Genomic DNA, 144179 nt, shown 5'->3' with positions numbered 1-144179 from the left:
CATACAAAACAGTGAAACAACAAAACATGGTTATACAAAGTAAAAAAAGGCGCTCACAAAAAAGTCCTCAAGGAATTTCTTCTATATCCAGATTGTGGGATTCCTTCAAATATGCCAGAATAGTTTGTCTACAACATATGCAAAAATAAACAAATGTGAATATATGAAGATCGTTTAAAAAACAGTCTCTTTCATATATGTCTCTCTACACTTGGTTCTCGTACATACTCACACCAATATATGTGTTTCTACGTTCATAGAGGTATCTTTATTAGGTGGATCAATCAGGCCAAATAGGTATCTAACTACACTCCACCCCAAACGTGATCTTCTTATGTATAGATATGTACAGTGGAACATCTTATATAGAGAAGTTCACCCATGCAGGGACGCCTATGTATGACATCATCAGAAACACACCTCCGTCAGACTGTTTCTATATAAATTTTTTATATTGTCTTATTATAGTAAATTGAAATACTGTATGTTAATTTACTGCCACACGCCTGATGTTTTGTAGTGCAGTCTTACTTCTTCCTGTGTTTTATATCTAAGCTATGCCTCCTGGCTTTATTGTCATGAATATATTTGTGTAGATCCAGGTCCAGAGTATACAGTTTTCAATCTGTGTAATATGGAATAAAAATCTCCTTTATACCCATATCTATACACCTAGATCCTGTCCAGTATAAGACACAAATGGGGTGCAAAGAAAAACACATTGTGCAGATGCACACTCCACATTATTAAGTAATAATTAAGGTTCTTGGTATATTAATTGGGCAAGAAATACTTGCCCAATAACCAGCTTTAATGTGACCTGATAGGTCGATAACATTACAGATGTAGCGCTGCTCATTCAGCCAGCGGCTAGCGATAGAATCCCAACCTTCAGGTATACACAAGCCGTGCGATGATCAGTATGGAAGCTGATTATTATTATAGCAGATGATTCCAGGTTACTGATTCCCTCATTACATGCATAATCAGCCCAAGATGGCTAGAGCCCAGGATGGTTGCTTTACCTGGTTGTATACAAAAGCTCAAGATGTTGGGGTGTTTAGTTCACCATACTGTAGTTTCCCAAGCATTGCTGCCTTGCATTAGGCAGCCTATGTATTTTTAAATACAAGTTACAGCTTCCAGTTAACCCTTTCACACATTCAGATAAATCCTGTTGGTTTTGCACTTCAACCTGGGATTTCTGCATGTATCAATGCAAACTACAAACAAAAGTGGTTATTCTGTTTGATTCACAAGGCTGCGAGTCCACCAAACCCCATCCGGCTAATGCCGGGCTCCTGCTCCACCTTGCAGCATGTGTTCACACACACTGATTTATGGGTGAGTTATTTTGTTTCTGTGCAGGGTAAATACTGGCTGCTTTATTTTTACACTGCAATTAAAATGAAATTAACACCCCACCCAAATCTTACTCATTCTGCGCATGTTGCATTTGCCCCACCTGCAGTGCACATGGTTTTGTCCATTTTGAGAACAAATGTGCCCTGTGATAAAGTCTGAATTAGGCCCTTAATTACAGGGCCCCAACATTTTTACCAGGTTTGCGGCTGAGACCTGGGAATTCACTGGCATGCTAGACCTGGCAAATTCCTGGCAGCATGATTGAGAGAGGCTTTGGACTTTCAGGAATGAAAAAGTACTGTACCTTGAGAAGTCCTGTGGATGCAACAGAGAGGAAATGTGCTCAATTTATCGGAAAAATGACAAAAATACAGGATTTAGAATATTCAATTAACCCTTAAAATTAGAGAAAAATACATCTTAATTACAAAAATAGAACATTATGTGCCATAAGGGCAATCCACTTCTAAAATAATAATGTCTTTTTAATGCTATAGTATCCAAAAAATCAATAATGAGGTTTTAAACATCAAATCATTGAAATTAACAGAGCATGCAAAATTGTTTGTTTCGCTTAATCAAAATGCCAACTAGAGGTGACATATAGGAATTGCCACTAAAATAAATAACATTTTAAAAGGTAATTTTCATGTCAAATTTAAAACTTTGACCTCATTTACTTTTAGAAAGCAGAGCTGATTTAGATGATTGAAAGTAAATGCATCTGACCAGCAGGCATATATCTACATTTTGTAGTGTAAGCATTTTATGGATCAGTGTCTAGAGACTTTACTTGTACATTGTGTAACATTGTTATTGCGCTAATCAGCAACTGCAAAAGCACATGAAAAAAAGGGTGTAATTTTTATAGGAGGTCATATTGTATAGTCAGTATTGTGGGGTACTAGGTTCCAAATAAATACAGTTATAAATATATACTGGACTTGCATGGCCAAAAGTATGAGAATAACCCTTCATTGTCTCTGCACTCACTGAGAACAGGTGCACTATTTATTTATTATTAATTAGCAGTTTCTTCTAATTTGCCGCAAAATCGATTGCATTTTAAAATGACTGGAAGGCCCTGATTGCAAGCGTACAACCTCTAGGAAAATAGGTGTTGATACACAAGGATATATGATGTTGTTTATTGCATAATGGTCCACCAGAATGCCACAACACCACACCCAAATGTAACTCTCTTTGCACAGGTTACATCTTCTCCCCCTGCAGTGCACATGGTTTTGCCCATTTTCTGAACACATTTGTACTGAGCTCAGATCTCAATAATGCCCATAGTACAGTGACCCAGCAATGTTAACCAAGGGTCAGGAGGATTGAAAAGTGAGAAATAGAAAATAAGCGTGGATGTGTTTGGCCTGCACAGTGGGGTATGCAAAAAAATATTTTGTGCAGCCCTGGTGAAAAACACAAATATAAACCACTTACACAATTTTTCTAGAATCAATAACTTTCAATTCCAAGTAGCCTTATATCTTGGGAGAAAGAAATAGACCATTGTGCAAATATTGTGGTTCACAGTCACCAATTTAATGGTAGTTTGTTACACTCACATGGAGCTGTGGTTTTGATAGCATATATAGGGTCTTTAAAATCAAAACATGGTCCACAGGGATCCTGGAAGAACTTTAAGAAACAAAATCTAGTGCAACATTGTAGGTATAAGATAAAAGTAACAATTTATTGGACAAACTCACAATTGAAGATGAATAAAATCGCATGTAACCCAAAATGGGGTAAGAAAGTCTAGCAGAGGACCATCAGTGGCGGCAGGAAAACATGAAGTCCCCGTCCTATCCTGTGGAGTCCGGTCGGCAGCAGTGGTTTGGCTTTAGCGCGCTTTCAGGCTCAAGTGGACCTTCATCAGAAGCAATGTTCAAAGTGAAGAACTCAATGATTTTCCAACAATTCAGTTATACAAATTCCTGCTTTGTTAAATACCTCTTGAGCTGTGCTTTGTGAGTTATATATCTCTATGAGCAAAAAAGTGTCCAGACCTAAAGTGGTATGCAACTCAAGTTCAGAAAAGGGTCTGGCAAGGGCAAAAATGTGTAGGACCTTGTCCTCTAATGCCCCTTTCAGACCGCACTTTAAAAATGGTATATTGCCGTTTTTTTACCGTTTTAAAACGGTAATGTGTGCGGTCTGAAAGGTGCAGGACCACTTAACCGGTTAGAAAAAAACGTTTTTTCTAACCGGTTAAAATGCAGGGTCCTACCCGTTTCAGAACCGGTATTTTAGGCTCAAAATCGGTTCTGAAACGGTATTTAGGACCCAGCCAATGAGCTGGGTCCTAAATTCAGCACAGGGAATACTTAATGAGCGCTCATTAAGTATTCACAGCACTGGAGCCCCCCCCGCGCGCGTGTCGACACCCCCGTGCGCGTGTCGACGCCCCCGTGCGCGTGTCGACCCCCCCGCGCGTGTCGACTTACCCCGTGCCGGTATCTCCGTTGTGGTTCCCGGCACTGCAGCTCAGTATGCTCGGAAAGCACTTATGAAAAAAGGGTCTTTCAGAAAATGGCTGCCCCCATACGAAAGACAGTTTTTTTAAACTGGGTTTCCTATGGGGCAGCCATTTTCTGGAAGACACTTTTTTCATAAGTGCTTTCCGAGCATACTGAGCTGCAGTGCCGGGATCCACAACGGAGGTACCGGCACGGAGTAAGTCGACACGGGGGGGGGGGGGCGCCGACACACGGGGGGTCGACACGCGCGGGGGGCGTCGACATGTGCGGGGGCGTCGACACGCTCTCGGTCGACATGCGCGAGGGGGGGGGGGGAGCTGCACGGAGGGGAGGGCTGAAGGCTGCACTGGCTTTGACCCTGTATTTGGAAAGTTTCCAAAAACGGGTCTGCCAGTGTAAAAAAATCGGCACTTAAACGGTAATATACCGTTTAAGTGCTGCGGTGTGAAAGGGGTTTTATCTGGCAGACCCGTTTTTGGAAACGTTTCCAAATACAGGGTCAAAGCCAGAGATGCGGTCTGAAAGCAGCATAACAGTAGTTCCATTGTATTCCAGAATATTATTACTACAGCATACAATCAGATTCTATAAATCTTGGTGCTTCCAATAGCTTGGAAAATGCATCTCATGCTTCAATATTTGTTCACTTTTGGGACTAATTTTAAGTCACATGCAAAAGTACATGCAGCAACATCTCCTTGTGGTCACCCCTCTGCAAGATTATGCATGGTCTGCAACTAACTGTATTCCTTGTGTGCATGCATTTGGACGAATGCACAAAGACTGAGATATCCTCTTTTTTGCATTTGTGCATGCCTTAATACTAATTGGTACTTTGTTACCATTATTGGTCACACCATTGAAACCTGCACCAGCACCATTGCAGGCGCAGTTTCTCCATCTGACCATGGCCTTCTATGCATGTGGATGTGTACATTGGAACTCAGCTGCTTGCATTGACATGAGAAAAACAAAAAAGACCCTCCACCTACAGTATATAAGGCGCTCTGAAATTACAATACTCCCCTCTCCCACTCAGGTTCTTCTTGAAATTCCTTAGATAGTATACATAAAAGGAAAGGAAAACAAAGACAGCAATCCTCGTGTAATACTGATATTCCAAACAGGGGCGGATTGAGATGTAAAACCAGCCCGGGAAATTTATAGAAGCAGCCCTGGAGGCGGGGTCCGCAAAGGGGGTGGAGTCTGTTAAGAGAGGGAGCATCCCTACTAATAGAATCTGATTCAGAGTTGCATGCAGTTGCGGCCTTTCTTGTATTTTTTGATGCAGTTGTATATGCACTTTATGCTGTTACACTGTCACCATCAGATGCATTATTGAAACTTTCACCAGCCCTATCCTAGACGCATATCATCCGTCTCAGTATGGCCTCCAAAGCGAGCAAATCCGCTTCTCTGTATGCAACCACTATCAGCAACTCCGTCATATTACTCCGATAACATGCCCATACTGTGAATAGCTGACCCCCTGTAACGCCAAGGAAAGCATAACACATTTATAATACAGTTGTTGGTGCTTGCGCCTCAGAAGCTCTGTACGATCAATATTACATTGGCCCCCAAAGAAGTAAATAAAAAGAATTGATCCCTCAGGAAAAACACTTGACCCCCAACAGGTAACAAACATACAGACCCCCTATAGAGGGGGAGGGGGGGACCAAAGAAAACAAAAACATATGCCCCCCACATGAATAAACACACTGACCCCATAGTAAAAACAAACACACATTTTCCTAAACAGAAATCAATACACATTGGTGGCCACAAAAGGGGAAAACACACTGACACCAGACCAAAAAAAACATTTAACATTAGCACCCACAGGAATAAAATAAAAGCACATTGGGCTCCACAATAGCAAAAAATTAGGAGGTAAGTATATGTCACTAGGTTGGCGGTACTGTGTCAAGAAGGCCATGGGCTTGCATGGACCGTATATGTACCTGAGGGCAGGGGTATGGTCAATAGTGTATTTCCCTGGGGCTGGGATACTGTATATCTAGGAAGAATGGGTATATTTTGGAGGCCGGGGCTAGATTGGATGGCGGATATGTGCCGGGGTGCTGTATGGTGAGGCCTGGAGGAAAGCAGGAGGTAGGCTTGAGTAGTGGCAGTGCAGATAAGGGCACAGGCTGAAAGTGGTATTGGTGAGCAGTAAGCAGGCAGGTAGAGGAATTGCGGATAAGGGGACAGGCTGGGAGTAGTAGTGTGGGAAGCAGGAGACCATCTGGAGTAGTGGGGGAGTAGTAAAATGCTGTGAGGGGGTATGGTTAGAGTTAGGCTGTGGATGGTGTAATGGTTATACTCGTGTGGAGGTGGCACTCGCTTTAATAAAAAATTCAACACAGACCTCCTTTTTAGGTCAACGTTTCGAAGCTTTAATACATGCTTCTTCCTCAGGACCAATAATCACCAAATGACAGTGTAAAACACATTTAAATACATACATACCAACACGCCCTCAGTTGCCCGGCATTCCGGTACGCCCGCCATGGCCTGACGTCATCAGAACCTGACAGGAACATCACGTCAGCACCCTCTGGCGCGCTGATGTAGCCCATACTCCGGACCCCTGCACGTCATGCCACAGCGTCTCAGCGTTGTCTGGTCTCGAGGGCAACCTTAGAAGCGTCTGAAAAAGACGAACATTACATGTTAGATAGTGCAATCAATACATCAAAGAAAAAACAAAACAAATGTAATTATAATATCCAACACCTGGTACACATCTAATACAGTCCAGTACATACATGCATATTAGCATTAACCAGGGTCCTAAAACCACCAATATAAAAAGAGAAATCAAGAAGCAGAAAAAACATATCGTCACAGCTAGAATTAAATGCAATGAAACCCGGCAGATTCATTTATTCCCTTTAGGGCCAATATACCCAATCTGTGGATCCATTGGGCCTCACATTTCAATGATTTCAGGGACCTATTGCCGCCTCCAATACTAGCTTTTGGTGAGCACCGAATTGGAGACCGCTGAGGAGTGCTGCTCTATTTCGTATGCTATATATATATATATATATATATATATATATATATATATATATATATATATATATATATATATATATATATATATATATATATATACTGTATATATATAGTGTTCATTCTAGCACTCACCATCTTTGAAAACCCATGCAGTTCATCTTCACTGTCTGCTGTAGTGCTGTCTGCGCACAGTGTGGTCTGTATATCAGCACTGATATGCAAACCAGACATATGCTAGAAACACCACAGCAGACAGCGACACCCCAGGCAGGGATGAGGAACTGCATGGGTTTTCAAAGATGGCGGGTGCTAGAATGAACACTATACCGTATATATATATATATATATATATATATATATATATATATATATATACTTGTAGAGAGAGAAGTAGGCACTCACCAGCACTGAGAATTGTGCAAATAGCAGACAAAGTTTTATTTTCAATTCATCAGGACATCAATATGGTCGACGTTTCGGCCCACCACAGGGGCCTTTGTCAAGACTTCAACACCTGGATACAGCAGCAGACAGAGTATACAGCTAGTCTGCCCATCAGCTATTTATGGCTTGTACCTAAATTACCTGTCACCGCCCACTCACCTGTGTGGCTAGAGCAGGAAGTACCTGTAAACTCAGTGAATAATGTAAGCTCACTTACCAATTACATAGGGCATCAGAGCCCACGACGCAGGGTAAATCATGCTATACACAGTCTCATGGAGGTCATAATTAGCGGGGAGAAAACTGCTTAATTCACGGCTACAGCCGCTACCCGGAAGTGCCATGCGCTCCACAGCATTGGAACGCATCTCCCGACCGGAAGTCGTCATCGGCTGTGACCTAGCGCATCGCGCGTCACAGCTGGTGTCAGTACAATCAAAAGGCTCAGTGAACGGGGTGATTTGGCATCAGCGCACCCGGAAGTGAGGTGTGCTGCCTCAATTTAGACTCTCCATCTAGAAATCTTGTGCGTTTTAGCATGGTTTACCATCTGCGCCATCTAGTGGCTAATAGAGCTAATTACTGCTCAATATATAAAACTTTTTATTATAGAAAAAGGACACAAGCCATAAGCAGCCAATAGCAGACCACTTGCATTTACAATGTATATCCACATACAATATTTACTTATGCCTATATAAAATAAACAAAATAAACTGTGAAAAATAAAAAAAATTTATAAAGAAAAAAGAAAAGAAAAGAGAAATATAAAAAACACAAATATAACATCTAATGCACTGCCCAATATATCACTGGACCAACTCCCTCCTGATAGCATATATATAACCCCTCCATCTCAAAGAAACACATTGTAAGCATTATGCTCGTTCAGTCCTTTTGGAACTAGTGTCCCCAGTTCAAAAATCCACCTCGCCTCTCTCCGTTGTAACACTTTCTCACGATCACCCCCTCTTTTCAGCGGAGGGACGTGGTCAATCAGCATACATTTTAAGCTTGCCACAGAATGTCCACATTGACAGAAGTGTCGTGCCACGGGTTTATCGGATTTTTTATTTTCCAATGCTTGACGAATCGACAAACGATGATTCGCCATTCTATCCCTGAATGACCTCGTTGTGAGCCCAACATAGTAGAGCCCGCAGGGACAAATCAAAATTTAGATTACAAATGAAGAGGTACATGTTAACCGATATTTTATCGGAATCTGTTTTCCACTATGTGGATGAGAGAAGGTTCGCCCAACAAGCATAGAGCGACAGGTTGTGCAGTCCGCACATCGTACACACCCAAGTCTCTGCGTAGGAAGCCAAGATGTTGTTGCAGCCTTTGGTTGTTTATTGGGACGCATAAGAAGCTGTTTTAAATTGGGCCCACGCCTGTATGAAAACATGGGCATTCTCTTATTGATCCCCTTCAATAAGAGAATGCCCATGTTTTCATACAGGCATGGGCCCAATTTAAAACAGCTTCTTATGCGTCCCAATAAACAACCAAAGGCTGCAACAACTTCTTGGCTTCCTACGCAGAGACTTGGGTGTGTACGATGTGCGGACTGCACGACCTGTCGCTCTATGCTTGTTGGGCGAACCTTCTCTCATCCACATAGTGGAAAACAGATTCCGATAAAATATCGGTTAACATGTACCTCTTCATTTGTAATCTATATTTTGATTTGTCCCTGCGGGCTCTACTATGTTGGGCTCACGACGAGGTCATTCAGGGATAGAATGGCGAATCATCGTTTGTCGATTCGTCAAGCATTGGAAAATAAAAAATCCGATAAACCCGTGGCACGACACTTCTGTCAATGTGGACATTCTGTGGCAAGCTTAAAATGTATGCTGATTGACCACGTCCCTCCGCTGAAAAGAGGGGGTGATCGTGAGAAAGTGTTACAACGGAGAGAGGCGAGGTGGATTTTTGAACTGGGGACACTAGTTCCAAAAGGACTGAACGAGCATAATGCTTACAATGTGTTTCTTTGAGATGGAGGGGTTATATATATGCTACCAGGAGGGAGTTGGTCCAGTGATATATTGGGCAGTGCATTAGATGTTATATTTGTGTTTTTTATATTTCTCTTTTCTTTTCTTTTTTCTTTATAAATTTTTTTATTTTTCACAGTTTATTTTGTTTATTTTATATAGGCATAAGTAAATATTGTATGTGGATATACATTGTAAATGCAAGTGGTCTGCTATTGGCTGCTTATGGCTTGTGTCCTTTTTCTATAATAAAAAGTTTTATATATTGAGCAGTAATTAGCTCTATTAGCCACTAGATGGCGCAGGTGGTAAACCATGCTAAAACGCACAAGATTTCTAGATGGAGAGTCTAAATTGAGGCAGCACACCTCACTTCCGGGTGCGCTGATGCCAAATCACCCCGTTCACTGAGCCTTTTGATTGTACTGACACCAGCTGTGACGCGCGATGCGCTAGGTCACAGCCGATGACGACTTCCGGTCGGGAGATGCGTTCCAATGCTGTGGAGCGCATGGCACTTCCGGGTAGCGGCTGTAGCCGTGAATTAAGCAGTTTTCTCCCCGCTAATTATGACCTCCATGAGACTGTGTATAGCATGATTTACCCTGCGTCGTGGGCTCTGATGCCCTATGTAATTGGTAAGTGAGCTTACATTATTCACTGAGTTTACAGGTACTTCCTGCTCTAGCCACACAGGTGAGTGGGCGGTGACAGGTAATTTAGGTACAAGCCATAAATAGCTGATGGGCAGACTAGCTGTATACTCTGTCTGCTGCTGTATCCAGGTGTTGAAGTCTTGACAAAGGCCCCTGTGGTGGGCCGAAACGTCGACCATATTGATGTCCTGATGAATTGAAAATAAAACTTTGTCTGCTATTTGCACAATTCTCAGTGCTGGTGAGTGCCTACTTCTCTCTCTACAAGTATTATTATTGGGATGGACAATCCTTTAAAGTGGAGCACCACCCTGTATCCTCATTAAATGGACTGAGTGCGGTGCCTTCTCCAGTGTATATATATATATATATATATATATAAAAATAAATACAGGTTCAATCTGGCACTCAAAGTTGAATGAACATCGGTCGTGGGTGCCCTCTGGCAATATCAATAGAAACCGGCGATAAATCGAAACAGATCCACGGATTCAAACAGGCAAACGTGTATTGAGTGAAACCAACGTTTTGGGGTCTGTGAACACCTTGAGAAAAGGTAAAACCACACAAAATAAACCTGTAGGACTAAGTAAAAACCGAACCTGGACAAGACCACAGAGCGCTGGACCGGACATCAAACTCTGCATTCCAGATCTTGTAGTTTCTGGTCCAGTGGGTGACTTGTCCGAACCATACAGGGAGGCTTTATTATCTCTTTCTTCCTCTCCCTGGTGACAGGTGTCACCTGCAGGACTGGGCACTAAAGGAAGCTCGTATGGCGCCAACACGTCGGATTCTTACAAGGATGCAGTAAGGAAAGCCATGTTTGCGCGGTTCCACGATAAGCAGCACTCCGTCACTAGATTTTAAAGTGATTTAATAGCAAACAGCACTGTTTCAATGCGACTGGGCATTGTCTTCAGGCAGTCGCATTGAAACGTTGCTGTTAGCTATTAAATCACTTTAAAATTTACTGACAAAGTGCTGCTTATCGTGGATCTCTATATACTTTTGAAGCAAGCGGGCACCCTCATAAAAATCCTTTTATTAAAGTGGAGCTGCCAGACCTACGTGTGTGTTAGCGGGGGTGGCATGCTGCGGCCGCCCCCGCTAACTGCTGTGATCACGGTCGGCAGTCCACAGCCCAGCCCATACCTGCTGGTGGGTGATAGCCCGGGGTGGGATATGGAGGGGGGAGGGTATAGGGAACAGATACCTGCTGAATGTTAAAAAAAAAAAAAAATTGAAATACACTTACACCTCACAGTAGAAAACCAGGGTGTGAAAGGTTAACCTTTCAGTGTTGATATTGTCCAGCAGCCAGCTCCGTGCATTCAGCATGTAGAGGGGGGAGGGCATAGTAACGGAGTGCAGGGGAAGAGTGCCTACGTAGGAACAGTCAGATCAGAATATAGCTTGGGGGTTGCAGTGCCACTGCCAGCCTGTGCGGACGGAGATACAGGCTGAGTGTGCACTGTGTGTGTACAGAAACTCCCTGTGCTGCTGGGAAGGAGGGACAGGACCTAAGCTAAGCTGCTAGACGGAGGGGCTCAGTCTGCCAGCGCCACTGCCTGTCAGGTAATATGACAGGCACAATTGCATTCAGCAGCAGCAGTGTAGATAGCAGGGAGGGCACATCTACAGACTCCCTGCACCGCGTCCTCTGCCCTGCCCAGCCACCCGAAAACTCAGTCCTGCGCTGCCTGCTCTGCTGGGGATTACTTATCTTCAGCAGTGCACACCACCACACACAAGAGCCGCGGGATGAGCTGCGTGTTGCTACGCATGCGCAGCAGCTCTCCCGCAGCCATCTTGAAAGCTGTCGAAGCTGCACCGGGCCGCGGCCATTTTTGTTTTGGGCAGGACGCTGCGGCCGCCCCCCGCTAACTGCTGTGATCACGTTCGGCAGTCCGCAGCCCAGCCAGAAGGAAGAGCGGCCGGTTCTGGTCTCTCATGGACCGGCCCACCGGGAAATGGCCCGGTTTCCCGCCAGGCCAATCCGCCCCTGATTCCAAATATGTTAAATCAATAATATGTGGGGCTTGAATCACAGAGAATGCTTATCAATGTTGCTCAGGGGAAGCCCCCTTCCCTGGGAACTCACAAAAATCAAATTAATTTAGGCTTATCAATATAGTATCCTATCGTTATTTTCCACTGGTATTCGAGCCACATAAAACCAGATTCAGACTGAGATAAAAATGAAAAATCCACTTTTATTCCAAAAATAATACAATAGTAAAAAAGTGGAGCTAGGGGGGCGTGGCTTGGACTCCATGCAGGGAAGACGTGTTCCTGCTGAGATCCCGGTCTAGGCTCTTTATAACATCTTTGGGCCAGACTTGGGAGGCTGTATCAGCACCCTGCCACCCCTGTGGACCTCCGGCTGTCACTTCTGGTGACTATCCCCGGAGACAGCATCGGGGAGCAGCCGGCGAGGATGTCGGCTGACGGCGGCCTTCCCCCCCAGATTGGAGCCGCGGCCTCGATTTCCGGGTCTCACACCCGCGACTCGGCAGCGTGAGTTGAGGCCATCCAGCAGACCTACGCGACGGGGGTGATCGCCTGCCCCCCTCCGCCTCCCGACTATCATCTCCCTCACTGCCCCCCGCCAGATCCCAGTGCCTGACACCCATGGACGCACACGCCAGAGGTTTGCAGCCTAGCTCATCCATGGAGCTGCGGCCTGAATCAGGGTATCCCCGCGGGGGGCATCGTCACCTTCTTTACCCACCACTACCCACCACTGGCTGCATCATCATCAGCAAGACCTTGGAAGTGGGTGCTGGGCTGACACCAACCTAAGACTGCTTCTGCTGCTCAGTGGGTGTGGGTAAGATCATTGCTACCACTTGTGCTCAGTGCACACAGCCCAGATAGCCACCACACTTGCCCCACACCTGTGCATCTTAGTACATCAGAATCCTCTTACTGGCCATACCCCCCACCTAGGCATCCTTATACCTGAGTCACCTTACCAGCCCAACATTACCTGGACTTATCTGGCCACTGGCTCACTCTCCCCCCAACCTGACCCCCTGCAGCTCAGCCCCTCCTCTGTAAGGCTACTGGCAACTACCATCTCTTATCGGCTATTGGGTGTCAGTGGGGATTGCCGGACGGAAATACAGTATTACTGAGGGGAGACATCCCATGAAATGAGTAAAACATCATTACCCATAGTAATCTTGGTGCATTATTAAATTGGAGGCTGCACAACTTTTTTTACCCTTTACACCATAGCTAAACACTGGTGTCTTTTGTCTGTAATATTTGGTGGTCCTATCCCTGGTGTCGGGGTCCACTGCAGGTCACGGGCTCACTGGGCTCCGGGGTCACGGACTTCACTATACGATCAGATTTCCCCCTCCACTTGTCTTTTGTGAACTGTGTCATTTAAACATCAATACCCTATATCACAGGGGTGCCATATTCCTGGGATGGATAAATATGTGGCCAGGCCCCAACGAGGCCCTAAATATCTGCAACATGGAAGGGGCCGTGGTAAGGATGTCTCCCCCACGTATTCTCCTGTATCCCACTCCCCTGGCACAGAGCCATCTACTGCGACTGACGACTCTACATCTATACCTCTGTCATCTGGGGAACTTGTTTCAACTAATGAGATTATGTCTATACTTGCATCTTTACTTGATCAAAAGTTGACCCCACTTAAAGAGTCAATTGACTGCGCTCTGGCGCAAAACGTACAACACGCCCAGCACCTATCTGAGGCGGAACAGAGAATATCTGATCTAGAGGACGAGCTGGCCACCACCAAAACCACTGCCTCTTCACAAGAAAAGCTACTCTCATCCATCCATGACAAGCTGGAAGATTTGGAAAATCGGAACAGGAGGAGCAACATTAGGATTGTTGGCATCCCAGAAAGTGTTAAAGCAACAGCCCTCATGCCCCTTATCTCCAAATGGCTGCCACGTACCCTGGGCTGTGTTGTCTCTACCGATTCAATCAAGGTGGATAGGTTGCATTGGGTGGGTCCAGATCGCCAACAATCTAGAGACAGGCCTCGGCCTGTTATCCTACGCATTCTGAACTATGCTTACAAAGTTGGCCTGATGGACGCTTATAGAAAATATTCAAACCTACATTATGAAGGAACCAAACTGCTTCTTTTCCAGGACTTTTTATACCTAGTCGCAATGAAATGGAGAGAGTTTGCACAGATTTGCAAAAAGCTATACGAACTAAACTACTGCTTCGCCCTGCTTTACCCTGCCAAACTTCGAGTTTTATATGATGGAAAACCCTACTTTCTAGAATCTACACAATCTGCCAAAAAAATTCCTCCTCCAAGCATGGACGATGCGGACTGAATTCCTGAATGTCTACTGTTATATAATCCCTCACCACCGGCAAGTTCATGTTTGATTGACTGGAAAACTACAACCGGTATTTGATCCCCAGTAATAGTCTGCTATGCTTTGTTGTTTTTAACAGGTTTGGTGGGTGGTTTGGACTTGTTTATGTCCTAGACCACTCCACCAAATATAAGACTGGGAGGATTGTATATGATACCTGGGTCTTCATAGGCATCAGTGTGGGGATGTATTTTCATTGGAATGCCACAGCATATGATATTTTCAGGTATTCTGTTTAATTGCTGATTTCTACTCCCCCCCCCCCTCCCCGGGTTACCTAATTGCTAATTACTTTCAATATTGGTCGCAACAACCACTTATTTGGGTTTATGAAAATGTTCAAAAAAGCATGGTTGTTATAACTTTTTGGTTTTTGTTCTATGGTACACGATGTAAGATATGTGACACGGAATGGCACTCTGGGTCTTTACTAGCCCCCTACAGTTTGCTCGCTGGGACGCACTGGGGACCGTTCCTAGAGGGAGAATTGATTATTGGCGGAGATTTTAACAATGTATTATCAGAGGGACTGGATCGATCAGGACGACAGGTTAGGACTAGAACTGAGGCTCTTTCTTCTCCCCTCTCTCTATTTCTTGACTCTCTAAGTTTGGACGATCCCTGGAGATGCCAACAACCCACCTCCCTGGAGTGTACTTTTTAATCCCACCCCCATGGGTGACTTCATCACGCATTGATTTTTGGCTGATTGCCAACTCTTATATCAACGTGTTTTAGAGTCAGTAATAGGTCCGATAGACTTATTAGATCATGCCTGAATATGGTTCACATTAACTTTTAAAAAAACCCTCACTACATCATATAACTGGAGATTCCCCTCCTATTTAGCCCACTCAACTGACTTCACGCTTCTCCTAAAACATGCCTTTTCAACTTATGCTTCAGATAATGCACAACATTTGGAGAACATTCACCTATTTTGGGCGGCATCCAAACCAGTCGTTAGGGGTCAAGTGATGGAGTATGTAGCCAGGAGATGCAAAAAACTAAGTATAACTATTAATGATTATAGTAAACGTCTGTCAAAAGCCTATAATGATTTACTTCTTAATAACTCTGATGTAGCTAAGATGGCGTATATGGAAGCCAAGCAAGCATACGATTCATTGTGCACGGAAAAGGCCCAATTTTCTTATGATATCTCACGCAACAAATTCTTCTGTAGCTCTAATAAAATGGGGAGACTGCTGGCCAACCTAATTCGCTCACAATCCACCCCCCTACACATATTACAGATTACCACCCAGAGTGGACTCCTGACCTCAGACTCCAAGTAAATTTCGGCAACATTTCAGGATTACTATAATCAATTGTATGAAGCTCCAATTGACAAACCTTTAGAGGGTATACAATTTTTACAAAAGGCCAAATTGCCCACCCTTACTACAGAGGAGATTGACTCACTTGTCACCCCCATTACCGAACTAGAATTACTAGCTGTTATCAAAACCCTAAAAAAAGGTAAATCCCCCGGCCAGGATGGCTTCAGTGACGATTATTATCAAATAATGAGAGATAGTCTAACCCCCCACCTTCTTTCCCTATATAACTCCATGCTACAGGAAAACCCACCTCCCTCAGACTTCACAGCGGCTCGTATAGTAGTATTCCCAAAACAGGGAAAGGACCCCAATCTAGTACAATCATACTGCCCTATATCTCTCCTCAACCAAGATCTAAAAATATTTACTGCACTGTTGGCCAGAAGACTCCAACCGATATTACATAGGATCTTACACCCGGCCCAAAATGGTTTTGTGAGAGGCCACACCTCTGTGTATAATGTTCATACCCTAACAGCGGCAATCCTACGATATAATCATTTACAAAATAAAGAAGCAATTATAGTTAGCTGTGACGCCGACAAGGCATTCGACCGCGTCTCCTGGCATCAATATTTCAGCGACAACATTTTGGTTCAGATATTATAAACATTTTTTATAAGTTATACTCATCTCCGGAAGCATGTATAACCATACTTGGATTAAACTCACCATTGTTTAGGCTGACTAGGGGGACACGACAGGGCTGCCCACTATCCCCGCTTTTATTTAATATAGCACTTGACCCCTTGATTCGCAACTTCTACCAGGGTACTTCCTGGCATGGACTAAATTTAGGTGGGTCGGAGGTGAAGTTATCAAGGAAAGGGGAGAAGGGGCCAGGGGGGCAGTAGATTACAGCCACTAGTAGGTGAATGGGGTAGAGGAGGCGGATAGTGTGTACCTCAAAGGTGGAGAATGTGAGGGAGGGCTTAGGTGGAATGATGCAGAAGGGCCTTCAGGTCTGACCAAGTGTGTGAAGGAGAGGGTAATTCTAACTGCTTTAAATGTCTGTCTCCAGAGTCCGATATGTATCATTGTTTGTGGTCATGTGATATAGTACAATCCTTTTGGGTGGAAGTCCAGTGTTACATCAATCACACCTTGAAGGTACCTTTCACCATGACACCCTCCTGGGCATTGTGGAATATCCACTCACATGACACTCATACACCCCTCACTCGAGTCATTAAATGCCTCCTAGTTAAAATTGCAGCAGCAACCAAAAAAAACGATTCTCTACTAATGGATCCACTCTGACACTATTTCTCTACAATTTATGTTCCCGAGATTAAAATTTATTTTCCAGATGGATTGGATATAGTGTCTGTTAGATACGGAATCCAAAGCGTCAACATTTTTTGACACTTGGTTACCATACATACATTCTCTCGCTACACATGAAAAAGATCGTATTAGGCAAGCTGTTCAGCTTACAACATGGTATAATTTGGCCACTCTAGAATGGGGATACCCTCCCTTCTGAGCCACTACCTGGTATCTTCCCTCTCATACTTGATTATCATATAGATCTGGAAAAATGTCTTCTTAGTGTGTTTAGAACGATGATTGTATTATGTTTTATTGCCGAGTTACTGTAATGTGCCATTCTATTTCTCATTATAATAGTACTTGTCAATTTCAATGTACCATATGTCAACTTCTTTCAAATTCTAATAAAAATATATTTTTCTAAAAAAAAGTGGAGCTAGGGTACTCATCTTTGGGGTTTTTGGGGTTTTGGATAGATGTTATTCCTCCTAAGTTATCGGGCCCCGTCACTATCAGGTCCTCCTATGTCCCAGAGATGTTGTCCTTCACTCCACCAGGTATTCCGGACCAACGCATTTCAATCTATGGCAAGATCTTTTCAAGGTGTACCTACATGCTGGACTATAACGCTTTTTATACCCTTCTGATTAGGTAACTTTCCTCAGGTGTTCCACCTTAATGGTTGTCCTGTATACTGTAGTTCATAATAGCCGCCCATTACTCTATAAGCTTCCTGTCTGTTATACATGTTCCCTGGTTCCGTCTGCAGAGAACTTCCGGTTCGGCGGCCATCTTGGTTCTGCCGGAAATTATGTATCACTGGAGCTATCTGATGCCGCAATCCCCGGAAGTGCCGCAAAGTTGGTTGGCAGATGTGGAAAACATCCTGGTTGGCAAAGGAGTTCATTTATCCCTGACGTTGCAGTCTACTGGAAGTGAAGCGGAGATGGTTGGCGGATGCAAACATGTCCTGGTTGGCGGTTGTCCCACATTGGAAATGGTTGGCAGTAATGTCCATAAATTGGTTGGCAGCAATGCATATTATAGATATCCTCCATCATTGTTTTTCTTCCAAGCCTTGAAAAAGATACTCCAGTATCGAAACCGGTCGGTTTTTTACCACTTAGGGAGGATTTGAGAGGTCCTATCACCGCGGATCGAGCACCCAGGGACGCCTGTGACTTTTCCACCTATGCTCACATTGTCTACAATTATTTTGTGGACCATTATCCATGGTGAGAGTCCTCCTATCTTATCCTGCAGTGAATTGTATTTTATAGATGTGTTTGTTTAAAAGTATTGCACCATGAAGTCTCTTCTGTCCTCTTGACATACATCTCTCTTTGGGAAAGAAAAGGAGAAGGGAATCCATTGGTGGCTACTAAATCCCCCTCAATCACAAAACGCGGTTGTCTACTATCATTTGAGTAGACAACACAATCTGGTACGAATTTTTCCAATCAGAAGTGTCATGTCAGCATCTGTGAATTGCATATAATCTAGCAGAATCACACTATTGTTGCCTTTCTTTTTCTCTTTTTTTTGGGATCATTCTCCTAATTTGAGAGCACAAGGATCATCATCTGTAGCGCTGTGGGAATCATCTGATATCTTGTTGTGGTATAGAATTCCATATCTGTCGGTTAGCCATGCCTGGGATGTTTTATTTATTCAAGTATCTTCCATATTGCACTATTAGAAAACAATAAATAGGAAATAGCAGCTTATATTCTTAAGAATGTAGTTAAATGGTGACACAATGGGTGAGATTTAATAGGATGAGAGATTCAGAAAGTGAGAGATTTGGGAAGAAATCTCCAGTTTTTTTAAAGCGGCATTCATTTTCAATGCAAATCCAGTTTGATTTTGAGGTGTAAATGATTGCCGCTTTAAAAAAACTGGAGATTTCTTCCCAAATCTCTCACTTTCTGAATCTCTCATCCGATTAAATCTCACCCATAATGTTTAAAAACACGCTAAAAAGATTTTTTTTTATAAGAACCACTTGATTTCAAAATCTTGGTTCAGACCTTTGGGATGCAGTGTATCACGATTATAAATTAATCCCATTTCTTTTTTAGATAGGAGTTTGGTTATATTTTTATCCCGCTCAGTTGTTTGAACTAATTTTCTCCCAAAAAACCCTTTAATTTGTTGTATAGAGCAGTTACAGTATGTTCTTTTTTGAAGTGGGATGACAGTGAGTCTCTAGTCCTTTTTTATATTCCGATGGTGTTCTGAAACTCTGGTTTTCAATGGTCTTGAAGTTCGACCAATATACCACTTTTCACAGGAGCATTCCACGGCATATATTAGGGATGCAGTTTAAATCCCGGCGTTCGGGATCCCGGCGTTCACAATCCCGACGCTGGAATCCCGACCGCTGAAATCCCGACACTTTCTCCCTCCAAGGGTGTCCACGACACCCCTGGAGGGAGAATAAATTAGCGTGCCAAGCGTAGCGAGGCACCGGGCCCGCTGTGTGTCGGGATTTCGGCGGTTGGGATTCCGGCGTCGGGATTTTGAATGCCGGGATCCCGACCGCCGGGATTTCATACTGAATCCATATATTACGCTTGCTGCATTGCACATAATAAATTCATTAATTTTGAAGTTTTCTCCAATTATTGCTATAGATTCAAATTTTGATGTTTTGGGGACTTTGGTGTTTTTACATCCCATACACAGACCACATCTATAGAATCTACAGAACTATGGAACACGTATAAGAAACAGGAAGCTTATAGAGTAATGGGGGCTATTATGAACTATACAGGACAACCATTAAGGTGGAACAACTGAGGAAAGTTACCTAACTCCATTCGGAACTCCAAAAACCCCAAAGATAAGTACCCTAGCTCCACTTTTTTACTATTGTATTATTTTGGAACAAAAGTGGATTTTTCATTTTTATCGCACTCTGAATCTGGTTTTATGCGGCTCGAATACCAGTAGAAAATAACAACGGGATACTATATTGATGTGCCTGAATTCATTTGATTTTTGTGAGTACCCAGCGAAGGGGGCTTCCCCTGACCAACATTGAAAAGCATTCTCTGTCATACAAGCCCACATATTATTGATTTAACATATTTGGAATATAAGTATTACACAAGGATTGCTCTCTTTGTTTTCCTATCCTTTTATGTATACCATCTAAGGAATTTCAAGAAGAACCTGACTGTCCCTAATACCAAAGAGGGGAGTATTGTAATTTTGGAGTGCCTTATATAGGTGGAGGGTCTTTTTTTCTTTTTCTCAACTCTATTTAAGAAGTGGTGTAACTTATTTTACCCTCCAAACCCATTAGAGGCAGCACTACTATGCAGTAAAGAACCCACTTACCTTTGTCTTACCACATTTTCCTTCACTACACCAAAGTGGGCACAATCACTGCTGCAATATGTTTTCATAAGGGATAACAGATTATCCGTACTTGAAAATCTATTTACTTTGGTTGAAGATAATTTTGACATCTTAGATGATAATCTTGACAATATAATGAAACGTTTAGAAAAAGATTTACTTAAAGAAAGTCTGATTTGGTGGGAGATAGCAATCTTTTGACAAAAGCCTTAATAAAGGCTGAAACGTTAACCTAAGGTTTCCTTCTTGCCGTATTAAGTTCCGAGTGCCGCGGTCTCACTGCTTGATAGATAAATAGATATAGATATATATATACACACACACACACACATATATATACATATGAGAGTCTGAGGCAAAGCTGGAACCCCCAGTCAGTCCTCGGCTCTTCTTCTCCTGCATCTCCTGCCCTGTAATGTGATGTGATGATGTCACACGCATTGTGCCGAGCCCAGAGGGACGGATGGAGGTGGTGTCCAATACTGATAAGGAAGCTGCTTTCCCTCCCTTCCCAGCCCAATCCTGCCCGCCCATAGCCTCTTGACAATCAATGAGAGCCAGGCCAGTGGCACTGCAACATCATGCCGTTGCCGTGGCCGGGCATCTCCTGGCTGCATATTCAGCTGTCACTCAGCCTAATGCCAGTGCGCTGGCTCCTGCTGCAGACCCCGTGGGCGCTGGCTCCTCTAAGCCGCAGCGGGGTCTGCCTCACCAAACTTACGCCACTGCCTGCAACACTCCCATAATATGTCCACAGATTGAAGCATTCTTGTGAGAATTACACCTCCAAATAACTACTCAGAAAGGCCAATCAATTTTCTGTCCCATTTCTGTCCCAATGCATACACTTAAGGGGTTATTCTGATTCAGTTGGAAAGGCACAATCACTCTCTAATGCAGAGGTGGGCAACAGGAGGCCCGCGGGCCGGATGCAGCCCGCAAGACGCTTAGGTCTGGCCCGCCGCACTGACATATTATTATGAAAAGCGGGCCGACTATAGCCGCTTGTCAGCGTCAGGACAAACATAACATAAGCTTTACATTGTGATTACTTTACTGCTGCCGCCGCCGTTAATGCCCATCTGTGCGTGCCGCGTACAACATTACTGGGAGCGTGGGAGGGGACACGATGACGTGGCAGCCACCTCCCCACCATTGGTTGGTGCGGCCACATCACTGCGTCCCCTCCCACGCTTCCAGAAATGCTGTGCGCGTCATGCACAGACGGCACGAACGGCGGCGGGCAGCAGTAAAAAAAGTAACCATTATGCAAAGCATACTGCCACTTCAGGCACTGTCAGAAGCAGTCCCGGCGCGCAGGGAGAACGAGCACAGTGAGCCGGAGGAAGAGACCAGGGGCCGCGGAGAGAGAGGAGCGGACCCAGTGCTGTAGAGTGGGAGCTGGGGACGCTGCGCTGCTGCTGTGTACTGCACAGATCCTCCAGGAGCAGGAGGAAGAGACCAGGCACCCGCAGAGACAGGGGAGCAGACCCAGCGCTGGGAAGTGGGAGCTGGAGAGTGGAGACCCTGCGCTGCTGCTGGGAGATTCACGGCGCAGACAGAGTGGAGGAGATCCATCCTAGGGAGAGTGCAGCACCCATAAGAGGAGGTACAGAGGGGGGAAACACAGAGCAGATTAGGAGGGACATCTTGCTGTAACAACTATTTAACACCCCTGCTCTCCCTTCTCTCCACTGGTCCCCCTCTCCTCTGCTCCTCGATTCTCCTTCCTGTGCTCCACCTCTGCTCCCCTTCATCCTCTCCATCTCCTCTCTGCTCTTCCTCCTGTCCTCTGCTCCTACTCCACTCTCCTTCCTCCTCTTGTCTGCTCCTCCTCCTTCATTCTGCACCCCCTCTCCTATGCACCTCCTCCTCTCCTCAGTCACCTCCGCTCCCCCTCTGCTCTGTTTCTTCGCTCACCTTCCTCCTCCTCCACTCCACCTCACCTCACCTCTCCCCCACACCCAGTCCTCCAGCCCCCTTCTCCTCTCCCCCTCTCCTGTGCTCCCCTTCCTCCTCTCCTCTGATACCCCTCCTCTACTCTGCTCCCCTTCCTCCTCTTCACTGCCTTCTCTCCTCTGGTTCCCCTCTCCTCTGCTCCTCCTCTTTCACTCTCCTTCCACATCTCCCCCTTCCACTCCACCTCACCTTCTCGCTCCTGCATCCTTTCCTTGTCTCCCCCTCGTCTCTGCTCTTCATCCTCTGCTCCTCCTCCACCAGTCTCCTTCCTCCTCTCCCCCTCTCCTCCGCTTTCCTTTCTCTGTTCCTCTTCTCCTCCACTCATCTTTATCCTCTCCTCCTCCCCCTCTCCTCCGCTCGCTCTCCTCCACCTGAAAGGCATTGTAATGGGTGAGAGGGGGTACCTTTCATAATTTTACTATGGGGCCCACAAAGCATTAATTATGCCCCTGTCTCCTCATCATTTTTTATGTCATCTAATGTCTCCCCATTTCCTATTTCAAGGCCATCCCCATTTTTCCAGCACATGCAAAATAACTCCTTGCTCTTTTCCTTATGGTGCCCCCTCAGTTATTTTTTTTCTGGATCCACCCCTGACAATGACTGACATGCGGTGCTAGACACAGACAGTCTCCCTGTTGCCCAAAACAGAAAGCCAGGCCAGCACACCCCTATCACAGGAAGAGGAGTGGCAGATGCTGTGCACATCTGGTCTGACTTTATATGTGCTGGTCCTCCAGGTAGTGTCCATTTATTTTTGTTACACTCTCCAGCCTCTGCTTCTTGCCCATTGCTAGAATGGATGCTCCATCCATAGGGTGTTTTCCCAGCTCCCTGGACTGGACCGCTGGTCCTGAAGAGAGAGAGGAATGCCAGGCAGATGCTGCCCCATCCTCCCAGTGCTGCCATCACTGTTTATCCCACCAAATTAGCAGCCACATCTGTAACCAATACAGACCAATTCCTACAGAGTCCTCCGCAGTACATGGCCCATATATATATATATATATATATATATATATATATATATATATATATATATAGAGTCCCGGAAGGGCAGCACACACGCAGTTGAATTGGTGTAATGGTACCGGTGCCCGGACCGAAGGTGGTTCAGGAGGAACCCACAAATATCTTCCAAGAAGGGGAGCGGCACTCGGTCAGTGAATACACAGGATTTCTGCAACGTTTCGATGTTTTATTTTACATCGTCTTCAGGCGACTTGTTGCCTGAAGACGATGTAAAATAAAACATCGAAACGTTGCAGAAATCCTGTGTATCGTGTTTTTACTGACCGAGTGCCGCTCCCCTTCTTGGAAGATATATATATATATATACACACACAAGATATTGTGTGCGGCCCTCGAATATTTACTGGTTTTGTTAAGCGGCCCCCCAGCCAAAATAGTTGCCCACCCTTGCTCTAATGGACAAAACCATGTGCACTGCAGGTGGGGCTGATGTAACATGTGCAAAGAGATTTAGATTTGGGTGTTTTATTGTTTCTGTGCAGGGTAAAAACTGGCTGCTTTATTTTTTACACTGCAATATAGATATCAATTTGTAGTACACCGCCCACCCAAATCTAACTCTCTCTGCACATTGTGACATCAGCCCAACCTGCAATGCATATGATTTTGTCCATTCGATTGTGCCTTTCCGACTGAATCAGAATAACCCACACTGTGTAGCGCATGCTCTCTAGGGATTTTAGAAATCTTCATGCATGTGCAGTTGTAAAAATTTGCTCAACTACGTGAACATCAGTATTGCATTGTGTGTAGCTTTGAGTCCGGCCTTTTGTCCACAAATGGAGGTCTATCAAAACATGATTTGATAAGGTTGGCATGGAAGAACTTGACTGGCTTGCGCAGATCCTTGCCTCATCTCAATCTAATACCTTTTTATAGAAATGAAACAGTTAGTATGAGACACAGCTTATCAGTCAGTGTCTGAATAGCTTGCACTTGTGACTGAATACCTGTAAACCCCCAGCAGATCTTTAAAATGTAGTGGAAAGCCTTTCCAAAAGATATTGATATCGACTAACTGCATATTAATGTTAGCCTTATTGCATCACAGCACTAAGGTCATGGGTTTGATTCCCACCATGGCTCTAACTGTGCAGAGTTAGTATATTCTCCCTGTACTTGCGTGGCTTTCCTCCACGTAATCCGGTTTCCTCCTAGAATCCAAAAATATACTGGCAGGTTAATTGGCCCCCGAAAAATTAACCCTAGAATTTCTGCGTGTGTGCATACATGTGATAGAGCATATACTGTCGATTTTAAGCTCCACCAGGGCAGGGACTTATGTGAATTTGCGGAACATGTGGGCCCTACATAAGAAACGGTTACTAAATAAATATTAATGGCAAAAGTGTTTTACTAAAATATTCATAAAGCATATATGGGTGTAATGTTTGAATTTTTATACACTTTTAACCATGTAGCTCACATACTGTACATACATAATGTTAAGCACTGTTACTTGGTAATTAAATGGAACAAGTTATGTAGCTTTGATTCAGTATAGTTAATAGGAAGAGTTATAGTTTTTTCTGTATAGTTAATTGGAAATGTATGATTTCAAATGTCACTAAGTTGAACATGAGTATTTGTTAGAGCAGCACATTTTCTAAAACATTTTAATTGGGTATCAAAGAAAACATGATAATTGCAAGTCCACAATGAATAACTTTTTAAGTGCATGTTTCAAATACTATGAAATTATGGCTGCTGAACTAAAGATAAGCACATAGTCATGTCTTATCTATTTCTTTGGATGGCTTGTTCTTTATGTAATGTGTAAATGAAAAATGTAGCATGTCAATTAACAGAATTGGAAATCTAGATAACATTGACCTGAATTAATGGAAGCTTTAGTTTGAATATAATTGTTTTCTAAATGTACATACAATGTTCTAATTTCAATAATAATTTTTTCTAAAATATATTTAGGTTATGATTTTTTGTGTTTTGTTTTTAGAGAAAGCTAGACAATTTCAAATAAAAGAAAATCTTAGCTAACATAAAAATCCAATCTTTTATCTGAAAATTATTGGTCTGGTAGGTACAGTTGGTGACATTTAATAGGAATCAAATTTTTTGTGATTTTTTTCACAAAAAATTACTATTTTCGCACATTTTCCAAAAATCGCACATTTTATAGGATGCGATTTGAGGGAAAAAAATATTAGTAGTAGTAATATTTCAATTCGCATCCAGATGTTTTCCCATTAGAAAGTATACAACTCGCAAAATTAATGAGAATTGAATGCGATTTTGTGAAAACATTACTAAAAATCACCCAGAAAATAGACCAGTTCTGACAGGCAATTTGACAGCACCATTGAGATCTGTGCATGGTTCTGTCTTAAAAAATGTGTAAAATAAAAATGGCATGGGGTCCCCCTCCTGAGCATAACCGGTCCCCGGCTCATTTAGCCATACCTGGTTCAAAAAAGCGTAGGGGTCCCCGATATTTCTGAAACCAGCCCCGGACTCGTGGACTAGTCGAGGACCAAATACAGGGGACAAATAATCTGGGGGTCCCCCATATTCTGAAACCAGCACTGGGCTCCAACAGCCCATGGCGTCATGTCACAGCTGGGGGACACTTTTTGCATAAGGTCCCCCGGTCGTATCATGCTCACCATGGTTGTTCAGCCCTGGATTAGGTACCTGGGGGAGTGGTGACCCCCAATAAAAGGGTCCCCATAAGGCTTCACCCATCCAGGGCTGAAGCCTGAGGCTGTGCTCGCTGGGCTGATACGTGTTAAAGTGTTAAAAATCCCATTGCTTTTTTCAGGTGAACTACAAGTCCCAGCAGGCCTCTCCCACATGCTGGAACTTGGTGAACCAAAAGTCCCAGCATGCAGGTCATTAATGGGCCCCCTTGGACTTGTAGTCCAACTGTAAACAGAATGTTATAAAAAACACAGAGAAAAGTAAAACTTTATTTTACACACACCTATACTCACAAATCCAAGCTCCAGCATTGTCTCCGTCTGTCAGCTGCAGCAGCTCACCTTGCACTGACTGCAAAGTGAGCCGGCTGCCTGGAGAATCGCACTGTCTCAGCCCTGAGAGCTTCTGTACCACTCTGACAGTGCGATTCTCTGCTGTGACCACAGCGGAGACAGCTGGCTCACATTGCAGTCAGTGCAGGGTGTTTGCAGTGCCAGATGGGAGCATAGTACCCAGTGGTGTAGCTAGGTGCCACGGTACCTAGAGCAAGGGCATGTTTTGAGCCCCCCAGCGGGAGACGTGCATTGAAAATAGCAGCACGTCTCCCAGACACAGCGCGCAGCCGAGAGCGGGCAGGGGAGCTGTGGGCGTGGGAGCTGGCGGTGCGGGCATGGCTCCGGCACCCTGTTATCCTCTGGTGCCCGGCTTCACCCTCACTACCCCCCTGCCTGTAGGATGATTATTATACATACATTGCCTTTGGAATATATATAAATATATAATGCTGTGTCCAATATTTGCCTTCCCTTCAGCAGCACCCCCCTCCCCTCTGCAAAGGCAGACATGTTAGACATATTCAGAACCTGAATATGTCTGATATTCTGCATATAAAGGGGGGGGTGGTGTGTGTGACTATGTGACATGTCTGTCTATGGGGGGGAGGGGGCTGAGCTGGAGGGGGATCTGAGTCACCCCCCTCCAGCACAGCCCCCCCCCCTTCATGGGCAGACATGTCACATGTACATGTAAGTCAAACACCTAGATCTGCTGTCCCCTCAGCCCCCACTCACTTTAGAAAGACTGGCCACAGCACTGACTGCTCCTCAGTCTCTCTCTCTCTCCCCTCTCAGGCTGTAAGTTTCACTTTCAATATCAGCCTGAGAGGTGCTCTCCCTGCCTGCCAGCGGCTGTATCTACAGCTCACATCAGCCGCAGCAGCAAGGAGGAGAGAGACAGGACACGGAGCTGTACAGTGCCACTTCAACTTTCCAGCGCCTGGAGCATAAGCTCCACTGGAACCACGCCCCTGATAGTACTTATTGTAAATCAAGCCATATTGTGTACCAGTTGATGGGAAGTAGGTGGCATCTGTCTATAATTATCTTTAAGGTCAAAAGTGGTTAACTAATGCTGGCCAGATTATTGACCAATTCATCAATCCAAGGCACAGAACCAGGCAACCTCGTGGAATTTGTAGAAGTTATTATAAAAAATATATGTTTCAAACTGGTTTGGACATCAACACAATTGGGCTGTTATAATTCAAATGCTAGTTTTTTCTACACATCCCTTACTACTGCCGTGTCTTGCCTCAAGAAAAGCAATTTTACTGTTATGACTACTCCCAGGACAGGTAGTCATATTGTGGTCGATCAGAATGATATGCAGTGGAAGGGCTGAGGGCACATGTTGGATCCAATGTATCATTTCATCAGCTTGATGTGTCTTATCTTATGACAAAGTTGACCTATTTGGCACATGTGCCTGTCCAACTATGGAATTGAGCAGTCCAACCCCTTCTGGTTCATGGCATAGTTTGCGCAATTTATCATACTAGATTTGTTCCTCATTCCTCCTATTGACCTCCCAGAACATGTAATTAACTGTCCTCATACTGTAGCTTTCATTTTAAATGGGCCCTGCCAGTGAGTAAACCTAGAACAATACCTTGAATAATACTTTGTCTTCAGGTTGGAAAGACCAAACTACAGAAGATGAAGCATACCTCAGTTTGTGGTAGCCTGTGGTACTTCCCTTGTGGCAAACATTAAATACAACAAGAGGGTGTCCAAGAATCTTTCCTTTTTGGACACAGTCTTCCTTACCATGTTACAATAACAGTCACGCCACAAAAGACTGCAGCTAGGCCTATACTCCAGAGACTACCACACTCTAACATCATTAACAAAACAAAAGTGAAATATAGAGCACCAGCGCTGTCCTAACTATATTTCTTGAAAGTAGTTTCATCGGTACCAATATTCTAGTGTAACTGTTTTCACTTTTTCACTATTCATCCGGCATCACTTGCCACCAAACTGACCTGTTGCTCAATAGATGTGCATAAGGGATTTCTTCTTGTGACGATGATGAATAGTAAATTCAAGGATCCTTTCCTCCTCTTTGACCCTAAGGACAGGCTTTTGAACAGATACTGACCTTAATAACAGGCCCTATTTTCATATCAAGGTTTCATTAGATGTAACCTGCTGATTTTCCCGGGATACAAATGCACATCCACACCATGTCCCCTTTACCAACAGACTCACCTCAACAAGAGGCCCTACAGTATATGCTTCAAAAGGTATCTTTAAACCTACACCTCTGTAAGGATATTTCAAAGTTTTTCGAGATAGGATGAAACTTGTAAAAAACTTTTTATTCCAAATAAATCAGGGACATTCAAGGATGAATATACATAAAAATTAAAAATAAGCAAAAACTTATTAAAAAACAATAAAAAAAAACCTAATTGCAGAGACATTCCAACCCTTCTCCAATATCCAGCATTAGAAGAAGGTGGTGAAAAAAGATGGTAAACAAAAAAGGTCTCAACTCACCAACATGTTTCTAGGCCTTGAAAAAGGGCACTTAGGTGCCCCAAACATTTTGGTGAGTTGAGGGGTCACTTATCAATAGGGCAGCACAGATGGGTTTGATTCCCACCTTGAACCTAACTATGCGGAGTTTGTATATTCTCACCATGCTTGTGTGGGTTTCCACCGGGTACTCCGGTTTCCTTCCACAATCCAAAAATGTATTTATAGGTATAGTATTAGCTCCACTCGGGCAAGGACTGATGTGAATGTTCAACAATCCTCTGTAAAGCTCTGCGGAAAATGTGTACACTATATAAATAACTGTTAATAAATAAATAAACAAATAAATACATATTTATGCTGCTTTAACTATATTTAATGAATTATGTATATATATTTAGTTTTATTATTATTATTAGAATTATTATTACTAACCAATGAGGATCAACAGGAAGTGAGGTGGTCTCACATCCTCTATAAATAGAGATGTGGGCCACTCTCATTATGTTGTATCTTCCCTGCAGGACACAGTGATTTTTGAAAAAGGTGAGGAGATGAGAATGGCTTATTGCTTTTTGGACTATCTCTGTATGAACTATGTTTTATGATGACTGACTTTGTTATAATGCTTTTTCATTAATAGACCCATTGGTTTGCTGCTGCATATTTTGGACATGCTGTTACCCATTTCAACTATTGGTATGTGCATTTGACTTTGGAATCATGGAAAGTTTTTATGCAAATGTTTTCATGTCTTGGGAGAGCCAGCACATAGTAATCTAAATAACACCTTTGTGCCCATTTTCAGGATCTGACAAGTTGTAATACTTGACAACTCATTAAAGTACTGGCAGGGAAGGACATTTAAGTGGATATTAAAGTCACTGGGTATGTGTACAGTCACATAAGCATACTCACCATCAGTATTTGAGTACCCGCGGCCTAGAATTCTGTGAAGGCTAACGGTATGTATAGTGTCACACATCGATATTAATTAATTTTTAATATAAATCACAAATTAATTCACTGAATATTGTAGAATAAAATTAGATACCTCTTTATATCATAGGATCTAAGATAGTCCTAATAAAGGACTCCAATTGGAGGAGGCACCACCCCAAAATTTCCATTGCTTGTTGGAAATCTGTATTAAATTGAAGGTATATATACAAAAATTATTTATTACCTAATATTATAGAGACTCACTGTCACGAGTCCATTGGCTCAACTTTTTTCACCGACGTAGCACTTTTTTAACCCGTTCCATAGCTTGTTCACCATCACATAGCTCTCCTTCTTCTTCTTTTTCCTCCTTCTTTCTTTTTTGCTCCAATTTTCGAGTCACATACCAATCAGAGGTGTGTTTTTCTTTTCTCTTAAGAAATTAATGGGTCCATGAGTGAAGCTTTCTGTGAAATTTTAATGTAAAGTAAATATGATTTTAAAGTAATGTTTGTATTTGTAGACACAAAACTGTTCCCCTGATGAAGTCTTTTTAAGACAAAACGCATTGGGACCGTTTCTGTAAATCTTTATTTGTGTCTGGAACAACTTTCTGAAAATAAAGATATCGAAAGAACTGCTTTGAGTGCTTCACTGGAGATTGGACCACCATATTTATGGACTTTTATTAATTTAAGGTGCCATTCCACAACTGGGTGTAATATATATATATATATATATATATATATATATATATATATATATATATGTATATATATATATATATATATATATATATATATATATACATACACACATATTGATTATATACTCAATAATGAGTCTTTTAATTGATACTGTGGTGCCAAAATTTCTAATCTGAGTTCACTCTGATCTTTCCTATACCCCTTACTTGCCTTTTCTCTAGTTCAGTATCTTGCCTCTATGTGGAAACAACTGTTCTGATGTTAAATGGAAGCCACTAAGCTCTCTATCTATAATTCCAGACTTTCTACGGGACAATAACCCTCATCTTATCAACTCCTGTGAGTGAGGAATTTTTCCTGTGATTTTTATTTTATTTTGTGTGTCAGTAAGGTGTCATCTCCATCAGAGCTACAGAATGCATTGAACCCTGCCAATTCTGTATATCTATGATTCTTAACTCAGTCATAGATCATTACTTAAACATCTTGGGCCTTGTATATTTCTTGCAGAAAGAAAATACATTAATGTATTGCATTTGAGAAAAAAAAAACATGTGTCCACCCATGTACATATTAATCATAGGTGTGCGCAGCACATTTTATTAGGGGGTGCACCGTCAAGGGGGTATGCCTAGCACCACCTATTGGGCATGTCTAACACCACCCACTGGGTGTGTCTAACACAACCAATCAGTCGTGTCTCCAATCATCTATTGGCCCTCGCTACAATATAAAACGTCTCTCAGCCACAACATAATCTCCTGCCTACTTAAGTTTTAATCTTCTAATTACTCTGTGTAACATGCAAAAAAAGTCAGAAACATAATATGGATGATGCAGGTATGTAGTGATATGACAGTGGTCTAGTACAATTATCAATGCAAACACACATAATTGATTGATAGGTGCTTCTTTTAATGGAATACAGTTCTAAAAAGTAAAAGTCTGGTAAAAGGTATTGCTGGTTTTGCTAGCTGCAGGGAGGTGTTCATAAGGGTGTGCACAGCATTAGGGGGTGCCTGTGCACCCCTAACACTCAATGTGCGCACACCTATGATATTAATACATTGGCCCTTATTCTGATTGACGCGTACTTTACCGCATACTTTCGGATCGCGTCTTTACGGCGTCTGCGCATGCGTGGAGAACGCTACGCGCATGTGCCACGCCTTGACTCCGTACCTGTTCGGGCAAATCCCGTACAAAACTGGTCACCGCAATCATTCGGGAAATATGGGCGTATTATGGGCGTCATGCGGAATGACACATGGGCGTAGTTTCAAAGTGGGCAAAACGGGGCGGAAACATGGGCGGACACGGGGGAGTACACTTATGTTGGGGGGCGTGCATTCGGATACCACTCCGAATGCACGCGAACAAAAAGGGAAGAAATGTGCGGTGTCCAAAAGGCCACTATTGCTTTGCGGACACCACTCGTTCCTGCGGGAGGCGAACGGACCGCCTAATGACTACAAGCATTAACACCTGAACCCAATAAAATCGACTCCTTTACTCATTACTCACTAATAGGACGCTTGTCAGTGCTTTAATTGAAACCATTGCACTTCAATTGCTGTAAGGGTTAATGTGTGCAATGCATGTGTTAGGCATGCTTGTAAGGATATATTGGAATCTAATTGATTCCAATTCCAAATAAGCATTTTTTTATGAGGATAGGTAATTGAATAAGTGGGTCATGTGATGTATTGCAGAATTGACATAATAGTGGGTTGTTTGGCGTAAATACACCGCTTACGGGCGGTAGCACCGCTTGGCTCCCGTTCGGATGCGGTATTCCCGAGCATACTCTGTAATACTCTGTAATACCGTGCAGAATCGGAGTGTTTCTCCCGCACACGCATGGTTTGTATGTCGTCCGTAAACACGCCCTGTTCTTAAAGAGTGAGTCCGTCCGAATGCGGAGGACACGTGGGCGTTTCTACGGACGATGGCCGCACGCGGCAGAACACCGTGGCGTGCGGACCGCTCCGTAAGAATGCGGGAATATCCGCACCGATCAGAATAAGGGCCCTTGTTATGACTCCTTAAACATATTGGGTGACATTCTATGGGATGAGATTTGTGTTTTTTGGCGAATATTAGTAAAAAAAATGGCGACATCGCATTTTTCCTTGAAATCGCATATTTAATAGAATGTGCTAAGGGACGGATATGGCATATTATGTGCGATAACTCATGCGGACCAAAAGTGTGAGAAAAAAAAACGCATTCTTATCGCATCCAGATGTTTTCGTACAGAAAAGTATACAAATCGCTTATTTAATGGGATGCGTTTTTGCAAATCGCACTTTTAAGGTGTCTAATAATCCCTCTTTTTCAGACCAGGGGGGTTATTCTAATCCACTCTTTCTGATAAAATCCTTCTTAGACGGACAAAACCATGTGCACTGCAGGGGGGGCAGATGTAACACGTGCAGAGAGAATTAGATTTGGGTGAGTTATTTTGTTTCTGTGCAGGGTAAATACTGACTGCTTTATTTTTACACTGCAATATAGATCTCACTTTGAAGTAAAACCCCACCCAAATCTAATTATCTCTGCACAAGTAACATCTGCCCCACCTGCAGTGCACATGGTTTTGCCCATCTAAGAAGGATTTTGTCAGAAAGAGTGGATTAGAATAAGGCCCCAGGTTCTGTTGGGCGATTTGGCCCAAAACTCACTTTGGTCAAGTGCACAAATGGTTAATTTCAACACAGGTGCACTCAATTTCACTCAGAAACACCCCTACATATACCCCAACATCATTAAGGACACCTGTGAGGGTTTGAGACATGGAGATTTTGCAGAGTGGTTTGGAGTTGCTGATTTGTGATGTGGCCCATTTGGAGGAGCTGCGCAGGAGGGAGGAAGCTGCACACCAGATCCAGGTAGCCCCCCAACTACTGCGTACCCCACGTATGTATCATGCTCGGCTGTACCTGGACTCCCTCTCGGATCAACAGGTTGTGGGGATGTTTAGGCTGAAACGCAATAACCTGTTGGACTGATATGAGCAGGTGAGAGATGATTTGGACCCTTTCGGGGGAGGCAACTATGCAGTGTCTGGGCTGCAGAAATTAATGTGTACTCTCTACTATTTGTCCCCAGGCTCCACTCAGTCTGTGACCTCATGGTCCTTGGGGGTATCACAGCCCACTTTCTCTAAGCATTTTACTCAAGTGTTACTTGCTTTAAAGAAGTTGTGGCGGACATACATCAGATTACCACGTTCTGAGTTGGAGTGGCAGGACCACAAGGTGGCTTTCTATAGACTCTCAGCATTCCCTCACGTGCTGGGAGCTATAGACTGCACACACATTGGGATTAGGGCACCGCACGTGTGGGGATACGTCTATGTCTATCGGCGTGGGCGGCACTCTTTGAACATTCAGGTGGTATGTGATGCTCATCTCAAAATCCTAAGTGTTGTAGCAGGCTTTCCTGGGAACTGCCATGATGCCTATATTCTGAGGCACTCAGCCCTCTGCAACCGATTCAACCAACAACAAATGCCAGAGGGCTGGCTACTTGGTAAGTACATTTTTACATATTACCCTCTCTGTCCTTATTTGTACCTGCTCAAATGTGTGTGTGTTTCCAGTTTCACAAGCATATTGCTCTTGTCCCAGTGTCTCCTGTTTGCACAATGCACATACCTTACCATATAAGGCAATAACTTCCTATCTGTGTTTTAGGTGACTCAGGATATGGGTGTGTTTCCTGGCTCATGACACCTTTGCGCTCCCCAGAGGGCCCTGCACAGCACCGGTATAATGAATCCCATATTGCAACCCGCAATGTGGTGGAGCGTACATTTGGCGTATTGAAAAGTAGATTCCAGTGTTTGGACTGGTCATCGGGTACGCTGCTTTACCCACCCAGCAAAAATAGTGATGATCATCCAGGCTTGCTGCATGTTACACAACATAGCCCTGTCCCAACCTGCCTATGTGGAGGAGGAACATGCAGCAGTCGTGCGGGAAGCCCAACCTACCACACCTCGGGTAGTGAGAGGTATGCAGAGGTTGAATCTGGTGCGTACACAAATCATCAGGTTTTACTTTTCTGGTAAGCACATGTGCCGTCTATTCCAACATGTACCTTTGCTGTAAGTGTACTCATAAACAAATTATTTAGCAATACCATCTGTTTCCACCCACATTAACCTAATACACAGAGCCCAACGGATGCAGTTGGTGGTGCTGACCTATCCCTTGCTGTAATCAACCTTGTAAGTACATTTGTAACATGTATGAATTAAGTTTGCTCTAAAACATGGCTCACCTGGTGTTGTGGAACTACACGTGCCAGCATGCCCTGACACACAATAACCATTACAGTCCAAACAATGAGTGCCAGAGCTTGCTTGAATATGTAGTTCCACAACCTTTGACGGGCTAGAAGTTACCCAACACTACTTTTCAGCAATCCCATTGTCATATACCATTACACTATGTCATATTTCACACAACAATTGCTTTAAAAATAATACACAGACAAAATGGTATGCGTTTAGACATTTTTACTGCAGTATAGTATGTCATAAACAACCTGCATTTTTGTCACTCAAACATTCGAACTGTCAGGGGATGTAACAAGATGTATTGCATATTAGATGCAAATTAAAAATGTATACAAAATATGAACTATTACTGGGGTGCTAGATACACTACTAAGTGTAGATGCTGCTGCACCTATGATATTGCCTTCCATCTGCTGAAGTTGTGCCTGCATACCTATTAAGGCATTGGTCTGCACTGTGCACGATTGGCTAAGTGCAGCTATACTTTGCGCAAGGCTGCCAATATGGCTATTCTGTTCCCATACAGCAGAAGTAAGATCTGCAAAATGGGTGTCAATGCTATTAGCCATGCGCACATGAGTACCTACACCAACCCGTACACTCCTTGAAATTTTTCTTAATTGAAGAAAAGTGTGACGCATGTACCCCTGGATGTTCCCTATTTGCAGGCTTTGGGAGGCCATAAATTCAATTTGTTTCTCCTTGAAATTTACCAAGGAGTTAGCTACTTGTGCAGCAGAAGCTGCTGTATGGGGTGTGTTTGTGGGTGGAGGTGGGTTGGGAGTCACCCCACTTGGTGGAAGATCACTCTGTGATGACGTCTGTATTTCCTCCTCAGCCGCAAAGGTCTCCACGGGTTCGAGAATGATGTCCATTTCATCCAACATCATCATAGAGGATTCTGTTGGTTGTGTTTCTAGTTGTAGAGTACCTGTGGATACAGATGAAGAGGTAAGTACTGATGCATATATAGGCCAGTCTCTCTTCAGTACTGTTTTTGAAAGGGTTTGAGATGCTGAACGCACATACCTAGGGGTATTATGTACTTACACATGTACCCCGATACTGCATGTAACATTGACATTAATAATAAGTGAGATGGCTAGGTCAGATTACATTCATTTCCGTTGCAATGTAGCAGCAGGAGATGAATGTAGTGTGAGATATTGTTGATGTGACATGGGTGTGTGTACTGTATGTGTAATGGCCTGTTTTTTGTTCATTTACCTGCTTCCACAGATTCTGCTCCAACGGGCCTTCTTTTCTTTGATGCGTGAGCACTTCAGGATGGACAATCTGTCAAAGGAAAGATGGGCAGCCATTATCTACCTTGCAATGGATAAGCATTTATGCCAAAAATGCATTGAAATGCCATTACTGGACAATACTTCCTTTGGTTAAGGACTACATTATTTAGTCCCCACATTATTTGACATATGTTTTTCACCTGAATTTTTTGTTAGATTATTATTATGTAGGCATGGCAGCTAAACCACCAGTACACCAATGTTTTTTGGGCCACATACATGTTAAGCTGCTAGAAATAATGTTAAAGTGTTGATCAATATCAGCAGTTGTGGAACTACAAGGGCCAGCATTATGACCAATTTGAAAGTAGGAGCAGGCAATTTTTTGTGCTTGACCTTGCTGGGCTATGTAGTTCCACAGCAGCACTTTACTTAGCATAACAATACAAGTGAACATTACAGTTTGAAAACATTGCCATGTATGTTTAAGATTGCATGTGGTCACACTTACCAGCTCTGGATGGCGTTGGCGGCCTATCGGTATCCGCAACGTGCATGCCAGGCAGGACCTCAGGGGGTATGATTCTTTTGAGCTTGACCTCATAGGATGTGTAACAGACAGTGGTGGGGCTTCCTCCGCCAGTCTTGGTGGCCTCCTCCAACTCCATGGCCATTTTACTTTTGAGCTGTCTCTTGATGTCGTTGAACCTCTTCTTGACATTTCTGACCAGGCGCTTGTGCTGTCTTACAGCGTTCACCGCCTGGGTGATGTCCTTCCACATAGCCCTTTTCCGCTGTGCAGTGGTCTTGTGGTGACTTTTCCCCAGTAACCGTCAAACACGGGTATGATAGCCCGGACAAGTGCAGCATTTTCCTCGTAGGAGAATCTGACCTTTCGGCCACTTTTTGTGTGGCCAGCTTCTACGTCCTCCTCCTCATTTTCTACTCCAGCCATGTACCCCTCCTCCTCCATGCCAGTGTCTTCCTCCTCCTCACCTACATCTTCCTCCACCTCTATCATGTGGCCCTCCTGCAGCTGCTCTGGGGTATGGAATAGGTCCTGGGTATAGGATAGGGATGCAAGCGGATCCTCCACCTCCTCCTGCTGGGGCTGGTCCACCAGGGCCTGGTCTGGGGCTGGCCTTGCTGTGACCATGCTGCCTGCCACACTGCTGCCACTCCCTGTAATGGAGGACGACCTCAGCAGTCCTCTGCTGCCTCTCCCACTTGGCTGGCTGCTGCCACTGCTCCCTCTGCCACTTCTCCCTCTGCCACTGCTCCCTCTGCCACTGCTCACTCTGCCACTGCTCACTCTGCCACTCCGCACTCTGCCACCAACACCTCTTCCTCTGCTCACACTGCCACTGCTCGTCTCCATGCTCCTTACTTCCTATCAAAGAGTGAAATGGCGCCAGTTCCCCTTTATATAGGAGGTGTGATGCATAATGGAGGGGACAGAGGTGGGCCAATAGGTTAGGGGGTTCTTAGTCATGCGGAGACAGTCTTGTAAATCGCACTCCGGTTGGTCCAAAACGCGTACATGGCCGGCGGAAGAAATCGCACTTTTTTGTGTCATAAATTCGCACCACTTCGCCGCAAATTGCACTACATCGCACTTTTCAGTCTCCAAATCGCATATCATTAAATATGCGAGTTATTACCAAAAAATGCGAATAAAAAAGTGCGAAGAGCGGCGATGTGGTGCAAGATAAAAAAATGTGCATTTATCTCATCCCATAGAATGTCACCCAGAGAGTTATAGCATGTTTGGGGATTGTAAGACATTAACACAGTAAGTACATGTTTGCATAAAGAAAACTAAGGGAGACCTTGACAAAAAATACATATTCACCTGCCAGATATCTTATATGGCACAACTGTTACACAGTTCACGCTGGTGAGGTTGATAATTAGCAGCCTCTTCATAGGTGGATTATGTCCCGATCCAGGATGTACTGTATTAGTGTGGCTGCTATATTATTCGGAGTTATGGCCATCTATTTGCATTATTTAACCAAGGCAGTAAAGAACAATAACTTTAGATTTTTACAGGGGAAGACATCAGAGGTTTCCAATTAATTATATTTGGAATTTTAACTTGTATTTATTTTTTATGTTAAATGCTATTACAGCATTTTTTGTAACACAGTTCAGATACTATTTTGTATTAGGAATTTGACACTTTTTAAGATAATTTATTGTGTAGAATTTAAATAATGCTACTTTAGCAATTCGCTACTATCACTGTCTAGCCACATCTACTGTATGTGCATATGATACTGTTCCCGAGCTAGACACATCCAAAGATGCATCGGACTCAGCAAACAATCTCTTTACATGAACATTTTAATGTAAAATATGTCCAAATGTACATCACAACTGTTTATAGAACTGTAATATAAAACAAAATATGCTTTAGTGAATACATAAAAAATATTACTTCAAATAAAAAGATATTACTAATAATTTGTCAGAAAATAATTAATTTTACTTAGGATATTTTTTGGACAAATTGGTTTGTATATGAACATTTACAATCTCACATCACCTCACCACCCACTTATTCCAAATGCTTAAGCATGAAAAAAAATAAACATATAGGATTTACATGAATTTCATAGTGTGTACATCTCTGAATCAGGCCTCTAGAGGGAGTGTAAGCATTTTCATCCTCCAGCCCTAGTATGCTCATCATTTTAATACTGCTATTATCCAGTGGTCCGCAACAAGTAATCTAAACACCATGTACTGAGGAGAGCACAGAAAAAGGTTGAATGGGGCAGATGTATTAAGTGTTGTTATGGGGGAGAAGGGGTATCAGCGCACATTATGTGCACTGATACCGCTTCTCCCCCATGTACGACGGAGCCGGAACGCGGTAAAGGACAGGGGTGCTATGCGCCCCTGTCCATATCGGCGCTACTATCTAAATGATAGCAGGCTGCTGACCGTACCGCCCACTGACGGTTTTGGCTTTGCCAGCAGCATGCCGGCGAAGCCCTATCTAAACAGCAGGGACAGCGCTGTCCCTGCTGTTAGCTGTGGGCTGCGCTAGGGATCTTGCATGAGCAGCGAGATCAGTCCCAGTCGAGCCGGTCGGGGGACAGGAGACAGTGCATCAGTGTAAACTGATGCGCTATCTCCAGAAAGGGACATCGCCAGAGGGGGGAGTTATCGCTCCACCGCTTCGGCAGACAAGATGTTAATACATCTTGTAGATGTCCCTTCCTGCTTCGCCTCGCTAATGAGGCGAAGCAGGAAGTATTATAGCGGCGTGATAAAATAATACATCTGCCCCAATGTGTGAAATGTTTGTAAATTGATACAGTTCCTTTAAAGACTAAAAGTGCACATACAACAATTTTGCCTGATCCAGATGGATCGGGCTGAGAAATCATCCAACATTGGATGTGTTTTATATCCCCTCTGACCCGATGCACGGTCCTGTGCGCATTGGGTCAGAGTGGGGAGGTCAGAAGTGCTGCATATTAAATTTATCAGATAAGACCCATCAGTGGCACATCGTGGGTGCTTTTTAGCACCTGCGATGTGTTGGTCTGATCTGTAGGTGTGTGCCAGCAGTGCCAGGTGTGCAGTAGCGGCAGGGGATGGAAAGTGGTGCTCAGGAAGCGGGGTCCAAAAAGCAGCATCCAGACAGCTGCATCCAGTCAGTGGGGTCAAGGCACCACTGGCTGGGAGCTTGTAGCAGTATCTGACGGGTGGCGGGGTGGGAATCGTTGCTGAATTTGAAAATATATTTTAAAAAGATTGGCTGGACGCTGATTGCCTGAGAGAATTTAATTTAGAATTCAATTTAGTAATCCATTATATAAAATCTGTGACCTGTTAGTAAGAATCCCAGGTACTTGTTTCCTAGCATGGCGCCCCCTATTTTGATCGAAGTGCATCTCATACAATCGCATCGCATGCAATATAGCAGCATGCAATGCAATGCACTTTTTAATTGTACAATTGGTGCTTCTAATGTTAAATGCAACCCCATTGTCAACGCCACCCACACTATCAACGCCAACCCGAAGTGAACGTAGCGAGCCCGCAAGGGGCGGCGGTATGCGTCCTCCGACCATTTCATACCCCCACTATCCACATCATCATGGAGTTGATTTTAGATAGTGTGGCGAGCGCAGCGAGCCACCGATCCCGAAGCGCGGCGAGTGCACAAGGATTACTTTACATGTATTCTGCGTCTGCTCACCACGCTTCGGGCTCGTATTCCGCGTCCCCTCGCTGCGCTCGCCACACTATCTAAAATCAACTCCACGCCGACATGGATGGTGGGGGTATGAAAAGGTCGGAGGACGCGTACTGCCGACCCTTGCGGGCTCGCTGCGCTTGCCACACTTCAGGTTGGCATTGATAGTGGGGGTGGCGTTGACAATGGGGGTGCATTTAACATTGTAAGCACCCATCATGGTGCTTGTACAATTAAAAATTGCATCGCATGCTATTTGCTGGCATGCGATGCTATGCAATATTTCATTGTACAAGCACTCCTGTTAATTTAACGGGAAGTTCGCATCATATCGCACACCACTAAATATGGTATGCGATGGGTGCCGTGCTAGGAAACAAGTACCGAATCCCAAACCGGTTTTCACTTCCCTTAACTGCAACTCGACAGCCAGAATTCAATGATCCGGTTGTTGAGTGTCGGAAAGGCAGAGGATTACAAAGTAACCAGTCAGCTTTGTGCAGTTTTTGGCCCATATTGGCAAATCAATATTTTGAGCTGTGAGCTGATCAGAATGACTGGGGACTAAAGCACATGAGGGTGGTTTTGAAAAAAATAAATGAATCCAGGTCTAAAATCCAAACCAATACTGTAGGATATTACCAATAGATGAGAGATGGGTTGGATGGCTTTCCCTAGCATCATGCCCCACCGGGAAAATAGCTTAGATGGGCGAAAATCACTGTGTGTATTCACCGAGCAATTTTCAGCCCTGCAATTTTCCCCATCATCACTCTGCATACACTCTGGCAAAAATGCCCAGTGTGTATGCACCTTCGGAAAGGAGCTTAATAGTAGAACAGTATGGCATGATGCCTTATGTAACTCTTCAAGTACCAAAAAACAAATGAGTAGGGGTATCTCCAGGAGTTTGGAACTGTAAATACAGAACAACAGATCCTGAGTATGACCAGCCAGAATCAACAAGAGCATTTATAAGATTTTTTCAAGAAGTGTCCTAAGAAAGTTTAAGAAAGTTTATCGACATAGCATAAGCATTCATGTTTTACCAGGTAAATGACAATACAATAAAAATTGGATAAAAGTGTTCATTGACCCTTTCTATTTAATCTTTTAACAGATTCAATATATTGCAAAATTTTGGGATCAGTGAATAGTGTAATAACATGGTTAGTTCCCTCCAACCAATGCCTTCTTCTTCAAGGCCCATTTCCAGCAAGACATTCATGATTTCCCACAGCATAATTGGATTCTGAATCAAATAACTTTCTAAAAAAACTTAACAAAAGGATTAAACTTTTTATCAAACAAATATTTTATGAAACAGAGCAGGTCCAGACCCATTTTAGAGATATCAAACTCAAAATGTAACTGTATGTTAGACACTCGTTTGCTTGTTTCAGAACAGGCATTTTCAACCTTGGTACTCAAATCACACTTACAGATGGGGCAGGTCCCATCTTGGCAGGGGATGTGATGGCGATGCTGCCGCCATCCCCCACCAGCACCATCTGCATAGCGAGAAGGGGACGCTCGTGCATGAGAGGCGTGCGCGTCCCCTTCCGATGGCGCTTCCAGCCGCTCCCCCGGGTCACCGCTGGCTTGTCGGCGGTAACCCGGGGTCCCGCCGCCTGCCTGCACCCCCCCTAACCCTGTCCGTCTCCCTGAGGTGGAGACGGACAGGGTTTCCGTCGCCCCGCCGACCTAGATTGAGATGCGCGTGCGCGTGAGACGCACGCGCGTCTCAGTCGGATGGTTAGGCAGGCCGCTAGCGGATCGCCAGCGCTGACGTTCTGGCGATTCACCAGCAAGGAAGAGGCCTGCCCCATCTGTAGATACATAAATAGTCCAAGTTTTAGTGATATCCATGCTTGAGCACAGGTGACTTAAGAAGTGCCTCAGTTATTTTGATTTAACCATTTGTGCTAAACACTGAATGGGGGTTATTCTGGTTGATTTGCAAGGCTGCAAATTTGCAGGCTTGCAAATCCACCAGAGCCTGCCCTACAAATACAGGGCTGCCTGCCCCCCATCGCACCATGGGATCTCACACAAGGCGTGCAAATGGAGGTTTAACATAAACATCTATTTGCAGGCCAGGGGAGCCTCCCACATCTTTCGATGGTCGCTGATCATCGGAAGATATAGTGCGTGCACACATATATAAAGTGACTCTCAGGAGGAACTGGGCAGGCAGCTGACATTCGGTGATGTCAGCTACCCACCCCCGGCACCCACGTTGCCTGTCGACCTCCATGGGAACACCCAGCGTTTTCATGGGAACACCCATGAAATACTGGGCGTTCCCATGAGCGAGTAGCCTTGCAAGTCCACCAGAGCTTGCCCTGCAAATACAGGGCCCCCCATCGCACTACAGGTTCTCATGCAAGGCATGCAAATGGAGGTTTTACATAAATATCCATTCGCAGGCCAGGGGAACCTCCCACATCTTTTGATGGTCACCGATCATTGGAAGATGTGGTGCATGCATGCATATATAAAGTGACTCTCAGGTCACTTACATATACGTGCACATTCGGGAGGAACTGAGCAGGCAGCTGACATTCGGTGATGTCAGCTACCCACCCCCAGCACCCACGTTGCCTGGCGATTTCCATTGGCCCTTCCCATGAGTGAGTAGCCTGGCCCACTACCCCACGCCACCCCACCTACCGCTCATCCCCCACAATCTGTTTGCTGTGGCCGCACACACCCTGCATCTGCACATACGCAGAAATGCGAACAAAGCGGTCCGAACGAACGGACATAAATAAGGTCCTGTATCACTAAAACCTGCATTGTTGGTATGTCTTAAAATTTGGTAGGGAATACATGTTTAAAGCTGGGTACACACCTAACGATTTATCTGTCTAACCTTTCTAGTGGTTACACAAATATGGTAATATGCGACAACCAACAGAAATTTGGGTACTTGTGTATTATCTGGGTGCCCAAGATTTCCATTGTACGACATAGTTTTGGTCGCATCACATGCGATCCGATTGCATGCGATCGCATGCGATGTGACCAAATTGGACCAGATTTTGGTACTTATGAGTTATCTGGGCGCCCGATTTTTTGATTGTATGCCTTAAGTTAAGGCATACAATCAGATGCGATGCGATGCGATATCGCATCGCATCGCATCGCATGCGACCATCGGATGCGATGACCCGATTTTTCCATAGGAATCAATGTTAAAATGGACGGAGTCCATTTTAACATGGAATTCAATGGGAAAAAGGGGTCCTTTTCATACCCCTACTATCCAAGTGGGCATGGAGTTGGATATAAACCTGTGGCGAGCGTAGCGAGCCACCGAGCCCGAAGCGTGGCGAGCGGACGGTATTCTGTGTCCCCTCGCGGGGCTCGCTACGCTCGCCACGCTTCGGGCTCGGTGGCTCGCTACGCTCGCCACAGGTTTATATCCAACTCCATGCCCACTTGGATAGTAGGGGTATGAAAAGGACCCCTTTTTCCCATTGAATTCCATGTTAAAATGGACTCAGTCCATTTTAACATTGATTCCTATGGAAAAATCGGGTCATCGCATCGCATCCGATGGTCGCATGCGATGCGATGCGATGTGCCCGATCCGACCCGATTTAGAAATCGGGCGCCCAGATAACTCATAAGTACCCAGATTTTTAATTGTACAGGCACCCTGATGGGTGATTACTATGTTAAATGCACCCCCATTGTTAATGCCACCCCCACTATCAACGGCCGCCCGAAGTGTGGCGAGCGCAGCGAGCCCACGAGGGGCAGCGGTAAGCATCCTCCGACCTTTTTATACCCCTACTATCCACGTCGGTGTGGAGTTGATTTTAGATAGTGTGGCGAGCGTAGCGAGGGGACGTGGATTACTTCACATGTAATCCGCTCACCATGCTTCGGGCTCGGTGGCTCGCTGAGCTAGCCACACTATCTAAAATCAATTCCACGCTGACGTGGATAGTGGGGGTATGAAAAGGTTGAAGCCCGAAGCGTGGCGAGCGGACGGTATTCTGTGTCCCCTCGCGGGGCTCGCTACGCTCGCCACGCTTCGGGCTCGGTGGCTCGCTACGCTCGCCACAGGTTTATATCCAACTCCATGCCCACTTGGATAGTAGGGGTATGAAAAGGACCCCTTTTTCCCATTGAATTCCATGTTAAAATGGACTCAGTCCATTTTAACATTGATTCCTATGGAAAAATCGGGTCATCGCATCGCATCCGATGGTCGCATGCGATGCGATGCGATGTGCCCGATCCGACCCGATTTAGAAATCGGGCGCCCAGATAACTCATAAGTACCCAGATTTTTAATTGTACAGGCACCCTGATGGGTGATTACTATGTTAAATGCACCCCCATTGTTAATGCCACCCCCACTATCAACGGCCGCCCGAAGTGTGGCGAGCGCAGCGAGCCCACGAGGGGCAGCGGTAAGCATCCTCCGACCTTTTTATACCCCTACTATCCACGTCGGTGTGGAGTTGATTTTAGATAGTGTGGCGAGCGTAGCGAGGGGACGTGGATTACTTCACATGTAATCCGCTCACCATGCTTCGGGCTCGGTGGCTCGCTGCGCTAGCCACACTATCTAAAATCAATTCCACGCTGACGTGGATAGTGGGGGTATGAAAAGGTTGGAGGATGCGTTCCGCCGCCCCTCGCGGGCTCACTGCGCTCACCATGCTTCAGCTGGTTGGTTGGAATGAAAATCTGGAAATGTTTTGGGAACAAATTTCAATCAACCATTTGCTCCCAAATGTTGGAAAATGGTACTTGTGTATTAGCATGGCGCCTGGCTATGCTACGTTTTCAGCATAGCATAAGCTGCGCTGTCAGCATAGGCCAATGGCTGCCTAGCGTAGTTAGGGTAGTAATTCCACGGCAACCCGGCTCTGTCCCTGGCATCCATAGCTCTGTCCCCAGTATCCATGGCAAGCCTAGTGAGCGTCTCTCACACAGTGATGGTAACCGCCAGATCCCCTGCGCTGGCGAACGCCGGCGGAGAGGGGATCATGCGGGCGCCGGCAGAGAGGCACTCCAGCTGTCTGAGACGCCTGTGCATCTCAGACGCTCCTGTATCTCAGTAATTATTGCGGCAGGGTACGGCAACCCTGCCCATGTCCACAATAAAGGAGGCATTTGCCAGTGCTCCATGTCACATACTGACAAATGCCTCCTTTTCAAACCCCCACTATCCACGCCAGCCCAAAGTGTGGGGATGCGTTACGCGTCCACCCGACCTGTTCATACCCCCACTATCCACGTCGGCATGGAGTTAATTTTATAAAGTGTGGCGAGCGGACACGGAACACATGTAAAGTAATCAGCGTCCACTCACCATGCTTCAGGCTCGGTGGCTCGCTGCGCTCGCCACACTTTATAGAATCAACTCCACACAGATGTGAATAGTGGGGGTATGAAAAGGTCGGGAGGACGTGTAACACATCCACTCGCCACGCTTCGGGCTGGCGTAGATAGTGGGGGTGTTTCAAGGACACTTTCACACCTTTCATGTCAGCCAGGTTTAAATGGTCAATGGTGCCCACACAATGTAATAAGAGCTGACTTACGACGCTAACTGCATAACACTGACTATGCTAAATACGTAAGCTCCAGTTAGGCGAGAACAGGCAGGAACACTATACTACGCTGACTACGCTGCCTATGCTGCCTATGCTGCCTGCGCTGGATGCATGAACACTACGCTGACTCTGACAGCACTGCTACGCTAACTGCGTAACGGGCGCCATGCTAATACACAAGTACCAAGGACAAAAGCAGTCATAAATAGATTTTACCAATTTGCCTGAATTACCACTGTCAGCTATTTTCCAAGTTTAGGAGCAAATGTCCAGATTTATATTCCAACCAGCCAGATTGGAAAGATAATCTTCTAGTGTGGATGGGCCTTTACTGTGCGTACCCAACTTACAGTAAGACAGCTTTCTGGGCTTCCATTTTGTGGATGGAGAGTAGATGGTGATGATCTCCATTTAGGCATGTCTGCAATTTAGGAGAAGGCAAGAGGACAGGGATCTCTTTCATTGGGTGCAGCAAACCACCCGCTGGTAAGTCAGTGATTCAATGCTGCATCCCAGTATGTTGGTCAGATCACTACTGCAGTAGGAGGCATCTGTTTGCAATAACCACCTCCTGCTTTATTACCATACAGCACTATCTCCCATAGAATCAGCAGTGATAGCAACTTCAGAGACATCTGAATTAGGCCCATTGGCTGCTAAATTTAAAAAATGTCAAAATGTTATTGATCTCTGACTCTAGACAGAACCAACTTTATCACAGACAATTTAACATGCTCTTATGCACAGTACCATACAGGCAAACAGGGAAACTTCATACAAACAGCATACAATTGTTTAGTGGAGAAGGCAAAAACTCATAGAGGAAGGAGTGACAATACCCTCATGACTATGCGTAAACAAATAAGAAAGTAGAAGTAGTGTGAGAAAACAGACAGGGGGAGGGGGCCTCCCATACAGTGTATACAGAACCATTATAACATGAATGTGATATTAGTTTAAGAAACAGGAATTCATTAAAATATTGTCCAAATATATAAATAGGGATCTGGCAAGAAATTCATAAAGAACATCATTAATCATATACCGGTAGACTGCAGCAGTTTTGTAGTAATCAAAAGATATGACTAGGAACAGTAATATCCAGACTGAATGTCTTGCCTTCATCTCCACTTTGTTTTGGAATTAAATTATTACACACATTGGGCCTTATTTTGGTTCATTCTTTCTGACAAAATCCTTCTTAGATGGACAAAACCATGTGCACTGCAGGGGGGGCAGATGTAACATGTGCAGAGAGAATTAGATTTGGGTGAGTAATTTTGTTTCTGTGCAGGGAAAATACTGACTGCTTTATTTTTACACTGCAATATAGATCTCACTTTGAAGTAAAACCCCACCCAAATCTAATTCTCTCTGCACATGTTACATCTGCCCCACCTGCAGTGCACATGGTTTTGCCCATCTAAGAAGGATTTTGTCAGAAAGAATGAACCAAAATAAGGCCCATTGTACATTAAGGAAGACAGAGGGATTGGGGGCATGGCCAGCAGCTCACAGAGCACTAGCCATGCCCCCACAGTGGAGAAAACAGAGGGCGTAGCCTCATGGGAGTGCTGCAGTTCTAGTTCATGGCCCCTGTTCATGAAGCCATGGCCTTTGTTCTCGTTCACTCTCAAAGGCAAATTTCTTCTTTATATTTACATGTTACATCTGCCCCACCTGCAGTGCACATGGTTTTGTCCATTTGCCTTTGCGAGTGAACCAGAATAAGGGCCCATGTCCCCAAATTTTGAGCATGCATGGGCTTCTCTATTTGCTGTTTTACAAAGTTGGTTGATATGGACTAGCTTACAAGCAACATGTACCCTGACAGTTTGCCAAAAGGTCTACTGACGTATAGGGGGAAATTTACTAAAGGAAATTTGTAAAAATTAGGTGTATTTGTATCCAGAAATACACTTATTTTTGACATTTACTATCCCGAAAATACGGCAATTCGTATTCGTATTGATAGCACATCAATACGAATACGAATTGGCGTATTTTCGGGATAGTAAATGTCAAAAATAAGTGTATTTCTGGATACACATACACCTAATTTTTTACAAATTTCCTTTAGTAAATTTCCCCCATACTGTCAGACCTGCTCACAGTTACAGCACTTCCCAGACAACATTGCGCTCTAACAGAAGAGGGGACCATTTCCTTCTATACCTTTCTTTACTTGTTACTTTGTTCTATCTGTATGTAGCAATTGTACTCATTGAGGGGGCATTGCCTGGGCAGGAGCACATTAAAGTTTTTGAATGGTGCCCCTTTATTGTGGTGTAGGCTGAAGAGATATTGACATTAAGTAAAATATGACACTGCTCAGGAGTAACTAAAAAGTAAACAAAAAATCATATATGTATAACTCTATTGCGGTCCATGGGAGTAATTAAGACCATGGCCACGAATGTGCAGCAGACAGCTATCAGGTAGACAACGCATCCTTATAATAAGATCATGCCTTGTAGCCAAAGGGGTGTGGTGACTGGAACACGGGAATAAGAAAGGATGTCGGTGCCAGCTGCAGCACCCCATGCTGTGTCCCATGAGTAGAGGAGGAAGGGCGGGTGGCTTGGCGGCAGTCAGCCCTGACCGGTAAACACAATTCCGCACAAGGGATTCCTTGCCCATCCACCCCCCCTGGAAGTCATCTGAGTGTGCACGCTCTGCCTCACTCCGCATCTCCACTCCCATGTCTTCTTTGTCGACAAGACCCGGATGCCATCACATATTGAAATAGTAAGCAAGCAGGAGGTGAGATGCACATTTACTTAACATGGACGCTTGATTATTGAGCCACCTTGATCCTGCTGGTAAGACCCCATGAAAGGGGCTTTCATAGTATCTATCCTCCTGTTTATTTTCCTTATTGATTTATGCTGAACAACATTGATTTTCACTGCAATGGATTGAACTACTGAGATATTGCTGAACTACAGCAGAGAGTGATTGAATATGATAAGCTGTGGCTGGAATTTTTTGTTTTTGTTTTGTGCTGATAACAATGCGTATTGAAAACACGGCTGCCTCCTCAATATTTACCAGCTAAAGGTGTGTGAAAGGGGAGTGAGGTGAAGATTGGTATAATAGTATCCATAGACATTGAGGTCTTATTTCTCCTATTTTAATCCCCCTTGTTGCTCTGCTCTGAATAATAATGATCCCCAGCGCAGTGGATTGAGTCCTTAAGATACTGTTGCACCACAGTTGAGACTGATTATACATGATAAGCCGAGGCTGGATTTTTCTGCTTTGTAGTGAGCTGACAATAATGCTCATAGAAACACACAGCAGTTTCCTTTATGTTTACCAGCTCAAGGTGTGTGGAGGGGAGTGAGGTGAAGATTGGGATAATATTATCTATTGACAGTGTGGTCTTATCTCTCCTGGTTTATTCCACCCACCATTTCATGCTGAACAATATTGATCCCCACTGCAGTGGATTGAAGTCATGAGATACTGCTGTACCACAGCTGATATAGATTATATATGATAAACTGAGACTTTATATAAGCCTAAGCGGATAATAACGCTCACAGAAAACACTGTCTTTTCTTTTAAATTTACCAGCTGAAGGTATGTGGAAGGGGAGAGAGGTGAAGATGGGGAGAACATCACCTATAGATATACTTTATATTCGCTATAAGGGACAAGATGGGGAAAGCAGGTAAAACAACTGTGGAAAGTCGGCTTGAAAGTGATGCCCTTACACAATTGCAGGTGGGCAGTGGATCATAAGTAAATACCCCTCAAACAACCCCCCCCCCCCCCAAAAAAAAAAATAGACAGTAGCCCACAGCCTACTAATGTAACTTAGCAACAGGTACTAGATGCAGTTTACACCTGTGTGCTATAACTCTCTAAACAAATCAACAAAGTGAAATCAGATATTATGTTGTTAAGGAGTGATGCCCAAAAAATACGGTAAAGAGTATCAGAGGTGGGAAATCGAGTGTCTTCGATGGTAGATGTTAACCCTCTACAATTCTTAAATTTCGATCATGACAGGGCAACTGACTGATATGCAACATAAAATTTCAGATATTGAAGGGAGGCTACACCGCAATAATGTTTGCTATATTGGGCTTGAAGAGCGTGCAGAGGGAAGTACCCCTGAAAAAATCTGGAGGACTGTTAAGGAGAATAAACTTTGAAGGGAGGTTTCAGCACAATTTGCAGTGGAGAGAGCCCACCAGGTTCCGGCTCAACCGCCGCCTCCGGGGGGACCCCCTTATTGCCTGATTGCTAAGATTTTACATTTTAAAGATCTATAATAAGGCTGGCACGTGATACAAATTCCTTTGATTATAATGGCACTAAAATCTGCCTTTCTGGATTTTCCCCATAGATGTCCGGAAAGACATACCACAGTTTAGGGATATAAAAATGAGTCTGCGTGAGCTGGACATAAAATATTCTATGTTATAAAGCCTCATAATTGCAGTTGACAGTGATACTAATTTTTTTTCTTTCTCCTGAAGATGCTGCTAGTTGGCTGGACAAAACATATCCAAACAGGAAACAGATGGCTATAAATTAAGACACTGTAGGTTAATGGAAAATGTATATTATTGTTCAGCAGTTTGATTATCTCATAGTGCACTGTGATTGGGTAACACGGTAGGAGGATGAATATGGGGTTATATAATTAATATGCTCATGGGGGGGGTGGGGGGCTAAAAGGTAAACAAAGTGTTCAATAATAAACAATGGAGGCACTGGAGAGTCGGCCTTGCCTTTGGTGGCTATTAATTCATTGTTCCCAAGTAAGGGTGTTAAGGGAATTGTTTGGGGGGGGGGGGGTGTTGTGTAGGGGGAATAGGTATGCCTACTAGGTGAGGTTATATAGGGAGGGGGTGGTGGTGGTGGTGTGATTGCCTGAAACTTACAACTTGTGCACAAAATTGCCTGTATGAATCTGGATTTGATACTCCTTGCTCCGCATACTAGGAGCAGTGGTTGATTTTAGTATTAAGGTTCCTTTTGTTAAAAAACAAAAACAAATCATGGTTAAGATCATGACCTGAAATGTCAGAGGTGTAAACGAAAAAGTAAACAGATACTTGGTGCTTAAACAATGTAAGGTCCTTGAAGCCGATTTTATTTGTCTTCAGGAGACCCATTTATGTTTAACCTCTTATTAAAGTAAAACTGTATGTTGGGAGTCTGGGATAATAAGCTTATTCTGGAGACAATGTTATTAATCTTTGTTCAATTGCCAAAGTAACTATAGCACGTTCATGGATGGCACACAATGGCACAGAAGTTCAAGGTATGGGTCAATTTAACTTTTATTCGTATATCAATAAAATACTGTAAGAATATAAAAAAAAAACGGATAACATGTGAATACATGACAAAACAGTGTTTCCTTTAAAAAGGATATAACAATCCTGATGTGGCGGGGTTTCAGTATCAATAATCTTAATAAATCTCTTAAAGAATGTGTGGTATGCTTATTATGAGTATCCACTGTTGCTAACCAGTGGAATTAACTTACTCTTGTCCACAGTGGCTAATAGGTATGGTATATCATGTGATGATGCTGTTTACTGTATCTTAAATTTGTTTAAACAGTATGGAAACCATGTCCCTATCAGTCTCTCTAGGTGCGGGCAGCATCCCGGCTGCTCCTGTTCCCCGCTCTGCCACTGTGGGGTTATGGTGATTGGTCAGGCTTGGGTATTGTATCCCCCTAAGGTCAAAAATATCAAGGGTCAATAGGCGTCTTGAATCCTCTTTCCTTGTGACTGATATATGTGTTTAGTGCTGCAATGCAGCTACAGCCTGCATGTCAGTCTGGTCTGGTGCTTATTACACTTGCAGGCGGCTGCTGTCTAAGTCAGCAATACCGCAGACCACCGTAGCAGGGAGTGGGAAGATTACAGAGCCGCACCACAAAACTGTAAAATAATTTTAAAGCTAAACATTCAAAATGCATTCATATGAGGTAAGATAGCGATAAAGGATGCCCCCGCTCACGTGAAACACCGACACACAGCCCGCATTATGGCTACATATTCAACTATCAGTGTATCTTACAGATGTCTCCATTAAAATGCCCTTTTCTTTTTAGAGTTGCAATTGATTCCCAAACCTATAATATTTATTAAGACAGAATGGCTGAGAGGGGAACAGGAGAGGCCAGGACGCTGCCCGCACCTGGGGGTTTATTCTGATTCACTTGGAAAGGCACAATCACTCTCTAATGAACAAAACCATGTGCACTGCAGGTGGGGCTGATATAACATGTGCAGAGAGAGTTAGATTTGGATGGGGGATGTACTTGAAATGGATATCTATATTGCAGCATAAAAATAAAGCATCCAGTATTTACCCTGCACAATCAATAAAACACCCAAATCTAACTCTCTCTGCACATCTTACATCAGCCCCACCTGCAGTGCACATGGTTTTGTCTATTAAAAAGTGATTGTGCCAATCCGATTGAATCAGAATAACCCCCCCAAGTCTTTGAGTCTATCACAAGATACTAACAGATACTGTTTATTTGTGACATATATCCTTTCTATACATTGTATCTAGAGTGAGTTAATACCACTGGTTAGCAACAGTGGATACTCATAATAAGCACACCACGCATTCTTTAAGAGATTTATTAAGATTATTGATACTGAAACCCCGCCACGTCAGGATTGTTATATCCTTTTTAAAGAAAACACTGTTTTGTCAAGCCTTCTCATGTTTGTTTTAATATTCTCACTGTATTTTATTGATATATATATATATGAATAAAAGTTATATTTTATTACTTCTTCATTCTCGCAGTGCACCACCCACAGACACTCTTCTTCTTTAATTGCATTAAATTACCCAGTGTCTAGTGGTAGCACACCTCTAGTTTATTCCAATTTGAATCATTATCTTTACAAAAAGGTTTAACCTATTACGATTATCAACTTTACAATTCCAGTGCGATCGACCCTCTTTTCTCTTCTTTATGGGTCAATTTAGTAATGTAGCACTATTGAGCACAAAAATATTTTATGACTCACAGGGTTCTACTATGAAATTTTATAAGATATGGGGATGATGGTATCAGTTAGAGTTTTATAAGGATGTCTGACAATGTAATACAGTACTTTTTACATTTGTTCCAATTAATGATTTGTTTTCTTTTTCTGTTTGTTATACTTTTGGAGCTGTTTGGCACGGATTAATGATTACTCGTGCAGGTGCTGGGATCAGGCTGGCCAGGGCTAGGCTACCCGAGGTTGTCATCTCTTAGTGCAGGCAAAATGGACAGTGGGAGGCCCCTTCTCAAAAAGAGGAAGGAGCCACTGCTGATTCTTAATGATGACACAGGTGAGGAATAATAATTGTACATTTATATTATACAAATAGACAAACCACTTCCACGAACAACTGTAAACTATTAAAACTATCAATAAATATAATAAAGTCACTGTCTATAATTAAAAAATAGTTCATAAGAATGTACAAATACATTGTGTGCTGTTCTCACCTAATACAAAAACACAATAAGTAATTAATTTAAAAAAGCCTATCCTAAAAATATATCCCAAAGTCTGGGACATGTCACACTGCAAAGCAATTCCCACTGACGTGTGCAACCTCTGATCTTCCACTCATAGAAGAAGCCTTGAAGCAAAATTGTCAGAAAGGATGTACCAAATGCTATACAGTGATTGTAATTAATGATAAATGATAAAGCATTTTAAGGGATAAAGAAGAGCTCATTACAAGGTGTACTGAGGTTCATCAAATGTAATCCACACGCACACATGTCTTCCAATCAACCAGGGGGAGGGCTGTGGAATTTGTGCGAAATCAGCAAAATAATCTGCCTGGTGAGCAAAAATAGCCACATTTATTACAGTCATATCACTATCATTTTGTCATCCTTTCTCACTCCTTATCACCACTATACAGAACAGTAATAAGAGGCTTTTCTTCACAAGAAAATCAGTAAAAAACAGCTATTTCAAGGGATTTTACTTCCTGCTATCCAGTAGCTAACATACCCTCTTTGCCCAAGAAGTTTTATTTAAACAGTATCAAAAAGAAAACTGTACTGATTACGTATATACATTTCAAAATGTATTTCAAAATCTCACAAAGGGGATATAAAGCCCATATCTCCCATATCAGACGTGATCACATAGTAGCAAATTTTTGGAGCTCTGCTATCAGGTATACGCTGCCCAACCAGAGTGAAATCCTGCCCTGTGCCAGCCTGCAAAATTGCTTAGAACGGCTCATAAAAATATCCCAGGCCTGCAATATACTTCAAATCAATTCACATTCCGCTCACCACTAAATGATTTTTACAGTGTGTACAGTCTGTGCATAGCCCAGGGCTTATTAAAAAACAGGCTGATCAGAGCCGGAGCTGACATCACAGGACTTCCCTTTAAATGCCTGAGCATGTCTGTGTTTTCCCTGAGAATCCATGAAAACAGTTGTTTCCTACCCCCAAACACTGGCTTACTATCAATCGTCTTGCGTACAGCCACCGATCAAAAAAGTCGCTGGAGTTTATCACAGGATGGCTTCGCATGCGCACTATGGGCCGTACGTATGCACAGTCTATTGATAATTGCCCAGCCAGTGGATTCGCTGCCATGTGAACAGATCTGAATTATGCCTATTGTATCAATTAGAAAATGGAAGGGCACCCTTCTTTTAAGTACAGTAGGTTTTCTTACTTAAAAAAATGTTAGATATTTTTAAGTTGTGATATTATTCTTACAGAATGTTAGGATTTAAGTTTAGTTTGAGATTGAATGCCAAAGCAAGAACCACAAATGGCACAGTTTGGCACACCTTGGACTCTGCAAAAGTCCTGCTTCGTGATTTTTCAAAAAATTTGCTTCTCTGATCTATTACTTTATACAAATTCTACTGCTGCTAATTTTTTTTAGAATCCATCTACAGTACATGCCACATTTGGGAATAAAAAGCTAAGCCGTGTATTACATTGACAAATTGAGAAAAAAAGCCAAGATGTATGTGGACACATCTGTATTATGGACTTGTGGGTGACAATTTAACATCCGCTGTACACCTGTTATGATACCCATCCCAAAAGGCTACAAATATTTAAATAATACTAGGTGGCTTCTCCATCAAACTGTTTCAGTGTGTGTGTGTGTGTGTGTGTGTGTGTGTGTGTGTGTGTGTGTGTGTGTGTGTGTGTGGGCGCAATAATCAATTACACTATCATAAACCCTTATTTTACTCATGTATCATGATTATTTTTAGAAACAGGTAAAGGGTCTTGGCCTTGTTTATAGTATGTGTCCCATGCCCCCAGTCAGACATAAATGATCATTATATAGGGGTTATCCTGGTTCACCCACAAAGGCACAATCACTCTATAATAAACAAAACCATATGCACTGCAGCTAAGGCTGATATAACATGTGCAGAGAAAGTTAGATTGTGGGGGGGGGGGGGGGTGTGTACTTCAAACTGATACCTATATTGCAGCGTAAAAACAAAGCAGCCAGTATTTACCCTGCACAGAAACAAAACACCCAAATCTAACTTTCTCTCCACATGTTACATCAGTCCCTCCTGCAGTGCACATTTTGTCGTGGTTTTGTCCTGGTTTTGAGAGTGACTGTGCCTTTTTTCGAGTGAACCAGAATAACCCCCATAGTGCATGGGGATACACTGTGAGACAATGATTCTAGCAGTGAGACTTTGCTCCTTACCCTAATACCTCCCTACATCCTTTTCCATATTGTGCTGCCTCCATTTCATTTTACTTCTGGATCCTCCTCTGAGAAAGCATGAAGGTCATTATTAATGCATGTGTTATGTGAAAGTGCTATATTATTATGGGACTGTGATATGGAACTGCTGCTTTTGATTGTAGCTTAAACATGTGTGTTGTAATCTGTGAATAGGCTTTACTGTTTTTATTTTCAAACATATCATTTACATCAGTAAGAGCAGGGGTACAAACTATTTTGCTCTGGCACCCCATCAGACAATAAAAATATTTACAGGACCCCAGCAATTACTGCAGAAGGTCATCACATCACACGTGTAGTCAGCAGACAGCACATACTTAGCAGCATTGTGGAGGCACAAAATGATGGGAGGAGCCTGCAGTAACAGACAATTCATCAGATTTTTCAGACTCCTTGAAATCGCTGAAATTAGAAAAGTCATCAACCTGAGGGTCAGCAACATGGAGTCGCGACCCCATACTGAGAAGGTTAGGACCCACAATTTGGGAACAGGGAGTTATTTTTTTTTTTCATTTATAAGTATTAATGGTGTTCAGCAATTTTGTTTTAATTTCTGTGTACATTTTTTTCAAGTATTTTCCAAAACAAAATAATGTTTTTTAAAAAAAATTGCATAATAAATATGCTTAAACAAAAACAAATAATGGTTTAGGTGTCTGTTATCTTTTAGTATACCAGATGGTAAATTAGGTCACAGGGATCTGTAATAGTGAAAAAAGGACAAATGCCTGATAAAGTATTATTTACATAAATCATTGGAAAATGTGTACCAAAATATAATTATTATATTACTATAAGGTTTTTGTCATTCAGTTTTAGATAAATACAATGCTGATTGCTTGATTTTATTTATTTTTTTAAATATAGAAAAATCATTGTCACTGCAAAATCATTTATACCACAATAGTCATATTATTTCTTGTGATCTAATGTGATGTATTTCTTAAAACACACTGATTGGCACAAAAAAATCCTTGTCATTAACACTATTTGCTATAGGTTTGTGTATTGTTATAATTTTACAAGTGGAAATGGACAATTCTTTTGCCATATTTGAATGGGTACTAATGCTTACACATTCTTCCAGTCATTCATATAGTAAAAAAAGGAAATCTGTCAGAGAAGAAATGTGTCAGAGTGTTCACAATAACTTCATGTCAGTGGTAATGAATGTAATAATGAAATTCAGAAAACTATCATCAAGGGAAAGTGAAAGCCTCCTAGGGAAAGCGAAAATCAATTAACAATAAAAAATGTCTATTTTGATGAGAATGATGATGAAGTTTTTTCTTCCTTTTTTTTCTTTATAAGAGGATGAAGAGCTGTCATGAAGACCTGAGTTCCCCAGTACTTCCACTAAATATGGACTCCTGAAATTATGACAAAGTTTGATTTGCTGGAATGATCAAAATTTATCCTTGAAAAAAAAGTATACCCATGCTTATTATGTGAACAGTGTTGCTACTAGAATTGCTAATGAGAGCCAGGATTATGGAGTCTATTTACTAAGCTTTGGAGAGAGATTAAGTGGACATAGATAATGTACCAACAAGCCAGCTCCTAACTATTATTTTAGAAACATTGCCTTTACCATGACAGTTAGGAGTTCATTGACTGGTACTTTATCTTCCACCACTGTATCTTTATTTAAGGCTTAGTACATGGACCATATTATTGACTTTGGGTTTATACAGCTGGAGATGTTACCCATAGCAAACAATTAGATTCTAGCTAATATCTTGTAGGCGGCGCTCATAGGCATGCCCGCATAGTGTTAGGGGTGCACAGGCACACCCTAATGCTGTGCCCGCCCTTATAAACACCTCCCTGTCGCTAGTAACCAGCAATACCTTTTACCAAAGACTTTTGCTTTTTAGAACTGTATTCTATTAAAAGAACAGCCCATCATTCAATTATGTGTGTTTTGCATTGTTAATTGTACTAGACCATTGTCATATCACTACATACCTGTGTCATCCATATAAGTTTTTTACTTTTATTTGCATGAACTGTTACAGAGAGTAATAAAAATATAAAAAACTGACTGAAATAGGCAGGAGATTATGTTGTGGCTGAGAGACTTTTATATTGTAGTGTGCCAACAGATGATGCTAGACACGCCTGATTGGTGGTGTTAGACGCACCCAATGGGTGTTGTTAGACATGCACAATAGGTGGTGCACCCCTAATAAAATGTGCTGCGCATGCCTATGGCGGTGCTATATAAATGATCAGAAGCGTCCGATTGGTTGTTTTGGGCAACAATGTGAGAGCTGCTCAATCAAATTAGTAATGCCCCCCAGGTGCTGCTAGGGAGGGGGGTTTAACCCCCAGCACACAAAAGGGCATTAGTAATACAATTTGAATAACCAACATAATAGAAGGCAATTCAGAGATCTTAGTTACATTATATTTTGCAAAATATATGATAAGCTTCTGGGTCTCATCAAGTCTTCTCTGATACCGGAAATCCTACACTGCATTATAACGGTTTTGGGCAACATCTCCACTTTTGTAAACCTACACTTTAGTATATATACAAGCTGTCAAACTGTCAGTGAAAAATATGAAAATGGTGAGATTTATAACAATGGATAATCTCAAAACTCTTTTCCTACCTTCGACCAGGGAAAACTAGTCCTGTTTACTTTGTCAGCAAAACTCTTTTGCTAAATATGGACTTAAACTTTTAAGCTTGATGCAACATTTGAAGCAAATCCAACATATGTTTTCATTTTATAGATAAGTCTCTAGAAATAGGTCTATTTTACAGTTATTGCCAGCAGGTGGGTCGTCACCTGCCACATCCCAGTTACAAATCTTATGCCATTAATGTACAATAGATGCATGTGAAATTCATTCAAAGTCACCTGTACTAGCATCATACTGTGTCTATTTTTGCCAGTCTGTAAGACACATTACAGTGTTTACATGGAAGTAGAAGCCGGAATAAGGCTATTTGTAGTGCAGACTGGGCATGTCGATGCAAATAAAACCCACCACATTTACGTGGCTTTATTTTATGTTTTTTTTTTTTTTTTTTTTAAGCAACCTAAATTCTGCTTTGCCTGTATCTGACCTTAAAGAAGCCTCTAAACTTGGATAGACAAATAAAGTCATGTAAGAAACATTCTGTCAAAAATATTCTAAATAAAATGATGAATTGGCAAACCGTGCACATTATTCTGTATAACAAAATGAGCAGGATTGTGGTCATGGCCATGCCTCCCCTGTCATACAGTAGTATACTTCAGAATTTGCACATCACTGAAAATTTATTTTCATTATAGAGTGTCATGATGAAAAGAGAACAAGCCCAAAAGGTGCAGCATCTTTGTCTGTTTCCACTAATGTCTTCTCTCAAAGAACAGGAGCAAGTGGGCCATGTTCATATTTATGAAGAGCAATGCTTCCGTTGATGGTCCCTTTGAACCTTTTTATGTATCAAAGAACAATTTGCCAACAAATGTTCCCTAAATATGTAATACATCCACATACAGTGCGCTTCCATTCAGACTAGCCACAATAGAGTATTGCCCAGAAGGTGCTATATAATTTCCAGTCTTGGTCCTGCAGTCCAATACACCTTGCAATCTTAAATTGAGTTAGTTGAGTTAAGAGTTGGGGTCTTCTCAAATAATTTTGTTTCAAGAAGCTTAATTAGAAAACGTACAAATGTATCTTTCTTTCTTTACTCTAAACAATCCACCTTACTTTTTCATGTTCTTACAATTGCTTGAATAAAAGGGCACCCAGATTCTACAATATTTGGTCACCATTGGTTTTGAAATAATGCCTTATTTAAAAAAATCTACAGTTTTTATTGCAAATACAAGGATATCACACTGACCTTCTCATTTTACTAATTGCTATAATCCCTTTTACTTCCTCTTCTAGTGAAAACAAAAATAAATCTGCTTTCACACAAAAGACATTGTGTTTTATTAAGTTAAAAAATATTTAGAAACAGGAACAAATTTAAAATTGTACTTTTATTTCTGGAGTTGTTTTCTGTTTATAGACCTACTGTACTGACATACTGTAGTTGTAACCACATCAACATACTATAACATACTATAACATGCAAGCGGTTCCCAATGTACCTAGTCCTCCTAGCTGTGCTGCAGCACAGCTAGGAGGACTAGGTACCATGGGAACAGCTTGCGAGTCACCCGGTGGAAGCCTGCTGGCTGCTTGCACTCCATGGACCGGAAGTCCATATCTGAAGCCAGGTGCATCTGACACTGATATTTTTGCAAACGGGGAGGCTCTCTCAATTTAGTCTTGGCGCCATATATGGGTATATAAAGCCGGGACGGGGCAGCTGACCTTTGGGTATCTGGCAGCAGTTGCAGATAAACCTCTAAACTGGTGGCCCCTATTTGCCTTGTTTTTTTTTTTTACTGTAGCTCTGCTATATATATACATACATACACACACACACATAAGGTAAATAAAGCAAATGTAGATTCTTAAAACAGGTTATGGTGAAGAATCACCATAATCTGCTTTAAGAGTCTTTATTTACCTTGTGACACAGACTGAAGTTCTGCAGCCACACCGAGATTCATTCAGAACGCAGGTTCTCTTATGTATTATCTAAGGGGCACCGGCAATTTTTCTATTTGGAAGAAAGGAGAGCCGGCATTTGGGTAAGTTTTATATATATATATATATATATATATATATATATATATATATATATATATATATATATATATATATATATATATATATATATATATATATATATATATATATATATATATATATATATATATATATACAAGAAAAAAATGCAGACACTCACCGGACTTGCTTGTAGCTTTTTTTACTTAGTCACCTTATTTAGTGCATAACAGTGGGTACAGGTCGACGTTTCGGTCCTAAGCTGGACCTTCTTCAAGACCCCCTTCCTGCCTTCTCCAGCACACACTGGAGAAGGCAGGAAGGGGGTCTTGAAGAAGGTCCAGCTTAGGACCGAAACGTCGACCTGTACCCACTGTTATGCACTAAATAAGGTGACTAAGTAAAAAAAGCTACAAGCAAGTCCGGTGAGTGTCTGCATTTTTTTCTTGTGGATATGGAAGCCCCTGGAGTGTGGTAGCTTTCTGGCATTGGCACCCTGGCTGTTGGCATAAAGAGTGGAGAGTGCTATCCCTGCAACATGGGTATATATATATATATATATATATATATATATATAATATAGGAGAAGACTGCGTCACTCGGGACTGGTTCAATAACAAACAACTCATAGCCAGACAATGGTTAAGTTGACGTTTCAGCCCTCAGGCTTTTATCAAAACAGCTTACATAAGTTAGACAGTGTGTGCTTACCTCATTAAATAGTGCTGCACCATTAGTCTGTGAGGTAGGACAGAGGTCACATGGTGATGCTGGGGGCGCTCATGCAGTGACATCATTACCAGTGGGACTGTTGCCTCAGCAACTCGTCTGTGTTGTATGTGAACAATAAAGTTTTGTTGAAAACAGAGAAAAAAAAGTGTGAGGAGGCTTCATTTAAACCTGCTATATGTGAACAATAAAGTTTTGTTGAAAACAGAGGAAAAAAAAATGTGAGGAGGATTCATTTAAACCTGCTATATCATTCTATGTGCCGCTGTCTTTTGTCACAAACCAGTGGTGCAACACAAAAACAAACTCATAACTGTGCATAAACTTAACAAAAGTGCATTAACTGACAGCGGATTTGATAGTTATAAGTGTCATATACATTAGTAGATCGTGGCAATGTGATACATATAATATTAAAGAACATGAAAATAAATACGATTATTGTCACTCAGACTCAGCTGCCTGTACTATTCTGCTCTTATTGTCGACATACCTGTAAGCTTATTACTAATGTCTTCCTAAAGTATTATTCACTGCTTATTAACAATTTTTTTTGCAAAACTCTAACATGCTGTTTCAAAAAAAATTTTGCCCTGTATTGGCTCTATCTTATTATACACTCTACTAAACAAAACACTGAATGCATTCTTTACCAATGTATTTTTTATGGCTGCTCTTTGTTATATAGCACTCTTGTTGCTAGCTGTCATGTTAATTAGCTATCTGATGACACAAGCACCATGGTTTCAAAGAAACCAATGGAGTCCCAACTGCTCGTTGAGACCTTTGGGCGCCAGGGTCCCCATCTTGAAGATCCATTTGGTCTCCAGCTGTAGGAGCCTGCGGCCTCTATCTCCTCCTCTCACCAGTGGGGGCACATGGTCTAAAATCATGTATTTAACTGTCGACAAAGGGTGTCGGGCTATCGCGTAATGTCTGGCAAGTGGTTGGTCACTAGTACCTTTATTGATGGCTGCGCGTATGGCTGAGCGGTGCTGCGCCATGCGCTCCTTAAATTGCCTCTCGGTTTTGCCGATGTAGGCCAGAGAACAGGGACAAAAAATAATGTAAATGACAAATTTTGTTGTACATGTCAAAAAATGATTGATTGGGAATCTTTTACCAGAATACGGATGTGCTATTGAGGAACCTGTTTGCATAAAGCTGCACGATGTGCAGTTGGGGCAGCGGAAGCATCCCTTTCTGGTTTTACCCAGAAAGGTGCTTCCCGTTGTTTTGCCCATGTGCGTGATGTCAGTTTTGACAAGATGATCTCGGAGGTTTTTACCCCTCCTATATGCTGGCATCAGGGCTTTGTTACCCAGGTTCAAGTCTGGATCCGTTTTGACCAATGGCCAGAGTTTTTTGATCTTTTGAATTTTCTTATGTGACTCGTTAGTAAAAAGATTTACCCAAATGAATTTGTCAGATTTTCTCTCTAGATTTTTTTCTGCATTGAGCAGTTCAGCTCTTGTTTTTGCAAGAGCCTTCTGCTGCTGCTTGAGTAGGTCGGCACGTTTGTACCCCCTCTCAATGAATTTTTCTGTCATTGTGGATAGCTCTTTCAGCGCTTCCTCTTGCTGGCTTACTATCCTTAAGACCCGCAAGTATTGGCTATAAGGTAATGAATTTGTGCTGTGGGTAGGATGTGCGCTGCTGGCCAAGACAAAATTGTATAAACCTGTATAAACTGGTCTTAATACCTGACTGATCCCTTGAGATTTGGACGTCCAAAAAATGTATTGTGTTCTGGTCTATAGTATACGTGAATTTGACCGGACTGTCCGTGTCATTATGTGTGTCAATCACGTGTCGGAATTCAGAATCGGTACCCTGCCAGAGCACTAGTACATCATCTATATTGCGAAAGTATTTGATGATCTTACTGGCTATATTAGTGTCCCTGAAGAAAACATCTCTCTCTACCTCATACATGAAGGCGTTGGCTAGCGATGGAGCCACATTGGACCCCATCTCCACACCCCTTGTCTGTAGGTAATGAGCTCCGTCACAGAAAAAATAGTTTCGACTAAGGACCAGTTCCAACAATTCCATAAAGAAATCGGGGTCTGGTCCCTTGTATTTCACGTTGTTAGTAAGTAATCTCCGCACCGCCTGTAATCCGGTCTGGTGCGGGATGCATGTATAGAGATTACAAACATCGATTGTTATCAACAGGCAGTCAGGAGGTAACTGTCCCATAACCGTGAGGGCTCTTAACAAGGTTGTTGTGTCCTTCAAGAAGGTGGACATTGCTTGGATGACAGGTTGTAAAAATCCATCCAGGTAGACCGATATCGGCTGGAATAATGATCCCCTTGCCGATATTATCGGTCTACCTGGTGGTTTAGTCGCGTGCTTGTGCACCTTTGGGATGGTGTATAGAATGGGTTTAATAGGATATACCACTGTTAAATATTCTTTGCATGTCTCTGTGATATGTCCTTCACCAACTCCCATAGAAAGAATCTTGTCCACTTGCTTCTTGTATGCTTGGGTAGGGTCAGACTGCAGTTTGGCATAGGTATCTGAATCCGATAGCTGGCGTTGTATCTCAGATCGGTAATCAGTGAGATTCTGTACGACGATTGATCCACCCTTGTCGGATTGTCGAATAATAATGTCCTCATAAGATGACAGTTGTTTTAATGCTGCTCGTTCAGCTTTGGTCATGTTCCAATGGATGGGAGTCTTATTTGGTAGATTCGCTTGTGAATCAGTTTCTGTGAGCCGTGAGAATGTCTTTAGAGAGGGATTTATGCTGGGAGGGTCAAAAAGAGATTTAGGCTTAAATTTTGTTAGGTGAGGCGGGATACTTGGAGTGTGGGCTTGCGGGGGCGAATTCTTGAAATGCTCACTCAGGCGAATTTTTCTATTAAGTTGGAACAATTCGATTTTATTCTGTAGAGGATCTGCCACTACTGTGGGAATAAATGCAAGGCCTTTTTGTAGGACACTGGTTTCCTCTGTGGTCAGCACCCGTGAGGACAAATTAAACACTATGTCCTCTGTTGTCTTGGTGTTTTTTGGCTTGCCTTCCTCTGCCTGAGGTTTTGCCTCCCCCTTCTGGTATATTTGGGTTTACCCCAGCTATTTGAGCCCGGGTACGTACCCCTAAAGGGCGGGAACCAGAGGTGTCGCTCCTTTCACCCAGGGGTTTAGAATTAAAAATACCCCCACTATCGGCCGGTACAATGCTGATTTTTGCATTAAATGGACATCGATATTGAACAAATGTTCTTTTGATTTGTTACTTTTAGTTATCGAGGAGTCCAAAAAAGAATATGAGAGTGCAAAAACCAAGTTTAAAACTTATGAGGAAACTCACTTGACTAAGCTAACGGCCGATACATCGGAGGACTGGTCCCTGAAGCTGAAGAATAACATAGACAAGTATACGGACGAACTTGTCCAATTTAAAAAAAAAAAAAAACGTCTTCAGGTTGACCAGGACTATGAATTTCAAAGGGTCTACAGTTGGCTGACGGGGGCCCACCCTGGCGAAGAAGCCCGCCCGCCATATCGTAGAAAAGTATATAGAAATCGCCGCAGAGTCAATGACGGTACCATAACAACAGGCAGTGAGAGCGATGTGGTTGAAAGGAGCGACACCTCTGGTTCCCGCCCTTTAGGGGTACGTACCCGGGCTCAAATAGCTGGGGTAAACCCAAATATACCAGAAGGGGGAGGCAAAACCTCAGGCAGAGGAAGGCAAGCCAAAAAACCACCAAGACAACAGAGGACATAGTGTTTAATTTGTCCTCACGGGTGCTGACCACAGAGGAAACCAGTGTCCTACAAAAAGGCCTTGCATTTATTCCCACAGTAGTGGCAGATCCTCTACAGAATAAAATCGAATTGTTCCAACTTAATAGAAAAATTCGCCTGAGTGAGCATTTCAAGAATTCACCCCCGCAAGCCCACACTCCAAGTATCCCGCCTCACCTAACAAAATTTAAGCCTAAATCTCTTTTTGACCCTCCCAGCATAAATCCCTCTCTAAAGACATTCTCACGGCTCACAGAAACTGATTCACAAGCGAATCTACCAAATAAGACTCCCATCCAATGGAACATGACCAAAGCTGAACGAGCAGCATTAAAACAACTGTCATCTTATGAGGACATTATTATTCGACAATCCGACAAGGGTGGATCAATCGTCGTACAGAATCTCACTGATTACCGATCTGAGATACAACGCCAGCTATCGGATTCAGATACCTATGCCAAACTGCAGTCTGACCCTACCCAAGCATACAAGAAGCAAGTGGACAAGATTCTTCGAATAGGAGTTTGTGAAGGACATATCACAGAGACATGCAAAGAATATTTAACAGTGGTATATCCTATTAAACCCATTCTATACACCATCCCAAAGGTGCACAAGCACGCGACTAAACCACCAGGTAGACCGATAATATCGGCAAGGGGATCATTATTCCAGCCGTTATCGGTCTACCTGGATGGATTTTTACAACCTGTCATCCAAGCAATGTCCACCTTCTTGAAGGACACAACAACCTTGTTAAGAGCCCTCACGGTTATGGGACAGTTACCTCCTGACTGCCTGTTAATAACAATCGATGTTTGTAATCTCTATACATGCATCCCGCACCAGGCCGGATTACAGGCGGTGCGGAGATTACTTACTAACAACGTGAAATACAAGGGACCAGACCCCGATTTCTTTATGGAATTGTTGGAACTGGTCCTTAGTCCAAACTATTTTTTCTGTGACGGAGCTCATTACCTACAGACAAGGGGTGTGGCGATGGGGTCCAATGTGGCTCCATCGCTAGCCAACGCCTTCATGTATGAGGTAGAGAGAGATGTTTTCTTCAGGGACACTAATATAGCCAGTAAGATCATCAAATACTTTCGCTATATAGATGATGTACTAGTGCTCTGGCAGGGTACCGATTCTGAATTCCGACACGTGATTGACACACATAATGACACGGACAGTCCGGTCAAATTCACGTATACTATAGACCAGAACACAATACATTTTTTGGACGTCCAAATCTCAAGGGATCAGTCAGGTATTAAGACCAGTTTATACAGGAAGCCCACGGACCGCAACAATTTTGTCTTGGCCAGCAGCGCACATCCTACCCACAGCACAAATTCATTACCTTATAGCCAATACTTGCGGGTCTTAAGGATAGTAAGCCAGCAAGAGGAAGCGCTGAAAGAGCTATCCACAATGACAGAAAAATTCATTGAGAGGGGGTACAAACGTGCCGACCTACTCAAGCAGCAGCAGAAGGCTCTTGCAAAAACAAGAGCTGAACTGCTCAATGCAGAAAAAAATCTAGAGAGAAAATCTGACAAATTCATTTGGGTAAATCTTTTTACTAACGAGTCACATAAGAAAATTCAAAAGATCAAAAAACTCTGGCCATTGGTCAAAACGGATCCAGACTTGAACCTGGGTAACAAAGCCCTGATGCCAGCATATAGGAGGGGTAAAAACCTCCGAGATCATCTTGTCAAAACTGACATCACGCACATGGGCAAAACAACGGGAAGCACCTTTCTGGGTAAAACCAGAAAGGGATGCTTCCGCTGCCCCAACTGCACATCGTGCAGCTTTATGCAAACAGGTTCCTCAATAGCACATCCGTATTCTGGTAAAAGATTCCCAATCAATCATTTTTTGACATGTACAACAAAATTTGTCATTTACATTATTTTTTGTCCCTGTTCTCTGGCCTACATCGGCAAAACCGAGAGGCAATTTAAGGAGCGCATGGCGCAGCACCGCTCAGCCATACGCGCAGCCATCAATAAAGGTACTAGTGACCAACCACTTGCCAGACACTACGCGATAGCCCGACACCCTTTGTCGACAGTTAAATACATGATTTTAGACCATGTGCCCCCACTGGTGAGAGGAGGAGATAGAGGCCGCAGGCTCCTACAGCTGGAGACCAAATGGATCTTCAAGATGGGGACCCTGGCGCCCAAAGGTCTCAACGAGCAGTTGGGACTCCATTGGTTTCTTTGAAACCATGGTGCTTGTGTCATCAGATAGCTAATTAACATGACAGCTAGCAACAAGAGTGCTATATAACAAAGAGCAGCCATAAAAAATACATTGGTAAAGAATGCATTCAGTGTTTTGTTTAGTAGAGTGTATAATAAGATAGAGCCAATACAGGGCAAAATTTTTTTTGAAACAGCATGTTAGAGTTTTGCAAAAAAAATCTTGTTAATAAGCAGTGAATAATACTTTAGGAAGACATTAGTAATAAGCTTACAGGTATGTCGACAATAAGAGCAGAATAGTACAGGCAGCTGAGTCTGAGTGACAATAATCGTATTTATTTTCATGTTCTTTAATATTATATGTATCACATTGCCACGATCTACTAATGTATATGACACTTATAACTATCAAATCCGCTGTCAGTTAATGCACTTTTGTTAAGTTTATGCACAGTTATGAGTTTGTTTTTGTGTTGCACCACTGGTTTGTGACAAAAGACAGCGGCACATAGAATGATATAGCAGGTTTAAATGAATCCTCCTCACATTTTTTTTCCTCTGTTTTCAACAAAACTTTATTGTTCACATATAGCAGGTTTAAATGAAGCCTCCTCACACTTTTTTTTTCTCTGTTTTCAACAAAACTTTATTGTTCACATACAACACAGACGAGTTGCTGAGGCAACAGTCCCACTGGTAATGATGTCACTGCATGAGCGCCCCCAGCATCACCATGTGACCTCTGTCCCACCTCACAGACTAATGGTGCAGCACTATTTAATGAGGTAAGCACACACTGTCTAACTTATGTAAGCTGTTTTGATAAAAGCCTGAGGGCTGAAACGTCAACTTAACCATTGTCTGGCTATGAGTTGTTTGTTATTGAACCAGTCCCGAGTGACGCAGTCTTCTCCTATTATCTACATGGGACAGCATTGCCTGTAGTACTTATACTGAAGGCACCGGGCAAAAAGTTTCCTTCTGGAGTTGAGTGCCAGCGTTTTTGCACAATTATATATATATATATATGTATATATGTATATATATATATGTATATATATATATATATATATATATATATATATATATATATATATATATATATATATATATACAGAAGTACCAACACACTCGCCATTCCTAGGAATGGGGTGCAAACAGCACCCACATCCCAGGGTCGGGTGCGGTGGCCTGTGACCACACACTCTAGTAAATACAAACACAGGGGGCCCAGCACTCACTACAACAAACTAACTCACCTTAACATTCAAATAATTAATTAAATAAATAATGGGCTTTTAGTTCATGAATTGATCAATGCATTTAAGCTTGCAGCCCATCGCCAAGGGACCCCATTTCACTGCAAGTCCTACACTAACAATTGGTTTTCTTGGGAACCTGGCACCTGCTTACACATCATAGCTAAGATGAACATGTGTTGTTTTTTTTCTGGGTTAATGCTCAACTGCCAAGTAACTTATGGCTTTTATAAGGTGAGACACTCCCAAACACAGCACCTGAATTAGTATTAAAGGGGCAGCTGTCACAGGTTTCAGGTATATAAGCTCATTTGAATGTTAAGGTGAGTTAGTTTGTTGTAGTGAGTGCTGGGCCCCCTGTGTTTGTATATATATATATATATATATATATATATATATATATATATATATATATATATATATATATACATACATACATACATACATACAATGTATATGTACACACACACATATACACATATACAGATGAAGCCTACTTCAACTAGCCTTCTCTGGAGAGCCATGCTGAGCCAAGGTTTATTATCATCTATTGTTCTCAGCTGCAATACAATTCATAGAACAATACAGTAGGGAATTAGATCTGTATTAACATTAAACTGCACTGCATTGTTCCTTATGTACATTACACCACAGTGTGTTGCTCCTTATTCACATAACTCTCACCATTCTGCTTCTGCTCCTTAAGAATATTACACCATCAAAGATCACTCCTCAGGTGCATCAATGAGCCTTGGTCGCTAATGACACCCTCGCCAGTTCACTGGTTTTTCCTCCTTGGACCACTTTTGGTTGGTACTAACCACTGCATTCTGTGAAAACTCCTCAATACCTGTTGTTTAGGAGACACTCTGACCCAATCTTTGGGCAATCACAAATTGTTCCATCTCAAAGTTGCTGAAATCCTTACTCTTGCCAATTTTCCTGCTTCCAACAGCTTATCCTCAGTAACGGACTGTTCATTTGCTAGCTAATATATTGCTGTTTGGAGAATGGAGGTGGGACAGATGATGAAGTGGTGAAGGATAGAGCTGTTAATAGGCAATTCAATTTCAGGTTGGGTACCAAAGTTGGATGAGTCATATATTAATGGTTTATTCCTAAAAAAAAAAAAGAGAATGATACTCCAAACATCTTTTTTGCATGAACTGGTTTATTTTCAATATTCTGCAATGTATCTGACCTTTGGTTTGAGAATGGACCTGAGGATTTGAAATGTTGCCAAATACTGTTAATATTACAGTGTGTTTATGTAAATGACACGCTTGGAATGTCAGTCTTCTTTCTCATTAACCATCCATGTGTTTATAGTTTAATAAGGGAGACCGCAGCAGTCACAGTACATGATATAACATCAGCCGTCAATCCAGTTTCTCAGGACATTTCAAGTTAATAAACTGAAATGTTGACTATTTGCTTGGTGTACTTTACCGAAGTTCTTTGAACATGCAGTATCGCATGCTACATTATATAACTTATTACTTAGGGCACTCAGTTGTCTGTAAGGTATTTAGAACTGAATGCCACCTATCAGTTGCAAAATATATAAATACAGATGTGACACTCTTCGCCATACTCATGATTAAATCATGTGTGTGTGAATGTGCCAAGATTGCATCTATTCATGCCAGGCTGCGCTCTGTTCCTCCATGCCGACATGCATGCAATCCTATTGATCATGGGTGTATGAGTAGTGCTATATATATCATTCTATGTATGTTTAGATATGTCAAAAGCAGGCCAGCACTTCTTTCTAAATATGATGATAATTGCTGGGTGCCCTCCTGTGTATCTTAGAGATGCCCAACACTAGAAAAACAGCAGACAACTGACAACTGTGTTGTTTTATAAATACACATGCACATATATACTGTACATGATATAACATCAGCCATCATCAATTGATCAATCATTCAAAGACCTTGTTTTTCAGAAACGCATTGGTGGAGTAAGAACGGGAATGCCATCTGGAACTATTACTTGCTGCTAGTATATCTATCTTGGCACGGGGCGAGTTGATCATTGAAAATCCACATGAAAGATCTGTTACTTGCATGTAGAACCCAGATGTGCACCCTGATATTTGTTATCTGGTCTCTTTTGGAATAAATCTTTTTCTTGGAGAAATTTGTGTCCCCTGATGTTTGGAGGATACCATACCACCTGAGGAGTTGAAAAGTAAAGAAACCTTTTAAGGAATACGAGATCGGTTTTATTGGTGAGTGTCATTTTGAGAGACCTGAAATTGAGTGGAAAGGGGAATGTATGATAGAAACATTTGTGTGAACATCTCTCATTGTAGTTAGGTGAGTTCATACCACCTACACTTTTTTTAATTACTTTTTATTGTGATTTTAAAAGCAACATGACATATACTTCGCACATCTATATACCGTTACATTGCTGCAACATTTTGGCAACTGTGTTTAGCATGGTGTCCAAACACACTACAAAAAAGAAGAGTGAACAAAAAATAAATACATATATAAGAATAACAAAATAGCATAAAAGAGGGACAGTGAGGTGCCATTACTTCTATCTACAGTATAAGCTTGTTTGGTTGGAGAGCGATCGGGAGTCCATCAGCATATACAACCTACTGTATATACAAAATGAGATGCATATGGATATAACCAGTGTACTAACTTAATTCACAGTCCTTTTATACTGTCTATGAGGGTTTTCAAAGAATTGTGCCCAGATAAGGGTAGAAAAAATGTTAGCCTGATGTATCACCGAGTTGGGCTTTTGAAATATGTCCCTTTTGATCTTTCTAGGAGGCCTGAACAAGGATTAGGAAACTGTTTTATTGAATGTATATCTTCCTCCCCCCCCCCTTTTTAAATGTTCCCTATAAATTGTGCCACTTTAACTATTTGTTTCACTTTTACTGTGCTATATAAATACTTAACAGTTTACTAACATCATTTTTCTATAACATACATGGAAAAAAAATCCCTTCTACCATCCCCCTTCCCCCATCCCTTATTGACCAAAATTTACAGTGTTCTACTGCTTACTACATACTACATGTGATTTGTGATAATCGTATTGCACTGTTTGCCTTTTTATTTAATTGGTGGTATAACCTACTGGCATATAACCAGAATTGTGCCATCTGTGCCAAATCTTTGTGTAACTATTTATATTATTTCTACCCTAGTAAATATACTTCTCGTGTTATGCCGTGAAGTTAATCAGAGATATCCAAGCTGCAAAATCAGGGCCGTCCTTAGAGAGACACGCTCTGGCTATCAACACCTTAGCCAATGCACAGAGTTTAAATATATACACTTTATCATACTTATTTATTGTGCCCCCCACACATATATTTAACACACAACTTTTGGGGCCTAGCACAGAGCAAGGTATCCCCGTGTTGGTCAGGGTTTGCATCACCATATCCCAAAATGCCCTAAGGACTACACAATCCCACACTAAATGCCAAAAAGAGCCAGACTCACTCCTACACTTGGGACATACCAGTGATGATCTGCCCCCCATTTTCACCAACCTGGATGTAGAAAGATAGCACCTATGTAAAATATACAGTTGCACCTGTTGCACTTTTATTGAGTTAGTTGCTGTCTGTATCGAGGCCATAGCCATTGCCCATTCTTCAGCTGACAGGGATCCTACATCGGATGATCACTTTATACTGAGTTTAGTCAGCCAGTCCTCACACATAGCACCCAACAGCAAATTATATAGCCTTGAAACCCCCTTCTTTTTGCCCCCACCCTGCAATGCTTTTTAAATGGGGGATAAACCTTAATACTTCACTTTTAAATTGGGCCTCAAGGGCGCTTCTCAACTGCAAGAATCTAAAAAAAATAATCTTGGAAGTTTTAAATCTTCAGCTAGCTGCGTAAAAGATTTCAGCCCTTCTGGGCCATATAGCTGACTCAAGGATTTGATCTCATGTTGCCCCCATGTTTTCTCTTTCAGTTCTTTAAAGCGTTTATAATCCAATATAGGGTAATCAATTTCTATATCGGAAAACTTAATTATATTACTAGCTTCATGCCATATTTTCACAGCTTGTAATACCAATGGTAAATCCCCTTGGGATATCCCACACTTCAACAGGTACTGCAATAATTAGTATTTTAACCCTTTTTTATTTATTATTTCTTTTATTATTCCATAGCAATGAGGATATTAAGCTTTTTTTTTTTTTTTAAAAGGGATAACGACAAGTATACTGGAGACTGCTGTAAGATATAAAGAAATTTAGATAATACACCCAGCCCGTAACAGTAATCAATAGTCTACTCCAGGATTTGACCACCTACACTTATTGGTGAAAATATGGATGGTCAATGTGAGAACTAACCAACTGATCTTATTTTACTTACAATTGTTGGAGAAAAAGAGACATGACATAAAGACATCTGAAATCTAGAAGGAGATTGGAAGTGGACAGCCCCTGGGAATTACATAAACTTGCAAGTCTAAGTATTTGCTCCTTCACCTTGGATAAATATATTAGAAATGTCATTGAGATGGTGATGTGCTGCTGCAGGTTAGACAGTTATGTATTGCTTCAGTGAGACAGTGATGTGCTGGAGTCAAAGAGGTGGTGATTTGCTGCTGCCAGGGTGGAAATGTGCATCTATTGGTAGGGCAGTGATATGCTGCTGTCATTTAGATTGTGAGGATGATGCCTTTCAGTTAGGTAGGAACCAATTCAAGCATGTTGATAATCTCTGAAATATGTGTTTGGTGTGGATTTGATCACAGACAATTTCTAGGTAGACAGTCAATAGGTTAACACTAATAGGTGGGCATGCACTAATTGGACATTGACAAAAGGTCAACAGTGGAAAAAGGCCAACATGGAATGGTCAGCACTGAAAAAGACAACATGAGGTTTTCAGGTATTTCTGGTGTCAACACCTAATCACATGGAACTCTAATTAGTGTAGCGCATATTATTGCAAGGTGAGCCAATGATATTCTAGACAACTTAGACAACTTCCACCCTATACATATAACCCCGTTGCAAAATTATTTACCCCTCTTTGCTTTTTACCTATTTTGTTACATTACAAACTGTAATTTAAATGTTGTTTTTTTATCTGAATGATCTACACAAAATAGTCTAAGTTTGTTAAGTGAAAAGAGAAAAAATACAGTTTTAAAAATAAAAATCAGAAAATTGTCATTTGCTTATGTATTTGCTATGAAGGCCCTCAAAAATTCTGGTGCAACCAGTTACTTTCAGAAGTCACATAATTAGTGAAATTAAGTCTACCTGTGTGCAATCTAAGTGTCACACGATTTGTTAGTATAAACACACCTTTTCTGAAAGGCTCCAGAGGCTGCAACAACACTAAGCAAGAGGCATCACACCATGAAGACCAAGGAGCTCTTCAAACAGGTCAAGGACAAAATTGTTGAGAAGTTCAAGTCAGGTACATGGTACCGCATCAAAGCTGCCAAGAGAGCACCGCCAATCAAAACTCACAGACTGGTCAATGAGGGCATTAATCAGAGAGGCAGCACAGAGACCAAAGGTAACCATAAAGGATCTGCAGAGTTTAACAGCAGAGACATAGAAACATAGAATTTGACAGCAGATAAGAACCACTTGGCCCATCTAGTCTGCCCCTTTTTTAAACATGTTACCTCAAACCATATTTGATCCTTATTTTTTTATAAGGATATAAATATGTTTATCCCAAGCATGTTGAAATTGTTCTTCTATATTTACAATCTCTGATGGTAGGCTATTCCACTTATCCACTACTCTTTCTGTGAAGTAATTTTCCCTCAAATTTCCCATGAATCTTCCTCCCTCTAGTTTCAGTGCATGTCCTCGTGTTTCATTGGTCCACTTCTTGTGAAGAATATCTCCCACCTGCACCTTGTTAAAACCCTTGATATATTTGAAAGTTGCTATCATGTCCCCCCTCTTCTCTGGTCTAAACTATACATATTAAGATCTTTTAGTCTTTCCTGGTACGTTTTGTGATATAGGCCATGCACCATTTTAGTTGCCCTTCTTTGTACAGTCTCTAATGTATTTATATACTTTTGGAGATATGGCCTCCAGAACTGAACACAGTACACTAGATGAGGTTGTATCAATGACCTATACAGTGGCATTATTACAGTACTTCTTTCTTTCTACTGCTGATACCTCTCCCTATGCAACCAAGCGTCTGACTTGCCTTCTTCATTGCTTTTTTACATTGCCTACCTGCCTTTAAGTCCCCTGAAATAGTGACACCTAGGTCCCTCTCTTCTTCAGTAATTTCCATTATAGTGCTATTTATACTATATTTAGGGGGGTATTCAATGTCTGGGGCACGGCTGTCAAGCTAGCGCGACAGCCGTGCCCCTGTCCCGTTCTCGGTGAGCTCGCCTGGAGCTCGGCAGTCGGGATTCAATGTCCCGGCCGCCGAGCGGCGAGAAGGGGGCGTGGCCGCGAGTTGCGGCCGGGAAGTGACGAGATGCAGCCGGCAGCTCGTCACTTCCCGGCTGTTCTCGGCAGAACGAGCCTGACAGCTAGAGATGTCGGGCTCGTTCTGACAGGAAACCCTGTTCAATGCTATCGGGGAAGACAGCATTGAATAGGGCCCGTCGAGCATCTCCCCCATGGGAGATGCTCGACGGAGATTGAATATCCCCCTTAGTCTTTGGATTTTTGGGACCCAAATGCATGATTTTGCTTTTTTTGGCATTAAACGATTCCTCTAATCTACCTAGATAATCAAACATTTGTTTTACCCCTCCTGGCGTGTCTACCCTGTTGCATACCTTTGTGTCATCTGCAAAAAGCCACATTTTACCTTCAATTCCATTTGCAATATCACCAACAAAGATATTAAAAAGCACTGGTCCAAGTACATATCCCTGGGGTACTCCACTTGTAGTAAGTTCGAGTGTTAGTCTTCGTATATGGTACGGCCTCATAAGAATTGTAATTCTGAGGTGGTGGTCCCAATCCTAAGTATGGGTAATCGTCAAGAACAGTTGACAGAAAAAGAGCTGAATGTAGTAAATCCTTATTTAGGCAATAACAATTGATTTTGACAAGTAGCAAAAAGTGTCCATACCAGGGATCCAATGCTGATTTTTTTTTCCAGAAAGATTGGCCCTAATGTGGTGACAATTGGAAACAAAAGTTCAGACCAGTTTAGGGTGGTCAAACCGGATGTGCTCTCCAGGGATCCAAAATCAGAAAAAGCATACTGTATATATCATTCTTTGCATTGTGCGCTTTTTGGAGCACTGCTTTACAGTTTATTAAACTGCCACCCTGTCTGGATGAAAACATTAATGTTGTGAGCTGTGATGTGATCACAATTCACTGGAAATGGATGCAAATTAATATAATTGAGGTTAATAATACAGTATGGACAAAAACATTTTGTTTTTATGATTTTTTTTCAAAATATACAGATCCTAAAACAAAACCAAATACAGATTAAAAAAAAAAGCAGATACAAATCCAAAACCAATGATGGAGGCCGTCACACACCCCTAGTCTTTATCACATGAAATCAGACTTATATCTACAGCTACTTCCTAGTATTTTATTTTCAAGTGTGTATATTAAGAATCGGGTAACACTATGAAAAAAATGAATACATAAATCAATATATTTGATATAACATACATTACATCATGTACTACATTACAAAGATTTGGAAACATTTTGCAATGTGAGTATTAAAAAGTGCTTCTTAGTGCATTTCTTCAAAAAAGTATAAGCTACCATTTATTGCCAAAATCCATTACATTACATTAGAGCCAGATCATTAATTAGACAAGCAATCCAAGTTAATTATTTGTATGCATTTATTTTGAAATATAAGCAGTTCTGAAATAAGTGTGAGATAATGATTGAAGACAAAAGAGGACAACTGATGAAGATTTGGTAAATATCTGTTGAAGATGTCAGTCACTACTATATTGTATGTCCATAACCCAAACCATTTCAAATAATATGTAAACTTTTTAGCTGATGGTTAAGAAACACTCATGTTTCACACAAGTCTCACAAGTCAGATTTTTTCACCCAGCACAGTAATGTTTCTGATGTGCCTGGTAAGGTGCCTGCATCAAGCTGCACATGTGTTTTGTGGTTTATTGTGGTGCAGGCAGAGTGAATTCATGATGGCAGCTGTGTATGTGTGTGTGTTTGTCAGTAGCGAGTGTGTATGTGTGGTATCAGTTTGTGGTTGTGTTTGACAGCCATTTATATGTTTGTCAGCAGGGTGTGTGCGTGCTGTAGATGCAGCGTCTGTCTCTGCAGAGCCGGCTCTAGGCATAGGCAAACTAGGCAAATGCCTAGGACGTTTAGAATGCCTAGGGGCACCAGCAGCTTATGCTGATTAAAATGATATGCAGCATGCATATATTCTGTGTGTGAGTGAGGCTGTATCTGCATATGAAATATTGTATTCATGGAAATCACTGTAACATAGCATTCCGTATGCAGGAACAGCTACAGTCGCACACAGAATATAGGCATGCCGCATATCATTTTAATCATCGGAAGGGCCTTGTGTATCCTGGTCACATAAAAATGCAAATAAGATGAATTTTCAGCAACAAAGGCACCCAATGTTAGCGGAACTGGCCAGGAGCTGCATGGCCTATTGAGGCAAGATGTATGAGGAAACATCTGTGTCCAAGCAGAGGCAGAGGTCACAATGTTAGAGGCTGTGCAATTGCTGTCTGCGGGTGGGTTGTGTAATAGTGTTCAGCATATGTGTAAGGGGCATTATGTGTGTCATGTATAAATGCATTAATAATGTGCAACATATGTGTAACAGGCATTATGTGTGTCATTATGTGTATGAAGGGCATTAAAAAAGGTTGGCATAATGTGTAAGGGGCATTATGTTTATAAGGACATTAGTAATGTTTGTAATGTGTATGGTGCATTACTGTGTTGTATTATCAGGGGTGCCGAGAGAAAGGGGTAGAGGGTACCAACTACCCAGGCCAAAGTTTGATGGAAGGGCCCCCTCCCCTTAAGTGACAGCAGCAGCTGCAGCTCTTCTCCTCTGCTCAGCACACAATGCTTTGTGCTGGGTTCCAGTGTGGCCATGGAGGTGTTTAAAATACAATATTTTCTCAGGGTATAATGTGAATAATGTGAGGAGTAATATATATATATAAGGTAAAGTGGTGCTACTGTGTGATGTAACATGAATAAGGGACACCATCGCATGATATAATGTGAATAAAGTTGCACTACTGTGTATCTTCATTTGAATTGGGGGTACTATTGTACCCCCATGCCCCTTCCCAGCAAGAACACACCCCTGTTTGGGCTCCGCACTGAATGTGTGCACTGTTTCTATTTAAAATATTGCGGGTAGCAGCACCAAAATGATGACTGCTATGATGAGGGTTGATGTTGCTGGGAAAGGGGAGCAGGGTCAGAGGCAAACCTAGTGGCGGTGCTAAGGGGCACCAGCCAAAATCTTGCCTAGGGAGTCATTTAGGCTAGGGCCGGCTCTGCATCCCATACCACAATTTAAAGGCATTGGTGCCAACCCACTTACCACAAGGTCATAGAAGCCATACGCTTTCCACATAGCATGGGGTCATGGATGGTTAACCCCCAATTAGAAGACATTTTGCACAATAGACACTTCACACACACGAGGAGTGGATGATGATATATTTTGGTCACCACTGGTTATCTTGCTTCTCTAAGCCAGAAAAATAGTGATGCTGAAACAACAGAACACCAACTCCCCAAACCAGCTGATGCCAACTCAAGCTGTTCTCCCATACTGGCCATTACAAGTGGTTATCTTGGTTGTTTTATTTATTTATTTATTTATTTTTTAATTTCTCTTTCAAAATCTTGAATCTGCCAATGACTTGTGTTGTCGGAATCAATTGCCCCTATTGCTTTTCCTCTTTCATATAATCCCTATTGATTTCCACTCATGCTTCCATTATCACACCATATAGGCTAGCAATATTTTTGTATTACTGTGGGCATAATGAAAATCAATTACTGTTATCAATACTATTATAATACTGGACTGTTTGCTTAGAGTTTAGTACGATTTCGCATAGCGTTTGATGATTTCATCATTAACGATGAGCCTTTGTTGGTGGTGAGTTATTAGAATGCTACTAACACAAATAGGAAGAGGCTACCTGGGCAAGGTACTGTGTAGCTGCATAGTGCGTATGCGACGATAGCTCCGGCCCCGATCAGATGTTTTTTATCGCACTGGCTGCATAGTTCCTGGGCTATGCACAGATTGCACACAGTGGGAAAATCATTCAATGGTGAGTGAGTTGCAAATAGATTTGCAGCTAATCGCAGGGCTGCAGTATTTTTTCAAGCTTTTCAGTCTTGCAAAGGTTGGGATTTCACTCTTGCAGGACAGTGATTACCTGATCACAGGGCTCTACAAATTAGCAGCCTAGGGATCAGGTCTGAATAACTCAATCATTAAATAGCAAGCAGTAGAAAGATTTAAGAGAAAAGACATACTAGCAGGTCTATGCCAACGTTACAAGGCTTCAGCCCTTCTAGCAAGACCTTAATAATATACTTTAAAAATGTACCTTATATAGTATACAAGGACACCCAGACTGTGCTTTTCCACCAGGAGAACCCCTCAGTGCCTCAGTGACATCATTGCATGGTGCTGCAGCGTGGTGATGTTTTCATGTCGAGCTGAAATGCCAGCATCCTACCAGTTACTAGAGGGCACGGCTTGTATAAAAGTGTGTTCCCTCACCAAGGAGACAAGACAGCAACAGAGGAGAACAAAAGCCATATGGATGCAGTGCACATAAAGGTGAGAGATAGTGGAGAGCATATAAATAAGCTGCTAAGTGCAGTATAGATAAAACAAGTAAAAATAGGCCATTAAGCCTCTGTTAGAAAAAGTAAAAGCAAAAAAAAAAAAATGCATGAACATATAAGAGCTGGGATCAGACATAACCAAGAATTTACAGTAAACAGGAGAGGTGCAGCATTTCATTGAGGGCATGTGGATGGACTGTATGTAGTTCATGGAACCATTGTGCCTCTGTCCCATCCCCTGAGATTGGGTTGCACCCAGTCGATCATTATATTGCGTATGGTGGACATTCCATGTCCAGTTGCGGTAGTGCCTCATTATTGGATGATCTAAGGTTATACCATGCAAAGCTGCACTGATACTAGAGCGGTGTAAAGTCACCCACTCTTTGTATTGTTGAGTGCTTTTGCCTATGTCCTGGGGAGATAGATGAACTCCTGGAAATGTTGACTTAAATTAAAGCACCTGCCTATTTTTCAACAACATATCTCTCTCTATATATATATACACACACACACACACACACACACACAAATTAGTCCAATAGCACAAGATGGTGAAAAATGAGGTTATTAGTCCCAGGTGTAGGTGTGTTGCATCAACTCCATGGACTCCCAACCAAGGCTCAAGAAAGGTAGATTTGTAGATTGTAAAGAAAAGAACGGAGGAGTTCACAATCAGTAAACCATTAAAGCAATTTTTACTGCAATATTTAGCTCACTTACATATATGTTAGCAGCGATGGGTACATTCTTTCAAAATCACCGGGTCACAGCCTGGATACATTCGAGAATCAGCTCAGAAGATACGCTCTAGCCAAGGTAAGGCAGATCAGCATACAATGGTGAAGAGCGTTTCATCCGACTGGTCTTCATCAGGGTGTGTGGTTTCCCCCCTTTCATTTAAATACATCCCAGCAGCAGGGAGTAATCAGCTGGTAATTACTCAATGGGTGACCTTTAGTAGGATGCGATTTTTTTTTTCTTTGCAATTTTATGCAAAAACACATCCAAAATCACCAACTTGATGAGATGCGAATAGCTGTAAAAATTACAATTTTTTTGCCGCCAATTTGCACATTCTGAAGTGGCGATTTTTTTCAATTTGCATCCAGATCCAATTCATGAATTATTGACTCCTTGGTTACCACTCCTCACTGCTATGGTGATGGTAGCTAAAAATTTAATTCTTTAACATTGGATCCTTAAATCTTCTCCTACACTGGGAAAATGGAAACTCTCGATTTAGATCATCTTTTCCATGAATAACACATGGCTGCCTATAACAGAGTCGGGAGTAAAACATTTCTCAAGAAAATGGGAGACCTATATACGGAGTCTCCCTGACCATATCCAGGAAACTATATGGAAGGTTTTGGAGCATACCCATTGGTACATGTTATGTCAAGTTACTTGACGAATACTGAAACCACCGGCATCTCACAATAGCGGGTTAATGATCGATTATAACTTTACTGTCTATTTTATTATACTTTTACTGTGCTCATTGCATTATTGGAACATAAGTTAACATTTAAAGACCTATACCAGTATTTTACACAGGAACTCCAACCAACCTTCCTCACTCCTTTTTATTTTTTCTCTTCTTTTCTTCTCTCTTCCTTCTTTTTCTTACCTATACATTAAACATAAAACACGTCTAGCAATTGACTTATAGTTGTTGAGAAATTGCACACTTTTATCTTCTCATACTGTATGTATGTTATATTGTTCTCTGACTTTTTGTACTCTTGATCATTGTACATTTATTTGCTGTTCAATAAACAGTTAAAAAAAAAGTATACATAGCGCAAATTTAATGGAATGCAAATTGGGGAAACGTTACTAAAAATTGCAAACAGACCAGTTTTGACAGAATCATGAACAGATCAGTGCAATCTGTCCATGGATCTGTCCAAAAAATGTGTAACCCCCCAAATAAAAAAACGTTGTGGGTTCCCCTGTCCTGAGCATAACCAGCCACCGGGCGAATAAATGTGTAAAAGTAGTAAATGTGCATTATTGTAGAACTACAAGACCTAGCAAGCCTGCACTGCATGCATGTAGTTCTGCAACAGTACAAATAGTAAAAAATACACAGACACATATGAGCAGTAAAAGTTTATTACACATATAGCCCACTCAAACAATACTCACCTACACTATCTTGACATGAAGAATCGGTCCCCTTGTCCAGTAGAATCCATGTGGGGTTCCTGCAGAAAGAAAACATACTCACAGCCAGCTTTGGTGCTTCTCCAGTACCCAAGGAACGCTGTAGACACAAGACGGACTTGTGTTTACATCTGTGGCTCCACCCACAGACCGGGAGTTAGGCCCGCCCATCAGCCAATCATGTTTGTAAGATTTCTCCACCCAGGGCCACCAGGGACAGCCCCGGACTTCAGCATGGGCCATTAAATTCTGGAGGGGGAGACCTTTTCATTGGGGGGGGGGGGGGTTCCCTCTTCCCCAGGATCCCTGCCCATGCTGACTGGTCAGGGGGTTAATGCTTTGGCCTGGGGGACATGTATAAAAAGTCTCACCCCAGCTGTGGCATTACTCTGCTGGCTGGTTGGGCCCGGTGCTGGTTCTTGAAATACGGGGGACCCCTTCTCATTTTGTCCCTCATATTTTGGGAACCAGGACCGACCCTTGAGCCTGGTGCTGGTTTTATAGAATCCAGGGGACCCCTACTTCGTTTGCCCTGTGATTTTATGAAACCAGGACTGGCTCTTTTAACCCGGGGCTGGTTATGCTTAGGAGGGGGGATCCTCTTGATGACTAAAAATCATTCCATATCACACTCATTAAATAGTCGAATTCAGGCTTAATTTTTTTTTTTTTAAATGCAATAGAGGTGCGATATCAGAAACTTCCTAAAAATGGCATCTCTTTAAATCTCGCCCAGTTTATCAAATCATGCAATTTACACAATATCAATTACAATCACACACACAATTAAAATACAAACTCAATAAAACAAATTTACATATACAAAAGATAAAGTAAAAGTATAGGTAAAATACACAATATTTTTTATATATCAGCAGCCTTTGCGCGGAGTGGGGCATGCATACTAAACACTTTAAACAGATATATTTATCAAAAACTCTAGATATTTAATGTTCTGATAAAATTGATGCAAATATTTGCACTCATCGATCAATATGCATGTAAATGCACTGAAGGAAGAGGATGAACCAAATATTGTAATAACAAGGCTGATTACATTGAGTAGTAGTAGAAGTAGTAGTAGTAGTAGTGAAAATATGAAGTCTTTTAAATTAAAAATAGAAACATTTTCAGAAAATGAATCGAAAACCTGGCTGCTCAGACAATATATTGTACTTATTCCTATATTTTACTACTATGCCTAATTCCTACTAATAAAGCATGTATTGTATGTATTGTGTGTTCATTGATAATACACACATACAAGGCACAATAATTTAACAGGCCAACAACCCAGCACATGTAATAGGTGTATGTTTCAGGTTCCTTGGTATAGTGTCAGCAGATCGTTCTCTGTGATACGCTTAACACTTCACATTCCATTTGGTAGGACTGAATGATGCTGACTGAAACAATACCAAGGCACTATCTGCTTAATAGCTTTGATCACTAGTGGTGGTGTTGCGAGATAAGGGAATGTGTTAGGTAAGAGGCAGAAGATCAATATATTATAAAGAAACAATTGCTGCTGAAAAATGCATTACTTGCTCTATTGGCCCATCTTGGGATTTAACAGATTTTTTTCCCATATCAGCATGGCTTTCAAAAGTTTAATAGCTTCATAATACACTTTCAGCAAATCTAAACCTTCCTTAAAATGATACACTGCATCCCAGACTAAACAAATGGCAAAACATTTCTGAAAATCAAGTTACTAGAAAGTTTTGTAATTCAATGTTTCTATTTCCTTACTGACTAAAGTTTGTTAAAGGGAATATTTCTTGGGGCCTGATTCAGACCTGGTCACTAGGCTGCATATATTTGCTGCCTAGTGAGCAGGTAAACACTGCCCCAGTGAACGCATAACCCCCCCCCCCTGCCGACTGAATCCCCGCACTAGCATGCAAGTGGATGTTCTCGCTAACACATCCACTCGCATGCGGACGCAACGAGGAGAAATTATTTGATGGTGCTCACCATCTAATAAATGCTCTAGCCTTTGCTCTGAAAAGAAAGTCTATACTTACTATTTAGATGCCCGCTATCCACCAAATTGGGGGGCAGCTGTTGATGTGTCATCAGCACCCCACCCCAAGGATGCATGGCCATGCCTGTGTTTGCAGGGGTACACACAACATTTCCATGGACATGCCCACCTTTTTTTTTAGAACACCGCTGGACAGTCCCCTTCGTCCATGCTCCAGCCCGCCCCTCTTCCCCCCACCATTGAGTGAATGCCACATTGAGTGAAAAACTCACCAAAGTTGTCCTCTCCCAGGGTTTTTACATGCACACTTTCGTGCATGCGGAAACCCCCACCATTGGGGCCAGGGGTGATTTCAGACCTGAGCAATCAGGTCTGAATCACCCCCATAATGCTTTTTACTATACATATCAATATCTTTTTTTTTTTTGCACACTTCTCTCTCCCCCCCCCCCCCCAAAAAAAAAAAAGAGAAGGCCCTGGGATTCAAAGATATTGCCATAAGTGTAAAGGATAATGAAATAAAAATCAATTCATGGAGATCATTACAAAAAATATCAACTCACTACATAGTTAAATGATGTATTTGTGAATTTGTCTCATTGTTTGATAAATATTAGGTTAGATCCACGTTCCATGATAATATTTCTACATTGCATTACTGTACATTATAAACAAGGATTTGATGCTTCTGTAAAGCATGCCTGGATCACCATAACTATAATTATATATTGCAAGGAGATCAGTAGATGGCCACCTCCAAACACAGAGCAGCCAGGAAAACAGAACAACAATTTAATCTAGCCACAGCTAGTTTTAGTACGTCTCTCGGGTGGTAGGATCTAATGCACTTACCACAAGCAAGGGCATAGGCATATTACTTACAGTCAGTAAACCAGTGTCTCATAACAGGGCTGATGCCTGTTTCACCAGGTTGTGAGACCCTGAAGCAATCCTTGCCAATTTTTACTAGCCTCTCACATGTGCAGAAACTGATTAGCCTGCTCTCAAGCTGAAGATGGGCTGTGTGGGTGGAGACCCCATTCTCTCTCACATCCACACCACAGGAAACCTTATCCAGGTTTTAACAAAGTCTAAAAGCTCTCAGCAGACCAGTCTCATACAAGTTCCTGGGGTTTTAAAATACATAAGAAGAAACATGGGCCAAATATATCTCCCATTTATCACTTTTCCAGTGCTTTTATACCCCCTTGTTTTAAACTGTTTGACATAATAACCCAAAACATAACACATGAGACAAAGCATCCATATGTTGTATTCCTGACCTCTGCTTTACTGAAAATTTTAAGTTTTCTCATTATTTTTAGACTTCCATTTCAATGGGGGCATGTTCAGTGACCAACATGTATTTTCTTCCCAGTGAGTGAGACCTAAGAATTTCTGATATCCACTATATTGCCAATGCTTCTTTGTGAATAGTTTCTCTCATGGCCTATTAACTTTCTGTTTAAGTCAATAGGATGATGTTTTTACCTTCTTTGTTTTGGGACAGAACCGCACCTATCCCTACATCCAAAGCATCATTTTGCACCACAAATGATCTTTAAAAAATGGTCAAAATTGTCAAAAGTGTCATCAGAACTACTTGAGAACACAATGCAACCTTATATATGGTTCTCGGCCAATTTTTTTTTTGCAGAAAACAAATCAATTATTTGCTGATTAAAAAGTACAACTATCAATATCTCTGCTCAATCCACTTATGAGAATTTAATGGTTTGTAAGCTGCAGAGCAAATAGGCATGCATGTGGTTGCATACCCAGATGGATTCGTTCAAGCACACAAAAAATCCTCTAAAAAACAACTATTTCTCTAAGCTACTTTAACATAGGGCTGACATGGAGAAATAACAACAATAGTGTATATGAAATATATATATATATATATATATATATATATATATATATAAACATTTATTACACAAGACTGATCTCAGTACAATTAAGATAAATACATCACATTAAGGCCAAAACAAATGGCTATATTATAATGGATAAGAGAGGTAGATCAATACATTTTCAAATTAAAAAGCTGAATTATTAATAATTAATTTAATGTCCCCTTTTATTTGCAAGAGTGTATGGAGGATGCTTTAATACATAGGTTTGGCTATGCAACAGAACGATGATCTTCTCTCCAATGTGGGAGTTAAGCAAATATAATAGTCAGCTATGGCTTGGTTACCTCTCATTGGAAACAGAGGGATCCAATGTAAACCCTCCCTTTGCCGGGGTCTAACCGTATGAAGGAGTGCATCTGTATGGATTAATTGCCACCATGTGAAAGTAGATAAGTGGTCTTCTTATTTGCAGCACACTGATGGCGTCTCCTATACAGGAAAGCGGATCATCGATCTGCTGTGATCACCGCATACGGCATCTTTGATATAGCCAAACTGTGCCTGCCCCTACGTGATCAGTCTCCGAAGTTGCTGGATACTTGTAGTCATGAATTCCTCCACTGTTATCTTGTTATTGTGGATTTGAAAGGCAAGGTTTACATGAAGTCCACTGATGTGTTTTGCTCCTAACTTTGGGAGCTTTATCAATGAGTCTTTACCAAAAGAGTTTCTTTGATAAAGCTGTCAAAGTTAGTAGCAGAACAAATCAGGGGACTTCATCGGACCTTGTTTTTGTGAGCAAACACTTTCAAATGATCTTATCTACAGTATTATAGAATGTAGCCATTTATTTGGGCCTTGATTTGAGGTATTTATCTTATATGTACAGAGACCGGCCTTGTCTAATAATTGTTATATATTTTATATACACTATTGTTTTTTTTTTGTTTTTAATTCATGTCAGCCCTGTGGTATATAGTGCATCAAGTCTGGAACCAAATCCCCAGATTACAGGAGAACAACACTGCATTTCTATGTTTATCTCTGCAGTAACATTCAGTGGCGTAACTATTAATTATGCGCCACCCTGCTGAAAATGTTGCCAGCCCCCCCCCCAGTACGGTTAACAAACCCTCCCCAGTGGTGTTAACACCCCCCCCCCCCCCATAGGGTTAACCCCCCCTTGTGCGGCAGGCACCTCCTGACGCATTTGCCTTGCGGGTCACAGCTCTCCAGACTCCTGCTGCTTATAAAAAAAGTGACATATGTAAAATGGCTACCCCCATAAGAAAGACCATTTTTAAGGTTGCTCATGATATGGTCAACAAAAGGTGGGTGTATCTAACAATGCGCAGATGAAGCTGCTAGGTGTAAGTTTTTCATGACATGCACCCAGGACAAAGTCATATTATTAAACTCCAAAAAGAGAATGATCAGATATGGAATAGGCTTGATGAAATAGAGAATTGCACAACAAGTGATAATATACACGTGGTGGGCCTCACAGAAACTGTTAAATGGCCAGCGCTGATTACCTTTATTTCTGTGTCTCTGCCGCAACTGTTAGGAATTATTGAAGACTAAAAGGACTTAGTAATTGAAATGGTGGGACCTGCAGTAATTCAAATGATGGTACCTGCGTGGGACCTCCCCCTAGACAAAATGATTCAAGTCCAAGGGTCATTCTGTTTCAGTGCATGATCTATCTCCATAAAGTGGCTATATTATTATTTATTTATTATTCTTATATAGCGCACACATATTCCACAGCGCTTTACAGAGTATGGTTGAACATTCCTGCCCCAGTGGAGCTTACAATCTATATTCCCTACCACATGTACACGCACACACAGACATTCTAGGGATAATTTTTGTTGGAAACCAATTGACCTACCAATATATTTTGGGAATGTGGAAGGAAACTGGAGTACCCAGGAGAAACCCACGCAAGTACAGGGAGATTATACAAACTCTGCACAGCTAGGGCCATGGTGGGTATTGAACCCATGCCCTTAGCACTGTGAGGCAGAAATGCTAACCATTACACCATCTGTACTGCACCACCCATACATATATGGAATATGTCCCGCAAATATCAAGACTTCGTGTGGAAGGTAAAAAAAAAGATGCTTGGGATGATTATCATACACGTAACACTGATTATTTCATAGCATATCCTGCTCTGTATTGGATGGTGGCTCAATAGGTCCTTAGAGGATCCATCATGTCTTTTGAAAACAATTTTAGAAAGCAGTGTCTCGATCATACATGACTCTTGAGGAATTATTGACAGACTCTTTATCTGCTTTTATACAACATCCTTCCCCACCACTAAATCTATGTACTTTGAAGCTAAATCGTTTAGATGATGCATTACAAGCAATGACCGATAAATTACAATTCATCTCAAATTACCAGGAAAAGTATCACCCACCCCACCCCACCACCCACAAATGTATTACCAAATGATCCCTTGTTTTACCTAATTTGGATATATAAAATGTAAATAAACTTCTCATTTTCTGTGGTGTGGGAAAAATTTGAGAATGACACTTTCCAAACTCATGTACCCTAAAATGAGTGATGGTCCGAAGATTGCTAACTTTCAATTTTATGCTTGGTCAACACATTTCATATATAGCTCTGACTGGTTGTATAACAAATCTCTAGACAAAACTCTATTTTACCCATAGTCCCCAAGTGAGTTGCTCCATTCCCCAGTGTGTCTTATCGCCCCCTAATTTATTATATCACATCCTCTTTAGAGGAACATACAATGCTTGGATACAACTTACAACTTTATAGAAAACTTAACAGAGATCCTAAATACACTCCCTTCCTACCTGTTTGGGGAAACCCCAATTTCCCCCTCCTCTCTGTTCAATTCCTCATACTGGTTGAGTATCCCGTATTCGAATATCCGTTATCCGAGTTTTTCCGAAAACCAAACTTTCTAGAAAGTGAAATTATTTATTTTTTGGGTACTTGTTTCCTAGTACGGCGATCACATACCTTAAGTTAAGCCTTTTTTTTAGCCTTTTCCCCGACAATTAAAAAATTGCGTCCATCGCATGCCTTAAGTTAAGGCATGCGATGCGACCGATGGACACGATTTTACATAGGGAACAATGTTAAATGGGCCAATGGACCCAATTTTTCATTGTATACCCACCCTTATGGGTACTTTACATGAGAAATGCCCCCCCCCCCCCCCATTGTTAACGCCACCCCACAATGAACGACAACCCAAAGCGTGGCGAGCGCAGCGAGCACACGAGGGGAGGCGGTATGCGTCCTCTGACCTTTTCATACCCCCACTATCCACGTCGGCGTGAAGTTGATTTTATATAGCGTGGCGAGCGGACGTGTAATAACTGTGAAGTAATGCGCGTTCCCTTGCGGGGCTCGCTGCGCTCGCCACGATTCAGGCTCGGTGGCTCACTGCGCACACTATGTTAAATCAACTCCACGCCAACGTGGATAGTGGGGGTATGGAAAGGTCGGAGGATGCTTACCGCCGCCCCTCGCTGCGCTCGCCACGCTTCGGGTTGGCGTTGATCATGGGGTGGCGTTAACAATGGGGGGGGGGGGGGGCATTTGACCCATCAGGGTTGGGACACAATAAAAATTGGGGTCTGGGGCCAATGTAAAATCGGGTCTCAGGGACCAATTTACATTGATTCAAATGTAAAAATCGCGTTGATCGCATTGCATGCGATTTGGTTGCACGCGATGCGATCAACGCAATTTCGGGGGGTCCCGATGGACACAATTTTTATCGCTGGCGCCGTGCTAGGAAAGTACATTTTTTTGCTAAAAACTTACTGGGGACATTTGTAACAGCACTACTGGGGACATGATATGTAACTGGCACTATATATGTGCAAGAAAATGATTGCTTGGCATTCAAATTCAGTATCTGAGATAGTACAAAAAAAATATGTTTTGAAACCTTGTTTTTTGAACGAATAAAACATATTTGTGTGTATTTCATGTGTTTGATGTGTTTGGACAACATAAATGCAAGATATTTCAAAATACATCATTGAAATATAAAAATATTCCAAAATACGGAATAATCCGTTATCCAAAATTCTCCTGGTCCCGAGCATTTTGGATAAGGGATACTCAACCTGTATTCAGATAGGCATTGCAAAGGACTGGATTTAGCTACTAAATTATTTGACCCAGGTAGCTCTATATTTACTTTTGTCACAGTTAAGCCTAGATAGGAGTTACGGAGTACACAATTTTTCATGTACAGTACCTACAAATTACACATTGCTTAACCCCTTTGATACCTATTTTCATTTCCCAAAATAATCCAGATCCTCTTTATTCTATTTGCTTCTTTACCAACATAAATACAAAACTATCTGCCTTTATGATATTTTACTGACCTCCTTACCTAATAAAGCACTATGTGATTCTTGGTCAGTGGATATTGCCAATATTACTGACCCACAAATCCTTTTCTCTAATTTTCCTGCTACCCGAAAAAAAACTTACAATCCTTCTACTCCTACTATAAGAAGTCCACTTCAAAACCATTCAATGTGTTTATATAGCTCTGACCCAAAACAAGCATATGTCACCTAACGCTTCAGGTGAATGTTGTAACTGTAGGATGTTAAATGTAAAATAAGTTTTTCAATTGTTTCTGGTCATGCTCCAAGATCCTGAAGTTTTGGCACAAAGTTATTCACTTTTTTCAACTCTTCATTTGCTATTCATGTACCAGTAGATCTTCTAGCTTGTCTATGTCTTATTTTTAAAAATTGATGTTTACCACCTCAATATATTTCTACTTAAATTTATACTTACATTAGCAAAAAAAAACATACTTACTGTATCTATTGGACAGTGTTGACTGCTCCATCTATATGTGAACTGAGGCAAACTGCTCCAAATAATGTTTTTTGATAAACACTCATTGATGTTAGGTTTGAATGTCTCAAAGAATGCATTTTTTAATGGGTTTAATTTATTGATAATCTAGACCACTCACAACACTCTCAAGTCCAGCGCTTCATTTCTACAGATTGACCTGTTTCTATGTGTCTTTATATGATATTTACCTTTTGTTATTAGAATTTTAGGATTTTTTTTGTATATTATGCTATCGGTACCCATGTTTTTATTTATTTATTTATTTATTATTTGAAATAGGTCCATCTGCTATTAGACTTGTTATGCCCGAATATCCTTAAAAATCTTTGTAGATATACTCTATATTTCCAGAGTTACAGTATCTAACACTTGTATGATGATTTCACTATCCTTGTTACCAGGTTATTTGTTCTCTCCTGTGTCCTTCTCCCCTTATAATTGACATCCATATGCTAACCTGTTATTACAGGGTGTTCCATTTGTCTACATTTTATGTTTATATATTATTGTGTTATATGATCTACACAGGATATTCGTTGCTTCTTAATGGTACTCTTATCATTTTTCTGTATACCAATTTTTAAATCAATAAAATCTTTGTAACAAAAAAACTTTTCTTTTGTGGTATATTACAATCAACAATAACAGTACATTATATTATATAAAAATCAGATATACATTCAATTACAGTCAGTGATTCACCCTGTATATGCTGAATCCGATACCTATCATGTTTCATCTTATAAAGAATTCATCAGGGGCTCCTTTTATATATACACATTAATACATTATAAAAACGGTCCACAGTGGAATCTTCTTTACAGAGTTACATATCACCTTAATTCTGTCATGCTGATGGAGACAGTGAATAATACTGAAACTTAATGAAATATGTATGTTTATCCGATCAGATTAGGGATGTCAATCCAGGGGTATTTTTACAATCCCAGGATTTGGGATTAAAAAATTCTCAATCGCAGGATCCCGAGATTGGCATTCCTGATTTAAAAAAAAAAAAACGACCACGCCCCCCCCAACCGACTGCCGTGCACATTTACTTACACAGTTGGTGAAGCAGGCAGTGTGGATGGGGCGCAGGACAGGATGTCACTGAGGAAGATTTTACGTTCCTCTTGAAACTTGAAAATGTTAGCATACAAGGGTGCCACATTTCTGCCCATGGTGCACCCCGTACGCTGTAAGTAGAATTTTCCATTGAAAACAAAGTAATTCCTTTCTAATTTTAATTGCAGGAGGAGGAGAAAAAGATCATGGTAAATTTATGACATTTGTTCATGTATTAGGAAATCCCTCATACAGTAGCTTCCATTCCTGCTGTATGAGGGAAACTGGTCTAGAGGTTTCAAACATCTTACAGGATAGGGGTGTGCCATGGGCAGCAATGTGACACCCTCATACGCTAACATATTCAAGTTTCAAGAGGAACATAAAATCTTCAGTGACAATGGAATTTCCAGCAAGATATTGGCGTATGCGCACTTTATTGATGACCTACAGTATTTATGGTCTTGACAGGTTGGGAAGAGGCCTTTGTAACACTAAAAACTAATATTAATGACAAAGCGCCCACTATCAAATTCATCTATCAGCACAGTCACTCCTCTATCAATGTTACAGTGGGAGTACATAATGGCAAACTTTCTCCAAAATTGCTCTCCAAACCCACGAACAGGACCACCCTATTACAGGCCAATAGCCATCACCCCAAAGCTCTTATCAGAGGACACCCTAAATCACAATTGATCAGAGTGGCCCGAAACAACAGCAATCCAGAAATGAAGAGTTGAAAAAGTGGTCCAAAAATACCTTCAGATAGGATACGATTTAAATTTTTTAAAAATTTAAAAAACAAAAGTGCTAAAATACAGACAGGAAGATTTTCTACAGCCAAGCCCCAGTGACAATAAGAGCATCATCCCATCTAGCTATTAACCAGGGACGTGTGGCCACGGCAGTGCAGGTGTGAGGGAGGATGTCCAGTCCCTCCAGAATCTCCAGCACAAACCGCTAACCTCCCACACCGCTCCCCATGTGCACCGGAGAAGGACGGGCAGCAGCATGTTGATCAGCCAATGGGACATGTCCTTGCCACCCACCAAGCAGCTGAATGTGTTGAGTGTTGGAGGAACTGTGCCTGGAACAGCCTTCCTATCCCCCTGTCTATTGCACGGCTGCTTGCTATCGCTACCTGAAAGTTCCCCTGCCCTCCTCTATCACCCTCCTCACTGCTGATTGATGGTCTGTCTACAGGCAGTAGAGAGGAGCAGGGAAGATTGTGACTGGAAATAAACAGCCAAAGTCTGAATCGCCCTTCAGTTGTGCTGCGGCTGGATACTTTGTGCCCAAACGACCTCCGGCTCACCCCCCCTCCCCTCTCTTTTGATATTAACTTCAACAAGGCTGTGGGTGTCAATCCTTGTCCCTGGCCGAATGCCAGTGATTTATAGCTGCCTCCTGTACAAGGGTCAGCAAGGACCGCAAAAAGGACTGAGTGCTGTATCATCCTGGATCTCCACAAACTAAAACTGCAGGTAAGCCCACACACACTGTTTAATGAACTACTAGTCCTATATTGGGCAAGTGTTATCTGTTGCTCTGGGTGATAATCTCTGGACAATCTCTGCTGTGGAAGGCTCTTTGCCTGAATTGATGTTCCCAGTAGCAATTGGTCTAAATTCTACAAAGGAGCTGGTGCATGAATAAGTCACAGTTAAAGTGTGTGTGTGTGGTGTAGAGCAGTTCAGTTCAGAACAGATTTTTTTGCTTGGGGACAGAGTGGATACAATTAACTCCTAGCTTGAATTACTCTCTGGGGTAGTTCATCCAGTGAAATTGGAATCCTGCTAAAAGAGTTATCCTGGTGTGTGGAGAGCTAACCTTAAACGGTGCTAAAAACTGTGAGAGTACCCTTGTGGTTAATTAGTCCTCAGGTAGCACCTTATTGGAATAGTCCACTGCACTGAAGTATAACTGAGAGGGGGCACAATACCTTCTTCCTATTATTTACCAGAAGAAGCAGAAGTCCGTTACGTAAAGCTATGGGTAAAACGGGCCAAAATACAGCAGCCACGCGACTAGAAAAATATGCTCGTTCCTAGGCACAGGTTGGAAATGCATCACAGACCAATACTCCTCAGACTACCCCTTCAAAGGGGAGTGCTAGCATGCAGCAAAGTGAGGTCACACTACAACAAGTATTAGATGCGGTAAACACATGTGAGACTCATTTGTCTGAACAGATTAACAAAATTCAAACGGACATAATGTTGCTGAGGGATGACGCTCAGAAATTGCATGTACGAGTGTCAGAGGTGGAAAACCGTGTTTCGGTGTTTGAGGACACAATGGGCCCACTTCAGCTGCAAGCTAAATCTATGTCTAGAAAAATCTCAGATATGCAGCATAAAATGTCTGATATGGAAGGGTGGATGCGTCGCAATAATATCCGCTTTATTGGGTTTACAGAAATAACGGAGGGTAGCTCCCCAGCGAAATTTCTTGAAGAATGGCTAAAGCTAAAATTTGGAAATTAAGCCTTCTCCCCTTTCTTTATAGTTGAGAGGGCGCTTCATGTTCCAACAAGACCGCCAATTCTTGGGGGTCCTCCACGTACCCTAATTGCAAAATATCCTACACTATAAAGATCGGAACAATATTCTGAGTTTGGCACTGGAAAAGATGGATTTTAGCCATAATGGTAGTAAAATCTCTGCATTTCTTGACTTTCCTATTGAGGTTCAGAAGGAGAGAGCCAAATTTAGAGACATAAAAGCAAGGCTAAGAGAACTAAACCTCAAATATTCTATGTTGTACCCTTCTAAACTTAGAATTGTGGCAAATGTAGAGGCTAAGTTTTTTTTCACCCCAGAGGATGCAGCGGTCTGGCTTGACCAAACCTATCCAGACAGGCAGTAGCTAGCTGCGATATAATGGATGTGGATATAAGGTGTAATACCTTGCTAGGAGGAAATATGAGTGTTATGTAATGAGGTGTACAAGTATGGAGGGGCGGGTAGAGAGGGGTACTGCTGGCATATAAAAATACTGTATTTGCTGGTAAGATGTTGGAGAGCTGGCCACGCTTGTTTTTTTTGTGGACAATAGTTATTTGCCCCTTGGCAAACTAGTAAAAGGTTGTAGGGGATTAAAGGAAGAGGGGTATTAAGGGAATAGGTATGCCTAGTGGGGTAGGGTATACAGGGTGGGGGGGAGGGGAGTGGGTTTATGTTCTTTACTGTATGTTTGCGTGTTAGGTATTTGTGTAGTAGGCAACTGTGTGTAAAATTTGACAACTATCTGGGTCAAGGAGAAGTCAACTGTTTTTGGAAATGGAAATCGCTATCTTATTGGCTAAAACAAGTGGATCCTGTGTGTAAAATTTGACAACTATCTGGGTCAAGGAGAAGTCAACTGTTTTTGGAAAAGGAAATCGCTATCTTATTGGCTAAAACAAGTGGATCCTAGATACTCCTTTAGACTAAACTTTTGGGAATGGCAAATCTTACCTGACTGTCTTGAATCATCGGTAAATTGAAAATGATGGGAAATGGTCAGATTCCTGACATGGAATGTGTGTGGCTTAAATGAGAAAGTCAAACACTCCCTAGTACTTAAGCAATGTAAGATACTGGAAGCAGACTTAATGGGTGAGATTTAATAGGATGAGATATTCAGAAAGTGAGATATTTGGTAAGAAATCTAAAGGTTTTTTAAAGTGGCAATCATTTACACTGCAAAATCAAACTGGTTTTGCAGTGTAAATGGTTGCCACTTTAAAAAAGATGGATATTTCTTACCAAATCTCTCACTTTATGAATCTCTCACCCTATTAAATCTCACCCAATATGTCTTCAGGAGAATCACCTATGTAGGGATAAGTTATTGGCATTGAGGCAACCCTGGATTGGATGGTCTTATCATGCTCCGTTCACCTCATCCTCCAGAGGAGTCTCAATAATTATTAAGAAAAACATTGCTTTTGAATATATTGACTCTAAAATCGACCCAGGGGGTAGGTATGTCTTTCTAGATGGGTATATCAACTCATTTAGGTTTAATATATTATCAGTGTATATCCCACCCCCTTTACATGTGAGGTGCTTAGGAAGGCTGTAGATTTTGTTATCTCTCGCCCTGAAAAATTTATCCTATGCCTTGGAGATGTCAATGCAGTGATGAACCCTCATATGGATAAGTGGAACAATAAAGGTGGGCTCACCAGATTCAGGACTGCCCTAGCTGAATTTATGTCTGAAGCAGGATGGTGGGATGTCTGGAGGGAAAGACATCCAAATATCCAACAATACTCATGCTATTTTTCTTCATGTAAAACCTTCTCAAGAATCAATATGGTATTTTCCTACATAAATGTACTAAATAATATAACACAGATATAGTATAAAGCACATGGTATCTCAGACCACTCACCAATAATAAATCAAATCGAGCTAGAGTCCTGGGAGGAATTTCGTTACTGGTGGATCCATCCCTCTTGGTTGGCCCAGATTGGAAATCTAAGGGAAGTAGGTGCAGATATATATGGATTCTTTGGCTTTAATATTGACTCTGCCAGCTCTATATATGTATGGGAATCATGTAAGGCCTTCTTCAGAGGAATTTTAATGAAGAAAATAGCATGGGTAAAAAGGGAATGCCGGGAAACATCCTTGGTGTTAGAATCCAAAATGATAGAGCTGGAGCAGAAGTACCTACAAAATAAAACAGAGCTAAGTAGGCGAGAAAGGCTAGAGGCCCAAAAAGTGTGGGTGGTACATCTACAGGTAATGGCAAGTAATAGATTATTTAAGAAGTCCCATCAAATCTATTTAAATACTGATAGAGCAGGGAAATTTATGGCATACTTATCAAAGATAGACAGTCCCTCAAATGTAATTACTAAGATTTTCACTGGAGCAGGGGAATTATTGACTACCTCATCAGATATTGCAAAATAATTTGTGAGTCATTTCAGTGAGGTGTATCAATCTAAATTAGCTATAGGGAGTGCGCAGAATTGACTTACCAACCTTGTCCCCTGAGGGTACAAAAACAATAGACAATCCCTTTACTCTAGAGGAAGTAGAATTAGCAATTACGTCACTATCAATGGCCAAGGCACCTGAGATAGCTGGCTTGCCCAGGGAGATTTATAAAGAATTTGGGTCTCTGACCGCTGAATGATGTGGAACATGCTCGCTTATCTAAGGCTGCAAAGAGCAACCTTACATCTGCGTGCACATTCTGAGGGAAGTGGGTGGGAAGCTGAGATACGGTGATGTCAGCTGCCCGCCCCCCGCACCATTGACCTATTAGCATGTAGAGGAGCATGTCCCCTACAGGCTGTTAATGGGTGTTTATTTAAAACATCCATTCGCATGCCATGCAAACGTACACGCCATGTGAATGGTGTGCCGGTGTACCACCATTCACCATCTGGTTGATTCACAAGGATGCGATTTCACATCTGAGCGAATCAACCAGAATACAAATATCTAGTTAAGCCAGTGGAGGCATCTATTTACCACTTGATCAATTAGAATATAGACTAGTAAGAACATAAATTTAATTATGGTTAGAATTAAACTATCTTTTGTTTGCAATAGATAAATGAATGTTAAGTGTGAGTAACCAAGTGGATTCTTTATTGAAAAATAAAATATAATGTAGGATGTCTGTTCATAGTAAGATTAATGGTATCTCTATTATTTATAAGGATGTGAATTAATTCTCTTCACCTTCTGGTCATTTGCAAGTTCTACCACACCCTCTAAATCGCCTTGTGCATTCCACAAGGTTACATATCTTCCTTCTCTTTATATTTGGCTGAAAGTGTACATGTATAACTAGCAACATAATATTTCATTACAAATGCATCATTGTAAGTCATATGAATGTAGACAACAAGTTGCATGTACAATTTAATGTACCATATATACTCGAGTATAAGCCTACTTTTTCAGAACATTTTTTTATGCTGACAAAGCCCCCTCTTGGCTTATACTCGAGTGAGGGTCCCACTTGATTGGGGTAAGATTCTGTGACACAGGCTACTTCGTCCAAAAAGTAAGCCCTCTATTTTAAAAATATAAACAAATAAAAGTTAAGTATTAATTCAACCACCATATCAAAGAGTGCCCCAAGAAAAGAGTCCTCTTTTTCTTCCCCATTTTGTCAATAAGTTTTCCCAGTTTTTTTGTTGTGAAATTAGGTGCCTCGGCTTATATTCCACTCGACTTATACTCGAGTATATACGATATGTATTATTTGTTTTTATGTATTATCTGGAAATTATGTATTTTGTACACATTAATAATTATGATATTGGTGGTGATGTTGATAATAATGATGTACAGTATACTATTTGGATATTATGATTAGTTAACATCTTTGGCAAATGAAAGAGAGAAATTGATTTTTTTCACTTCCATTTCTATGCAGTAAAAAATGATAACTTCAATGGTTCCCCCTGGATGTCCACTTACAACCTTACTCTTAAGCAATTATAGTTAATAATTTCACCGTAATGTTTCATTGCATAAGCTTATCCTGTTTTTTTATTCTTCTCATCTTTTAACACTACTTCCAAAGTCTTGTCAAATGGATTATAAAAAATATTACAAAAAAAATACTGTACTGTACTTCATTTTCATTCAAGAGATGACTAAATCTTTATATGGCTACTATATAATTTCTCATCTGTACTATTTTGACCTTCTCTCTATCGGCCTTCTACTTAATTGCCTATCTGTTCTCTAGTTGATCAAAATGACTGCTTCCAAATTCATCATTTTACAAGCTTGAGCATGGCTTTGAAAAAAAAAACATGCATGAAATGCTACTCATTTTATATGATTATTTTCTGGGAGGCTTGGTCATGTCTGGAGAATTATATTTTGTAATCAATCAGATACCAATTTCAATATATAATTGTCCATGTGACAGTAGCCATTGTACAATAAATATCTTTGAAGAACTACAGCAGCAACTAATACTATATATTATGTAATATAGTGCAAAACAAGCCATATTATGGCCCAGTGGCGTAACTTAGGCACCGCAGCCCTAGAGCTGGCGGGGGAGGCAGCGCCAACAGGTCGCAGGGTCTCTGTGTTCTCATTGAGGCTGCCAGTCTGTGTGAGGATGCTCAGTGACTGGCCCCATGAACTGCCCATTGGGCGGGTCACTGAGCGTACTTAGACAGACAGCTCCCCCTTCCATGTTCCATTGCCCACCACTGGCTCCTGCCCATCCCCCTACCACTTCCTCACTGCGAGTGCGAGCCTGCTGGGATGTATAGTCATTCTCCCTGCTGCCAGGCCAGCTGCTGCTGCGCCTGTCAGTGTGTAACAGGTAGCGGCTCCGGCATTTCCCTCACTGTGGTGCGAGCCCCTCCCCCCTCATCGCAGCATCAGCCATCAGGGCAAGAACTGCATGTGCCGAGCTATGATTAGAGGAGCTCGGCACATGCTGAATAAATTTAAGTGCCCCTGATTGGAGGAGCTCCTCTGATTACTGGATTGGAACACAGAGTCTACCCTGTCCTTCACAGCATGGACCTGTGTCTGTGAGTATGCCTGCTGCCTCTACCTGCAGATTCACTATCTCTCTGTCTCACCCGCTCCCTGTTCAGCATCTGTCCCTCCTCTCCCTTTCCAGTGTCTACTCCCCACTCTGCCCATCATCTGTCCCCTGCATCTGAACCATCACTCTCTGCCCATCTGCCCTCCTCTTCCTGCCCGCCATCTGTTCCCCCTCTCCCTGCCCACCATCTGTCCCACTCTCCCTGACAACCATCTGCCCCCCCTCCCTACCCATCATCTCTTCCACCTTTCTCTGCCCAGCATATGTTTCCCCATCTCCCTGCCCAGCATCTTTCCCCCTCTACCTTTCCAGAAACTGTACCCCCACTCTCTGCCCATCATCTCTTCCCCCTCTCTCTGCCCAGCATATCTCCCCCTCTCCCTGCCCAATACCTGTACCCCCACTCCCTGCCCAGCATATATCACCCCCTCCCCTTGCCCAGCATCTGCCCACCTCTCCCTGCCCAGTATCTTCCCCCCTCTCCATGCTCACAAATTGCCCCCTCTCCCTGCACACCATCTCTCCACCTCTTCTTGCCCAGTGTATCTCCCCCTCTCTGCTCAGCATTTGTACCCCCTCAGTCTGCCCATAATCTGTCGCCAATCCCTCTCTTCCCAGCATCTGTCCTCTCAGTCTCTCCCCAGCATCTGCATCTCTCCCCGCACTTCTGTCCCCCTCTCAGCTCAGAATATGCCAGTCTGCCCCATTTCCCCAGCATATGTCCCATTCTCCATTGCCAGTATCTGCCCCCTCTACCTGACAATCATCTCTCCCTCCTCTCACTGCCCATCACATTTCCCCTATTCCTCTCTGCCCATCATATGTACCCCATATTCCTGCCAATCATCTTTGCCCTTATCAGTATCTCCTCACCATCTGTACCCTCTGCCCAGCATCTGCCCCCCTATTTCCACATCTGTCCCCCCTCTCTGCCCAGCATCTTTCCCTACACCTGTACCTGAGCTGTCAGTGTGTACGTGCTCTGTCACTGTGTTGGGGGGGCAGGATTTTTTGGCCTGGGAAGGGGGGGGAGCTACATTTCTAGTTACGCCACTGCGATTGCCCTTATTCTGGTTGTCTTGCGAGTTCCCCAGATGCTGCCTGTCGAATGCCGGTCCGCCTGCCCTCCCCTTGCACGCCAGGTTTATCCGCATGCGCAGCAAATGGATGTTTGTTTATATTTTTTATTAAAGTGATAAGACAAACAAATACAAAAACACTTAGAGAGTAAGTGACAACACTCACTGCATCAAAAGAACAGTATAGTGACTAAGAAAAAGATACAAGTCACAAAATATGGCAAATCTGACAATGAGAATATACAACTAAAAGAAATATGGCATTAATTTTCTTTTTTTTTTCAAAATATTTTTATTGAGCCTCAATAAAACAAAATAATAGTACAGTACATCCAACAACAGATGAGAACATACAAGTAATGACAATGAGGTTCAAGAACCATTTTCAACATTTCCCTTAACAAATTCACTTAATGAGTAAGGGAGAGAACTATCTCCCAATATAGTCGAGAAAATATTAATATATATAACTATCAAAGATTTTCGATAAATGGGTATGAGAGAATCTCTACAAACATTTAATTCGACCTGAGCATTTAATCCATATAGTGATCAAAATAAGTAAAATAAAATAACACAGCAAAAAAGAAAAAGAACAGGTTGGTCCTACACTAACATGGCAGATGATCAAGTGATGAATCATGAATCAAAAGTACCTGCCCAACAGTTGACCTGGACCGCCGACCCATCCACGGAGAGATCCAGTCAGTATGCGGATAATGAGGATAAGGAAGACAAAAAGTATGGAATAGGAGGAGGGGTGGGGGGAGGAAGTGAAAAATGAAGTATAGATAAGATAGTATTTAGGAACTGAATTATAGAGTGATAGGTGGAGCATTCTGTAAAAGTTGGAGGGAATATCATGATGTACTTTGAAAACAGCCTTGGATAGCCTGTTTGGTTCGAGAGGAAAGGGTCTGGATAAATTTGTTCCAGCAGGTAAATAACTTAGGGGTTAGGAGTTCCTTGTGGATGGCATTCATTTTCAATAAAGACAAAGACAAACAAAGGGAAGGAAACACAAGGGATGCTAATGGATGTTTAACATAAACATCCATTCCCAGCTAATGTGGAAACATCCACATCATTCGATGGTCGCCGACCCCTATCTGGCTTGATCGTGTTTACCACCAGCTGAGGAGCAGTGGGCGATTCACGCACCAATGCAATAGATGCAAAGGAGTGAAACCTTCTGACCAGATATAACCAGGCGATGACCAGCCAAGGAGCAGTGGGCAACTCATGCAGCACTGAGTTGTTCTGCGAGTGTGTATCTGTTTTTGTCAGTTTAATATCCAATAAGACCACTATCTGGCTTGATCCTGTTTACCACCAGCCGAGGAGCAGTGGGCGATTTGTGAAGCAATCAATGACTCTCAGCAGTGGGATTGCTCAGCTCTGTGATTATTACCACTTGAGCACAATGTGCTTAAAGATGAGTCCACTTATCTCACATATCAATGACTCTCAGCAGTGGGATAAATGAATGGTATTGCAAGATTGAATTGTCCTTGGGACCCCCATCCACCTTTATGTTGCAGAAATAAGACATGCACACTTTAACAAACCAAACATTTCAGCGACAGGGCCTACAAAACTGTGGCTGAAATTATTGGTTTGTTTGGGCCCCTACAGAAAAAAATAATAATATCTCCCTGTATAAACTGGCTCTAGAGAGACAAGATGTACAGATGGGGCAGGTCCCATCCTGGCTGGCGGATCGCCAGAACGTCCGCGCTGGCGACCCGCCAGCAGCCACGCCAGCGAATACACTGAGACGCGCAACGGAAACCCTGTCCGTCTCCGCCTCAGGGAGACGGACAGGGTTAGGGGGGGATGCGGGCAGGCGGCAGGGACCCCGGGTTACCGCCGGCAAGCCAGCGGGGACCCGGGGGAACGGATGGAAGCGTCGTCGGAAGGGGACGCGCGCGCCTCTCGTGCGCGCGCGTCCCCTTCTCACCATCGCCATGGCGCTGGCGGGGGATGGCGTCTGGCGACGCCAGCGCCATCCCCTGCCAAGATGGGACCTGCCCCATCTGTAATCATCACTCATTATCCTCCTCGCCTGATTCCTTGTCCCCTTCAGTGTGTACTTCCTCATCCTCACAGATTATCAATTCGTCCCCGCTGGACTCCACAATCACAGGTCCTGTTATAATCTCTGGAGGCAATTCCTGGTCTTCATTGAATAATTGATCATTCATTTTTATAAACATCATCTTCTTCACATTTTGCGGAAGCAACCTCCTTTGCCGCTCACTGACCAGGTTCCCCGCTGCACTAAAAACTCTTTCGGAGTACACACTGAGAGGGGGGACAAGTCAGTTAAAATAGAGCCAGTTTGTAAAGGGGCTTCCAAACTGCATTTTTTTCTGCCAGTACAGGTAAGGACTGTCTGACACGTCTACATGGATGCTGTCAAAGTAATCCTCCACCATTTTTTTAATGGTGACAGCATCCAATGCAGCGACAGTAGACATGTCAGCAATCGTTGTCAGGTCCTTTAGTCCGGACCAGATGTCCAAACTCCTTCCTGCCTGCCCTGCATCCACGCCAGCGGGTTGTGTGGGAAAGCAAAGCTGTTTGAGGGAGGAGCTGTGGCCATGTCACAGTCCCCTTCAGATGACAATATCCTGACCAGCAGGTCTTTATACCTTTGTAGACTTGTGTCCGCCAGAAACACAACATACGCTTTAAACCGTGGATCGAGCATGGTGGCTAAAATCTATTCCTCTGGCTTTAACAGACTGACCACCCTCATATCCTGGCAAAGCATATGGATGGCTTCATCCACAAGAGCTACATGCTTTGCGGAATCGCTTTATCCAGCTGCATCTGCAACAGCCTGATCAGGGGAATCACCTTACTCAAGATGGCAGTGTCGGAACGGACTTCTCGTGTGGCAATTTCAAATGGCTGGAGAACCTTGCACAACACCGAAATCAGCCTCCACTGTGCTTGAGTCAGGTGCAGCCCCGCTCCTCTGCCTATGCCGTAGGTGGCCGTGTAGGCTTGAATGGATTTTTGCTGCTCCTCCTTCCTCTGCAGCATATAGAGGGTGGAGTTCCAGCGCATCACCACCTCTTGTTTAAGCTGATGGCAGGGCAGGTTGAAGAGTTTTTGCTGCCGCTCCAGCCTTTGGCAGAATGTCGAAAGTGTCCGCAAATTTTGCAGGCCGTCGCAAGAATCTCCTGCACGCTCCTGTCACTTATGATAAAATGCTGGACCATCAAATTTAATGTGTGGGCAAAACATGGCACGTGCTGGAAATTGCCAATGTGTAATGCCCACACAATGTTACTGGCACTGTCTGACACCACAAATCCCCAGGAGAGTCTAAGGGGGGGGGGGGGGTAAGCCACTGGGAGATTATTTCCCTCAGTTTCTCTAAGAGGTTGTCGGCGTTGTGCCTCTTCCTGAAACCAGTGATACACAGCGTAGTCTGCCTTGGAAGGAGCTGGCGTGCAGGAGATGCTGCTGCTGCAGAAGGCGATGCATCTACCCAGTGGGCTGTCAAAGTCATATAGTCCTTTGTTTGCCCTTATCTAGAGATGGGCAAAATGGGTCACTAAAAAGACCTGGGATCAAGTGATCAATCCATGAAAAGATTTGGATCTTTTAGACAGATCATCCACTCATTTTGAAAAAAAAAAAAAAAGACATTTATGGTTTGAGTGTACTAAGTGTAGTATATGTTCGTTTTATTTACATTTCACCTGATTCTAGTAATGTAAAGCTAATTTCATACATTAATCTCACATATAATGGTTATTTTCACTTATTTTTCTATTTTTTTCTCAAATACTACCGAATTATTTTTGCACAGAAAAGGGCATATCATGGCGTTACTACTGTTCAAGCTGCTGAGAATTCTTGAGAGGGTAATTTGATAATAACGAAGCATAATTTGTGTTAGAATCCTTTATTGCCATAAACAGTAAAATCAACATTTTTTTTAAATTTCTTTTTTTTCTAAACAGTGAGCTGAACATACATGACCGAGTAAAACACTGATCGATGGCTGAGTGCAGAATCTTTCTTTCACTTGCAGTCACAGCACTGTACTCATTCTCCAAAGTTAGTACATCTCAGCTGCCAGAGGTGGCAGTGCTGAGCTCAGGCAAATTCATGGTACTTATGTAATATCTGGGCTCCCATTTTTCTTATGAGGCCGCATCCCCTCGCGGGGCTCGCTGCGCTCGCCACGCTTCGGGCACGGTGGCTCGCTGCGCTCGCCACACTATATAAAATCAACTCCATGCGTATTTGGATAGTAGGGGTATGAAAAAATGGGGTGCATTTAACATGGGAGCCCAGATAATACATAAGTACCAAATTCATTGTAATGAAAAACAAAACTGAAAAGTAAAAGAATGACGGTTCGCCTTTTTGTGATCGGTGGCTCACTCACTCTTTTATGGGATCCATCCAAAAGACCCGCTTTGTTCACGAATGACCCATCTCTACCCTGATCCACTTGTCTGTAGTTAAGTGGACTGTGGGTACAGCCGCATTTTTCAGGGCACTGAGGACACTTTTTCTGACATCTCTGTACATCCCGGGTATCGCCTGCCTAGTGAAGTGGAATCTAGATGGTATTTGGTACCGGGGATACAATACATCCATCAACCATCTAAATCCCACTCCACAGATGGCGGACACCAGACACATGTCTAACACCAACATAGCTGTCAAGGCCGCAGTTATTCGCTTTGCCGTAGGATGACTGCTGTCATATATCATCCTTATGGCAAACGACTGTTAGAAGGTCAATTGCTTATTGAAAGAAGTAGCGGTCTTACAACTTCCCGTCTGGAGTGATGACAGACTCCCAGCAGCAGTGGAAGTAGTATGCATAGCACTGCAGGATCCCGGATAAAAGAGGAGTCAGTCATACTGGTGACATGGCCTGCAGGACTTCCCCCAATCTAGATCGAGGAGGAAATTGACGAGGAGGGAGTTGGTGGTGTGCTTTTCAGGAGCTTTGCTCCAACAGGACCAAAGGATTTAGGTGTCCCTGGACTGCTGATGGTCCTAGTCACAGTTCCTGAACTAAACACTGATTCATGAATGTTTTCAGTTGACGTCTGAGGGAGGATGTCCCTAGGTGGGCAAGATCCTTATCCCTGCTTATTGGAGCTTTACATAAGCTACATATGGCAAAACATTAGTTGTCCGGATTCGGAAAAAAAAAATTCCAGACCGAAGAGGTGGATTTATAGGTCCTCTGCCCATGCATGATGATGGGCTTTTTCATCCGATGGACACAACTGTTTCCACCCCTGGTGCCTCATTTAAGCAAACAACCTCAGAATCCTCCTCGTCAACTTCCTCCTCAGCACCAGCTATATCAATATCCTCCTCTCGGGCTACAACATTCACACCTTCATTATCTAAATCAGAAACTGCACTGTGGGTGATCCTTCCAGCATATGCAGAGGGAGTGCTGAAGAAGGTGGAAGGAGCCACCTCTTCCAGTACAGCGATGGGAAGGTCAGGTATCACAACCACCAACATCCTTGGACTCTTTTGATAACATGTATTCTTCAGTAGGCAGAGATGTTTGCTGTGTTTTTGATGACAACTGAAATCTCTTAAAATCTCTAAAGGGGGGAGTAGGTGGGCTTGCATCGTCATGTGAAGTTGAACCACCAGTCATGAATACATGCCAGGGTCTTAACCGTTCCTTGTCATGCCGTGTCATAAATGGCAAATTGGCAAGTTTACATTTCTCCTCCAATGATTTTAATTTATTTTTTGGGTCCCTTTTTCTACTCAACTTTGGCTTTTTGGATTTTACATGCCCTGTACTTTAACACTGGACATCAGCCTTGGCAGACGACGTTGATGGCATACCATCCTCTATGTCATCATTAATACTTGCAGTTGCAGCAGATTTAGAAGTAGGAAGAAGCGGCCCTTCATTTTTCCCTATTTATTCTCCAAATTTTGGATCTTCATTATTTTTGTGGAGTTATGCAATATATTACACCACAGGATAGTACCACTGGAGTGTAGGTATGTATTGCAGTAGATGCACCAGTAGAGAGGTATTATATATACGGCAGTAGATGCATCAACAGAGAGATAATATATATATGGCAGTAGATGCACCAGTAGACTGGTATTATTTATCCGGTAGTAGATGCACCAGTAGAGAAATAAATATATATATATATATATATATATATATATATATATATATATATATATATATATATATAGCAGTAGATGCACCAGCAATGAGATAATATATATACGGTAGTATATGCACCAGTACAGTCGACTGTGACAACCTTCCAGTGACACAGAGATGCCTTGACATACGGCCTGGGGGCTTAGCCCGATATCTGCAGATATATGCAACCAAGATCTCTGTATTATCTGATTTATTATGTGTATATTTCTCACTCAGTGTGCAATTGGGATACAAAATGTTTTTTCCTAGCCAGAATTACCCCTCCCTTTTGGTACCTGAGTGACATCACAATCTGATTGAGCAACTTGCCAAAAAATGTGTTGTGTAGTTGAGAGAGCCATAGATGGGTCAGCAGTAGGAGGGATTTCTGACTCCTGAGTGCCATTGGAGAAGCCAGGGGTATCTCCAGGTAAGCTGGCTCTCAGATGTTGTAAGCCACTATTATGTGGCCTTACACTGGGCTATTAGACACAGACATAAAGTATATGGTATTGTTTATGGAATGGGTTTTGGAGTGTGATTCCCCCTTTGTTGGTATGGCTGGTCTGCTCTAGGGTAGCACACCCTAACACTTTATTAACACTTATGTTTTTCCCTATCACATTGTATGTATTATTTTAATCACACCTTCACTCCCTTACATAGCACTTATGTTCTTCTTATTAACTCTTACTAACTTTCATTTGTGTGCTGCCCTGGAGTTGGAGGCCCACTCTCCAGACCCATACCCAATATTAGGGACCCCCAGTGACACAGACGCCTTGATGTACGGCCTGGGGCCTTAGCCCTATATCTGCAGATATATGCAACCAAGATCTCTGTATTATCTGATTTATTAAGTGTATATTTCTCACTCAGTGTGCAATTGGGATACAAAATGTTTTTTCCTAACCAGAAATACCCCTCCCCTTAGGCACCTGAGTGACATCACAATCTGATTGAGCAGCTTGCCAACAAATGTGTTGTGTATATACAGCAGCAGATGCACCAGCAGAGAGATTATATATATATATATATATATATATATATATATATATATATATATATATATATATAGCAGTAGTTGCACCAGCAGGGATATTATTTGTACAGCAGTTGATGCACCAGCAGAGAGAAATTATATACACGGCAGTAGATGCACCAGTAGACTGGTACTATATATTACGTCAGCAGATGCACCAGTAGACTGGTATTATTTATAAAGCAGTAGATACACCAGCAGAGATATATTACATATAAGGCAGTAGAGAGATATATCAGCACCAGCAGAGATATATCAGATTCTTACTTGATAATGTGTTTCCTATACTCCACCATGGCAGCCATGACCTCATGGGTTCCTCCCCCGTGTGTAGTGATCTGGAAAGGGAGGGGGGGGGGGGGGGGAGACACATCCTCCTGGTCCCAGTGTATTTTGCTTTTTCCAGCTTCAACATAAACATAGTTAGTACATAACAAAAAATAACAATATAGGGTGGGGAATATATGCTGCCATGGTGGAGTAGAGGAAAACACATTATCAGGCAAGAATCTGATATTTCCTCTACCTCCCCATGGCAGCCATGACCTCATGGGTCCTATCCCAGCAGTTACTTCACTAGGGTGGGAATTGAGCGGATGACTAAAGATAACCAAACATATATATTTGCGATACTGTCAGAAGTGCAGTATCGCAAATATATATAGCGGCCATAGCGATACTGCCAGAAGGGCAGTATCGCTATGACCTCTGTTGCTTCCCTTTGGATTTTTCTCAGCAACCTGGCAATCACTGGGATCAGTGGAAAAACATAAGCCAGTGGTAGTCAACCCTAGCCCTCGAGAGCTACCAACAGTTCACATTTTCCAGACAACCTAGCTGCTGCACAGCTGCACTCATTAATCACTGACACATTTTAAAAGATCCACAGATGGAGCTAATTAGCTCATTTGTGATTCTGTGAGGAGACCTGCAAAACATGCACTGTTTGTAGCTCTCGAGGACTAGGGTTGGCTACCCCAGACATAAGCCCTTGACATATCCCATGTTGCTGTCAAAGCATCCACTTGCGCGGCCTGAGGATCTTGGAATCTTGCAAAGAATGTCAGCACCTTCCTGTTGCCGGCTGTCACCATCAGTTCCACTTGCGGCATCCACCATTTGTCCACGAGCATATTGAATACCTTGTTATTGAGCTCCCACTCGCCCGGTCAAAACTCTTTCCTGCTTAGTTCGTCTGCTATCTGATTTTCCTTCCCTGCCAGGAAAACTGCTATAACGGCTGGCACTGTACACTCTGCCCAATTTAACAGCACTGCCACTTCTTCTAAGAGTCGCCGACACCTTGTACCTCCTTGCCGATTGATGCATGACACCACTGATCTGTTGTCTAATCTTATTACAACTTCCTTGCTGACTAGATGTTTTTGAAAGTGACAACATACTAACACCACCGCCTTCATCTCTCAGATTTGAGTGAGCTCCTTGCCAGATTGTGGATCATTCTCCCTGGGCCACTTCCTGCCCACAGGTTGCTCCCCATCCTGACTGACTGGCATCATGGTTACAATTACTTGTTCTAGGACTGCAAATGATTTGCCTCTTTCTAATCATTTTTCGTCCGACCACCAGTGTAGATCTGCTTTTGCGGCCCTTGTTAGCACGATCCTCTGTGTAAGGTCTTCGCTTCTCCCGTCCCATTGTGACAAAAAGCAATTTTGATGTTTTCTTGTGTTCCATCTGGCCCACTTTACCAGTGCTGCTGACATTAAACCTAAGGTTTCCATGCAAACCTTTGATGACAACTGTTGGGTATCTATCAACACTCTCAAATACTTTATCGGTTGAGTTGGTGTTAAATGGCTTTTTTCTATATTGATTAGCGTGAACTTTTAACACCTGAATAACCCTGGCAAAATACACGAAGTACTCCTAATCTGGCGCAAATATCAGGTGTTAATTAAATAACAGGCAGCTGGTTAGATTCAGGGGACCATCCACTTCCCCAACTCAGGAACCGTAAGATAAGAAAAAATATGAATGAAACCAGCACTGAGGTGAGCTTCAATGGGAGAGTTCAGTGGAAATGGCAAACAGCATAAATCCTACTTTAAGAACGTCCCAATGATGTTTATGCAGGTGCAGTAACTTGAAAAGCAGGTGGGATCAGGAATGTCCCCTATCGGCAGACACTTACTTTCAAGTTCTGACCCGCATGCACGTAACAGTATCTTTGTATCTTCTAAAAATCCCCACGTCTGTATATAAGCAATTGGAATCGAACTTACGATTTGTTTCTGTCACGAGTGCACGTAACAGGTTCTTTAAGCCAAACGCTCCACTCCTCTAAGGGTAAAAACGATTTATTCTCCAGACACACGGTAAAACAGGGGAAATGTACACGAGAACAAGTAGGATGAATGGAAGGACACAACGGGGCGGATGTCAAATGAGCCGGTCAGCAGCGCTGCAGATGCTGCGGCTTCCGTCTTCTGATCTGCGCCTCTGTCCTTCCTTCAGTAATGTCGGCATCAACGCGTTTCGGAAGATGTTTTCCTTTGTCAAGATATGCCGCTTTCCTTCCTAACTCTCTACAAGCCGGTGTTTGCATAAAATTGCCAGGCATTGGAGATAGAGAAGACATTGCCTGGCAATTTTATGCAAACACCGGCTTGTAGAGAGTTAGGCGATATGTAATGAAGTTTTACCCGACTCTTTGTTCTTATTATGTTTTAGAATCTTTTTCATAACATGTATTAAATTAATGCTTTTAGACATTTTTTATCTTTTTATCATTGTATTAATATCACCTGTCTGTTTAAATTGTACCCAGTATGTTAAAAAGTAGGTAGATATGTTTAACAATACAAGCCGGGCTAGGTATCGCTTATTGGTTGGCAAACATCACGTGACCAACAAGCCTCCCTTTAAAAGAAGCCCGGGAAGGAAAGCGGTATATCTTGACAAAGGAAAACATCTTCCGAAACGCGTTGATGCCGACATTACTGAAGGAAGGACAGAGGCGCAGATCAGAAGACGGAAGCCGCAGCGTCTGCAGCGCTGCTGACCGGCTCATTTGACATCCGCCCCATGTGTCCTTCCATTCATCCTACTTGTTCCCGTGTACATTTCCCCTGTTTTACCGTGTGTCTGGAGAATAAATCGTTTTTACCCTCAGAGGAGTGGAGCGTTTGGCTTAAAGAACCTGTTACGTGCACTCGTGACAGAAACAAATAGTAAGTTCGATTCCAATTGCTTATATACAGACGTGGGGATTTTCGAAGATACAAAGATACTGTTACGTGCATGCGGGTCAGAACTTAAAAGTAAGTGTCTGCCGATAGGGTACATTCCTGATCCCACCTGCTTTTCAAGTTACTGCACCTGCATAAACATCATTGGGACGTTCTTAAAGTAGGTTTTATGCTGTTTGCCATTTCCACTGAACTCTCCCATTGAAGCTCACCTCAGCGCTGGTTTCATTCATATTTTTTCTTATCTTACGGTACCTGAATAACCCTGTTGGTGTGCCTGCTTGCCATGTCTTCTGACTTTGCTACCACCAGTATGTCATCTAAATAAGCCAAAGAGTTATTCCTTCTTTCCTCAACTTTGCTATAATTACAATTAGAACTTTTGAAAATGTCCTTGGGGACATCGCCAGGCCAAATGGTAGAGCTGTGAATTGATAACATGTCCCCGGAATGCAGAATCTCAGGAATTTCTGATGATTCCAATAGATCGGCACATAGGCATCCTTTAGGTCTATGGATGTCATGTAATCGTCCTCCCTTAAATCTGGTATAATCGACATGATTGACTCCATTTTGAATGGTCTGATGATTATGAATTTGTTTAGTCTTCTCAGGTCTAAGATGGTTCGTAATCCTCCCGTGGCCTTTTTTACTATGAAGAAACGGGAAAACCATCCAAGCTCTTTTTGATCCCTTGGTTCCACCTGGACCACTTCCTGCTGCAACATCAACTCCAAGCTTGACAGCAGTGCTTGTCGCTCTTCTTTCTCTTTGGGAACCGGAGATTCTAAAAAACTTCTTCCCGGACGCTTTGCAAACTCTATTTTGTACCTGGCTTGAATAATATCTAAAACCCACCGGTCTGTGGTGGTTTGTTGCCAGACTTGGTGGAACTGCAGCAGCCTGGCCCCCACCACTAATTCCTTGGCATCATTGGGGATCCTTTTGAAAATAGTGTTTTCCTTCTTTCCCCCTTTGGATACGAAAATTCGCCCTGGAATTCCATGTTCCCCTTCTGAATGTTCTCCCTGGCCTATAGGCCCTCGCATCCCTGTATTCTTGCGGTTGAAATCTGCCAAATCTACCAGCAGTTCCTTTTTTCGTAGCCTTGTCCTGGGGTAGCCACACTGACTTACCCCCTGAGATCTTCGTAATCAATCCGTCCAATTGTTTTCTGACGAGATAGTTGCCCTGAAATGGCAGGGATAGTCATTTATTCTTTGATTGCACATCGGCTGCCCACGGCTTTAACCACAAAGCCCGCCTGACTACCGCAATAGTTGCCACTGCTCTGGTCGCCAACCGCATTGATTCCATGAATCCTCGCACATGAATTCTATTTCCAGCTGTATATCCTGAATAGATCAGGTCTTCTAATTCCGTCCAATACATCTGCTTCTAATTGTTGGCAACAACCTCTTGTCACCTGGGATGTGACTGCAATGGCTGCCGCCGGCTTCAGAGAGGCCCCATCGTTAGGTGTTGCTTTCGAAGACCTAGTTCTATTTTCCTATCCGTGGGGTCTTTAAAAATATTAGCGTCTTCTAATGGAAGTGTGATTTTTTTAGACAGGCGTGCAACTGCCACGTCTACTTTTGGTGTTTCGTCTCAAGTCAGAACCTGTTCCTTCTGAAAGGGGTACATTTTTCCAATTTTTAATGGTACCGTGAATCTTTTGTCCGGTTGTTTCCACTCTTCTATATTCAGGGCTGTATGGATAAGTGTCAGTAAATTATCCACCATGTCCGGATTAAAGTCTGCCTCAGACTTATCCTGTCCTTGATCATCATCACAGTCAAAACTCTGATATAAAGTCTGCCCTTTATCTGACCCATCCCTATATTCATCTAATTTTTCACTCAGTACTGCATGTTTCCTTTTTTGCATTCCTGTTAAGTAAATCTTCTTTAGTTGTTGTGAGGATTTGCAAGTCTCAAAAACGCTGCCCATGTGTTTCTCTGGCAGTTGTTTATCACACAGACTACATTTTAGTATGTGCAATTTTTTGGGCTTAGCTTTAAGTTCCTTTTCTTTACTCATCTCTGATCTAAAACAGAAAAAAACATAATCTGATATTATCCATACACTAATCTGCCATAAAGACCGTATGTAATTCGGCTTACCCGGACTTTTTAAAAGACAGCCGCTTTTCTTCCTCCATAGTATTGGCGGTGTGGTGCAAATAACAAAAATAGTAAAAGAAACCATTTGCAGCCTCTCTCTAACAATACCTTAAGAGTGACAAGCATACCTGTATCACCAATCTAATGTGTATGTAAACACCCAGATGATGGCAATGATCCCTGCTGAAAATAAATCACCAGTAACTGGATCTCCGCAGAAATAGCTAACTGCAGCAATCATAAAAAATAGGGAGTTACCGTTGGTGGTACAGTAGGATTTTACCATACATAGTTGGTGGTATAGCACTTACCGCCGCTGCCTCCTACAGCTCCGGCATCCTGAACTGATTCCACCACACACAGAGGGAAGTCGTCACTCTTATGCACCCTGCACCACCTGATGACGCCCCCTGCTCTTCCTCCTGATCAATGCAGGTACAGCGTGATGCGGCTGAACGCTTCCCACGCTGCCTTGGATGCCGCCGCCGATAGCTTGCCTTCAAAGGGACAGCATGCAGCACCTGAAGCCGATGCTTCTGGAGGCCGGCCCAACCGCTTTCTCCCCACCAGAATGCACCAGCGGTGGCTCAGGGATAATCTGTTCTTCACAGGGTAAGCCACCTCTCACTACCCCAAACAAGGGGAAAATAAAAGACACTGGGACCAGGAGGAGGTGCCTTCTTATAGAGGATGTGTCTTTTTTTCCCTTTCCTGATCACTACCCACAGGGGAGGAACCCATGAGGTCATTGCTGCCATGGGGAGGTAGAGGAAATTTTATATATGGCAGTAGATGCACCAGCAGAGAGATATTATACATACGGCAGTATATGCACCAGCAGAGAAATTATATATATATATATATATATATATATATATATAGTCACGATAAGAAGCTGCACACGCCGGACTTGTCAATGTGAAATAATTTCAGCCAACCATGCCGGTTATCAGCGACGTTTCGGGATTTTATTTCCCGTCCTCAGGCTTATACAAGTGAACAATAACATACAAATACAGTTTACCTTAAATACCTCCACGGTATCTGCCCGGCCGGCGTGTCCCTCCCCCGTCCTGCTTCACAGGTACTTCCTGTCTGCGTACCGCAAAATTCTTCCCCCAACTAGTGGTGACGTAGGAGAGTTCCGCTGCCGTGCAGATGACCATGTTACAAATACACCACACTAAAACAAAACAAAAGTGAAACATAAGTACATAAAAAATTCATCACAATTACAAACAAAAAGCACTTCTGCTTATTCTTAAAAACATATAAATGTTGGTGCAGGATCTGCCAGACGTATTGCCACATAACATTATATTCCTGTTTTAATTCTTCTTATTGTAGCAATATCTACTTATTGACACTCCCATTTGTGTGGGTGAAATTTCAGAGAAAAATATTAAAATTCAGGTGGTCATTTAGACCCCGTGGTTTTATGGTCCCCAACAGGTGGATCCATTTTGCTTCACACTGGAGTAAACTCCTGTTTCTATCCCCTCCCCTTCCATCATCTGGGACATGATCTATGATCATGTGTCTAAAATTGGCCATATTGTGTTTTGCTTCCACAAAATGTCTCGGGATGGGTTGGTCCACTGGTTTACCATTTAATGCGGCCCTTATTACAGACCTATGCATGCCCATCCTCTCCTTGAATGCTCTAATAGTTTTGCCTACATAGGCTAATCCGCATGGACATTTTATTAGATACACAACGTGAGATGTAGAACAGGTTAAGTTGTAATTGATATTAAATTTCTGTCCACTGTATGGGTGATAAAAAAATTTACCGGTTATCATATGGCCACATGTGGTGCACCCCGTACATTTATGGCAACCAAGTAGCCTTTTGTTGGGTCTTTTCAAACTCTGCAGTTGTTTGGCTATATCTGTGTGCACCACCCAATCTCTTATATTTTTGCCCCTGCGATAACAGTGTCTCACTCTGGTTTGTTTTAAACACTTAAATTCGTTCTGTACAGGTGACCAGTTATCCCTCACCACCATTTTAGCAGTTCCTGACTCCACATTATATTTTTGAACCCAGTTCAATACTGGAGTTTGTGTGTTCTCACTAATTTTGGGTTCCAGGGTTTTACTGCGGGGTATTAGATCTACCTTATCCCTAGCTGCTTTGAGAGTTATTGGATTGTATCCTCGTTCATAAATTTTGAGGACATAGTGTCCAGAGTGGCATTAAGAGCTTCAGGGTCACTGGTAATGCGTTTGGCACGTAGAAACTGGGAAAATGGGAGAGACTGCGTTGTTGAGATGGGGTGAAAACTATCTGCTCTCAAGATAGTATTTTTATCTGTGGGTTTGGTATAAACATATGTGCTGATCTTCCCATCCTGTAGTTTGATGCTGACATCTAGATATGCAATCTCTTCCAAACTCATATTATAGGTATATTTGATGGGACAGTCGGCTGCATTAACCGCCTGCATAAGTGTGGCAAACTCATCAAAGCTCCCACGCCAAAACAGTATCACATCATCAATATAACGACGGTAAAAAAATATCTTATCACGTACATCTCTGTTAAAAAAAAACAATATATCAATTTGCGCCATGAAACCATTAGCGTATGTCGGCGAGACATGTGACCCCATAGATATCCCTGTCTTCTGCAGGTAGTATTTACCGTTAAAGATGAAAAAATTCCTTTTTAAGATAAATTCCAATAACAACATAAAAAAATCCACATCAGGTCCCACATATAATGGGTTATCCTTAATCAATCTACGGATGGCTGCCAGCCCCTCCGTATGTGGTATATTAGTGTAGAGGCTGGTGATGTCCAGCGTCACCATCCAGGTGTTTGCAGGAACATCACCAAGCCCCTCCAACAAAACTAACAATTCTGTGGTATCCCTTAAGTATGTTGCACCCGCCTGTACGCATGGCTGCAGATAGTAATCAAGAAATTTAGAGATATTACTGCACATAGAATCTCTCGCCGATACAATCGGTCTGCCAGGCGGATGCAACATACTCTTGTGGATCTTTGGAAGGGTATATACTACCGGCACTCTAGGTGCTTCAACTTTAAGGAAATTAAACGTATCCAGGTCAATTACACTATTTTTTAATGCATCAGAGAGAAGTGAATGTATTTCTTTTTTAAAGATTTCAGTGGGATTCGATTTCAACAGTTGGTACACTTCAGTGTTATTCAACTGGCTATATATCTCTGAACAATATGCGTCCGTGTCCATGACAACGACTGCCCTGCCTTTGTCTGCAGGTCTAATGCAGATGTCATCATATTTGCTTAAGTTCTGTAGGGCTGTCCATTCTTCATGTGTTAAGTTGTTCCTGTGATCTTTCTTTTCTGTCAAGGATTTTTCTACACGGGCATCCAAAATCTTCATGAACCCTGCTATGGTCACATTGCTGGACCCTGGATCAAAGTCCGATTTATTTTTAAATTTTTTTGTTGATGGTGTTTTTAATGGTTCCATTCGGCCATCAAAAAATTCTCTGTGATGTAACTGTCTGGATAGATATTGTTGATCTATTTTCCAATCCAAGGAATTGAAGCTTACTGTAGGGACATATCCGAGACCCTTGTTAAGGACAGCATTTTCTGCAGATGTTAAAGTCCTTTTAGAGAGGTTATAGACTACTTGTTCCCTCTGCGTCCCCGTGTCGTCTTTTTGCCGGCGACCTTTGAGGCTTCTTCTGACCCGTCTGTTCTTGCGCCGTATTTCGCCCGGGTCTTGACCCGTAAAGGGGGCTTGTTTCTTGAGGAGGGTCCTTGTTGTGTGTCACTTGTATCCTCTCCAGATGTTGTCTGGGCATCACTTGAGTATCTGTTGTTTCTATTCTTATACCAGCCTCTGTTCCATCTGGGTTTCTCAGTATTTCCTGAAAGCCATCGATAAACATTATGGCTCTCGTAGTCCCTATTTACTGTTTCACACGCCGGCCGGGCAGATACCGTGGAGGTATTTAAGGTAAACTGTATATGTATGTTATGATAACCGGCATGGTTGGCTGAAATTATTTCACATTGACAAGTCCGGCGTGTGCAGCTTCTTATCGTGACTGCATACTTCTACATTGGAGCGGGCACCCTGGCGATTGATTAAGAGAGTGTGTGCACGCCATATCGTTTGATATATATATATATATATATATATATATATATATATAACATTTGTTTTTGAAGCAGGCACTCACCATAGGCAATTTTGAGCAAGTTGGATCAAATTTTATTTCAAGACATCAAAAAAGTTTGGTCGACGTTTCGATCCTCAACAGGGATCTTTGTCAAGACAGAGGTAGGTCACATCTCAGGACAGGCAGCACCAGGCAGTGTACAAATGCAGTCTCCCATTCAGCTATTTATGGTAGCACTAAGTAAGTGATAGACACACCTACTTCCTGTGGACTCCACTACCAGGAAGTGTTCAAAAACTATGTAATATAGGGCCAATGAATGTAATATAGAATGCCACAATATAAGATAAGGTAGCGTCTAATGTGAATAATGCGCAGCACCAAAAAAGAAGTTAACAGGTCCCAGGTTTAAGCGCTAAGGAGTACGAGTTCCGTCTAACCGGAAGTGACATGCGTTCCACCGCCGTGGAACGCATGACTAACCGGAAGTAGCCGGGATTGGCCGCTCAATCGCGCCAAAACCCGCAGCCGGATATCTCAAGCAGTGACAGGAGACGGAAATCAAGTGCGCTCCAGCCATTGGAGCGCACAATTAAGCGGAAGTATTGGGCTTGCGTGTCAGACAACTGAAGCGCACGTCACGTGGTAGGAAGTCTAAATAAGAAGCAGGGATACTAGCTTGCGCTCCAACTAAGTGGAACGCAAACCGGAAGTAAGACTAAACAGTCAGCGCATTAAATCTAAGGACCATAGGTGCAAATAAATTTTATACTAATAACGTGCCACCATATAATGCCGAACTGGAGAGATTGCCTGATACTTCACATCATAAATGACAACAATAAGAACTCATTTTTTCAAAATTTGCAGATAAAAAATGTACAAGAAAATTAAATAATGTACATTACATGAAAAATAATATTTGTAAAAAATAATAAACATAAACATAAAAAAACAAGACAAAAAATTTGAAGATATTATGCAGCATTGATAACTTCAATTAAATTCCCTAGAGAAACACATTGTATGAAATATATTCATTTAAGCCCCTAGGGGCTACTGTTCCAAGGTCATAAATCCAGCGTGCTTCGCGCTGATGAAGTCTTTTCACCCGATCTCCACCTCGCAAAGGAGGGGGTATGTGGTCAATTAACATGCATCTCAGACTAGCAACAGAATGACCCAACTGTTGAAAATGCTTGGCCACCGGTTTGTCGGACACCTTATTTTCAAGTGCCTGCCGTATCGACAGGCGATGGTTCGCCATCCGCTCCCTAAAACATCGTGTGGTAAGTCCCACATAGTAAAGTCCGCAGGGGCATATCAAGATATAAATCACAAACGATGTTGTGCACGATAATCGGTGCTGAATCTTGATTTTTTTCCCCGTATGTGGGTGGGGGAATGTCTGTCCAGCAAGCATGGATCGACAGGTGGTGCAGTCGATACAACGAACACACCCCAACCGTTGTGTTGGTAACCAGGAGGTGTTGTTACCACTAGGCTGTGATGTGGGTCGCATGAGCATCTGCTTGATATTTGGTCCACGACGGTAGGAGAGCATAGGAGCTTTTTTGCTCACATGGGACATCTTTGTGTCTGTGGCCACAATTGGCCAATGCTTTTTGATTGCTCTACCCATCTCGTCGGATGCCGTGTTATAAATTGATGTGAAGATCATGCGATTCTGTTCAAGTTTACGTGGTGTTGCCAACTGCTCTTGCTGGTGCCTATTGAGTGCCTTGCGAAGACAACGCTCGATGGTTCTTTTGTGGTAACCCCTTTCGATAAAGCGCCCACTCATCTCTCCAATTTGTTCATGTGCTGTAGAGATCGATGAGTTGTTGCGTAGCACTCTAATAAATTGAGAGATGGGAAGACTCTCTTTGAGGGAGCTCGGGTGGTGACTCGAAGCATAGAGTAACGAGTTGCGGTCAGTCTCTTTACGAAACAATGTAAAACCAATCTTTGATCCTTCCTTGAAGAGTGTAACATCCAGGAAGTTTATGCTAGTCAACGAGATGCAGTGTGTGAATCGAATGGTTGTATCGAGGGAATTTAGTATTCTAATCATTTCAAGAAACTCAGACTCCGTGCCAACCCAAATCAAAAAAATATCGTCAATAAATCTTTTAAAACACAAAATTTTACTGGAAAATGCAGGCATGATGTAGCTGTTCTCATAATTATGCATGTAGAGATTTGCATAGGACGGGGCCAGGGAAGACCCCATTGCGGTCCCCGCCCTCTGCAAAAAATATCCTTTACCATACATAAAGTGGTTATGCCGCAATACAAGTTCTGCCAATTCAAGAAGGAATTCGATCGGGGGACCCACATTAGGAGCAGACTGCAGACTTTTTCTAAGTGCTTCTAATCCACCTTGATGGGGAATAACCGTATACAATGAGGTGACATCCATGGTAGCAAAAAATGCCCCATCTGGAATGTCCCCCAAGGAGGCGATTTTCTCGAGAAAGTCTGAGGTGTCCCTTATGTAGCTCCACATTTGTTGAACATGCTTCTGAAGAAAAACATCAATAAAGATAGCCAATGGCTGTAGCACAGAACCCACAGCCGATATAATAGGACGTCCAGGTGGATCATCCAGCCGCTTATGGATCTTAGGTAAGGTGTAAATATACGGGCATACTATGTTAAATATCAAAAAGTTGGTGGATGTTACCATTGGCAGGGGTTTGCAGTCAGGTTGGATTAGCAAGGATGAGTTGACGTTTCTCCAGGTGGATCATCCAGTATGCCCGTATATTTACACCTTACCTAAGATCCATAAGCGGCTGGATGATCCACCTGGACGTCCTATTATATCGGCTGTGGGTTCTGTGCTACAGCCATTGGCTATCTTTATTGATGTTTTTCTTCAGAAGCATGTTCAACAAATGTGGAGCTACATAAGGGACACCTCAGACTTTCTCGAGAAAATCGCCTCCTTGGGGGACATTCCAGATGGGGCATTTTTTGCTACCATGGATGTCACCTCATTGTATACGGTTATTCCCCATCAAGGTGGATTAGAAGCACTTAGAAAAAGTCTGCAGTCTGCTCCTAATGTGGGTCCCCCGATCGAATTCCTTCTTGAATTGGCAGAACTTGTATTGCGGCATAACCACTTTATGTATGGTAAAGGATATTTTTTGCAGAGGGCGGGGACCGCAATGGGGTCTTCCCTGGCCCCGTCCTATGCAAATCTCTACATGCATAATTATGAGAACAGCTACATCATGCCTGCATTTTCCAGTAAAATTTTGTGTTTTAAAAGATTTATTGACGATATTTTTTTGATTTGGGTTGGCACGGAGTCTGAGTTTCTTGAAATGATTAGAATACTAAATTCCCTCGATACAACCATTCGATTCACACACTGCATCTCGTTGACTAGCATAAACTTCCTGGATGTTACACTCTTCAAGGAAGGATCAAAGATTGGTTTTACATTGTTTCGTAAAGAGACTGACCGCAACTCGTTACTCTATGCTTCGAGTCACCACCCGAGCTCCCTCAAAGAGAGTCTTCCCATCTCTCAATTTATTAGAGTGCTACGCAACAACTCATCGATCTCTACAGCACATGAACAAATTGGAGAGATGAGTGGGCGCTTTATCGAAAGGGGTTACCACAAAAGAACCATCGAGCGTTGTCTTCGCAAGGCACTCAATAGGCACCAGCAAGAGCAGTTGGCAACACCACGTAAACTTGAACAGAATCGCATGATCTTCACATCAATTTATAACACGACATCCGACGAGATGGGTAGAGCAATCAAAAAGCATTGGCCAATTGTGGCCACAGACACAAAGATGTCCCATGTGAGCAAAAAAGCTCCTATGCTCTCCTACCGTCGTGGACCAAATATCAAGCAGATGCTCATGCGACCCACATCACAGCCTAGTGGTAACAACACCTCCTGGTTACCAACACAACGGTTGGGGTGTGTTCGTTGTATCGACTGCACCACCTGTCGATCCATGCTTGCTGGACAGACATTCCCCCACCCACATACGGGGAAAAAAAATCAAGATTCAGCACCGATTATCGTGCACAACATCGTTTGTGATTTATATCTTGATATGCCCCTGCGGACTTTACTATGTGGGACTTACCACACGATGTTTTAGGGAGCGGATGGCGAACCATCGCCTGTCGATACGGCAGGCACTTGAAAATAAGGTGTCCGACAAACCGGTGGCCAAGCATTTTCAACAGTTGGGTCATTCTGTTGCTAGTCTGAGATGCATGTTAATTGACCACATACCCCCTCCTTTGCGAGGTGGAGATCGGGTGAAAAGACTTCATCAGCGCGAAGCACGCTGGATTTATGACCTTGGAACAGTAGCCCCTAGGGGCTTAAATGAATATATTTCATACAATGTGTTTCTCTAGGGAATTTAATTGAAGTTATCAATGCTGCATAATATCTTCAAATTTTTTGTCTTGTTTTTTTATGTTTATGTTTATTATTTTTTACAAATATTATTTTTCATGTAATGTACATTATTTAATTTTCTTGTACATTTTTTATCTGCAAATTTTGAAAAAATGAGTTCTTATTGTTGTCATTTATGATGTGAAGTATCAGGCAATCTCTCCAGTTCGGCATTATATGGTGGCACGTTATTAGTATAAAATTTATTTGCACCTATGGTCCTTAGATTTAATGCGCTGACTGTTTAGTCTTACTTCCGGTTTGCGTTCCACTTAGTTGGAGCGCAAGCTAGTATCCCTGCTTCTTATTTAGACTTCCTACCACGTGACGTGCGCTTCAGTTGTCTGACACGCAAGCCCAATACTTCCGCTTAATTGTGCGCTCCAATGGCTGGAGCGCACTTGATTTCCGTCTCCTGTCACTGCTTGAGATATCCGGCTGCGGGTTTTGGCGCGATTGAGCGGCCAATCCCGGCTACTTCCGGTTAGTCATGCGTTCCACGGCGGTGGAACGCATGTCACTTCCGGTTAGACGGAACTCGTACTCCTTAGCGCTTAAACCTGGGACCTGTTAACTTCTTTTTTGGTGCTGCGCATTATTCACATTAGACGCTACCTTATCTTATATTGTGGCATTCTATATTACATTCATTGGCCCTATATTACATAGTTTTTGAACACTTCCTGGTAGTGGAGTCCACAGGAAGTAGGTGTGTCTATCACTTACTTAGTGCTACCATAAATAGCTGAATGGGAGACTGCATTTGTACACTGCCTGGTGCTGCCTGTCCTGAGATGTGACCTACCTCTGTCTTGACAAAGATCCCTGTTGAGGATCGAAACGTCGACCAAACTTTTTTGATGTCTTGAAATAAAATTTGATCCAACTTGCTCAAAATTGCCTATGGTGAGTGCCTGCTTCAAAAACAAATGTTATATTATTGGGACTGATACTCCTCTAAAGTGGAGCACCGCTGAGTTGTCCTATGTTCTTTCAGAGTGCGGTTCTAACTTCGATTATATATATATATATATATATATTATATTATGTTGGTCGGCACTCACTGGAAACAACAAAGTCTCTGGTGCACTCCACATATACAAACATGAACATCCAAATAAAGGAGGCACTCGGAATTGAATGAATAAAGCAGGCTGTATTCTACGACTAGAATAAATCCTGCTTTATTCATTCAATACCAAGTGCAGCAAAGAAACCTTGATAGGAGCAGCAACACATATCTTTGAGTGAGTTGTGGTACGCACCATACCTCCTTCTTTACTGTGCCTGTCAAATTTCCTTTGTGTGGGAGAAAGATACCTTGATGGGCTTTATTTACCCTTGTTTGATGTGAGTTGGGTACACATCTTGGCTTTCCATTAGAATATGGTGAAAGGGTATTCAACACATTTAGCGCCAGTGTGTCTCCATTTGTATTTTGGTAATTACTGCAGCAATTCAATAGTGTTCTAGGGTATGCTGTTACTGTAGCTTTTGTGAAAAGTATGTATTTTGAGATGCGTGCTAAGCTTTTTTGCTAAGCTATTTAGGGTAGGCAATTTCCAAGTGTCTAGAATGTCCATAGAGAGCCCCATCAACGCATTGGGGACTAAAAGTTGCCCTGGAAAATTTCTGGAATTGGCCTGATGTGGGCTGCACCAAATAATACAAAATTGGTGGTGCCAACATAACAGAAGGCGGGATTACTACATCACCAATTGGATAAATGAATTGTGGCAAATGATTCTCTAACTTCTCTTGTATGCAGAGGTGTCAGAACATTTTTTGGGTCAGGGAGAAGGTAAATGTTTAGTTTGGTCTCCCTAGCTTCTGGCCAACTTAGACAGTTCACTTGAACCTGTATGGAACTCTATAGAGCAGCATGAAGTAAATGGCCCTTTGTGCACATGATGCCAGGTAGAACCGCTTATACACATTTTGCCAGGTAGAGCTCATTGCACACATTATGCAAGGTAAAGACGCTTATACACATTATCCCACACAGTAGAGAAACTTATACACATTACATCACACAGGAGAGCTGTTAATACACCTTACGCTACACAGTAGAGCCACATACTGTATACATGTTGTGCCACAGTAGAGCTGTTTATACACACACACACACAAAACACAATGGTAGAGCCCCATGTACATGTTAAACCACAGTAAAACCGCTACTACCCGTTTCACCATAGTACAGTACTGGTGCAAAAAATGTATATTTGTGTGCCAAATATATGTGAAATATGTGACACACAAATATACCTTTTTTGCACCAGTTCCCAAGTGCCACTGCTTTGGCCAGAGTTTTTAGAAACAAAAAAAAAATTGGGATTTCCTAACATAAAATCAGTTTCAGATTATTTTTATACATAGTACAAAGAAACCATATTATGTTATCCAACTTGTGTTCCCTACCTCCAGTGGCCATCATCCTCTTCACCATACATTATCTGTTTTATTCCCCTTTTCTGAATGTCTCTAATTCCCTCCTTCCCTTTCTTACCCCCTGCTCCTCTCATACCCTCTGTCCTTCTATGGCGCTTCACTTTCCACTCCCTTCCATCTGTTACCCCCGCACCTCACTCCCACCTTCCATATCTCACATCTGCACCTCACTCAGTACTTCCATCTCTCACCCTTGCACACCACTCCCTCCTTTTATTTCTCTCACCCCAGAACCTTACGCCCTCCTTCCATCGCTCACCATTGCACCCCACTTCCTCCTTCTATCGTTCTCTTACCCCTGCACCATACACCTTGCTTCTCTCATCCTAACTCCATCCTTCTATCTCTCTTACCACTGCACATTACACCTTCCTTCCATATCTTACCCCCACACCCCACTCCCTCTTTCTATCTTTCTCACCCCTGCACCATAGGCCTTCCTTCAGTCTCTCCACACAACCCACTCCCTCATATCTTTCCCTTAACCCTGCACCTTATGCCTTCCTTCCATCACTCTCACATCCCACTCCCTCCTAATTTTCTAACCCTTTCACCTTACTTCCATCTCTCCCCACACCCTATTCCCTCCTATCTCTGTCACCCTTACACCTTCCATCTCTCACCCAACTCCCTCCTTTTATTTCTCACACCTGCACCTTCCGCCTTCCTTCCAAGTCTCACCCCAATGCTGTCTTATATCTCTCACCTTGCACCTTACAGCTTCCTTCATTCACACACCCACACACCTTATCTTTCTCATCCCTGCAACTCACTCCTTCCTTCCATCTCTCCCAACACCTCCCTCCCTCCTTCTTTCTCACCCCAGCACCTTACACCTTCCTTCCATCTCTTAACCCCCTTCTATCTCTCTCACCCCTGCACCTTACATCTCTCACTGCCACACTCCCCTTCATATCCCCCCCGCACACCCCACACCCTTTCATTTTTGGATAAAGTCTAAAAAATGAAGCTCACTGGTAAAATATATTGACCATGGGGCATTTGTGAAGATGCCGATATAAAGAGGAGGGGCTTAAACAGATAAAGCTGATAGGGGAAATACTTAACAGAAAGGCTGAGGGAGGAAACCAAATTAAAGAGGCTTATAGGGACAATACAAAGCGTAGATGGTGATGGAGTGATTGTAAAGAATAGAAGGCGATAGGGACAATAGAGAAGCTATATAAAAGCTATACAGTATAACAAATATGAGAGAATTGTGATCAGGGATGGGCAGCTCTATTGGGGGGGGGGGGGTTGAACTATGCAGCCTGCTCTGGGGGTGGAGGGTGCAGTGATAACAGCAAAGCGGCTTCTAAGTTGCTGCATCCTGGGAGCAGGATGCACATTGGTAGCTCTTTACAAGGGAGGGGTTCAGACATCTCCTCAACATAGTACGGAACTGGGAGGTCACCAGGGACGTGCAGTCAGGGGAGGCACTCATTATTGACTAAAATAATACAGAGAAGATACTTATGACACATATTCTGAGTCATCAGTATCTTCTTTATATTAATCTAATAATTTTCATTGATGCATAGAGAGTTTAAAATGATTTCAGAGGCACCGAAACCGGTGCCTCCAGCTGCTGATTACAGTAGCTGGAGGGAAGGGGGCTGGCAGGGGGTGGGGATAAACAAAGGGATGTAAAATCCCATTAAAAATCTATTAGAAGCGGCACCTTTACAGGTGCCTCAGTGACAGGGGCATGCGTCAGCCAATATCAATAGCACACCCTTGTCACTTAAGCTGATGTGATTGGGCAGATGTCTTCTGATGCCGGTGTGGGTGGGGCTCCCAGGTCAAGTCACACACCCTCGGGTATCCTGTGGTTAGGAGAGGCTCTGGCACTACTCACCATGCTGCTGGACTGGAAGCTCAGCCTTGGATTTCAGGGCTGCAGCTGGGTCCCTTTCTGCCTGCTCTTTTCCCTGCTGCTCCGGAACTAGCTGCAAGCTGTGGAAGCTCCTCTGTCCGCAACTACGCAAGTGCCTTGTCTGGCACACACTCCCTGAGTACACCCACAGCCTGTCCCTTCTCTGGGAGTCCTATGAGCATTTATGTGAAAATACTGTACAGCTTGTATTGTATTTTGGCTAGTCCCAATTATTTACAAACCTTGAAAAATAAGCATTATTAGCCTTTTTTGCAATGGCCACTTTGTCATTTAGCTTTAAGCTGGTACAAAATACACTTTTCAAATAGAAGACCTTTCAGCATTGTGTTTTCATGTGGTCTGTGCAGTGCTTCTGTGTGCTACAATATTGTGTAAATAAAGGGTTAAGAAGCTGAAACAAAAATGTGCGGCTGGGATGTAGGAGATCTGCACATGGAACTTCACAGGTGTTACTACACCCCTTAAAACAATAACAGGCACACAGAAGACTCCATGGGCCAAAATTAATAGGGTGAGAGTTTCAGAAAGTGAGAGATATTTGGAGTTTTCCCCCCTTTTTTAAAGCAGCAGTCAATTACACTGCAAAACCAGGTTGATTTTGCCATGTAATTGATTGCTGCTTTAAAAAACATGGGAAAACTCTCCCAAAATCTCTCACTTTCTGAAACTCTCACCCTATTACATTTGGCCCCCTGTTTCCTTTCATGGATTTAAGTGGAAAAAAAACTGCATGCATATAACACCCATTAAAAAAAATGGGACATTTCATGTATGTACTTCTCTGAATTTTTTTTTTTATGTTCTCCAACCTATGGAAGGATTCATGAACTTTCTTCTATTTTTGTGACATTTTTTTATATTGGAATATGTATTTTGTACTGCTTATATGTTAAAAAGAATGTTTGAACCCATGGCTCTACTGCACAAATTTTTGGGCGAAAAAAACCCAATCCGGGAAAAAGTTACCATTATATGTGGAGACACCCTACATCTTACAGTGAGTAGGGTACATTTACTATCACTTATTTAAGCACTAAGGTGGGATATTTAGTGGCTTTCTACTAAATATACCTATACGGGCACTCTGCACTATTCAACAGGGGTGAGTCGGGTATGCCATCTCCCCTCCTGTTCACTTTAAATTAATATCCACAATATCACTTATATAAGGCATGTATACTGGGTGCAGTTGCCTATATAAAAGCATGCACACTTATTTATAAACAGATCTACACATTATAATTCTTTCTTTTTCCATATATTTATCACTGCATCATTACGCATCATGATAGGGGAAGAAACCCAAATCTGCCATTAGAAGAATCCCTAAAGACCTAAAGAAACCGCTATATAAACATACCGTCTATTCAGCCTGTGATTTGGGGTACGCCCAACATGGTTTTATCCATTTTAAAAGATACCTTGATGTGTGTGTTATATCCAGAGCCGAATTTCCCATTAGGCACGTGAGGCACCGGCCTAGGGGCGGCACATGTTTGGGGGCGGCACTTGGATAGCCTGTGATAGTACTGTCAGCCCAAAATGTACCAATAACTGCAAAATATCCACTGTACTGTACTATATTCCATCTTAAATAGAGTGTAAATGGATAGGACTTGCAGATACTGCCCCTATAAACTGTCCTACTTAGTAAACATTATTGTTGTGCCTAGGGGCGCCCTCCTCCCTAAATCCGCCCCTGGTTATATCTATACATGCAGTGATTGAGGTACGCAGTGGATAACCATATTCACACCATAACCTCTACTCCCAAAGAGGACTTACATACATTAAACTTCTATATGAATATACCAGCTATATAGCCTGTGAGTTGAGTACGCCCATCCTTGCGTCACTTACTCAAAAGATACCTTTATGTGTGTTATACTTTTGTTTAAGCGGTGAGTGAGATATGCTGTGAATTGCTGTATTCCCTTACCTCATATAACATTTTTTATTTACACCCATACACTGTGGATTATATATAAAAGTTTTTCTTTTACTGTTTTTTTCACTTCACGTTTTACAATGGGAATACTCCCACTATGGGTGAAACATGACCTTCAAGTGGATGTTGCCGTGCAGTTTAAAGGGAGCCCAATTCTGAAAAGGGGACACTGCTGTGCAGTGCAAAAGAAACCTTGATGAGCTTGAAAACCTCCTTACTTACCATGAGTTGAGGTACGCCCACCATTCTAAGGCTATATTGAACACAAATTCTCATTCCAAGAAGTCTGATCACCAACACCAACTTTTTGATATATTTTATTTGAAAAATTCACATTTTCAAAGCACCCACAAGGGCTAGCAAAAGTGTCAAAAAGACGGAACATTCTACAAAAGAACATTTTCATTTATGCGCCTTTGAAGAGTATTCTCCAATCTTCATGTACTGTTTTCTATGTTAATGTGTTGGTGACATTTTAGGATTATACCCTTTGGGCAGAATTTTTGCACCATCCACGATAAATGTATACATTATATTTTACTATTAAACTTATAAACATAATCACTATTTGGTATGAAGCCAATAATTTTTTTAACCCTTTACAGTCCTTTTTTTTTTGCAATTCAAACAGTCTGGTTTAAATGAATTGTAATTTTATTTATTTTTAGTTAAAAAATGGTCTATTTTTGAATGACGAATGATGTTAATGTTCTTATTTTAGAGTGGCTCACCGCATGATTTTAATTTCAAATGGATGTGAAGGTGTTAGTATTTGAGTACATTTAGAAATGTTTGATTTTGAAGATTAAAACACCTGCCATTTAAAAAAAAAACTGGAGATTTCTTACCAAATCTCTCACTTTTTGAATCTCTCATCCTATTAAATTTAAACTCTGGAATTTAAACCGTAACCAATACATTTGAGAGGTTTCTGGTTAGTCCATTGTACTCTCATATACTGTACATTAGTTATATCTTTAAACATTCAGTCAGAATCTTATTTCCTGGAAGTGATAAATAAGTTACAATATGTGAATAAATGACCATAACTTGATATAATATAGCTGCAGCACTACGATATGAAGCATTATCAAGTGGAGAAGTCAATACACAGTCAGTCAGGAGAATCTATACACTGCTGCTAAAGGACATTATCATGACACCATATTGTTATGCATTTTGCTTGGCAGTATAATAGAATACATTAGTGCTTGATAAATAAACCATGAAAAATAATACCTGTGTACTGGAGAGTAAACCTATGCAGTTTTTAGAATGCTTAGCACAATATGGCACACACTGCTATGCAATTGTGATGTTCTTTATGGAATATTACAAGACATTGTACTTATTTAGGAATAATATTTGGCATATATCTTGTTGAGGATATTTCAATACATATTACATTGTGCTAAAACTAGGCTATATCCTTTTGATCACTTAGCACAAATATTAATTTTTATATTAAATTGTATTTCCCCTGGATGTATACAATGTGAATATCAAATATCAATTTTGTGCACAGAAACTAAACATAAAGAAAATACATTTTCTACTTTTTTAGGATTATAATAGTGATGTGATGGTTAGCTTATGATTGATGCGGTTTGTCTGAAACTGCCATGGCCATGTTTTATTCTACAAATTTTATGCAAATCATTATCAATTTGCAAATTTATTAGCCAGCGTAGAATGTGATTTGGATGAATCAATTCACTCATCTCAATTCAATAACAAAATTATGATTTGTTCTGTCAAGTATTGCCTGATCAACTGGAACATTTAATCACTCTTTGTGATGCAGCATTTTTTCTACTCAAGAGCTCCCAGGTTTTCATTACTGGTAACTTCAGAACAACCGTATCTCACACATTTTATGTTCCTATTTTTGAAGCTGTTGAACTGAAAATTAGTTTAACTGAGGAGAGTAACTCTACTGGGGTAATCTAAAAATATGTTGTTTTTTTGTGATTGCCTGTAAAATAATTGTTTCTTTAAATCCCTTGGTAAAATTTAACAAAATAAATGGAATCTAGTAAGTATACCCCAAAGTAGAACTGTGGTGAAGACACATTGGGTCTGTTTGTAAGTTTATGATTAAAAGAATAGAAAAGAACAAGTCATTTTGCACCTTACATATAAACATAGAATATGACCGCAGATACCAATCACTAGTCGCTTCAAGATGTCAAAATCATGTTGCAATGAATGCTGGGTAGATTAAAAAATGTAGAGGATATTTCGATTTGAGAGGAGAAACGCAAAAAAAAGCTGCCTAACATTTGTGATTTACATGCAAAAGCAGCAAGAACTTTCATTAAATGCAAAATAACTATATTTGCCCCATTTGTTTATTTGTTTCATTGACAATGCAGAGCAAATCCCATTGTTAATATTTTTTGTTTAAAAATGCGCCCCCAAACATTGCCACATTATCATACATAGAAATATAACTGCATATGATGCAAGATTATTATTTTTTAGTAAATATGTTTAATTAGAATTATTGATACATATAGTAGAATACACATACGTGCATTTAGCAGCATAGCTATAGCAGGATGACAAAATTAGGAAAAATCAACAAAAAATATGAAAATATTACAGTACAGTAAAAAAATAAGACAATAGCAGACTTCGGGCGGGATACACTGAAGTAAAAACACTGTTTGCGGGGGTTTTACCACATTTTCGAATGCAGTAAAGCCCCTCTTCCTGGGCACCATTGTGGAGGGAATTTCCAGAAAACGCTAGCGATACCCTATAGAAGCCTATGGGCTTCTCTACACATGCTTTGTGTAAGGGATATATCATGGATCCCTCCCAGCATGCCTTGCAGCCAGTGCCTTCACTCTGTCCATGTTCAGAGGGACTCCTGGGTCTCATACTCAAAAGTCCATCACCAGAGCTACTTCGCAAAAGACAGCTCTTATTGCAAGAGCTGTCCTTTGCATTAATAATTACATATGTTAGTGCATATGCGATTATTTAGTATGGGGTAAGCGGTGATGTGAGGCGATGTGGAGTGGCAGATGTTAATGAACCCCCCTTAAAGTAAATGAAAAAAATATATTCTATGGCCATAAATTACATCATAGAAGGAAACTGAAACTACCCATAGACAATATGGTAACATGAGATGAGAAGGTTAGGGGAAGGGGGTTAGTAGTAGAAGGTATAAGAACAACAAATAAAGTAGCTGAGTCCAAGCTCCCAGTGTATAGTAGTGGAAAAGGATGAAGATTTTGTCTGGTAAAATAGTTGCAGAGAAATTACTTATCAAAGTAAACGGTCCAAATAGCCTCCCAAAAAGGTTCCATGGTGCATAGACCTATTCTAAATTAATGACTAGATTTGTAAGTGCATAATTACATTTGTGTAAATGGGAACATAATATTTACATAGTATTGATTATTTATATTAACAATTCTTAAGGTAAAACATTCAATTATATTTAATATACTGTATGTACACATTATTGGTGTAGGAGTTCAAAATATGTTCATGTATATGATGTAGATGTTGAAATGAATATATATATATATATATATATTAGAAGACAGACCGGCACTCTCCCCTCTGGTGCAGTTGCCCCGGTGCCTTTCCAACACAGTAAACAGCAAGGAAAAAAGGAGGCACTCTGAGGACTTGTCTTTGTAGCAAAAACATGTTTCGGGGCTAACAACCGCCCCTTTGTCAAGGCAAACTAATGTACAATGGAAACAAGTGAGGTGTAGTGTAACTTACCCTTAAATGGAGACAACCCTGGGGTACCCACCTCCCGCGTCCGGTACACGCCGCGCTGGCTCTGGCCAGAACGGCGTCATTAGCTGTGAGACGGCTTCCTGTCGGGAGACTGTGGAACGCAGGTTCCTGGTTGCCGGGGGCGGGTGAAACGCACGCTTCCTGTATCTAGGAAGCTGTTGGTTCTAATCGGCTGGCGCTGTAAACGTGGAACGGCGCTCGGCGTGTAACCTGCAACGGGGATCGGTGCCTCTGGGGTTGATGGTGCCAAACCTAAAAAGTGACAAAGATGAAATAAGAAAAATGTGGATTTGGAGTGTTATTGATAACTTAAAATCGGTGTCGGTGCTAAAGTGCTTAGAGTGGACAATACCCATGAAGGGATGACCAGACTAGAATTAAAATAATTAATATCCAGAATTGATAAAGGTGATTAAAATTTTGAATTGTGCATAAGTGCCAGAGGGGAGAACTTGTGAACAAAACAAGGGGCAATACTCATGGGGCAGTACTGTGAAGTACACCAGGGTGGTATGTAGTGTGGAAATACATATAAGAGTGCCCAGAATCTGTAAAAGGGACCCGGGTGTCAAAAATTAGGGTGCTGGTGAACTATTGGAAATGTTGGAAATAGAGAGCAATAATTTTATGCAATAGATCAAGACTTTGTACGGCCACAGATCTCCGCCCCGGGTTGGTGGGGGGATAGTGGGGCATATCTCTCCGGTGTGGACCTACCCAAAGGTTGTTGCAGCTGGGACAGATACTTTGTGATGTCCATCTTGAACTGAAAGAACAGGCTCCCGGGCTGCAGGTGACAACTGTTGAATCTCGATGTCACAAAAACACTGCCAGTGATAGTCGGTCATTAAGACCAGCTGGCTTCACCGTTTTGAGCCTGTGAATCCATCTCATCTCCAATTTCAGAAGCTTGCCGGCCCTATAGCCCCTTCGGATCGACGCGGGGATGTGATCCACTATGATTTGTCTAAAGTCCGATAACTTGTGTCCTGCTTGGACAAAGTGTTTTGCCACTGGCTGGTCATTGCCTCTGCCAGTCAAGGCTTGGCCTATGGCTGACCTGTGGAGGGCCATACGTTCTCATACCGTCCTCACAGTCTTGCCCACATAAAGTAATCTACATGGGCATTGAACTATGTATATCACATGGGTCGATTGGCAAGATAGGATGTGCTTGATAGGATAAGCACATTTGGTTATTGGATGAATGAATTCACAGCCCGTGAGCATGTGCTGACAAGAGGTATATCCCAGGCACTTATAGCATCCTGGTGCCTTGGACAGAAAATTGGCATTGGTCACCGCAGGGTTGGAAAAGCCCGTCACATCATTGTGTACTATTGTGTTTTTTTATGCTTTTGCCTTTGGTGTGGCCAATCAAGGGTCTCCTGCCGTTTAGACTGGGGAGTGCTTTGTCAGTCTTCACTATCGGCCATAAAGCTCTGGTGGCTCTAGGAAGGTCGGCACTGGAAGTGTTGAACCTGGTGACAAAAGGCAAGATTTTTTGATCGTGATCCATAGAGGGCTCATCAATGGGTTTAGTTTGTAAAAGGATATTTCTGTCTAAAGCTAGGACTTCATTCTTTTGCTGTAATAATGGTTCCAGGAAGTATCCCCTCTCTGTGAACCTGGAAACAAAGCCGTCTAATACTTTTGGTAGGTCTGCACTTTCACTGGTTATCCTCGCGGCTCTCATCATTTGGGACTTTGGTAGAGCGGCCTTTAGGGGTCGCGGATGGAAGCTCCTGAAGTTCAGCAGTGTATTTCGGTCGGTGGGCTTCGTGTAAAGTTCAGTAATGAACCGACCATCCCTAATGCTGACTTTGACGTCCAGGTAATTAACCTCAACCCTGGAGAATTGATAAGTTAATTTAGACTGTCCAAAAATTGGGAGATTGGCTGGTAAATTCAAATTGTGGGCACTTATAATGGGGCGTCCAGGGGGCCTATCTGGAGACTTATGGATCTTAGGGACCGTGAAAAACACTGGAACGGACGGGTTGTCTTGGGTCAGTGCTTTTCTCAATTTCTCAGACACCAGTCCGGCTTTCTCAGCGGTCACTAGGACCCTGTCCAGTTCCAGTTTGAACTTGTCACTCGGATCATTTGGTAGGGGTTGGTATACTGTCCCGTCCTCAAGTTGTGTATCAATCTCCTTAATGTAATCAGACAAGTTCTGTATAACGGTTCCCCCTCCTTTGTCCGCCGGCCTGAATACTACATCCCTGTAGTTGCCTAGCTGCTTGAGAGCTGTCCGCTCATCTTTTGAGAGATTGTTGTGGGTCGGGTGGGGGGCTTCATTGTACCGAGTCACTGACGTGTCCAGAAGTCTCAAGTAGGATGCAATGGATGGGTTCTGGGATTGGGGGGTCGAAACTGGATTTGCTCCGCATACTGAGGAACTTTTGATGTGGATGGGGTTCCTCAGTGGAGGGGTGTGTTTGAAAGAACTCTTGCAGCCTTAATTTGCGGCCGAATCGGTGCATATCGCATTTCCAAGTTAGTTCATCGTAGGCTGTGGTGGGTATGAATGACAGTCCCAAATCAAGTACCCTGATTTCAGAGTCACTGAAATGGCAGTCAGATAGATTATATATATTAGCGATTCCTTTGGTCTTTTACTCTTGCTGATTCTCTGATTCTGCCTTCCCTTGCGGGTGGTCGGCCTCCGCCTCTCCTTCTGGTGCCTTGTGCGGTTGCAATCGCTGGGGAGTTCCCTAAAGGGAGGGTGGCATCAGGGGCATCAGAGTTAATCACAAAGTCGCTGTCACTGTTTGAGGATTGGGTGGCTTTTCTCGGGGTGGCACTTCTGGTTCTGCGGCGTGGATTGAATCTGGATTGCCCATAGCTTGATTGGCCCTCAGTACCTCCTGAAAGCCAGCAATATACTGCATTGCGCTCGTAGTCCTCTCTGACTATGAACAGTTTGTTGCGCTTAAACTTCAAGAGATCTCTTTGATAGTTCTCACATTCAGTGTGTAGTGTGGAAAGCCAATCGGTGTTGGTATCTGCACTAAGGATGTGACTGAATTTGGCTTCATGCGTCTGCAGGAGATCCTTGGTTTTCTGCAGCTCACGACCTGACTCCTCGACCACCAGGAGCATCAGGTCGTGGCTGCATTTGTTCAGGATGCCAATCCACTTCCGACAAAATTCTGGATTGTGGCGCCCTATTGTCGTGGTGTTCCTGATTCTAAAACCACGGGGGGATCATCCTGTCCCTAAGATAGTCGGACAGGGATACCCCGTGGAGGAGGGCGTTCCTCTATGTTATCCAGGATCAGCTTGAATAACAGCTGGCTCGAATCCTCCTCGGAAAAGCTATAAAAATCCCTTTTGTCCACTGCCAGGCCTGTGAAGCCAGGGGTGGATTGAGGTGGTTTTTCTGCTGGTGATGCACTAGGGATGATACTGCCTTTGGTTGCCATGGTCACCCTGGTATCCAAACTGGGCGGTGGGGTAACTGTTGGTGATTCCCTCTGGGAAAAAGCCGCGTTCAGTGGACGGCTGGGGTGATGCAGAGGCTGGTACTTCTGCTCCTTGTGGTGCGGGTGCACACACTGTCAGTAAGCGGTGGGGGTGCCTTGACTCCAATGAGCCCGAGGGATCTGCATGTAGTAGAAGACGGACCGGCACTCTCCCCTCTGGTGCAGTTGCCCCGGTGCCTTTCCAACACAGTAAAAAGCAAGGAAAAAATGGCCGATAGTGAAGACTGACAAAGCCCTCCCCAGTCTAAACGGCAGGAGACCCATGATTTGCCACACCAAAGGCAATAACATAAAAAACACAATAGTACACAATGATGTGACGAGCTTTCCCAACCCTGCGGTGACCAATGCCAATTTTCTGTCCAAGGCACCAGGATGCTATAAGTGCCTGGGATGTACCACTTGTCAGCACATGCTCACGGGCTGTGAATTCATTCATCCAATAACCAAATGTGCTTATCATATCAAGCACATCCTATCTTGCCAATCGACCCATGTGATATACATAGTTTAATGCCCATGTAGATTACTTTACGTGGGCAAGACTGTGAGGACGGTACGAGAATGTAAGGCCCTCCACAGGTCAGCCATAGGCCAAGCCCTGACTGGCAGAGGCAATGACCAGCCTGTGGCAAAACCCTTTGCCCAAGCAGGACACAAGTTATCGGACTTTAGACAAATCATAGTGGATCACATCCCCGCGTCGATCCGAAGGGGCGATAGGGCCGGCAAGCTTCTGAAATTGGAGATGAGATGGATTCACAGGCTCAAAATGGTGAAGCCAGCTGGTCTTAATGACTGACTATCACTGGCAGTGTTTTTGTGACATCGAGATTCAACAGTTGTCACCTGCAGCCCGGGAGCCTGTTCTTTCAGTTCAAGATGGACATCACAAAATATCTGTCCCAGGTGCAACAACCTTTGGGTTGGTCCACACCGGAGAGATATGCCCCGCTATCCCCCCACCAACCCGGGGCGGAGATCTGTGGCCGTACAAAGTCTTGATCTATTGCATAAAATTATTGCTCTCTATTTCCAACATTTCCAATAGTTCACCAGCACCCTAATTTTTGACACCCGGGTCCCTTCTACAGATTCTGGGCACTCTTATATGTATTTCCACACTACATACCACCCTGGTGCATTTCACTGTACTGCCCCATGAGTATTTCCCCTTGTTATGTTCACAAGTTCTCCCCTCTGGCACTTACGCACGCAGGGACAGGCGGTTTTAATTCAAAATTTTAATCACCTTTATCACTTCTGGATATTAATTATTTTAATTCTAGTCTGGTCATCCCTTCATTGGTATTGGCCACTCTAAGCACTTTAGCACCGACACCGATTTTAAGTTATCAATAACACTCCAAATCCACATTTTTCTTATTTCATCTTTGTAACTTTTTAGGTTTGGCACCATCAACCCCAGAAGCACCCGATCCCCATTGCAGGTTACACGCCGAGCGCTGTTCCACGTTTACAGGGCCAGACGATTAGAACCAACAGCTTCCTAGATACAGGAAGCGTGCGTTTCACCTGCCCCCGGCAACCAGGAACCTGCGTTCCATAGTCTCCCGACAGGAAGCCGTCTCACAGCTAATGACGCCGTTCCGGCCAGAGCCAGCGCGGCGTGTACCGGACGAGGGAGGAGGGTACCCCAGGGTTGTCTCCATTTAAGGGTAAGTCACACTACACCTCACTTGATTGTTTCCATTGTACACATATATATATATATATATATATATATATATATATATATATACACACAAACACACACACAATATTCTGTGGGAAACGCACACTTTCAAATATATTTCAGGCAGGGGTTCAAGGTCTGAAAAAATAGATATAGTAAGCCAGCCAGAGAGACCCTCAGTCTCCTGGAACGACAGGACCAGCACACCCTTGTAATAGATGCAAAAAATGTATTTATTGAAGCATCGTGTCAATCATCATAAAGATAAAGATTCATCATACTTAGCAGTGACTGGCCAAGGACTGAAGACAGCAGCATACAATCATGCACAAGTGCCCTGACGGGCCGTTTCGGTAAGTACCTTTCTCAAAGGGCATGCCCTTTATGATGATTGACACGATGCTTCAATAAATACATTTTTTGCATCTATTACAAGGGTGTGCTGGTCCTGTCGTTCCAGGAGACAGAGGGTCTCTCTGGCTGGCTATATATATATATATACACAATATTGTTTCCAGTGCACTCACGGTAAAAAGAACAACATGGGTGGTGCTCCCATCAGGCACATGTTACTCCAACATGGTCCAAATCCACATAGTTTGAAATCAGGGCACTCACCAAGCAGCAGTATTTCAAGTGCTTTTTTATTCCACCAAATTCATTTGCTGTAAGCCGACGTTTCGGACCTGTTACAGGCCCTTAATCATGGCGTCCTGTGTCCCAGTTGCCTTCTATGTGGGACACAGGACGCCATGATTAAGGGCCTGTAACAGGTCCAAAACGTCGGCTTACAGCAAATGAATTTGGTGGAATAAAAAAGCACTTGAAATACTGCTGCTTGGTGAGTGCCCTGATTTCAAACTATGTATATATATATATATATATATATATATATATATATATATATATATATATATATATATATATATATATACACACAGTATACTAAAGAGAATGTCTGGATGCCCTCGCATACCCCTAACGGTCAACAATTTTGCATGAGGTGAGTAACTGTCAGTGGGAGAGATTTACCTCACACTTTTTAGGAGGTGGTCTCACGTGCCATAACTGCATGGTTATATAAACAAGATAATGCTTCTTTATATAAATCGCTAACACTGCTTAGGTTGGACTGACTTTTCCCCGTAAGAGCTCACATCTGAGGACTACAAGCTGTCTAGAGCTGTACACAGAGCTTTAAATGGACCTTAGATAGTGTGGAGCCAGTTAAAGGCATTTCAATGAAACCGGACATACAGTAGGTCGAAATGATTAGCAGAGGGCATAGCTGCTATGTGATAAGCAGCTGAGTGGGCAGAGTTTGTGTAGCCGGGTGGCAGAGCTCCACGCTTTAAACCAATGACAGCTGAAGACGGAGGAGTAATTGTTGGAAATTAATAGAAGCAGACACTTACATACCAAAGGCAGAATATTTCACATAAAAAATGGAAACAAGGAAAAAAACCTCCTGTATATGAAATACCATTTACAGCATAACTATATGGGGTATATTCAATGTGCTTTGGCAAGCCGTGATGGTGAGCAGTGCCAATAGCTGGACGGGTCAGTATACAAGGTGAGTGCGGCCATCAAAATGGCTAGGAGGGGGGGATCTTAGAATGCACAGCCTATATACATGAGGTGCCATCATGCTGGGACTTTTAGTTCTGCAAAGAAAAATACATGGTGCAGATGCATACCTCCCAACATGACCCTCTCCAGGAGGGACACATTGCTCTGCTCCTGGACTTTCATCTTAATGTATGATTGCCATCACCTGTGGTGAAACACCTTTTATTCTCAAGTAACCTGTTCAATACAGATGAGGATAATCATTTATTAAGGGAAAGTCCAGGAGCAGAGCATTGTGTCCCTCCTGGAGAAGGTCATGTTATTAATCAATAACAGAGGTTCTTGGTATATTAGTTGGCCAAGAAATATTTGCCCACCAACCAGCTTCACGGTGACCTCATTTCTGGTGGGTCCTTAATACTAGGTTTAAATCTGGGATGCGGAACCCCAGAAAGGTTGGCATAGGCCAGTCACCCCAGTGCAGCACACAAGTGAAAAACTAAGCTGAAAGTGTATTACTAAGAAAGAAGCAGAAGCTAGAGGTTGAAGAGTGAAGTGCTAGAAAGTATAATATATTGGTGGAAAATATATAGTGCTAAATAAATGTTAGGGTGTGCAACCCTGAAAGCAACTCAGCCACACCAACCCAAGGGGAGCCGCAGTCCAAATCCATCCCCAAGACTAGCAATTAATGTCAATTTTAGGTCTTACCTACATTGTGCCTCCAGTTTGCAGTCTGTGGCTACCAGGCACCAAGCCGGTAAAATAATTTTCAAATCAGGAGGGTGGGGTGCTACTCTAAAGGTGCGTACACACGTACAGATTTATCTGTCCAATCTATCTGGTGGGAACAAAAACCTGGAAATGTATGGGAGCATATGACAATCAAAAATTTCCACCCAAATGCAGTAAAACAGAAAAAAAATATGCTTTGATAAATTTGTTATATCAGAACGATTAAACAATTTGTCTGACCACTGTCTGTTTTCAAGTGTTGGGAACAATTTTTTGATTGTCAGTTGCTTCCAAACATTATCAGGTTTTTGTTCCCACCAGTTAGATCAGACAGAAAATCTGTTGAAGGAGTGCCACCTTCAGGTGTACAGGTGTACACAATATTACAATATTATCTTATGGAGGGGGGGTCTTAGAATGCACACCCTATATACATGAGGTGCTATCATGCTGGGACTTGTATGCTGTGTACACACGGGGGAGATAGGTGCTATAATCGCTGGGAATATGGTCGCAGGCGACCATATTGCCAGTGATTGGGAGTGTGCCCCGGCGATAAATCTCCGGGTGCGTGCTCCAGTTTTCTGCCCCATTGTAATCGCTGGTCGCAGGAGCTTGCTCCTGCGACCAGCTAATTACCTCTGCGGCACCCCCAGCAGAGGTTCCTTTTCATCAGCGACCATCTCTGGTCGCTTGTTGAAGAAGAGACACTGAGCAATATATTGCTCAGCAATATATTGCAAGCAATATATTGCTAGCAATATATCTCCCCCGTGTGTACGCACCTTAAGTTCTGCAAAGAAAAATACATGGTGCAGATGGACATTCCATATTATTAATCAATAATAGAGGTTCTTGGTATATTGGTTCTTTGTTCAGTTTCACCTGTCATATAATTAGGCAATTAGCACTCTGCCTTGTTTCAGGCTGCACACCTGCAGTTACTTTCCTCATTAAGGGGGCTTGTCCATGCTAGCTGTTCTGATTAGACATTGCTCCCTATATTACCCAGCCTGGCCTAAGCTCTGGGCGGGTTATACTGCTTGTTTCTAGCCATTGCAGCAGAGCACATGCATGCTTTCCTGACCAACCCTATGCTTATCTCCTGTCCTTTGTCTGTATACCCTATCCTACCCAGCCCTGAGTTTGTACTTACCTGGATCCTGTTTCCCAAAGTTTTTTTTGACCCTTCATGTGCCTGTGATGTGTTTGGTCCTGTTTGTTCCAATTGATCCTTGCTCCAATAGAGCTTGTGTGCATAGGCGTGCGCAAGGGGGGTGCCGGGGGTGCACAGGCACCTCCTAATCATAGCTGAGGGATGGGGCTTTCCAACGAGCCCAGCCCCGTGTCTCTAGCCCCCTGGGAACCGGAGATACTGCCAGGCAAAGCTGGAACGTTTTCCCTATAGAATAGCATGGGACCCGCTAATTCCGACCCCCACCCAGTTCAATGGCTGCCAGTTCCCCCTTCGGCATCACTGAAGCTCGAGGTTGATTTCAGTCAAACCCAAATCGCTGGGCCTTCAATCTGATACCAGGCGGATCCATATGGATTATTTGATTCCAGGGATATTGAGGTTAAACCGTTTTTTTTTTTTATGTGTGTGTGTGTATACTATGTGTGCGGATGGGCATTTGCCCCTGGGCACTTGGGGTACAAGTGTCCCGTGCCCGCCACAGCCTCCTTCCCTTTTGAGCGGCTGACCAGATGCTGCCTGCCGCTGACAGGTAAAGTAGCTTCAGTGTGCGGCGTGCAGCATCCGGCCAGCGGCTCAAAAGGGAAGGAGGCTGCGGCTCCGGTGGACATCTTATAAGAAGAGTGCACAGCGCTACCCGGAAGTGCGGATTCACGGGAGCGCTGGTGTGCAATGCGCACCCCCAGCAATGAGCATGAAACTCCCCTTGTCAACGAGCATTTAACCACCCCCTTCCCAGGGAGCATGTGACTCCTGGCAAAGAACATTTCACATCCCCCCCCCATGGCATAATCTGTAATGGCCATCACAGTCTGAGGCGTAACGTGTAATGGGCATCATGGTGTGAGGCGTAACATGTAATGGGAATTACACATACAACGTGTAATGGGCATTATGGAATGTGGTATACTATGTAATGGCTGTGTGATGTGTAATATGCATGTAAGTATGTGTTAATTTTTGGCGCGCGCCTTCGACGTGCACAGTCCCTATTGTCCCTGTTTTAATAATATTTTTTTTAAGCCCTAACATAATTTGTAATGGGCATTACGGTGTGTGGCATGTGTGATGGGCATTATTGTGCGTGACATTATGTCTAGTGTGTTTCATTATGTGTAATAATAGGAGATGATGAACACGCCCAGTAGATAGTGATGGACACGCCCCCTCCAATGGTGCACCCCCTAATAAAACGGGCTGCGCACGCCTATGCTTGTGTGTATGTACCTGTGAATTCACCCATTTGGCTGTCAGTAACCATAACTGCCCCACAGTCTGGTCCTGCTCTATGTACTGTCTGTATCTACTTGCCTGTGCTGGCTCAGCTCCACAATCTGGTCCTGTCACTTGTCTGTCTGTACAATATTGTATTTAGACACTGCCTGAACTTTTTTACCTTTTAACGCAAAATATATTTAGATATGCAGACGTCACCTCCGTGATTTGTAATGAAGGAAATCCTATCATTGTAATACACACTGTACCCCCAGAAAATGATATCACAATGATATCATATTTGTGTGTGATCTAGCCTCTGAAAATGTGACATCCAGGTAACTATTATGCCAGTTTTTCAGGATGATATCGTGACAGTATGTTTTTTTGCCTAGGCTAGAAATGGGTATACCTTGACAGGAGCCTATAACCAGGCAAAGAAACTGTGCCGCAGCAACCGTAAAGACTGTGCGCTGCGGAGATGGTGCAGCAACTAGTCGACTGTAATGGAAATATGAGATTCTATATACAATTAAATGAAATTCTTGGGAGCATTGGATGGTCACGCTGCCGAGATACAGCTGGGCATGCATATTACTTGTATTACTATTCATTGTAATAGGGAGTTTGTGGATTGGGTGGGTAGTGTACAATTAATGAGTGCACATGCATTCTTTCTGCATTTAAGATTCATTACATAGACTGTGTGCATGGTGTAGCTGTATGCACAATATTTTGAAGTGCATTACTACAGCATTATACCGGCATTCTACCGAAGCAGAATGGCTTAATCTGGCTACTCAGCTGTAATATCACCATTTTTACATCTGCAAAAACTTTGAATATCACTTTTAATGCTTGTATTTGCACTGTCAGTTTGAAAATTCACAGCTGTACCTCTCATGCTTCCACCTCTCCTGCTCTTCCATTGATAGGAATAAGATTTTATTCTTGGTCCTCTTCTCTATCTCTACATATCCTCTCTGGGTGATCTCATTTGCTCACTCGAGTTACACTATCACATCTATGGTGATAATACTGAAATCTACCGCTCTCTTCCTGCTCTCTCTCCCTCTATTTTAACTCATACTGTTCTCCAACTGTCTTTCTGCTATCTACTCTTGGATGACCCAGTGCTTTTTCAGACTTAAAATATCAAAGACTAAGCTGACCTCTTCCCACCCTCCTGCATAAACCTGACCATTTCTTATCCTAACCTTCTGTTTATGCTCGCTTGTTCCCCTTCTGTGTCACCCCTGTCGGTCTAACCCTCCCCTTTAGAATGTAAGCGCTCACAAGCAGGACCCTCTCTCCTGTCCTCTGATGCAACTATCCATATTTACCATGTACTTGTCCTAAATTGTCTTGCTCATTTGTGTATTGTTAGGCGCTGCAGAACCTCTGTGGTGCCATATAAATAAAGTATAATAATAATATAGATTCATATGCTGCCGGCTATGTATCGGTAGTGCGACCATCTAATACACCCAGGAATTTAATTTTTACCCCATTTGGGGTAATTTACCCCTGTTCCCTGACCACTACACTACACAGACATATCTAAGGGCCAGATGCACTAAGCTTCAAAAGTGATAAAATGGAGAGTGATAAACAGCCAACCAATCAGCTCCTGCCTGACATTTTTCAAACACATTCTGTGACATGGCAGGTAGGAGCTGATTGGCCGGCTGTTTATCCCTCTCCATTTGATCACTTTTGAAGCTTAGTACATCTGGCCCTAAAGCTACAAATCTCTTCAGATTTCTCCGTTATCTGTTCTGACATGGGGCTAATTTTTTCACTCTATTCACTTCAGATGCATTTGATCCAATCTATGTTAAACCCCTGGTAGCTGAGGATCAGATGGATCTTTGCTGCAGCACAAAATATTTCTCTGTCAAATGCATCTGATCCTCAGCTGCACATCTGATTTGGCCTCTTTTTCTTAAGGTGCGTACCCACGGTACGATTCTTGTTTCGTCCGATATCGTATGCGATTTCACGGGAACGCACTATAGGCTAAAAACCATCAGATTTGGACTGAAAATAATGTACGATCTGCAAACGATATGGTATACGATCTGACGTCACAGCTTTTTGGCTAGATCCTGGACGATCACAGTGTTTGCATAATGGGCAGGGATTTGAAAAAATAACAAACCCCTCATTGGCAGGCTGTAGAAGTGGGTGTTTGCAGGGTTGTATAAAGGCTCAGCAGCCATTTTAAAATCATTGCATTTGTGCAGAGTGACTAGTTTGTATTTCCTCATCAGGTTATTGCAGCTAGTGTGCTAATCAACCTTTGCCAAGGTCAATAATGGATACTTTCCATTGCAATATGCTGGCAGCATATGCAGGAGCTGCTGTGATAGCAGAAAGGGAGAGCTCTAATGATGAGAGAGGAAAAGGCCCCAATAGGGCAAGGCGATCCTGCTGGACCAAGCATTGGCTTTTACAGAGGGAAACTCTCTCTCATATGCCACTACTTGTCCAGATTCGTGAAAACAACCCAGTAGACTACCGTAACTACCTGCGGATGGATGACAGTACATTCCAGGAACTGCTGGGACTGGTGAGGCCCTATATCCAAAGACAGGATACCACCATGCGGAGGGCAATACCTGCAGAGGACAGGCTGATCGTCACTCTGCGTTTCCTGGCAACAGGTAGATCCCTAGCGGATCTGAAGTTTGGGTCCTTGATTTCTCCTCAGGCTTTGGGCCGTATAATTCCTGAAACCTGCAGGGCCCTATATGCTGTCCTCAAGCCACAATACTTGAAGGTAAGGACAATTTAAAAGTCACATTAGTTGTAAATATGTATTCACACCATCCTCTGTAGAGTATATGCTAATGCACATGGCCCCATTGTGTTCCCACTTAATTGCTTCATTTGAAGTGTCCTTTGTTCTCTATGTGTGCTCCCCGCATGCGCTGAAAGCAGCAGCAGACATATACCTAGAGAAATGAGCACACACCGAATACATTGTTTAATGTTGTACAATCTGTAATAAACCAGACACCGCTTAAGATTGCTGACCACCCCAGCAGCAAGGCTTACGGAGACGAGGAGGGGGAGAGTTGGGGTGGGGTGGCCCGTAACTGTGTGGTGGTTTTTTTTGGGGGCAGGAGAAATCTGCCCAGGTTGGTTTGTTGTACCCCAGTAAAACACAACAAACAAGGGCTTAATACAGGCCTGGCCAACCGCTGCCTCTCAAGATGTTGTGCAACTACAAATCACATCATGCCTTGCCACAGTTCAGCAATAAAGAAAGGTAGTGTTTAGACTGTGGCAAGGCATGGTTGCATTTGTACTTTGCCAACATCTGTCCATCCTTAATATATATCATACATGGTTTGCAAAGTATAATTATGCGGAGAAGTGTGTACTGCCAATCAAATGTCCTCCTTGGGAAGGCTCAATTGTGAGCATCAACAATGAAATATGCTATAAAGTGATGTAAATATAAACTTCAAATGATAATCATTTTTCTTCAAACTTCTTTTCCAGTTTCC

The sequence above is a fragment of the Crinia signifera genome, chromosome 7, assembly GCF_055691185.1.
Source record: "Crinia signifera chromosome 7, ASM5569118v1, whole genome shotgun sequence".
NCBI classification, from domain to species: Eukaryota; Metazoa; Chordata; class Amphibia; order Anura; family Myobatrachidae; genus Crinia; species Crinia signifera.
This window is presented reverse-complemented; position numbering follows the sequence as displayed.